Source organism: Azolla caroliniana, unplaced genomic scaffold, assembly GCF_043228905.1.
Source record: "Azolla caroliniana isolate FFs.n. ecotype wild unplaced genomic scaffold, voAzoCaro1.0.p SCAF_6, whole genome shotgun sequence".
Lineage (NCBI taxonomy): Eukaryota > Viridiplantae > Streptophyta > Polypodiopsida > Salviniales > Salviniaceae > Azolla > Azolla caroliniana.
Window position 1 is genome coordinate 22528946 of NW_028230441.1, and position 144179 is coordinate 22673124.

The following is a 144179-nucleotide window of genomic DNA, read 5'->3' on the forward strand; positions in this document are numbered from 1 at the left end:
TGCTTCTAATGTACCCGTTCCTCCAACGCAAGCAACAACCAAGTTGTACCTTTAGAGCACATGAGTTCATCCAAACCTCATCTTGAGCATCTCATTGAAATGTTATATAATGCAACACAAGATCATGTGTGTGCACTTCGGATGGCACCGCCAAAACTATTCAATCATAAGTATTGGATTGAGATGTAATAAGAACTAACATAAATTGAAATGAAGCAATCATATGCCATCAACTAAAAGCTTTGCGTTGTAGAAGAAATGTTACTTTGGATGGCAATACCATGGCTATTCAATCATAAGCTTTGCATTGAGATGTAATAAGAACTAACATAATCTGAATTAATGATCTAACTTAATACTTTAGACACCGTAATAACTTAATAATACAACGTAATCTGAAATGCTTTAGACACCAAAGCTTTGCATTGTATATCGATAGATCAATATGTATATTTTTAATATCAACGTGAGATAGATTTCGATCTATGGGATGGGATGGGGTTCAAGGTGAGGATTGAACTTAGGTTTTCTTTGATTCTATGGTGTAAAGCACATGCAATGGCTATAGGGTCAATCTTGATTAATGTTCACATGATCCTTAGTACTCTATAATGCAAACATCATTATTTCGAAATAGACTCGTAGTTTTTTTGCTTTTGCTCCTAAGTTGTGCTCTCTTTAACAAACATATGTCTATATCCATACTAAAACAAATCAATTTGTTTAAGTAGATTCGAATATGGCAATTTAATGCATTCACATACACACACATAATGGAAAGCCCATCAACTTTACCTCTAACCTTTGATTAATAATATTTGCCAATAAGTGTACTTTGAAAAGATATCTTCGAGAACAAATCAAAGTAGTCCTTCCAAGAGATTGAGTCTATAATTGATGTTTATGATATATACTTGATGAGGATTATGTTATTAAATGAGAAAGGAGGTGAAAGTGAATTTCCAAGCTAATCCAATATTCGAGAGATGATGAGATTTGGTGATGAAATTTTATACTATTGATACCAAACATCCATAGCTTGATTGGATTATGAGAGGAGTGATTTGATCAAAACTAAATTCCGTTTTCTTTACAACTTCACAATGAGTTCGTAAATGTCGATTCAATAAAGTTCTCGACCTCCACTTACTTTGAAAGTTAACTAACTATCATGCTGAATCAAACAATTGTTTCTCAAACAAACCTAATCACTACTTTAAGTAGACATTTCTTCTCTATAAAGTTTTGATTTTGATTATTGATATTTAGCATTAAGCACAATGATTAATTAATGATTCTTTAATCAGCATATCATAACAAATTAAACATTAGTAAGCATGATTTCAGCATTTTGAAAGATTAAGCTTATGCATGACTTTGAAAATATTGTATCAAGTAAAGATTTGAACCCATGACCTTGTCTTGATGGCCTAATACAAGCTTATGACTAGTGTTAAAAGGAAGGGAATAAATTAGCTATATTTAAAACAAAAGATAGCATACACCATTATCAGGAAATAGTTAGTAAATTAAGCTTCTGATTAAAGACTAATTAACAAATTAGAAAGCCACATTATCAAATGAAGCTTTCATCTTTCAATTTCAACTAGTAAGGATGTGCTAAGTTAAAGAGCAATCAGTAATTAGATGTCATAATTAGCAAATTTCATCTCTAAATTAAAGCAAACTAACCATTATAATCTTGGAAATAAATGCATTTTAGAGGTTTAATTATATGTACTTAACGTTAATTTCCACGTGACTTAAAATGAGGTTAATATATGTACTTTCACCAAGTATAGAAAGGCAAATATGAAAATAGGAAACCATACTTTTTGAATTTCTAATACTATAGGCATCAAACTTTCGACCTCTTTCCTTGTAAGCGAACATAAGGAAATCATTTATATGACAGAATGTTGGAAAAGTTTGGTTTTTGAAGGACCATGAGTGTAGTTGGGTCGACTCGTGTAAGGACCCTTACCTTCCACCAAAGGCAGAGAGCCAGCAAAATGAAGGACAAAGATCGATAATATTGGGATTTGACATTTCAAAAGCGTTCATGTGGGCACATGGTGCTACTACTATTGATTATATCCAAACTTACTTACCTAATTGCATTAACATGTACGATTCTATCCATTGCTCCCATAAAAAATCCATTAATTGCTTCACATTTGATCTTACATGATTACTTTCCTAGTATACCTAGCATTTGTATCCATCACTCACATGATTCTATCCATGAATTTATATTAGAGATTAATCCTGTAATTGCTCACCTAATCAAATGATTCGAGAAATCTATTAGAGCATCAATTATAATCATACTAGAGAAGCAATGTATGGAGGGTGGAGAACAAAATGAGGGCATTGTGAACATAAACATAATGTGATGAGTAAACCCTTACTCATGTTTGCTATCGCAATAAAATACTTGTTCCCATCTTGCAGCATAGGGTTTTGCAAATAACTTTTTTTTCTTTCAAGTTACTAGGTTTCTGAAAATATTATGCCTTTTGAGTGGTAGCATAAGATGGATAAAATTACGATTCAACAGAAATACGAACCCAAGTCTTTAACGAGTTTAAGATCCGGTGTCCGATAACCAAGAGAGAGAGAGAGAGAGAGACGCAATTGGAGAAGCGTGCGTGGTCCATGCATTCTCACAATATAAATGCATGCAAAGACAAAACAATCCATTATGGATGCCTACATAAAAAGTTGAATGAATATAGAGACATTACATTCATGTGAGGATACATAAGGTTTTCGAAAGCTGCCAGGTCTATGGTCGATAGACTAGACTACTCAGGTTGTTGTTAAAGCTAGCATAACAACCCCCCAAGCATAGGAATGGGATGAATCTTCAATCGACCCACAAACACTACATAGAAAAGACATACAAAACTCGTGATCCATCGACAAAGAGGGTCGCGAGTTTTAGTCCGAAAAAACAAGATTGCAAAGGATGATATCAGATCTCAGCTCCCCCCCCCCCCCCACTAAAAGTGGTTACATCCCACTTAAATCAGACATATATATATATAGTAAGAGAGATGCATTCACATTCGCTCGACCAAACACATAATCGAGAGACTTGGAACGAAAACCCGATCGAATGCCAATGTATATGTTTTCGCTGGAATGCACAAATGCATTTGATTAATCATTAGAAGTTGTAGATTCATGGATCATGATTGATTGATTCAAGAATGCATGGAATAAACAGAGGATTTTTTCTTGGATGTCTATGCATCCATCTATCTCTACTCAGGCCAAAGATTGACTGTAAACAACAACATCATCATCAAACAAAAGCAGAGAAGAAGGCAAAAAACAGAGTAAAAAAACTAAAGAACAGAAACAGAGTAAAAATAAAAAATAAACAGAGAGCAGAGCAGAACAAAAACAGAGGAGGAAGAGGAGGAGAAGAAGAAGAAGAAGAAGAGATAAAACAACAGGTTAAAATAAAGAACAAATAACGGAGTAAAATTAAAGAACAAAAGAAAAACAGAGAGAAATTAGTGATTCAAATTCCGCCTAGTTTTCCTTTCTTTCCTTTTTCTTTGGCAGGAAGAAGCTTGTTTCGCCATAGCTGAATTGTTTTGCAATTTGCGAGGTATTATTACATCACATAGTTATGCCTCTCTGTTTTTCTTTTCTTATTTTCTGATTTACATTTGGTTCAAAGTACTTTCTAATTTCCAAATTAGGGTTTAGAGAGAGACAGAGACAGACAGAGACAGAGAGACCGAGTCAGGGTTTTTATTGACAACTACTCTTTCTCTCTGTTTTTATTTTAGGCATTTCTTTTGCTTTCATTTGTATCTGTTTAAGATTTACTTTGTTTTTTTCTGCGTTTCTTCTTCTTTGTTTCTATGCAATTAGCGAAGTTGTGGTGGATTTCAATTGGTCTCTTTTCAAGATTCACTCTAGATTTCACCTTGTTACTAAAAGATTTACACGGTTTAAAACTCACTCCATTCTGCATGCTCTTTGTTCTGCTGTATGATTACTTTGTTGTTTTGACAAGTAGTACATCAATAAAATATATCATGGATTTCGAATCACTCTAATTTTTCTGCATTAATTCTCGTTTCTTTGTTATATGTAATTCAATTAGTTGTTTCTGATGTAAAAGGCATAGAGAAAGCGTCATCTCCGTTTAAGATGTTCACTATTTCTACATTTTTTTCTCCCTTCCTTTCAATGCAATTAATTAGTTGTGTTGATGTGTAACATCATCAACTAAATAGTCTGGTCCTTTTCAATTCACCCTGTTTAGGATTCCCTCTGTTTCCACATGTCTTTGTTCTTGACACCCAATGTTCAGTAGATATGTTGTATCTCTTTAATTCACTATGTTCCTGCATTGTTTCTCCTTTACTTGAATTGTCTTGTTCTATCCAATCAAAGATGTGTACTGTGTCGATCACATATGTGATGCATGCAGTTTCTATAGTGTGTTATAAAACACATTATCTTTTGTGCTCTGTAGATGTTCTGGACCATTCTTGATAGATCAAGAAATCATCCCCTCAACCCAAGCACTTGATTTGGGAAGGAAGTAAGGATTGATGGGTAAGAAAGGAAAAGTAAGCCAAGCATCAACTGAGGTGATTCCTGATGAGTTAAGGTGCAAACGATCTGATGGCAAACAATGGAGATGCACCGGAAGAGCTGTTGAAGGTAAAAGCATGTGTGAAAAACACATTGTTCAAGCCAAAAAGAGAACATCCGGTGGTGTTACCACCATTGCCAAACCACCTGCACCAAAACGACACAAAGGAGAAGAACAAACAAAGCATAAAGTTCTTAACAAGTCACCCAAGGGAGGCGGGGCTCCAAAGAAACGAACAAAGGCATTCTCCAGTGATAGTGAATCTGAATCTGAAGATGATAGTGAAGGAGATTCCGATTCCCCATCCTATAGCCCACCTTCAAAGCATAATAATAAAGATGTAAAATCCTTTCCTCTACATATGAGACGATCAAATGATGCATCAGCTTATCGGGTCAATGATCCTGGTTTCAATAGGGTTGACAATGATGTTAACAAGTTTAAGAAAAATGTTGGAGTAGAGCGTGGAGAAAGCTCACTAAGAAAAGTCATGCACTATGATGATACAGATGGATCTGAGGAAGATAGTGAAGAGGACTCAGATGACTTCGACTTTGAAGAGAGGAAGGTTTTTGACAAGAAGATTAGGGAGAAATCAGATAGTCTACACCAAAGAAAAGTAAGGGAAAAGATGGATGATTTGGAAAAGAAGGTAAGGTTTGAGGATGACCTTGATGAGAAGGGAGTGGAAAGGAAGGTGAAGACAAACAGGGAAGAATACGAGAGAAGATTAAAGCAGAGACTTCAGAATCAAGACAAGACAATGAAGGAAAATGAAGGAATGAGAAAGGGTCTCGGAAGCAAAGAGGAATTGGCAAAGAAAATTGGAAGGAGATACGATGATGATGCAATAGATGATTTTAGAATGAAGACCAGGCCTAAAGCTGATGATTCAACAAGAAAATTCAAAGTCGTGTTGCAAATATCTGGTACAAGTGCAAAGCAGTCTGCTTACCACGAATTCAATGAAATGGTAAGAAATAACATTACCTGCACTAATTATAGATACTCTCAAATATGAATTATTTTTATGGGTGTAATGGTTAGATAAAATGCATAATGAGGATTATATTTACGTGGAATTTCTGCTTGCATGACATGTCAATGTATCTCTTTATTTGTATTTAGGGCTGTTGCTTGTGGCATAGTTGAAGGAAAAGGTGAAATAAGTGGCATGTTCTTGATGTCCTGCATATAGCTTTAATCAACACATGCTTTAATTTTAAAGAAAAACTCCGAAATACCCTGGAGTTTTTCATTATTTCTCAAAATGCCCCTGTTTTCTCATTATTTCTCAAATATCCCTAGTCAGCCCTTGAAGGAAAATAGGAATGATATTTGAGAAAATAGGAATGAATTGACTGTATAATTGCTCAAATAGCACATATTGCTTGAGATGGGTTTGAACAAGAGCATTTGAGGGAAAAAAATAAACTTGGTGGTTTTCATGGGGGCAAGTGCAGTTGTATGGGAATTAGTTTGTATCAAAGATTTGATACTTTGATTTGCATTAAAATTACCATAAATTATTATATGCAATTATGACATTCTCTTAGGACACTTCACATTCTGGTGAGAAGTTGAAGAAGAGAAGTAAGGACAGCAAGATGTGTCATCAGTGTCAGAGGAACGACAGAAATTCTGTAGTCAATTGCCAAAACTGTAAGAGCAAACGCTACTGCATGTCATGCATTAGCAGATGGTGAGAAATATGAATTCAGTTTCCCATCATATGATGAGCTTGTTGGTATGTATTTAACACCATTATTGGGCTTTACAGGTATCCTGAAATGACTGAGGATGAGATAGAGGAATTGTGTCCACTTTGTCGTGGAATTTGCAATTGTAAAGCATGTCTTCGTATCATGAATGTTAAAGTAAACTCCATGTCAGAGGTAATTATCTTCAAGGACTTTAAATAGGTAATTTTTTGGAGTTTGTTCCAAAATTCAGCTTCAATTGTTGTAATATGTCCTAACGTGTGGGTTTCAGGAAAGGGCTAACATGTCTGATTCAGAGAAGATATCAACTCTTCGATATATGCTGTCCTTCCTCTTACCACACTTAAGGACCTTAGATAAACAACAAAGGGAAGAAATTGAATTAGAGACTAAATGTAAAGGTTAGTATAAAACATAATTTAAAGTTTCGTTGGATTGTTTATCTGTAAAGCTTCTTTGCAATTTCCACTCCCATCAAACTTTTGTTATGATCACAGGAATCTCTTGTGTTGACATTAAAAGGACAAGACTTAATTCAGATGAGCGGCTATACTGGTAAGCGATGCTCAGCGGTATTTGTGATACTGGCTTGATATGAATGTTGAATGCATGGTAGGATTATAAAATCTAGAAGATCTAGATCTGGAAATCTTTTTGAAGATATGCTGCATTTTTTGTTGTGATGTAAACTTTCAGCAATGGAGTATATTTTTATCATTATGTTAAACCCAAATAATAAATAATCAAAATATTTAATTTTTTTTGGAGGAAGTTTAACATATAAATGAGAGGGTTTGCCCATAACTAGACGATAATTGTCAATATTCAGAAAACTAATATGCAGAGAGATGAAATAATCCCTATAACTCCATAAGAAAGTTCATTCCTAACATTCTGCTTACAAGTTTGGATAGCATAAGGCTTTCTACATGTGATTGGCAAAAATTGATATTGATGATTAATGAGATGCCAATCATTCAAGGAATAATAAGTGTCTAAAAGGGGAGTGACAACTTTATTTCTTCCACAATGCTTGTTCACATACAACATGAATAGCTACCTCTTAATAGAGGCACATTGATCTCAAAACCTATGTGATCTATAAAAGATCTGCTTTTTTCTTTATTCTGTTCCCATTAGGAATAGAGGGGCTCAAATCCTCATGGTTAAAAAAACCAACGGACTTTCTTTCTACCTCAATTTACATGTTATGCACAAAATCGTAATGACATCAATGAGCATAAGGTCATTGGCTTTTCAAAGGACCCCAACCCCACAAGTAAAATCCTTGTGGATGTATCCTCTGTGATCCATGATCCATGATCCATGATGATGTAATTTCGTTTAAAGTTTGAACTTCTACTTTTGCTATTTGGATATTTGTTTGGAAACAAAAATATTAAAACATTGCTCATTTTGAATATTAGTTTCTTTTATTTTCTGTATTAACAAGGGATTTTCTTGTTTGCAGTGACAATTGCAACACATCTGTTGTGGATCTGTATAGGAGTTGTCCAGAGTGTAATTATGATTTGTGTTTGCAATGCTGTCAAGATCTTCGTGAAGGTAAACTACTGGGCTGTAACTCAGTTAAAGAGTCAACTGAAGTGCAAGTATCCGAATTACCATTATGGAAAGCTAATGAAGACGGAAGCATTCCATGCCCACCCCAAGGGAGGGGTGGATGTGGGTGGCAAGAAACTGTATTGAGGCAAATTGCCAAGCATGGTTGGATAAACAAACTTGTCACTGAAGTTGAATCTGCAGTAGGTGATGAAGTATATACTCGGCCTCAATCATCTGAGCCATGCCAGTTATGCTCTGCTGAAAAGTTTAACTCAGCTAATCATACCAAATGTGTACGTCAAGCTGCACAGAGGAATGACTCAGTGGACAATTTTATTTACTGTCCATCATCCTTGGACATGGGTAAAAATGCTTTTGAGCACTTCCAGAAGCATTGGCTTAAGGGAGAACCTGTGATTGTAAGAGATGTACTAGAGAAGACAAAAGGTCTAAGTTGGGAGCCTATGGTCATGTGGAGGGCTTTCCGAGAGACGACAAAAAAGAAGTTTGTTGAAGAAACAAAATCTGTGAAGGCTATTGACTGTCTTGACTGGTGTCAGGTACCACCCAACCCACTCAACATGTTTTTTGAATGTTTCCTGTGTTTTTCAGGCTTAGGCAGGAATATGTTGTAACCTCAGCTATTACAATTTGTTTGCATGGTTATATCTTGGCATTTCTTTACAGGTTGAGATAAACATACATCAGTTTTTCAAAGGGTATCAAGATGGGCGCATGCACAAAGATGGCTGGCCTGAAATGCTTAAACTTAAGGATTGGCCTCCTGCAAATTTCTTCCATGAAAGATTGCCGCGCCATGGTGCAGAATTCATTAGTGCTTTGCCATTCCATGACTATACACATCCAACACGAGGAATGCTGAATCTGGCTACAAAGATACCAGATAATGTTGCAAAGCCTGACTTGGGGCCAAAGACTTATATTGCTTATGGTGTTGAAGAGGAGCTTGGACGTGGGGATTCAGTAACGAAACTGCATTGCGACATGTCTGATGCAGTAAGTATAGTTAATGATCACAGTGGATCTTGAGAGCAAATGAAAACTGAGGCATTTTGTTGCCTTTTGCTAAGCTCAAAATTTGCATCATTTATTGATTTGTTTTCAGGTAAATGTTCTCACTCATTGCACTGAAGTCAAGCTGTCAGAATGGCAATGTGAAGTTATCCGGGAAAATAAGGAAATGGATATATCTGAAAGGCCAGGCTTAGACACAACCAGAGAGACACAGCTGGAGAAGAAAACAGAATCCATAATAATAAAGGACCATCCAGTCAAGGAACAAATTATTAATGAGGTCTGTAATCTTCTTTTATTTTAGGCTGTGAGCATATACATATATGGCATATGCAAAGCACACATGCTCCCACTCGGTGGTGGCAGGCATGTATTTGCATAAGGCCTGGAGTCAATAAGCAAATATTGAAATGGTCACTAGTCTTTGCGGAAAACAGAATGTTAGCTTCCTTGTTGAGGACCAATCTTGCTTCTTGAATACAGGATTAACACACAGTGAGCATAAACTCTTTTGAGGTGTTTCTTCATTTATATGAGAAATTTTCAGCGGTAAAAATTTCGCTAAATTGGTGATTTACCATCATCTTGATGTTGCAAGTGTGGCACTTGCAGGTGACTACATGGTTCAGTTTACATGACCTTGATATACAAGCACGACAACTGTTCCAGTATAGCACAGAAGCCCCCTCTAACTGACATCAGCATAACAGAATGATTAGGCAGCATATTATTAGATTGCATATAATCAGCTTCAGGTGGAGACAGGTGAAAAAGATAAAAGCCATTGTTGCCTGACAAAAAAGCCCTAGACCACGTTATTGCAACTTCTGATCTAGAATATCTAATGAGAGATATACTGAGAGCACATTTACAGACTATCTATTGTATTTATGCTGAAATACAATTATTCAGTTTGTGTTTCCTGGGTTCTGCTGGCTGTTTGTGTTTGTGTTTCCTGGGTTTGTGTATGATGGCTGAAACAGGCTATTCTTTCATGTTGAATCAATCAAGAAATGCCTAAGGGGGTTCTGCTGGCTGTTTGTGTTTGTGTTTCCTGGGTTTGTGTATGATGGCTGAAACATGCTATTCTTTCATGTTGAATCAATCAAGAAATGCCAATGGGGGGTGCCAAGCTTTATGGTCAATTGGTGTAGCGTGTCCTATATACTGAACTCTCACTCTCTTCTCAAGCATTCTTCAATGATTATTAATTTGATAAAAGCTAATTATTGGTAGAGATGTTAAATCACTGCCATCCAAGATTGTTTGAGCTGGTTTCAACAGGACTTGGGATTGCAAAGAGAGTTCAAGGCATGATTTTAGAATGAGACAGATATTACAGCCAGATCCTTTGATGAGATAGAGACACTTTAACATGATGATTTGACTGATTCGAGAGATCTTGGCATGATCAATAGGGATGCTCCAGCATTACTGCACTCATAAGTTGCATATTGCACCACATAGCTCTTTGAGTTCTCGTTTGATACCTAGCTTTTACAATTAGATACTAGATTATTTTATTGCTATAATTTAGCTCTCATAGCTTTGATGACATACCATGGTTGTGACAGTTGTGGGCCTGTAGGCCATTTTGGATCTCTTTAGCAATGGTAATGTATACTCAAAAAGGGCTAGAATAGATTAGGTGACAGGGGTTTGTTGTACACGTAGGCTACATCCATGTGGACCATGACTCCATCACCGGTGTCACCGGCAGATACAGGCCATTATCACCTGACATCGAAGATGCTTTCCTTGATTCGGAGACCTCTCCATCTAGGATTGACCCATGTATGTTCAGAATGTAAGTGCTTAGCTAATGAGATTCTCTGGTACATTTGGCAGTTCAACTAATTTAGCTATATCTATTCTGGTTTGTTGCCTTCTCAGAGACAAGGCAACATTTTAAGATGTAATCTCTTTTTCGGTCTTGCAGACCATTTGGCCTTTTAAGAGACATCAGTGTATATTTCTTCTTCCAGTTAATTAGATAGTAGCTGGATACATTATGCAATGTATGGATGATGCATTATCTTGTCAAACCTATGGACAGTACGTTATGCTGGCTAAATTATAGATTGGAGGATCAAAAGAAGATATGAAGTATTGTTTTGTAATTTTATTTTGTTTGCATGTCATATATGTAACACACACAATTTTCCAGAATAATGCAATAATGTCATCAATAACAATCTATTACATACATTTTTATAGGCAATCATAAATGGAACCATAGATGGTGCAGCAGAGGCTGCCAATACCAGGGTAATCCAGGCCGGTGATGAAAATCCTGAAAGCACTGTCAGAGTCTCCGCAGAACACATGAATGATGTGCTGAAAAAATGCAATGAAAAGGAGTCATGCATGCTTGGCCAAACTGGAAATATTGGGAAATTTTCTGCACCTGAAGTTGGTAATGAAAGCATTCATAACGTTGCCATAGTAGTGGAAGATATGTCTGCTTCTGTGATGGTTGTGGTTGACAATGATGATAAGACAAGTTCTAGAGATACAAGGCCAGAATCTACTGCAGTTGGAATCAAAGTTGCTGAATATTCTGAGCATGTCAGATCTCAAAATGGTGGATCTAGTGACACCATTGAAGACGAAAAATATGCTGATGGGTCATATACACTTTCGCAGGACCAGAGCATCTCCAAAGTGATACTTACTGATGTTCGGGACAAAGAAGTATTGAACATTGTTCCTGTAGATAATCAAATCAACGCCCTTCAATTTGATGCCAACCAACATGAAACTGATTGTAAAATTGATAAATTTGTGAGTGAAGATCGTGGTACTGGTGCTTCTATTCCAGAGGAAGAACCTGATAATGGTGCTTCTGGTATTGGTGTAAATAGTGAAGAGGTAATTTCTATTGGAAATGCATATTCAAAGGGAGTGTGTGAGACAAAAGAAACACACAAGGATGCTCTCATGGAACAAAAAATTGAACATATTGACTCTATAATGGAGCAAAAAGATGTACATGTTTATACCGTGAAGAAGCAAAAACACAAAAATCTTCAGTTAGAAAAGAAAACGGCTGATCATCATGTTAAGTCACAAATAGATGCTGATTCACAAATGATCCAGATTGATGTTCAATGTAAAGAAGCAGATAAACATGTTATTCCTGCTGAGGAAACCAATGTAAAAGACTCTGATTTGCAAATGATTGAAGTTGATGCTCGATGTGAAGAAGCAAATAATGACGTTATTCCTGCAGAACAAGCTGATATAATAGAAACTGAATTGCCAATGATGGAGATTGATGGTCAATGTAAAGGACAAGAGAACCATATTATTTGTACCAAACAAAGCAGTATAATAAACTCTGATTCACAAATTGATGTTCAAAAAACTCATTCATTGTGTGAAGTAAAAAGTAATGGGATTGATATCAATGAGGAACAAGCCATTGTTTCTGACTATGTTGTTCCTGAAAAAGACATTGTTCCAGAAGATACTACATTAGTGGAATCTGTCTCAGTCAATGTAGAGCGTGAGCATGAGCTTGATATGCTTGAGAAAAAAGACGACAATTTGAAAACTGATGTAAAAGATGCAAATCATGCAGACAGAAATGTTCTCATAAATCTAATTCATGATAAGGAACCAGAGTCACATAGCGGTGGAGCCCTGTGGGATGTTTTCCGTCGTGAGGATGTACCAAAATTGCAAGCCTATTTGAAACAACATTGGAGGGAGTTCCGACATACTGAAGAAAGGTTTCTTACACATGTATGACATTATATCGAAGTTTAACATTACCAGTATTGTCTCAGTTAGAGGCCCTTAGTTTCACGATCTGCATCTAACTTAAAACATATTACAGGTAGATGAACCCATTCATGACCAGACTATCTTTCTCAACCAAGAACACAAAAGAAAGCTGAAGGAGGAGTATGGTATGATCATTGAGAATTTTAAACATTTAGAGCCGTAAGTTCTTGTATATGTCAACTGTGCCACTGATTTCGTGTAGGAATTGAGGCTTGGACATTTGAGCAACACTGGGGGGAGGCCATATTCATTCCTGCTGGCTGTCCTCATCAAGTGAGAAATACAAAGGTATATATACATAAAATGTGCTGGTAAACTTTTAATGATGATCCTTTTGGATACATAAGGACCAAAACACTATTTTAGTGTGAACATCAATGTGACACTCTAGAAATAGATCATCATCTTTCTAATTATCCTGCCAAATTATCACCAACTTAAAATCTAAAATTAAAGATTAGTGGAAAACTTAAGTTTTATATTAGCTGGAAGTTTATCCTGAACCAAACTCAGGCCTTTTCCAACTGAGTTGATCACGATTCATCCAATAGCACCGATACTAGCTAATAGGAAGTATCTCTAGAGATCTTCAATGGAAGAAGAATGGTGTCGCGGGACCAACCCTTTGACCAATTCCACACACTTTGGGATCTCCTATTGCCACATCGAAGGCTATATGCTATAATGGTGCTGAAGATCTCTTCTCGTTGGGTTTGTGCTTGTGTGTTTGTGCTATAAAGGCTCCTATAGTATGATCTGTCCATTTCCCCTCAAATGATGAGGCTTATTACACTCATACACACACACACACACGCATAGACACAGGTATTTATGTACATATAGTAAATTATTTATGTATTTATGTATATAAATAGTCATGATGAGGGTTATTACACACACATATATATAGGTACACAGGTATCTAATTATATAAATTGTCTGGCACATGATACATTTGATTCAGAGTGTCTTTCAGTTTTATGTATTTGATGTGTTCATTTAGAAAAAAATTAACACATGCAGTGTGAAACATCCTGCTAGGAATTTGTTTTGTGGTTCTTGTAAGTTCGTAGGAATGGAGAAGGAATTTGAGTGTATCCAATTAAAAGAAAATTCATGGTTCTTGAATTGGTTTCAGTCTTGCATTAAGGTTGCATTGGACTTTGTAACGCCGGAGAATGTCCAAGAATGTGTACGGTTGACCGAAGAGTACAGACTGCTGCCAAAAGGTCATCGCGCCAAGGAGGATAAACTGGAGGTGTTCATCTCTCTCTATATAAAGTATCATTTCCATCATCTCTTTGTAATGGGCATTGTATTAATTAAATATAGAGAAAAAATCTGTAATACCGTGTGTTTTCGTCCCAAATGCCCCTGGGTTTTTGCTAACTCTGCAAACCATTCGTCAACCCCCAAAACAGAGAAAGGGTATGGAATTGACTATTAATTGCTGAAATATCACATATGATTATAAAAAAGGAAGAGGAATTCATGACCATATTATTTGAGGAAATAATGAAAACTCAGTTACATTTGGGGAACAAATAAAAACGAAGCAATACTTCAGAGTTTTCCCTTAAATACAATACCACCAATCAATAGGTCTGGTGTGTTCTTGTATATGTTGTTTCTTCACCACATATACACTGTATCTGAATACTTGATCCTCAGCTCTAGTTTTATTATTAATGTTTGCATCCTTCCAATGCATTTTCTTTCATCAACACATACATAATGCTATTTTTTGCATTTCTCTCCCCTTACGGTAATTGTTATTTTCCTTATCCAAATTTTCAGGTGAAAAAAATGGTGATATTTGCAGCAGCAACTGCAGTTAAGCAATTGAAACATCTATTGCTATCATGGTAATATCCTAAATTTGATATCAAATCTGTCTTTCTTTTCTTTTTGAAGCTTTCCTAGTAAATATATATATATGTAAATGTTGTGTGATGATTTCAGTCCAGAGCCACTCAATAGTAGTCCAGGTGTTGAACAATGAAGGAAATATGGAACCATTGAACATAACCTGAGAAATTTTCCATCCATCAGTTATATTTCCGTTGGTTCCGACAGTTTTTCTTTTGAAGTGGTAGGGGATTATGTGTGTGCATTGTGTAACCGTAACCGTACTTATTGAATGCTAATTCAGCTCATTTTAATGTAACTTGAAAACAACATACTCTTTTGAATTCATTCCTGAAAATTTATACTAACCCATTTGTACAAGTTAGCCCTACATTGCCATGAAGTCTTATCTACTACACAGGTTTTTGGTATGATAACTCTCTACAAAGCATTTGAATGTAGATAATCAGACAGAATTGTAACATGTGTTTTGCATGAAAGCAGTGACTATTGAACTCTCGGCATTCACTTTGTGTTTTCGGTAATTAGCCGCCTCTTATATGTAAATTCTCTCAACAATTCTGTATTCAATTTGGACAGGAAAAATTCCTAGAATGGTTACTAAAAAATGTCAGAAATTTTGTGCAAAATGTCTACTGAAACATGGAAATGTAGTTACCAGAATCTCCTTTATTTTGAAGCATGAAAATAAAATAAAATACAACCCTAAACCAAAGTGCATAGAATCGAATAAATTTTGATTAGCTAGAAGGCATGAGTAATTATCTCTAGTTTTGGGATTTGAACACTCTTTCTCCAATTCCAATGATCCTCTCATTTTCAATGATTTTCTTTTAATATTTTATCCTCTCTTTCTGATGGTCCTCATTTCTAGGGCTTTGCCTGTGTATCTATGGCTATATGATGTATCTGTCACTTTTAACATGTTGCTGTACGTGATATTAAGTGGTAGTTTAGGTTTGAATTTTCGTTTTTTCTTACTATGATGATTGACTCCAATTTGATCCTTCACACTTCTTTATCTTCATTAAGCAAATCAGGAAAGACCAGTTATGTCAATATATGTTTGGGGATCTATATGGTACCTGATTTTCTATGTTGTTAACACTTTGCCTAGAATATTGATACCAGGCCAAACACTATGTGAACAGCATCAAAGTAAGGTGCAAATTATGATACTATGATGTATATATAAAGTAGATATGGAAAAGCTTTGTTCCAAGAGGGGTTTGGATCATTGTATCATGTTATGCAATTGGAGGTGCACATTACACATTAAAAAATAGAGCACTCCCACTACATATTGCATAACTCCTGGGGTTTGGAAATGTCCTAGATCACAAACGTAGAAAGCCATGATAGGGAAACATAGGAAGTTTGTGTCAGCACTCGTCAATTACAAGTAAAATAGTAGACAGGACTCAGGGGTTTGGGGGAGCTATGAAATTTTCATTTCTCAAACAAGCTATAAGGCTACATTACATCGGCTTCTTTGCAGGTTAAGATTGCTTTTTAATATTAAGATTTATAGCCCAGCCAATTATGTAAACTGGAAAAGATTATGTTTGCTAACCAAGCATTAAATGCTGTTCATTTAGAACTGGGTGGCCTTAACTTTTGTGTGAACATGGAACACATACAATCATAGCTATCTTTTTCTGATGTAGCCATGGCATCCAAACATCTTATTCAATCTTATTCATGTCAAGCATTGTAGCTAATTATAACCAGATGACACGTATGGGTACAAGCAATACATACAAGCGTATCACCAAACCAACAATAAGTCTTTCTGAGTCGTAAGGTAATTATATGTACTTCTGAGTTGTACACAATGACACTAATTTACGTAGTCAAATTGTTAATACACATGCATTGGTATGGGCCAGCATTTTCACAGATGGGCAACAAATTGAGCTTACTAAGAGTGTGTTAGAACTTGGAATTATTATCATTATTCTTGTAGTGGTGTTAGTTGATAAGTACGAGACAAAGAAAACTTGGGGACTATGAAACAAATACAAGAACACAACACAAAGTGTTTTAGGAACATGGATAGATAATATACAATAGGGTGACACGAATACAATAACATGGATCGATAGAGAAGATATCATGTTGGGTATGTATATTTATAGTTTCCCCAAGGTTTTGGGTATAAAAATAAAGAATGTGAGTTTAGAAGGTTGAATAATTATACAAAAGAGGTTTTCTTGAATGTATGGAATGGAGGAGATATCAAATATAATGAATGATTTTATTTGCTATATGATAAATAATGATGGATCCATGGAAGGGTTTTTAAAGCAATTGGTTTCGTTATGCCCATACTTTTTCTAAAGTGGTAATGAACTGCTATATGTAATGGATTGTTCAATTTAAGGTTTAATAAAAAAAAGAAAAAAGATCAAAGGTTTTCCTTGCTTCTTGTTTTTGTTGTGGTGTAAAAGACCATACACATCCTCCACCCATCCATCTATTCAATCAAGTGACAATGAAGATTCATGGATTCATTTCGTCAAAGCATCCAAGAAGACACTGTGAAGAGGGGCTTGGATTGCCACCCAAGTGTTAGGGAGCCTTGCTGATGCTCATGCAGGGTGAAGCTATCACAAAACCGCCAGAGCAAGATGCGGGCCTGGCTGAGCGCGTATCCGCTGAGCGGGTTCGGCCGGAACCCGCTAGACACAAGGCTCCGCCTCCAGCTCTCATGACACATAAGCCTCCGCCTCGGTCCACGTCTCTGCCCATTGTCCGGGCCGCCCACCACGCTCTCAATCATATCCCCGAGCACGACCCTCTCGGCCAAGAGCCTCTGAGCAGAGTCCCGGCCCATCCCGGCTGCCTCGATCGAGTCGAACATTGCCGAGAAGAAGTGGAGCGCGTTCACAAACCTTCGGTGGAACGGGCCGCGGTCAAGGTCCGCATCCATCTCAGCCACAGTCACCACCTTGGGCTTCAGCCGGGCAGCCAGTGCGAGGATGTCCCGGACGGCTGGACATGGCGGGATGATGTCCGGGCCATCTTCGAGGAGCAAGTTCCCGAGTGATTGCATGAAGTTGACAACGACCCACTCATCTTCTTGGGCACCAATGGAGACGGGGTGGGGCTCGGCTTCCTTCCACTCCACGGAGACCCCAACAGAGCGACCGAATTCGGCGAGCCGCCGCCCAACAGCCATGGCCATGGCCAGATTCTTGCTGCTTTGTCCGGGCAACCGGACGGAGGTTATGGTTACAAGCCTGGGGATCTGCCTGTGGCTGCAGGTCTCTGTTCCAGTGCCCATGGCCTGCAGGAGGGATGCCCATTGCGTGCCATGGCCGAGGCCGAAATCCACGATATGGATGCGCTGATCGGCCATAGCCGGCCCCAAAGCATCCAAGATGATCTGGTTAGCTGTCAGCTCCGCGAAGGTGAAGAATGGAGAGATCTCATTCATGGCTTTATAAGCCATTACATTAAACCCTTCTTCTTCTTCTTCTTCTTCTTCTTCTTCTTCTTCTGCTTTTGGTTCTTCTGTTTCTGTTTCTGCTTCTTCCTTCTTCTTCATCTTCATCTTCATCATCCTCTTCTTCTTCTTCTTCCTTCTCAACACCATCATCATCATCTGCTTCTTCTTCTCTACTAATTCTGGTTTCCCTTCTTCTTCCTCCTCCTCCTCCTCTTCTACTTGCTCTCCTCCTTCTAGCCTCTGCCATAGCCCTTCTGTGAAATAAGCTGCCAATCTCTGTATTGGATCTCCATGCCTGCTGGACAGAGCTTCAAGTTTCGGGAGCAGCAGCATGGCCGCTCTCTCCTGGTCTTCTTCTACAGACTTCGCACATTCCAGCAGCAACTTCATGAGCTCAATTCCATGTGACGACACAGAAGAAGATGAAGCTTTCTGTTGTTGCAGAGACGCAGAAGAAGATTTCGTTGACAGCATGGAAACATGAGAAGCTTTCTGTTGTTGCGGAGGAAAACAAGGAGAATTCTGTTGCAGGGGAGTAGCGCACGGTCTTTGCTGCAGACAAATAACTTGTTCCTGCTGCTTCTGCTGGCTATGGCGAGATTCATTAACAAAGCACCCTGTTAACGAATTCGTAAAAGAATTCGACGATTGGGTGGGTTTGTACAATAAGGAGACATCTGCAGAAGCTCCAGAGTTGTAATTCTGATGAGCGATGAGTGTATCTTCTTCTTCTTCTTCTTCATCGTCGTTACCATCTTCTTGTGCTTTCTGATGATGCCTCTGCAGTTTCCAGGGCGAGCTTATTTGAGCCATGGCTTCTTCCAAGACGGTAAAGTCATCAGGCAAAGCGTCCTCTAATGGAGCATTGCAGTGTCTGTTGTTATTATTGCTATTATTATTATAAGAGGTTGAAGCTGCCATAGCTGAAGATTTATCTGAGCTCTGCGTTGAAGATTCACAAGGAATACATGTCTGATCGATGAAGCAAGACGTCATTGCCTGACCTTCTAGATCATACATTAAGCAATCCATTACCCAATCACAAGAAGCCATCTCTGCAGTACTCGCGAAATGAAGGTGATCTTGATTTCTTTCGTCCGTGCTATTTAATGTTTGACAGCTTAACGCAGAAGTTGTTATCTCATACGGCGCCATACCCATTCCCATACCTTGGTCTGCATATTTAGCAGAGAAATGATCTTTTGCAGACAGATGGGTTTGATCAGGAGGGCATAAGATTTGGGACGACGAAAGAGGGAAGCTTTGCAAAGAATTAGTATCATAAGCGGAGAAATCGTCGCAGAGAAGTGTGTCATCATCAGTGGAAGGATGGAGAATATAGCTATGGAAATCTTGATCTGTTTTGGAAGGATGCCATTGAAGGTCGGACACAGGTACTTCCGTGGAGAGCTGCGTCTGTGTGGAATGGTCAGGTTCTGAGGGATAAGGATGAAGACGATGATTCCCTCCTGCAGCGATAGGGGGAGAAGGCAGTGTTTGTTTCTGTTGAAGGAGCTGTGTGGCTATGGCGAGCAGAGAAACCTCAGACCTCGGAGAGGCCATGGAAGCTGCGGAGATGCTCTGGTGGACGCTTCTGTTTGTGTTGTTCTCTGCACACAGAGGTGGCATCTCTGTCTCGACGCCCCTCCTCTCTTCTCTTTCTGAGTCTTTTGCTTCTTTCTGTCTGTCTGTCTATCTGCTTCTGTCTCTCTCTCTCTCTCTGTTCAGGAAGGAAGCTGTTGGATGAGAATAACTTGAGGATACAGCTATGGCGCCGCCTGATATTCTTCCTTCTTCTTTAGCATCTTCTTCTGCAAAATCCTGCCTTCTGCTACTCTTTCCCTCACCTCTCTGCGTAGAAGCAACTTGGATTATGGTTTAGGACAAAGCTTCAGAATGCAGACAAAGAAATGGCGTATAGCAGAGATTCTTCTTTCTTCTTCAGCTTCTTCAACGCAAGGAGGGAAGGTATGGAATGGTATAGCTTCGAGAGATGGCAATCTCTTGACCTAAAAAGGAAGAGAAAAAGAAAGCAAAAGGAGAGGAGGATCCCACCCGCACAAGCAAGTGCTAAGAATCACAAAACTCAGTAAAGTAAAACCCTAAACCTACATGAAACCCTAAATTCTCGCAGGCTAAGGAAGGCGGCAGCAGCAGCAGAAGACGAAGAAGAAGATATATAAGTTCTCAAAAACCCTAGCTATGACAGTAGCAGCAGAAGAAGAAGATATAAGCTTACAAAAAACCTAACTATGGCAGCATCAGAAGAAGATAGAAGAAGATAGAAGCTTACAAAAACCCTAGCTATGGCAGCAGCAACGGAAGAAGAAGAAGGAGATAACAAAGCTAACCAAAAACCCTAGATATGGCAGCGGCAGAAGAAAAATAAGAAGAAGATGTAAGCTAACGAAAACCCTAGCTATGGCAGAAGAAGAAGAAGAAGAAGAAGAGATAAGCTTACAAAAACCCTAGCTCGTGTGAGGCCAGATAAACCCTAATTGCTATGGAATCGCTCTTTCTCTGTCTCTCTCTCTCTCTCTCTCTCTCGATATATTGTCTTCTAACGGAAACTGTGACACAGAAAAACAGAGCAAATAATATATGTAAATAAATGAATTAATAATTAAGCAAAATGAGTGAATAATTATTAATAATATTAGATAAATAAATATATTTTACAGAAAAACTAAATACTTACATTTCAGAAACCCTCGAAACTTCGAGTTTCAAAATTATTTTTGTTTTTTTTTTTAGCAAAACCGAAAATAAAATGATTTGAAAAAAAATAGAATTGGCCTTTTTAAATTGGAATTAATAATTTTAATAAATAAATAAATAACACACAACTCCTGGAATTTACAAAACTAGCCTATTCTTTTCTTCTTCTTCTTTTTGTTGGTTTTTAATGGAAAAAGAAATTATTATTTATTTCCTGGATTTCACAAAAAATGGCCTGCTTTGAAATTGTCTTCTTTTTTGTATTTTAAATATGACGTAGTGGACAAATAATTAATAAATCTTAATTATTAAGTAATTAATTAATGATAAATGACAATAATGGTAATACTTTATTTTTTTTGGTGAGTTAAAAGTTTTCTGTCTCCTCATTTTACGAAATTATAAAAAAGAGGCCAGAAAATTGATCGCTTTTTTTTTTTACTGGATAATTGTTTTAGTTTTTTAATAAAAAAGAAGAATAATAATAATAATTTCGAGAAGCAGAATAGCTTTCCTCTAATTTACAGAACTAGGCTTCCAGCCGAACAGCAGAGCATGCCACCTCAGCAACATGCTCGCCTGCCACGTGGAACTCGCTTTTTTTGAGACCCCTCATCTTTTTTTTCATTCATGGCCTGTACGTGGCTCCATGTCGGCAGACTGCCACGTGGATGTGCCACGTGGATTTCGCTTCTTTTTTGGAGATTTCTCATCTTTTCTTTTCTTTTTATTTCTGGCCTGTGTACGTGGTTCCATGTCGGCAGCCACGTCAACATACTCAAGTGCCACGTGTGTATTTCGTTTTTTGAGACCTTTCATTTGTTTTTTTTTCCCATTTTTGGCATGTATATGGCTCCATGTCAGCAGCCACATGGACGTGCCACATCAGCGAGCCCAAACATTAACTACATGCCATTGTGAACTACATATGGAAAAAGAAATAAAGACTTTCCTCTTCCCTGAAAACTAGCGTGCGAGGGGTCCCTTTTGGGTTTGGCGGGTACTGTGGGTCCTCAAACTACCTCCTAGAATGAAAACTGGCGTGCAAGGGGTCTCACTACCTGCTAGAACAAAATCTGGTTGGGGTTTCGCCAGTATCACCTACGGCAAAGGGGGGGTCTGTGGGTCCTCAAACTACCTCCTAGAATGAAAACTGGCGTGCAAGGGGTCTCACTACCTGCTAGAACAAAATCTGGTTGGGGTTTCGCCAGTATCACCTACGGCAAAGGGGGGTCGATCCCATGACCTCCTGGTCTCCATTGGGCAACCATACCAACTAAGCCACATCAATTTTGAGAGAAGCTAAAGTTTTAGGGTTCAAGGTTTAGTGATCCCAGCATGAGCTAATAAGGCCCCACCTCAAACTAGTTTTATAGCAAGGTATGTATGTATATAATCATATGGGGCTAAGAGATGGACGAAATAAGAACGTGCTCCTCCCACCACCTAACGCAAATCAATGCTTTTTTGCAACAAGACATTTCTAGTTGGACAAATACACTTCGTATGTACTTCTAAACATTTGCAACACTTTAATCTTCAAGGACACAAACAGATTGGGAAGGAGATGAACATATGGAACATGAAAAATGATTGTCTGGTTGCATGATAATCATGTAGTTGTTTGCAATGCATATACCTCCTCTAAACCTCATTGGTGATCATGTGAGACTTATTATGTGTATATGCTAGGGCAAGTCAAATTGAAATCCTTGCATGCTAACATTTCTCACTCAAAAAACAAACCAATCCTATCCTCGATAGTGTAACCACCTATACATACGTAATAGACTTCTTCTTCTTTTTCGCACAACAAAAAATCAACTTTCCATTAAGTTTCTTGCACTTACATCATGCCCTTTTATATAGTTTACTTAAAGGTGAGGGGATGCTTTTTTCCACAAAGGCCATCCTACCATGTAAAGATAAACATTATTGGGTTCAATTGAAGCCAATGTTTTCACTTTATTCCATTTCCAAGATTTTAACCTTTCTTAAGAGCTTTCAACAACAATGCATGTTTTTAAACCGTCTCTTAAGCCCTTTCAAGCTTTTTTAATGTTTGGCATTGCGCACAAGCAAACTAGTATATGGTTGAGAAAGCTCCTTTTGTTTTCTACATAGGTGGTCTGATCAATCACCAATAGTTGATACTAAGAAATATTATTAAACAATGAAAGTATTTTGCTTCGCACGCGCACAAGGATAGAAAAAAGTCATATACACACCTAGAATGTTCGAGTAGTGGAAGCTACCATTTATGCGTTGGTGCATTTCATACTCACACAATCCTTTCCATGTAGAGTCTATCCCAAGTTGAATGACAAATGCTTTACATCGGACAAGGCCCCACTTAGCAAGGGAGATCATATTTCAACTTTCAAGTCTTCAGAATGTAAACACGTTAACACTATTTTGAACTGTATTTATAATCGTGTCAGAGTAATAATCTTTATATTCCAATTTGGAGGTTTGTTTTGCACGCTCTCAAACCTTCAAAAAATTTATTTTTTATTTTTTTCCAAAACAAAACTCCTTCCATTAGTTATAAAATTTTACAAATGAGATCATTATGTACAAATCCCTCTAGGGATGCAATAGTTCCATCTTATGTGGATGCCCACTGACTCAAGAAAGGGAGAGGACGACCATTGTTGGATGAAGGCTATTCATTGTCTTTCAACTCCATCAGAGCCGCCATTGAGGCCATCATATTGGCTCTTTAGAGTGGCTACAATTTCACTCCATATCTCTTGCAATAACATTCCTCAATGTATGCCTACTAGAGATATGTTAACTCTTTAAATGAACAATGATATCAAAACAAATAAAATCTGTCCTTATCAACCCAAAGACAATGCAACTATCAATTCACGACGGGAAAACTTCTGGCCGACAATAAAGGAACATAAGTAGACACTATTATAGGTCTTGAAATGTACCGATGATGCGATGAATGAAAGACATTATGTCCTTTTGAATAGTTTTCTAGCACGATGACTAATCAAAGTCACATGTGATGACTTCTCTATTGATATGGTGGATAACAAGAAGCATGAAAGTGATAAAACATTAAGTTCAACTATCTTGTCTCCTTATCTCTTGCCTTGCAAAATTAAGAGAATGGCAAGATGCACTCAAACAATCTCAAGAGGTGATTTTCCCCCATTGAATTGACACAACATCTACTAATATTATGAAAGGGAAGGAAGCCTACAATTCACATGGACACGGAAATATCATCGTGGGGGTGACTGTATTATCTTGATATCATTGATATAACATTTGGTCGAAGGAATATTATGTACTTGAAAGTCTCTAATTTTCACAACATGGAGTTGGATAAAATAAATAAATACAAAATGGATTCATACTTTTGATGTGATTTTTTCGGATTGTTGACATATAAGCTATGATATCATTTGCAGTGTTCACAGAGGCGTTTTAAGTTCTCATGAATAATCTCCTAGTTGTGGGTCCAAGCCTCACTATGTGCATGATGGAAATGAACAATTGTGTTAATGGAGATTACTCAAGTGGTCATAGAGAGTTTTCGTAGTAATGGTCAAGTAGAAGTTTCACACCTTTTTTAAAAACTTCTAGTTTTGGCATCAAGCCTTACTAGATGATTTGTATAAATACACATCTATGTTCAAATATGTGTGTTAAAGTGGTCATAGGGATAGTTGCCCAATAGAGTGGTTCGGTGAACCTCTCCTTCACCATTATTGTTTGCTCAAGGAGGATCCCAATGTGATCAATCTCCATTGTTCACATAGCTCACTAAGTATATCCATAGTTATGATAGGTTGATCTTAATATCTAGACAATTTACAACCTCATGCTAATAGTGAAGGTGTGTACTATTGTCGACAAGTTAACAACCTCACACTTACTAAATTAATGAACCGACTACAATAATGTTAGAAAGTACAAACCTTGACCTCACCTCTCTTCTCTCTCTCTCTCTCTCTCTCTCTCTCTCTCTATATATATATATATATATATATATATTTATTTATTTATTTATTTATTTATTTAAATTTGAGAATGTTATCATCTTGGATATGTAAGCAAATCATCTCTAAAGTCTCCTCTACATGATGTGTAAAAGGTCCTCTTTGACATTATCCTTATAATACAAATGTATCCGTTTTGTGTTTGAAATATATTGGCTTTCCGTATATTTCATTGGTGCACATCCGCCTACATGAATAATTTACCATGAAGTTGGTAATAAGGGTGTTTGATTGATAATATTATGGTAATGTTACATGATGTTGGAATTGACATTATTGTAACACAAGCAACCTTTGTTTTGAGTTAGCAAATTTGTCACTTCACAAGTGGTAATAACATTCAGCTGCGTATCTCCATCATACCTCGTATTGAATGTTGATTTTGTAGCCGCAACAAAATTGCTTATCTCTGTAGGAGCTATAAATGTTTTAATCCTGCCTATTGTGATGGTCACTAATGAGCCAACAGGTTCTCGTGCACCTTTGAATGCAAGATACTCCATAGCTTTGATAGTTTGTGTAGGTCTTTCTTCACTACTACTTGCTACGATTCATGGTACAAAATGTTCGTATGTCCCATACTCTATCTGGTCCCCTTTGACCTTAGAGCCACATTTCTACATTTGCCAATCTATTTAGCGGGGTTAATTTTGATGACTTGGCATTAATTGGTACAACGTACATTTAGTTTTTGGAGCACCATAGCATTTGATAGGTGCAAGAGGATCGAGTACATAGCTAAGGGAATGATATATTATTAAAAGCATGTCCCTTGAGATTGAGTCATTTGCCATGAACCTCTCATGTCATTTTCTAAAGGTTTGACATGTGTTCCTAGGAGACACATCCATTTCATTCTCTTTTTACATGTACCTATCGATGCTAGCGACATGGGTTTCATACACCTCACAATTTAATGCCATTACAAGGGATCTATACAATTCTTTACAATTATGAAGCATCTTCCTTTCAAAAAAGGGGGAATTGAAGAAAACTCAAATGATCAATTTATGGTACAGGATGTAGTTATTGGACTAGTGTAAATAACAAGAATTTACTTCAAGAGGTGGTATGTATTGCCTTTATTATTTTGGTGCTTGGGTGCCTTACCCCACACGAACTTGACTACAACAAAACATTGAATAATAATACATAACACTACATGCAACGTAGAGGGAGATTTCCAAAACAAAACCATTTTGTCTTCCTTTTAGTCGGTACAACTTCGGACATTTCAAGCTCCGCTCGATCTACTATTTGCACTTCTTTTGGTACATCCTCTTCAACTACTTGCGGACGATTATCTGCAACTGTTAACACAGTATTCTCTTGTGAATGCTCGAGCAAAAAATCATTCTTGATTAGCTTCCGAGATCGAACTAATTCTATCATCTTGTCGAGTACATCAAGAGCTCTTTGGACATCGGGATCAATGTCTATGGTATGGTGTCTGGTTTCTTTTCCATTTGATTTTGAGTTCAAGGATAAAGTCGAGTCTTGCTCTTGTTTAAGTATGTCGACATGTGACTCGTCCACCAGTTCATTTGATTGAACAATAGGGATGTCCTTCCCAGATATGAATGTGTTTCGATTCAGTGACTCAGGTATGGAGGATTGAGAATCATCACCAATAATAGTGTCTTTGATGGCTGGGTCCGTCTCTTTTTTAAGCACGTCTATATGTGCCTCGTACATTCGTTCTTTTGCTTGAAGGATAGGGATGTCCTTATCAGAAACAACAGTGATTTGCTTTGGAGACTCAATTATTGTGGAAGGTGAATCATCACCAATAATAGTGCTTTTGATGGTTGATCTCGAATGTAGTAGCCCTGCTTCTACACGAGCGTACATTGGCTCGCTCTGTATTAGCTTTTGAAAATGCTTACTGCTTCCTTCCTCATTGGTTATGGAAATGAGAGTCTGGTGTGAATATTAATGAGCAAAAGCAAAAAAGATTAAAATCTTCGTTACTTTTGACAAATGTTTTCTTTTTACTAGGTTAACAATGTAGTGAACATTATTTGAGTAAAGATAAAAAGATTAAAAATCTAACTCACTGATGCTTGCAATGATTTTTGCATAGTTTTAGTGTAGTTAAATATTATCGAGCAATTACTGAGATTAGTGTAGGAGGAGAGAGCTACTAACGAGCTGGTTCAATGATTTGTCTTACTTTTTGATAAAGCTTGAATCCGATCCCAATGAGTTGCCTTGATATGAAATTGATAAGCCAAGGTGGCACAAAATCCATCTTGATATCAAGGTTTGCAATCGTCCTGAATGAAATAAGAGATCACATCAATAATCTCGTTCTTACATGATTATGGATAAAACAAAGAGAAATATAGATCATGGTTTAGTTTAGCTTGGAAGTACTGAGAAAACAAACTCCTAAATACCCATGTTTTACTACATTTTCCCAAAGTACTCCCTGAGTTTTGATAGTTTCCCCCATATCCTTGGTCAATCCCCAAATGTGAGAAAAGGGAGGATGAATTGAAATAGCACAAATAATTAAGGGGAAAAGGGATGAATTGACCATATAACTGCTCAAACAGTGGGGTGAGCGAAGGCATTTGGGGAGATAATAAACAGCAAAGCGCATTTCAGGGAAATAACAGAAACTTGGGGCCATTTGGCAAAAAAAATAGAAGCAATGCATCATGTTGTTTATAGTCTAAATGATGATCTACATTTGTAACAAATGCCCTAGTTAAAACCGATTGTTCTTTTCTTCTATTATAGGCTTACATGATCTACATCTCTATGACTCAATAGAGTGTCTTCAAGGAAATAGCCTCTCCTGACATACATGAAAATGTCTTAGCTAACTACTCACGCAACAAAAAGAAGATATGAGTAATAGTTAGTTATCACCTGAAATAACAACTGTCCGAAGACAATTTCTGCAACGCAAAGCCACCTGCAAGATCCATGCGGACCACATTTGGAGAGGCATTGGGAATATCAGAAGACGTAAGACCATAGATAGTCTCTTCTGAAGAGAGTGTACTAGGCACCTATATAACAATGAACAATATATCATCAACCATTTACATATGTGGGTGTATATATATACATATACACTTCTTCCATGTGAATTATAAATGCACAAAACAATGAGAATAAAAAAAATCCTTACTGATTGCAATAACACTATGATCAGATCCTCCTCAAAGACCTCTAGCTCGAAAGCATACATGATAACCTCCCTTGCCGCAAGTGGCCATGGCACTTTGACCCTATACATAGACATTATTTTTCCGTGCTAAGGAGATTTGTAAGTCCATGCTACTTTAACCTCAACAAGAGGTTCTTTTTTTACCTGATCAAAGAAAGATCTTCTCCGGCTAGGCTTCGTTTAACCCAATGTGATTCAGTAATTTTGAATGTTGGAACTGACATTTGTGGCCACCTGATGAGCTAACAGTCAATCCATTTTTAACTACTTACGTTGAAAAACTACCATCTTCCTTGCAAATATAGTGCTTCATGCTTACCAAAACTTGTAAGATGGAGCTTCCCAAGCAACGCATAATGCTACAAAATAAAACATCATTTCATTTCATTCAACGTTGGAGCATTGATTTTCCACGAATGTTACTGCGGAGTGTGAATATATCAATACTATCATTTACCAATTTCTAAATGGAAAGTGAACAAATAAAATCCTTAATTGCATAAAAAAGATCATGTAGATCAAACACTAAAAACGAGAGGTTCATACTTCATCATTTTCCATGACATTCAATTTATAAGGACATTTTTGGTACAAAACTCATGAATAGATTATAAAAGATTCACAGGAAGAGAATGTGAAAGTTTGAAAAATTGTCATTACCACTTGTAAGAGGGCTGTAGATGAGACCTTCGGCCAATAAGGTATGAAAAGGGGTGCCTTTAGGACCTTCCCGATACATGACTCGCAATTGTCCTGTATCGTGCTTCAACTGGTGATCAAAGGGGTATAAAGATATTAATAACGAGTGTGTTCACATTTTATGTAGTGGAAAACATAAGAACATGCATGCCCCTAGCTTTTTTCCAGAATTTACCCCAAGTTTCTGAAAACAGGCAGGGCATGCATAAGTGAGTTTGGTATTTTATGTAAGGAAAAAAACTCATTAAATTCCCCTCATTTTTTGGGAAGTTTATGGGATACCCCTAAAATTTTAAAAACAGTTGTACGTCATGTGATGACTCTCCTGACGGTTAAAAATTTGTGTAAGGGAAAAATATCACAGCACAGACAGAACTGCATTTCATTACCCCTACGTTTTTACAAAAACTAACAGTTTTCAAAACAGGAAGAGAACATGCATTAAGTGTTAGCGTTTTATGTTGTTAAGGAGAAATATCAAAAAGACCACTAAGGTCTTGGATATTGAAAGGAATATCATAGGTTTTAAAGACTGGCCAGAACACTCCTCTGTAGTAGCATGGAAATTACTGCTAAAGAGGAGTATTCTGTGTGAACCCTAATTCAGAGGAACCTAATTCACATGAATCCCAAAATAACTGTACTCACAATAACTGTTCATATCTTTTATGTGACTATTTAATGGTCCCAAACTTATTAATAAATCTAACACTTCTAACAGTTACTATTAATATACATTACATTATCACATGGTATCAGAGCGTTCAAAATCAGCAGCAGCAGAAACAAGAGCAAAAGAACAGCAACCAGAAACGACGACAAAAGAAGTCATCAACATCACAAACTACTCACAATAAGAAACACTAAATTCATAAACTCAAAATTTACTTCACAAATAAAAGAAAAACAATCATGGCCACAGTTGAAAACCCAGACATTGTTGCTGCTACAATACCCTCCTCCACATCAGTATCCAGATCTATCCGAATTGACAGACTAACTGGAGCCGCAAATTATCGTCCATGGCAAATACGGATGAAAATGTATTTGCGCAGATTACATCTGTGGGCATACATAGATGGAAACAAAGCCAAACCTGACAATAATGATCCAGAAATTCAAGCATGCAAGATAAGGATTTTGAAGCACAATCCGAAATCCAATTCCATGTAGCCGATTCACTTATGTATCTCATTTCAAACCAAGAAACTGTCAAAGAAATGTGGGAATGTCTAAGCGAACAATATGAAAAGACCGACACAATTCATGCCATCGCTCTATTTCGTCAACTCACAACCTTCCACATGCAAGAAGGTGATGATTTTGAAACATTTCTACAAGTCATGGCGCTCACTCCTAGAACAAGGCACCAACGCAGGCTTTGGATTCACAGATAAACAACATGTCATCATGCTATTAGCAGCACTACCATCGACCTAGCAACCTTTCATCACAACCCAATCCTATCAAACTCAACCATTGGCTGTCCTCATCAACAAAATGCGCCAAGAATATACCTTCTCCAAGCTCAGCAATGACAATCTCAACCAATCAACAATTTTGATCGCAATGGCAACCACCATTCCCAGATCAAACCAACACCACAACAACCACATAGATTCAACAAATCTATCAGGCACAATCATCAAAACAATTACAACCACCAAAATCAAAGAACATATCTTTGTAATTATGGCAACAGACCAGGTCACTAGGAGAAAGATTGTAGAACCAAGCAAAGAAACACATCCAATCATCAAAGCACCACAGCAAATGCAATTATTGCAACAGACAAGGACACTTGGAAAGAGAATGTCGAACTAAACAACGTGAAGTAGGCCAACGACCTCAACCTAGGATGGCACAACTTCAACAAAATGTCCACCATCATCAGGTGAAGAAATGTATTTATTCAATACCACTTTAACCACCACAACAGGTTTAGACCTTTCATGGTACCTAGATACTGGTGCCGCCCATCATATGACATTCACCAAAATGTACCTAACACAATACAAAGAGCTTACCACACCCCTAGATGTCCACCTTGGAGATAATAGCACCAAACAAGCCCAAGGATATGGTACCCTCACCTTTAGTCTACCCAACAATAATCATCTTCAAGTTTATAGAGTTTACTTTGTGCCATGACTCACAAAGAACCTCTTATCAGTAACTCAAGCAACAGAATGCAGCTACACACTCACCTTCAAAGGTAATTCTTGTCTCTTCCAATCTCAACTCTCAAATGGCACATCATATACAATTCCTTGTTTCAAAACACAAAACCTATACCCAATTCCCATTACAGCCATCAAAATATCAAATGCCTCTCATCAAATCCATGACACTGGAATTCAAAACACCCTCAAATGGCATCTTTGTTAGGTCACCCACATCTTCAAGCCCTTCATAAGATCCGAACACACAACATCGTCGATAGAATAATAGGTCCTTTAACCCAACTATCCTTTTGTGAAGGCTGCCTCTTCAGAAAAATGACCTCCACTTAATATCCTTGTTCAACCCAATACACAACAAATCCCCTCCAAATAATCCACACTGATCTACGTGGACCAATGCTGACACCCTCCCTCACCGGAGCTCTTTACTTTCACATTTATCGATGACTACACACACTACACCATCATCACTTTCCTCAAAAAGAAATCTAACGCCCTATCCCATTTCTTATCCTACAGAAATCTTGTTGAAAACCAATTAAATAAAAAAATCAAAATCCTACGAAGTGATAATGGAGGCGAATTTACTTCGAAAGAATTCGATAGCATACTACAATCACAAGGAATCCTTATTAGACAACCATACCACATCATCCTCAACAAAACGAAAAAGCTGAGAGAAAGAATAGAACACTCATGGATGTTGCTCGATCAAAATGCTAAAAACTGCAAACCTCCTAAACTCCTTTTGGGAAGAACCCGTCCCGTGGCAACAGCCTGTTATTTACAAAATAGGTTGCCTACGACAACACTCAGTTCTCAAACACCATCCGAAAAATGGTCAGGTATCAAACCCGATCTCTCTTACCTAAAGATCTTTGGCAGTATAGCATACTCATATGTGCCCAATCCGGCCATAAATAAACAAGAAGATCATGCAACCAAACAAATTTTTATTGGCTAGGGTGACCATTTCGGTAAGAAAGGATATCGGCTTTACAATTCAATCACATGTAAGTTTCAATTTAGTAGAAATTGCATCTTTGATGAAACTTCTATCTTGTCACCACCATCCCGAGCCACTTCTCATGAACCACCTAATCATAACTCAGAAAACCTAACCCTTGATGAATATGAATCTTTAGATGATACATTAGACATAATAAGTCACATAGCTAATACTAATAACAAACAACCCACACCACATTTACCTCCTCTACAGCCCTTTCAAGAACCTACTCCAATGCTTACTCTTGAAATACCCATCCCCTCACAACTTTCGTCCAAACCCATTCCAACTCACACACCACCAAGCTCCTCAATACAAAGCTATCAAAGTTCTCCACCCAAACCCAAATCCGTTCAACACACTTCAGCAAGGTGAAAGACCAAAACATACACATCCCTTCCACCACATCCAATACTATCTTTAAACACCATACCCATGAAAGCCTGTACCAAACCCACTGCCCACAACTTCAATGTTTTCTTAACCCCACAATTCAACTCAAGTAGGCCTCTCCTCAACAACAATGCTTGTAACAAAATCCAAAATGTCACTGCAACATTAAAACGTCCGGAAGCAGAACAGTGGTGGGCGGCTATGGAATCAGAAATCAAGTCAATAAATGAAAAAGGTACATGGATTTTAGTACTTCGTCCAGAGGATCGTCAAGTCATCACAAAAGGTTGCTGATTTTCTCACAAAAGCAGTACCAAAACCCAAATTTGAATTTTGTTGCAAAGCTATAGCTTATAATTCTATCAAAAGATAGGGTGCATGTGGACCCCAATTCACACGAATCCCAAAATAATTGTACTCACAATAACCATTAATATCTTGTATGTGACTATTTAATAGTCCCAAACTTATTAATAGAACAAACGATTCTAACAGTTACTATTAATACACATTACATTATCACATTCTGTTACTTCTTTTAGAAATTTTGGTGCTGTATCATAAAGGGGGGTATTCTGGTAACTTTTTAAAAACTTAGGGCAATCTTGATGTTTTGCACTAAAATTTGATGTTCGATCATAATTTCAAAATATTTCAGCTCCTAACCTTCCATCCTTCAGTGGAAGACTCATCATCATGATCCTTTGCAATGACCAGATTATGATTCTCGTCTCCAGAAGCGCTCCTCAGTAGCTGGAGAAATTCCCACATAGCTACACATCGACTCTTTTCCGTCTCATTGATGTCAAGGTTCTCTGAGTTCATTAAAATACCAATTTCACAAACGATGACTCAATGATTGAAACCCTAACCGTTATCCAACAATCACTTTACCAAGTCATGGTCAAGAAAAGAACATTTTTATTGAATCAAACAAATAATGGATAATGAGCTTATAATGAAAGCCTGACCCTAACCCTAATCATAATCAAACAAATTCTCCAATTTATGGTAAAAAAATAAAACGAACGTTACTCAAATATAAACAGTTTACAGATAGCGATGCGAGGATGAAATCCATGGTTAAGGAAACGACATTTTTATCAAATAGAATCAGTTAGAAAACGATGACTCTAACCTTAATCCAGAAAGCACGCCCTAATTCATGGTCAAGAAAAAGGGCATTACTCAAACAGAATAAATGACCAAGCCATGATTTATTCCGGGATGAAATCCAAACCCTAAACATGATACAAAATGATTCACCAATACACGATAAAGAAAACGACCATAATGAATAGCTGAACCATCGGAGAAGAAGAAGAAGAAGAAAAGCCGAGGCATTGAAACGGAGAAGGAAAAGAGAATTGTCGTCTTTACCATTAGTCTTGATGTGAGGAGAGGGTGTCGATGATGACGATAAAGGGGGAGATAGTGGTGATGATGAAGAGGAGGAGGAGGAGGAGGAGGAGGAGGAGGAAGAAGAAGAAGAAGAAGAAGAAGACAGCTGTTGGCTGACCAAACGAAAGACAGAGTCTTTGTCAGAGAGCAATGGAGAGCTCAGAGTTGCCTCGAGGCGGACTCTACCTTCATTGACAGACATTGGAAGGAAGGAAGAAGAAAACAGGGGAAAAAGAAAGGAAGGAAGGAAGGAAGGAAGGAGGAACAGGGGAAAAAAACAGGAAGAAAGAAAGCAATTGGTACATATATACATGTAATGTAACATACATATAGACCACTTCTTTTACAAAAAAAACAAAAGATTTCCAAAGACAATCAATCTTCTTCTTCTTCTTCTTCTTCATGGTCGTTAGAAACCATGTGCCATGTGGGTCTCAGCACTTCTTTTACAAAAAAAACAAAAGATTTCCAAAGACAATCAATCTTCTTCTTCTTCTTCTTCTTCATGGTCGTTAGAAACCATGTGCCATGTGGGTCTCAGAGTCAGAGTCAAGTCGAGTCGAGTCGGGCTAGAATCCAGCCCGCCTAGTCCGGACTCTCGCTCCATCCTACTCTCCGACTTCGAACTCCGACTCAATCCTTTCCTGTTCGACCTCTCCCGTCGCTCCTTTCCTTCTGCTCGTCATTCGAATTCGCCTGCCCCCCCCCCCCCCCCCCCCCCGCTTTGTCTCGTGCCACACCTCTCGGTAAAAAGCTGAAACAAGTTGACCGTCTCTTCTTATGATTTGGGATCGAATTCGTCCCGATCGAATTCGTCCCGATCGATCGATCGATCGATCGTGCACATACAGTGCTTATGCAGAAAGAAGAAACATTGTATTAGCGTTCGGTTGGTTAACATTGGCCTCAAAACCCATGTATTTCGCTCTTTGGCTAGAGGACCCTAGGAATGTAGGGGTTTCAACTCATAATGTTCTTCTCTTTAACGAACAACATTTCTAGTTTTGATACCTCCCTCCCTCTTTCTCTTTCTCTTTCTCTTTCCCTCTCTTTATAAAACCATAAGTTTGATAGAACCCAAGCTCAATCAACACCGTGAGCTAGGCCCTATCTCATAGATCACAATAGGGTTCTCATGGACGTTAATAAAGATCTCTCTCTCTCTCTCTCTCTCATGGACATTAATATATATAGGGGGCACCATTTTAAGATGTGATATCTTCTTTAGTCTTACAGGTCAAAGGATTTTAATATATATTATTATATTATACATAGGCACACACACATATATAGAGGACATAATCCAATGTGCAAGCTATATCAACCATGTATCCTTTGTTCCATTTTTGCTTGAAACCATCTTTACATTCATGTTGAATTTGCACACTGTATATTAATGCTATCTTCTTTGAATGTCTTTAGTTTTTGTGCAAAAATTTATGGTATGATAATGCTTTCCACCAATAATTGTTGGTGTTTATTTCATATTCATTATTGATTTAATTGTGCCCTCGTGAAAGTAATGGGTGTGAATCATGATGCAGCATGCGAGCCTTCACCTCTTGTTTATTATTGATTCAAATGTTTCCTCGAGGGAGAAATTGGTGTGAGTTTTGCGATATACCTCGTCTCCTAGACCCCCTTGAAATAAGAGTTCGTCAACAAAACAACAACAATTTTTAGCTCAATGTTGTCACACTAATGATGGCTCATTGCCCTTCATGATTATGAAGTATTTATGATGGATTTTAAGAGTTGCTCATAATGTGATAACCTATTCAATAGACTTGGTTCATGATTGATAGGTACATGGATCAAAACCTAATTGAGGAATTTCATGGGCTTCACTTATACATTGCCTAGATACACACACCATACAACCTTTTTATCACTCTCAATAGGTAGTTATATGTGCATACTATATTAATAATGCCAATTGTATGTCACATACTATATTTATTTATGTAGATGTGCGTTGTGTGCTGTATTTTATATAAACCACATGTGTTAGCTTTTATGATAACCTTTTTAGACAACACTACCGTTCTGATTAAGATGTTTCTTAAGCGTTTGTCAAAGTAACACAAATCTAAGGAGAATTGTTTATGCTTCAACTCTTATAAAAACATATCATAATGCATCACCATTGAGAATTTCATTATAATGTCTTCTTCACTACTGAATTATATGTATAGTTTTCAACTATTTCATATGTGTGTGTGTGTGAATATATCGATAAATAGACATTTATGTCTCTTTCACCTTTAAGCATCTTACGACTCACAATAACCATAAAACGAATTGTATGTATCTTCCTTTGCATTTCGAAAACCCTCGTACCAAGGCAATAACTATATAGGTAGGTGTGTGCTAATAAATGATCTCTCATACTTCAATCCTCTTTTCTTTATGCATGGGTGCTCGAATTTAACCAAACAATCCAAAATGCACCTAACGTTTTTGTCCTCACCACATGTCCATTGGGTTGTGCATACTTGCACCTAAAAAATTTGTCCTTTTCTTACTGCTTGAACTACCATTTGATTTTATTCTTTTTTTGTGCTTACTCTTTGAATCTAAACTTTACCCATATTCTTCACTTCACACAAGAATCCTTCACACTACATGGCATCATGACATACATCGGCATTGACACACTAATTCAAGTGGAAAAGGAAACTTGGGTTTCCAAGGTGGAGGAAACCATCAAAACAAACTAGAATGTTGGTATTGTGACAAATCTGGTCACATTTAACGAATTTTCTAAAGAAGTGTGATTTTGCAAATGACCAACAACTCTAACAACCATGATTATGGTAATATGCTTATAGTGACTCATAAAATAAATTCTATGTGCTCCATGATCAGCTTGTTCAACTCAACAAACACAAAGCTCACATGACGCAGCATGCATCTACTCAATGAGTTGCTTGTTCAACATGAGAAATGCATAAATGTACTCGTTGATTCACGTAATAGGTGTGATACGCATATGCTCGATGATTCACTTGCTCGACATGACACCGAGCTGTATCAACACAACCCGATCGATAACCTACTCAAGGGCCAACTCGATTAGACAATTATCGATGGCTTGCTTAGATAGTTTTCTTTATTGTCTAACATTATGTCAAGTATATGTCTATGCATCCTCTTGTTTCCTATCTGGGAGATGCCTTAGCATTACATGCCACCTTTAATTTTGTTGTACAAATAAAATTAGACAGAACATTATATGAGGGGTCATTTCTCGCAACAGAATGTTCTATAAAATTTCACGACAAATAGTTGTGCGAACAATGGTGCTAGATAGTTAACAATATAGAATAAAGATGTTATAATTATGAATATTTGTTAGCCAAAAAAAAATACAAATTTGTTATTTTGGCACTTATTGCTAAGCTTTTAGTTGAGCTGTTTTCGCATGAATACGAGCCATGTCTTGCAATGCATGGTCATATAATAGATAAAACATTTGCCTAACTGTGAGAAAAACAGTAAGGCTTTATTCACATCTATCCTCACAAAATCTGGTTAGATTTGGTTGAATTTTGCTTTGTGACATGCATCCATGGCCAAAATGTTCGTGAGTTTCATACTACTACATTCTGCATTCAACACATGCATTCACCTAGCATCATTTAAGGAATGACGGTTTATTTCTTGCAAAATAAAAATGGCAAACGAATGGTTAATATAACCTTACCACAATTTTAGATCAGAATTAGATACACCTACCTCTGTAACAGATTAGCCAAATTAGTACTGAAACCACCACAGACAAATTAGTCAGTACAATAAATGGGTCATTAAATCAATCATGAACGTCATAACTCAGCACGCCCAAGGAAAAGTAATATGGTTCCATTCATTAAAACGCGTAAAATGGTATTAGTAGACAAAAATAAGCTTGGTGATTCCTATCACCAGATAGTCAGAGTGAAGGATTCTAACATACTAACTGAAGTAGGCTAATTCGACATTGTTATATTTGGGAGATACTGAAGACAACAATGCATTATCCAAATGCCTAATGTATCTATACATGGAAGTTAAGGGTACAAAAATCTTGTAAGAACACTCTCCGACCAGAGGCTTGCACGAATTAGCCACTACTGAAAAGGAAACAGTTCACCATAAGAGGGATGGGATAGCTAGTTGTTAATAAACGTGTAGATGTAAAACTGGCCATTGAATATTGTATTTTTCTCTATCATGGTGGGGTTAGGAATTGAACTCTAGAACTAAGACTTACAAGGCAAACTCTCAAACCACGAGACCAACTCTAGAACCTGAGCTGCTTAGTCTCAGGCTGTGTCCGAAGAGAGAGGTGGTGTTCCGACTATAACACTCACTTTCCGTAGAAGCGTCATCATTTGATCTTGTATGTTCCCACCATCATCATCATTAATACTTCTTTTTTCCTGATTGATATTATCTTGTGAAGAACATACATGCTTGGAAGAAGAAGAATCCCCTTTTGCCTCCTTAGATGCAAGTGACATCAGTTCACTGTTCACATCTTTCTCTTCACTTGAAGAAGGCATACCATTTTTTTCGGGAAATGCTTTCTTATCGTAAAGCTGCACCGAGGAGATCTTTGATTCACATGTAGATGGTGCAGCTGGCCTTCTAGTGTACTTTATCATGCTATTCTCAAAGCGTTTAAAAGATTCTATTGGGTTTTCTTCACTGAGATCTGATTCAAAACCGTGTTCATCATGAGAGGCAAGCTTAAGGTTCCTCCTACCTTTCTTTTCCACATCCTTTTGCACAATTTCAGATTTTCTTTTGCATACCTTCAAGGCAAGCTCTCGAACACCGGACCTTGGGCTTTTATGCAGCACAGCATCACGGGCAGCTTTTTTTATAGACATTACTTTAACATCAGCCTTATGCCCTTGCTTCGAACGTTTGATAACTTTTCCTGGTTTTTCATCTGACACTGCTATAGCATCCTTGGAATACCCATTGCTCTTCTTAAATGCTATGTTGCGAAACTTAAGAAGAGATTGTATGATCTTATCTTCATGAGCATTCATGCCAGAATAGTTCAGTGGATCCATGGCTGAGAGACTTAGACCTTCATAAAGTTGGGAAAGACTCATATCATCAGGAAGAGTTTTGAAAGATGTCTGTTTTTTTGGTATTGATTGCATTTTTTTGTTTGATTTCTCCAAGCATTTCCCAAGTGGAAGAGCCCCTGTAAGCTCACTCGCAACCTTTCTCATACTGTCACCAAACTTTAAATATTTGTTAGATTTGCTTTTGGAATCTCCTTTTGTAGCTGTATTTGCAACCTTGCAATTTGCCTCTTGTGTTGATTTTGCAGCCTTAAATAGCTTTTTTGTACCATCGTTTTCTTCTATCTCCATGAAATCAGACTCTTTTGCTACCTCCCCTGTTCTCATCTCAAACTCTCCCAGAGAAGCCGGAGGCTTGGTGTTCTTTAACTTCTTTTTGCATTTAACAATTTCATGCAAAGCCACTGAGTTCTCATCCTTATTTCTTCGTTTTTTCGTTGAAACTTCAAGATTCATTCTTTTTAACCCTTTCTTAGCTTTACATTCCTCCAAAACAGAGCTTGTTTTATCCCCACCAAAGCCAACACAATCTCCAACAAGATACCCACTTTCAACATCAGTCAATGTCTCTGCATCATCAGTTTTATTTTGAACTACCTGTTTTCGCCTTCCTGGTGTTGCTTCTCTATCCTTATGCTGGAGCTTCTTTGCTTCTTTACATTCATCTGCAGCAAAATCTAATGAAGAAAATATTCTCTTTCCATGACTTGATAAAGAATTCTCCACTTTGTTTTCATCAATTTTATGTTTAGAGGCCACCATGTAAGCTCGCAAACCATAGGCATGACCTCGCAATTCTGACATATCTAAAGTACAATTCCAAGCATCAAAGGGAGAGCAAGCCAAATCTTTCAAGAACTTCAATGTCCTATCTGGATTGAACTTATTTACACTTGACAAAACATCTCTATGATTTTGAATTATTGTGCCTTTCTGAATGCCGGCTTTTTCATCTAGGAATGTGCTTCTACTGTATAGCATCCCATTGTAGTTCTTTAGTTTGCAGACTAACCCTAATTCTGAACGTTGACAAACTTCCTCAAGTGCTTCATCCACGGCTTTACGAAAGCTCTTCATTGTTTTCTTCACTTTTGCTTTGAAATGTGACTGGAATGCCATCATTTCTGACTCCTGCACCCATGCAAAGGTACAATCACCAAAAAATGCTACCAGAAATTTTCCTGTTTTTCGTGATTTCATTGCAGAGTTAGATGCATCTTCAGGATCAAAAATTTGTGCTGGCCACCAAGGATGGGACCTCACTTTGGCCCATACTAAATCACCAAATTCAAAATCCTTATTCTCATTGTAAGATTCTGCCACCCCTCTGACAGAGTTGTCTACTAACTCTTGAGCTTCCATGGATAACTGTTCATGTGCACTTTCCTCATCAACATTACGTTCACACCTTTGTTCAGATTCGATAGCATATTGATTAGCCTCACCTTTTGTTTCTTCTTTCTCTAATGGGTGATTATCAACGGTGGGCTCATTAGAAATAATCTCAGATCCTTTGTGCCTGCCCTCATTAGAAATCATCTCAGATGCATTATGGGAGAGAGACTCTTCTATTCTAGAGTACATGTCTATATTCACTTCCTGGCTTACTAAGCCCTTTGCATTGGAACCTTCAACAACATTACCACTTTCTGAAATTGACAATTCGTGCATATGCACATCCATCACCTCTTTGTTGAATTCAGACGGAAACGCAGCTTTTTCTTTGTGGAATTCAATTTCTTCCAATTGCTTAGAGTTGCAACATAGAGTATCATTTTCTAGTTCAAACTTTCTTAAAGGATGTTCATCAATCCTTAGGCCAGAGTTGTCACCAGTTAAATTATGCTGAATTTCCTCTTGCATAGTGGTAGTTTGAATTTCCATTATTGCATCCTTGTTTGTATTTGTGACGATGTTTTCTACTGATACATCACCTGTAGATAAGCTTGCAGATTGCAAGGCCTGGACCACATTTTCTGCTCGAACAAATTCATCATGTTCTGTTTCCCCTGATTTTTCTTCGTCAATCAATGATTTTGTATCAATTAAATGCATATCGTCTTCCTCAGCTGCATTTGATATGATTCCAGATGCTTCATTTGTATGCATCCTCTCCATGTCCTTTCTTATCTCAGTTTCCCCTGAAAGCTCTTCGTCAATCATTGAGTTTGCGGCTATTAAATTGAAATCTTCCTCAGCTACATCCTCTGATTCCTGAAGCATGATGGAAGAATTAGATGCAGAGACCCCCTGAAGGCTCCTGACATCAGTCGTCTCAACAGCCTGAAAATTCTCTATTTCCTCTCTTGTGAATGTAGAAAAATAATTTTGTTTATGTATATCAATTTGGGTATCCATTAATTCTCCCACGTACTCTGTTTCTATCATATGGGATACTGAAGTTCCAACGTTTTGTTTGTTTCCTATATCTTCTTGTGTACTATCCCTTGTACATATAGCTAGCTTCGTTTGTGTTTTTTTATCAAACTGGGTAGCTATTGATTCTTTGAACTCTGTTTCTATCACAGTTTGGTTTAACGCTTTCTCAACTTCCATATCCTTTTCTGATCTATCTTCTCTTGCATATGTGACTGGGTCCACTTGTTTATCAATATCAGACTGTGATTCTACAGCACGCCCTGTTTCTACCATGGTTGTGGCTAAAACTTTTTCACCTTCCACATCCTCTACTGTTCTATCTTCTCTTGTGCATGGAACGGTTTCTTCTTGTTTATTTATATCATAGTGCATAGCCATCAATTCTCCAATATTGTCTGTTTCTACCATGCATACTGCTTCTTCTTTGCTCATATTAAACTGGGTCTCCACCAATTCCCCCACATACTCTGTTTCTACCAATTCTCTTTTTGAACCTTTCTCACCTTCCCTGGCCATGGCCTCCTCTGCTCTATTTTCTACCATTTTGATATCATCAACAAGCTGAGAAATGTATAAAGGGTCATCTGCAATGGAGCTTTTCTTGAGAATACCAATAACATCTTGTGAGAATCTGGCATTAACTGAATCCTCTGCTTCACTTTTCCCTTCTTCATCTTTGGTTTTATTCTCATGGATCCTTGAGGACAATGATACTGTATTTTTCTTCACTAAATCATCTTTAATTCCATTATCCTCAGTTGTTGAAGTCAATAACACTACACTTCTCTTCATTGGGTCACCATTCATTCCATCATCAGTACTTGTTGAGGGCAATACTACTGTTTCTTTCTTCACTGCGTCATCTACTGAAGTAATAATTTCCTCTGAATCCACTGACGATGCCATTTTCTGCTACTGTAGAATTCTACTTCCAGAATTCCAAGGCTTCTATACCCAAATACAAAACTTTAAACCATTTCTGTGCATAGACCCATGAAACCCTAATTCCTGCGAGCAAGGAAAATTGGGCAAAAGATCTGTGTGGGTACCAAGAAACACGTGTACTGAGACATACAGTGAATTGCTTGCAAGAACAAATTTTGCCAAAACATATTGGAAAGAGAATCTTTCAACTTACCTTTGGAGGGGAATGAAAATTTAGAAGCCCACAGAAGCAGGTTCTGCACCAAGAAGCTCGCTTGCTAGTATGTAGTTTATCTGTGTGTGTGTGTGTGTGTGTGTGTGTGTGTGAGAGAGAGAGAGAGAGAGAGAGAGAGAGAGAGAGAGAGAAGAGAGAGTGAGTGAGGAACAGAGCATTAAATTTAGCACTGAGAACAAATACAGGGTAATGGCTATGGCTTCTCAGAAGCTTCACTTATTTATTTTATGAGTTTTTTCTGTACATCTAAAATGCATGACACAACCATATGTATCATGTATGTATAATGTATGTATGTATTTATTTATTTAAGTAAACTCAAAGGCACAACTTAATTACATACTTTTTAGAATCCCTAAGGTTGTTGGTTCGAATCGAGAGTCTCCGCAGACTACTCTGATTCTAATTCATTTCCCATTGATGCCGATTCTTGACACATGAAGAAAATTGATGCAAGATAATAACTAGTCTAATTCTAATCCGTTTCCCATTGATGCAAATTACTCTTGAGTCTTGACACATGAAGAAATTGATGCAAGATAATAAGTTTAGGTTTGTTCGTCTCCATATGTGCATCGATTTTCAAGAGCTTGTTTTCTTTTGTTATGGGCAACATGGTCAAAAGTTTGGTTCGCGATTCGTTATCTTGGTCCTAGCTAACTAACACAACAAACATTGGAGCCTTTTGGGACATGCAACAATAATCCATGAGCTTGATTGATATCTAGGTAAGAGTCCCTTGTCACTATATCGACAGTGAACGTCTAGGCCAGACCTTGAATTCCTTGATTGTTAGGCTTTCCTTTTCTATTGTAATGTCAATATAATGATCTTAATGGCTTGAAATCCATTAGTTTTCTCCTGATTCATGAAACCACACTCCATTTTGAGGGCTCATCGAAAATTTCTCATGTTTTTTTTCTGTTGAACCACACATGTGATTATATTTATGTAATCCGAGGAGGACCCGACAAGGAAATACTTTCCTAAAAGATTTGAGCGAACAATGTCATCACATGACCCATTATCTATCCCTTAATGCTCACGCTCCTTGCATATTTGGTTTACATTCAAGCTGACATAGAAAGAATTATCGTCATGAGATGATAGGCATAGCTTTCTGAACTAATGTGTGTAGCTTCATATGGGGATTCAAAGGAATGACATCCATAATCATTTCTTAATTGCTTATACTAAAACTCTACCATCCACTTATGCTATTTTTCTTTATGATTTTTTGGGAATGTGCCCCTATGAAATTGTCATCAAGTCAAAATTAAGAGATTGAGGATATTTGTTGATTTGATTTTAAGGGTTCTCTAAGGAAGCCGGTAGGTCATGGTGTCTAATGCATGAGTGTGTACTTAAGGAGAAATCGATATTAATATCCATGGGTATGAAATGTGAATCTTGACTTTGGTGTTGAGTGTAAACATATACCATAGTGTATATGTTATGTCCATACTCAAACACGCCTTGTACTTGAAAACTTATGCTCAACTATTTTCACATAGTTCCATATGTTCATCATCAACTCATTTAGGACTATTTATTTCCTTCTCTTTCACACTTAATACATTCAGAAATAAAATTCAATGCACCACCATATCCCAATTAACAATCGGCAATGGTTCGGTTCGAGAGTGTCAAAACGAACCGTTTAAAAATGTTGAAACTTGAATTGAACTGAACCGAACCATGACACCGTTAAACCGAATCGTTAATTTTTTTCAAACTGTTAAAACCCCAGTTTCGGTTATCGACTTAGGTCAATTTTTAATTTTTTAATTTTTAAAATTTAAAGATGTTCCTAAAATGTGGGTTATCGACTTAGGTCAATTTTTAATTTTTTAATTTTTAAAATTTAAAGATGTTCCTAAAATGTGAGAATAACGCCTGAAAATGAAAGATCGTCTAAAAACAAAAATAAAAAATAAAAAATAATTTAAATTTAAAAAAAATAAAATAAAATCGTTAAACCGCATGTTGAAACCGAACCAAACCGTTAAAAAAAACCTGAACTTGAAATTGAATATGTTTTAAGCCGTTATGTTGTTAAGCCTCGGTTTGCCGATTGTTAATCCCAATATGCTTTTAGCTTATTATGGAGTAAATGAGTATCATTGCCAAGTGATGCGGCTTACTTGTGTGATTTACTTGTAGCTTCTTATCAAATAGATTGCACTTTAACACCTTCCAGATTCTTTAATGTAATTGTGCCTCTCCACTCATATAGGAGGATTTTTTTTACGAGTCAAAGAGGCATATGAAAAAGGGATGTAGCTTTGCTTCTCTACTTTGTATTTATTTGCTTATTATTGAGAATTACTTTGTGGCTCCTTGTCATGATGCCCTCCATATGCATGCATCACTTCCTTCCAGATCATCATAGAAATAAAAAAATGGCATCTAATTCCATATATAAGTGATCTAAAGAAACATTCCTTATGATAATTTTGAATCCAAATTGATAGTTCAAATCGTTAATGAAATTTATCCTCTCTTCAACAACAAAGACTTCCTAAAAGAACATAGAGGAAAATTCCAAGTCATAGTTAAATAGACAAAACACATAACATTAAGTGAAATCACTTCAATTTCCAAATAGTAGAATTAGATGGAACAAGATAGATGACAAGATACCCATGTGTTAGACCCTATATTGCAACATCAGACACACTTTCCTATCTTTTTAGTAGTTTTAGCTCATTTTCTAGGAATTATTTTATTGATTTCAAGAATGAATAAATTGAATGTCAAATTAAAATTTGGTCACACATTATTTGACACCTTATATTGATAGATATCTTTTTAAGACCCACAAGAGACTGATTGTGATATAATAGATGGGGCCTAGCCCATGATGAGGATCGAACTTCAATTATCTCAATGCTGTGACTTCGATGATATGGAGTAAACCACTAGGATCGAACTTCAATTATCTCAATGTTATGACTTCAATGATATGGAGTAAACCACCAAGCTGATGGTCAAAGAGATAAACGGTGATGGCCACTTGCGGTCATTGGTAGGTAAGGACATAAGGGCGATGTCCACTTATGATGTATAAGGAGGATTGGTCATAACCCATTCAAAAATTTGTTCATATTGTAGAGCAGCACGGTCCCATGAGACATCTTGTTCCATGCCTCGACGCATTATTCTTTCCCATGACGACTTTTGTTCCCTAAATGTTTGAGTGGATGTCCTCAATGCCTAGAGCCACAAATATGCATGTGGTGACTAATATCAAAATTTGGCATAGTAATGTGATATTATATGCAACAATCAATGAAAAGCTTACCTCAAGCATGGCATCTTTGGTTAAGGGAGAGAAAGTCCACCTACAATAAAACATGCTTGTTATATTGACTTGATCAATCATGGGAAACGACTTTGATTAAACAAATTTCTTTTATCTGGACACAATCTAGCCTCTAAGATAATAACAATGCTATAAATCAAGAAAGAACTCATATTGTGATCCTTGTCTACAATACTTAGAACTCAAATTGATCTCTCTTAAGACTACTAGTCCACATAAGAAAATCAATTGACAAAACATTGAAAGACGGGGCCCCATAAAAAATATATAGTCTAAGTCAACAAAGTAAGAGGCGAAAAGCACTAAATAGCAATAGTAGCGATGAAATCTACTTGTGGCTATATAAGTGTTCATGTATAAATGACGTTAGTTTCTAGTAAAAACTTTCGAAACATTTGAGTTTTCCTTGACCTTCCCAAATGCCCCCAAGTATTTTTAATTCCCCAAATATCCCTACCCAACCTAGCAAGAGAAAAAGTTCGATGATTTGGCAATATGATTGCTCATTTGGGGAATAACGAAAACTTAAGGGCATTTGAGGAAATTCTTGAAACCTTAGGGGCATTCTCAAAACTTTACCCGGTTCCAGCTCCTTTTCCATCATTTGCTAATGAATCGTATTCCTCGACAGTGTCCTGAACAATTTGACAATTCTATATACTATTATCATTCTGAAATATTGTTCGCAAATAAAATCACTAAATTTCATATCTTATATATTGCAACCATACCCTTAATCCACCAGTACAATGAACGACCGGTATCGTACCATATCTCATTGCATACAATTGATTAAGACCACATGGCTCGAATCTTGATGGCATCAAGAGTATATCACACCTGATAAATAAGGAAAAGTATATTGTATGAGATAAACCAATGGACAAATAACAAAAGGTGAGGACATATGTTTTATTGCTTTACCCTGCTGTGATGCGGTGAGCAACTGGGACACTAAACCCAACCCATCCTCGAAACTTTTCTTTGTAACTTAACTCCGCCCATTGCATCCATGACTCTATGGATGTATCTCCAGAACCAAGCATAACCTACAAATGGAAATTTGTTACATTTAATAACTCATTCTCCTTTCTAGCTCTTGTTCTAAGAATGGCAAAAACAAATACAATGTTGGTTTTTAGGCCTTTTTCAACTATATTTTCTTTACTTCTTTTATTTTTATAGACACACTTTCACTACTTGTTTTTTTTATCTTTCTTACATTCACATAGTTTTAATTATCTATCAATTGTTTGGAAAAACATTACCATTTGTACATCATCATTCATAAGTTCCGGAAGAGCAGCCTGAATGATGTCCGGCCCTTTCTGATAATCCAAACGTCCAATAAATCCAACCTGAAGAAACTCTCTGTATTAGAAGAGGAAAATTGTCACATCATGTGGACATACACATATGGATATACTTGGTATACATAGTATGTATGCATTTATTTCCGAACTATCTATAATTGTATACATTTATATATGTACACATGTGATGATTAGGTATCTATGTGGTGCCTATGTATGGACACATATGTGCGCGTACACATATACACATGTTTAGGTGTAACATGTTGAAAAGATTTATGATATTCTTCTTACCAATGGAACCTCTGGCCGAATAGGTAGCCCTAGCTCCTTTTGCAAATCAGCTTTGCATTTTGCCTAACAGACTCATCATTTCCCACTTAAAAATATCAAAATTTAGTAACTTTTAGCATTCCATCAAGACGACTCTCCTACCATACTAATTAAAATCATACCTTTCCCGATGTATCATCCATTGAATATGGAGAAGCGATATGCTTATCCGTAGATGGGTTCCAATCACTTACATCAACACCATTGGTGATGCCTGGCCTCAACATTATTCAAGATAAAGATTCGTAAGGAAACGTTAGAAAATAAACAAATCCACATTCAAATGAGAAAAAATATTAGTTCACCATTGATCATTGCTTTTCTAGACCTAAGAAGACCATCTAGGCCCCATCCTCCTTCGACTGTTGTTATTTCCCATGCATATCCCTGCACATACACAAAACACACTACATACATTCAAATAAAACTCACATCAAGAAAGTTTGCATGTGAAATGAATTGTCATGTTTTTGAGGAGTTCCAATTATCTACCTCACTAACTGTAACTATATGGTCCGACGTCACAATAGCACCTTTCAGATGATTCACAGCTTCACCTTTGTCTAGAGCATGAGCTCTTGCCCAAGGTGGAAAAACCCATTCAAGGGCACTATACCACTTCTCAGGTAAACCAAGTTTGGTATATGTTGTTGCGGCCTCTACACCCTATAAAAATGGATTCTATGAGATTTGTTATCAAGTAAAAGAAGCTAAGAAAGCTTTGAGATGGTTGACTGAATTCCAAATGTCAAAATTCTAATACATGATGTGCGAGATTGTGTATAGCCAATATCGATCTTGCATTCTTATAAACGCCATTTTCTCGATATTTCGATGCCAATAACCTGTAAAACCATATTGTTTATGCTTTAGAAATGGATGTTATTTTTCAAATTAGTAAACCTGGAAAAAAGCTTACATGAAAAAAAGCACATGATACTCACACTGGTACAAGACTTGCATGCCAATCATTGGCAATGAACAAACATTTTTCACCATATGTATATCCTCCTAATGGCAAAACTAAGGGTGCTTCACAAGCAGCATGGCATAGAAGGGTGAATCGAAACTGCGAAAAAAATTGTACCAAATAATCAATCATAATATTAGAGTGAATACACTCTTGCTACTTTAGTGGTTGACTATATGTGTAAACCCATCTGTATCATGAGCATCTAAAGGTCCCTATTTTAAAGAATTATTGAGGAATTTGTATGTTAGAGAAATGCACCATTCCTTCTTATTCAATCTTGTCTATATCACATTTTACATTCTACCCTTATATATGTATACTTCCTAACAAGATAATTACAAAGTCTAAATACCTGGTTGTCACCAAAAGCACCTCTTGTGTCTCCATATGGGGTTCCCGGTCTATGATAAGCAGGATGATCAACGAACACCTATCATGGGCGTGAAGGTCAAACGTGAATAAAAAACACATTGTAAATGATTAGTTAATATTAACAAAACAATAAGGCTTAGATATTAACCTTCTAGGTGCACTCTATATTGGAACTAGGGGCATTTAGGACGTGCTTTTGATCAAGGGAATGCATTATGATAGCCCAAGCTTTCCATGAAAGATCTATAACACAAATTCATATACTAGAACCAGGGTAGTCTACTTTGTTAGCAGTGAGCTTGGGTACACATTACTAACCTAAGGTATATGTTAGAAACTCCTAGTTGAATGTTTTGCAATGGACATGTAGATGGGCATTGGATCACCAAACTAGCTATTTGCCACCCAAGCAAAGAAACATGAGTGTAGGTAAGCAAATGCGAATGTATATATATATATATATAGCTTAAAATATGAAGAAACAATACAAATGATGAGCCTAGGATTATAGTTAGAAATACCCAGTCGACACCAGCGCGGAACTCATGAAAGAATGCGACTTCGTGTTCTCCATCGAAGCAAGAAAGGGCGATACGGCATTGTGCATCAAAAGCTCCCGAGAATTTGTGATCGTCCACTCCATTCATGTAGCGAGGAGAGACTACCATGACTCGATTGCCCCTCGATGCGAGTGCAATCGGCAGGGAACCGCAGACGTCACCGAGGCCCCCGGTTTTAGAGTATGGGGCGACTTCCGACGACACGAACACAATGTTGAAAGGGTGTTGAGAGAGCCTGTTAATATTATTTCCGGGGTTCTGTTCTGGCATGGTGGTGCCCGATGGGAGTTCTCGATTCGTAGGGCTACTTTTGTCTTGAAATCATTTTTGCAAAAAGAAAATCATGGTAAAGGAAACAAGAAAAAGAATATAAGGTGGGAATATCAGAACACATGAACTCAGGTAACAATAGATTAATTAAGGAAGAAGAAAAATACAGAAGGAAAAACAGGGGAAGACAAAACAGAGACAAAACAGGGGAAGACAAAACAGAGACAAAACAGAGACAGAGACAGAGACAGAGACAGAGACAGAGAAGATTTTTTAGCAGAGTTTTTTACCTTGGTCTGAGAAGCATTGCTCCTTCTCTGTATCGGACATTTTAGGTAAAGAGAATCTCATTTCTGTGGGCGAAGAGGTTTCCATAACTACCTCCCTACTGCTCCTTTTCCGCCCACCAGGATTTGCTGGTGCACTTGCTGTAATCATCGAAGAAAACCCATTTGAACGGCACAGATTTTGGCTCTGGATCTGGCTCTGGCTCTGATGATGAAGCTTCTTTGATGACTTACATGAGCAACAAGAGAAGACAGAGGCGGCTAACTCTGTGGAAGAAAAGCTATGGAAATCAGAGAAAGCAGAGCTGGATGCGGTGATCATGGTAAACAAAAAGAAGAAGAAGATCAAGAAGAAGAAGAAGAAGAAGAAGAAGGAAGGAAGGAAGGAAAATGAGGAGTTTAATTCCTGTGTTTTGATTTCTTTCTTTCTTTCTTCTGAGACATGGCTATGGCCAAGGGGGGGTGTATGTGTGACACGTGTCACATCCTCAGAGCTTCCGAGGGTGTGTTTTCGGGTGACACGTGTCACATCCTCGGAGCTTGGCAAGGAAATGGGTTTCTTTGGGATAAGAAGAAAAAAAGTCCCAATGAAATTTGATGGATGGAAGAGACCAGACAAGACAACACACTTTCTTTATTTTACTCGCAACCAGAGTCACCCAGAAAGCCCTATGGCTCCAGCCTCCGTCCTGGCCACGAGCCCGCCTCCACAATGCTCTCGAACTTCTTGTGGCTCTTGATTAGCCCTTATCTGTTCTAAGATCGTCTGTTCCTCTTCATTTGCGGTAAACCTAGCGCATGTAATTGCGTGTGTGTACTTACTTGATTGATCGTACGTTACATATGTCACAGATGTATGCACATGTATGAATGAATGAATGTATATACTACATGTGTTTGTGTAGTAGAAATATACAAAAAGAGTAACAATGAAAGGTAAGTAGGTTGTGCGTGCGTGCATGTACGTGTGTGTGGCTTGGATATCTCTATTCAGAGCTGGGTGACTTTCTATACCACCTCCGTGCTTGCGTCCTTCGTCATCTCTCTTCCTTCTTGTGCCACTTGGAGGTCAATGGTTAGTTGGTGACATTTCATGCGGAGCTTTTGTTCTTCTTGGTGTCAACTGTTGGGAAACAGGTCCCTCCGGATGGGAAGGTAGAAGAACAGTGCCGACGAACAAACTCGGCCGAACCGGTATGAACCGGATGAGGAGTACCCGACTGCGGAGAGCCAGATGAGGAGTACCTGACTGAGGAGAGTCGGATGGTGTAGGCCCGGTATGAACCGGATGAGGAGTACCCGACTGCGGAGAGCCGGATGAGGAGTACCCGACTGCGGAGAGCCGGATGGGGAGTACCCGACTGCGGAGAGTCGGATGGAGCCCATCGAGGCTACATTTGTAAATAGCCGAAAAGTCATATTAGTATAAATATGACTTAGGGCAAACTTGTTGATGTTGTTGTCATTCTTGTTGTTATCCTTCTGTTGTTGTGCAGAAGAAGAAATTAGAGCGCATAACTGTATAGAGAGAGAGAGAGAGACGAGGTCGTAGCCTCTGTTGTAACCGCCGCCTGTGGCGAAGATCTGTGAGCACGAGGTCGTTGCCTCAGTGATCTCACTGTATATTTCTACATAGTGACAGTTTGCAGCTTGTGGGCTGCCGTGGTTTTTCCCCTATTTTGTGGTTTTTTCTACGTATACCTCCTGTGTACCATTTCTTCTCTTCTGTGTCGCGTTTCATTACCTGTTTTCTGTGTATGTAAAGAAGCTCGGTTGTGGCCGAGCGTTGGACATAAGGAACGTCGAGTTCTCAACAAGTGGTATCAGAGCAAAAACGACACAGAAAAATGGACGAATCGTTTGGCGGCATGTTCAAGCTCACCGGCTCCAACTATTCAGTGTGGAAGTCGAAGATGAGGGACATGCTCGTGGTTAAAGACCTCTGGCTGCCGGTTCAGTTCGGGGACAAGAGACTGGACAAAATCGACGCCGCGATATGGGAGGTGATGCACATGAAGACAACGGCGTACATACGGTGCTTCATCGACATGAGCCTGTACAACAACTTCAATGAAGAGAGTAAGGCTCATGAGCTCTGGGAGAAGATCGGCACAATGTTCCAGAACAAAAATGCTGTCAATCAGGCGTCGGTATTCCGGAAGCTTGTAAGACTCCGGTACCAAGATGGCTCCAGCATGGCGGAGCATATGAATGCCTTCCAGGGGCTGATTCACCAGGCAACGTCATTGGAAGTACCTCTTGCCGATGAGGTCCTAGCGCTACTCCTGCTCGGTTCCCTCCCGGATAACTGGGAGACGTTAGTTGTTACTTTGGGCAACGCCGGGCCGGAAGGAAAACGACTATCCCTAGCAAGAGTAAAGTTGAGCTTGCTAGATGAGGAGGCTCGTCGGAAAGACAAAGATACGAGCTCCGACTCCAAAGCGCTCCTTACCGAATCGGAACGCGGAAGACATAGAATCCGTAGTCCCCAGAACCGGGAGAAGTCGGGGACACGATCAAAGTCAAGGGGGAGGCCTACTTGCTTCTATTGCGGCAAGCCGGGACACTTCCAAAAGAATTGTCGGCATTTCCGTAAAGACAAGGAAACCGACGGTACCGATTCGAAGCAAACACCGAACCGAAACGGTACAGACCGGAACGGTAAAGACCGGAGGGGTCCGGACCGGAAGGGAACGACGGCAATTGCGGCAAGTGAAGAGGAGTTGATGCTCATCACCGAGGAGAGTGAGATAAACCATGCCGGCGATGAGATGACCTGGGTGGTAGATTCCGGAGCGTCGTTCCACCTTACCCCGGACCGGAAATGCTTCTCATCCTACTCAGTCGGTGATCACGGCTGTGTCCGGATGGGGAATGAAGGAACATGCCGAATTGTCGGCATAGGAGACGTGTGGCTGACAACACCGACCGGATGCAAGTTGCTGTTGAAAGATGTCCGACACGTTCCGGAAGTTCGTCTGAACCTGATATCAGCCGGTCGGCTAGATGATGAAGGCTACACGGGTAGCATCCGGAACGGTGTCATGAAGTTCAGCAAAGGGAGCTTGATTGTGGCTCGGGCCCGGAAGGTAAACACACTGTACCTGATGAATGCCCGGTTATGTCCGGAAGAAGTGAACGTGGCTTCCGACACTGCCGGTGAGCTGTGGCACAAGAGGCTATGTCACATGAGTGAGAAGGGGATGAAGAGGCTTGGAGACGACAACCTCATTCCAGTGAAGAACGTGCACTTAGAGAAGTGCACTGATTGTCTGGCCGGTAAGCAGAACCGGACCTCCTTCTGACCAAGGCCACCGATGAGACGTAATGCACCACTGGAGTTGGTGCATACGGATGTTTGTCAAGTAGACACGAAGTCACATGCCGGAGCGCAGTACTTCGTGACGTTCATAGATGACCACAGCCGGAAGCTGTGGGCCACACCGCTGAAGACGAAGGATCAGGTGTTATCCGTCTTCAAAGAGCTCCATGCGAGAGTGGAAAGAGAAACCGGCCGGAAGCTGAAGGCGGTTCGAGCAGATAACGGAGGTGAGTACCGGGGGCAGTTCGAGGAGTACTGCCGCTCGAAGGGAATCCGGCTCGAATTTACCGTGCCGAAGACGCCGGAACTAAACGGACTGGCCGAGAGGATGAACCGGACCATAATGGAGAGGGTCCGGAGTATGCTAGTGCATGCAAAACTACCCAAGAAGTTTTGGGCTGAGGCACTGTCGACGGCGACATATGTGATAAACAGATCACCCTCAGTACCCTTGGACGGAGACACGCCACAGAGAGTATGGACCGGTAAGGAAGTGTCCTACCGGCATCTGAGGGTGTTCGGGTGTCTCGCGTACGTGCATGTAGCAAAGGACCGGAGAGGTAAGCTAGATCCAAAGACCCGGCCATGCATATTCCTCGGTTACGGTGACGACGAGTTCGGCTACCGAGTGTGGGACCCGGTCGACAAGAAGGTATTCCGGAGTCGAGATATTATCTTCATGGAGGACAAGACGCTCGCCGACTGGGAGTCGGAGAAGAAGATAGTGAACTCCGAGTCGACCGGTGAGGATAGACTCTACAATGAGCAGACCCAACCGGCAAGAGACCGGTTAGCACTCGAGGAACCAGCCGGTTACGGTGAGGATACCGAACCGGCAGAAGGAGAAGCAGAAGAAGTTGAGACCGGAACCGGTCAAGATCCCGAATCGGATTCGGATGAAGAGCAAATGGAGGAACCGATTACCGAAGCCCGAAGACGTAGATATCCTCTCAGAGAGAGAAGGGCGCCCCGGAGATTTCCGGATGCAGAGCATGTCCTGCTGACCGATGAGGGGGAGCCGGAAAGCTTCGAAGAAGCGAAGGTTGACACCCACAGCCGAAAATGGTTAAGTGCCATGCAGGATGAGATGGATTCCCTGCATGAGAACCATACGTACGAATTGGTGGAGCTGCCGAAAGGAAAGCGGGCACTCCGAAACAAGTGGGTATTCAAGTTGAAACCGGGAGATGCCGGCAACCCCCCGAGATACAAAGCCAGGATCGTGGTGAAGGGGTTCCAGCAGAAGAAGGGCGTGGACTTCGACGAAATATTCGCCCCGGTTGTAAAGATGACCTCCATCCGGACAGTGCTGAGTATAGCAGCAAGCATGGATCTCGAGGTAGAGCAGTTGGACGTGAAGACGGCATTCCTTCACGGCGACCTCGAAGAGGAGATCTACATGCAGCAACCGGAAGGATTTGTGGAGAAAGGGAAGGAGCACCTGGTATGCCGGTTGAAGAAGAGCCTATACGGACTGAAGCAGGCTCCCCGGCAATGGTACCGGAAGTTCGACTCCTTCATGACCGATCAAGGGTACCGCAAGACGCAGGCCGATCACTGCGTGTTTGTGAAGAAGTTCGAAGGAGGGGACTTCCTGATACTCCTCCTGTACGTGGATGACATGTTGATCGTCGGACGAGACCAAGGAAAAATACGGATGCTGAAGAAGGCTCTCAACCGTACCTTCTCAATGAAGGACTTGGGTCCGGCAAGACAGATGTTGGGGATGCACATCATTCGGGACCGGTCAGTGAAGCAACTATGGCTATCACAGGAGAAGTATGTGACAAAGGTGCTTCACCGGTTCAACATGTCAGATGCAAAACCGGTCGGATCGACACTTCCGGCAAATTGCAAGTTGTCCGGCAAGCAAAGCCCGAAGACAAAAGGAGAGAAGGCAGATATGATGAAGATTCCATATGCCTCCGCCGTCGGGAGCTTGATGTACGCAATGGTTTGTACCCGACCGGACATTGGATACGCAGTCAGAGTGGTGAGCCGGTTTACGAGCAATCCCGGCAAGGAGCATTGGAACGCGGTCAAGTGGATACTCCGGTATTTGAAGGGCACTTCAAATATGTGTCTCCGATTGGGCTCCGGAAAACCTCAACTGGACGGTTTCACCGATTCGGACATGTCGGCTGATGTGGATACCAGCCGATCTACATCCGGGTATGTGATGACATATGCAGGGGGAGCTGTTTCGTGGCAGTCGAGGCTGCAGAAGACGGTTGCATTGTCAACCACAGAGGCGGAGTACATGGCGGCGGTAGAAGCCGGCAAGGAAATATTGTGGATGAAGGACTTCATCGGAGAGCTCGGTATCCGGCAAGAGGAATACCGACTCTACTGCGACAGTCAAAGTGCCATCCACCTTGCTAAGAATGCGGCCTACCATTCCCGGACGAAGCATATCCAGCGGAGGTATCACTGGATCCGGGAAAGGGTAGATGACCAGGAGTTCGCACTGACGAAGATCCACACGGCCGAGAACGGGTCAGATATGCTGACCAAAGTGCTGACACCCGACAAGCTGGACGCATGCCGGAAGAGGATCGGGCTGAAAAGATACCCCATGCCGGAGTGAAGGGGGAGTTTGTTGGGAAACAGGTCTTTCCGGATGGGAAGGTAGAAGAACAGTGCCGACGAACAAACTCGGCCGAACCGGTATGAACCGGATGAGGAGTACCCGACTGAGGAGAGTCGGATGGTGTAGGCCCGGTATGAACCGGATGAGGAGTACCCGACTGCGGAGAGCCGGATGAGGAGTACCCGACTGCGGAGAGCCGGATGAGGAGTACCCGACTGCGGAGAGCCGGATGGGGAGTACCCGACTGCGAAGAGTCGGATGGAGCCCATCGAGGATACATTTGTAAATAGCCGAAAAGTCATATTAGTATAAATATGACTTAGGGCAAACTTGTTGATGTTGTTGTCATTCTTGTTGTTATCCTTCTGTTGTTGTGCAGAAGAAGAAATTAGAGCGCGTAACTGTATAGAGAGAGAGAGAGAGACGAGGTCGTAGCCTCTGTTGTAACCGCCGCCTGTGGCGAAGATCTGTGAGCACGAGGTCGTTGCCTCAGTGATCTCACTGTATATTTCTACATAGTGACAGTTTGCAGCTTGTGGGCTGCCGTGGTTTTTCCCCTATTTTGGGGTTTTTTCCACGTATACCTCCTGTGTACCATTTCTTCTCTTCTGTGTCGCGTTTCATTACCTGTTTTCTGTGTATGTAAAGAAGCTCGGTTGTGGCCGAGCGTTGGACATAAGGAACGTCGAGTTCTCAACATCAACTCTCGTAATAGTAACTTGTTAAGCAACTTGTTATGAGTCGACAAATAGGTGGAATCTATACTATGAGTTTAGGTTTCAAGAGGGTTGGAATAGTTATAATATGTTTGAGATAATTGCAACCAAAGTGATAATCAAGGATGGGAAGTGAGGTTGATGTCATCAATGCTATGATGGTTGGCGTGTTGCTTCATGGAGTGGAAGTGTGGGGTGGCACTATCTCACTTAGTGCCTTGAATGAAATAGACAAAATCCGGCAATTGTTCTTATGTAGACAATTGGGGCTAAAATATTCAATATCATATTCTATCATGCTAATAGAAATAGGTTCTCAACCCATCGAGGTACAAACCATGCAAAGAATATACAAATATATCGCAAAAGTCAAGAATATGCCCAATTGCATATTTCCAAAACAAGCTTGAAACATAGAATGCAATGTACAAAATCCTCTCATTTTGTTGGGCACTAAACATTATGAAATGGTTTAAAAGATATATTAGAACTCTTAATTGATGTTATGAAGTATGTGATCATCGAGGATAGAATACTAGAGGCCGTAAGGATGAAGTGGCAAGATGTTAAAATTCAAAACTAGAAGATTACATTGCAAATGTTAACACCTATAAAACGTAAAAACACTAGAAAACTTGCAAATTTCGAAATATTACATTGCAAATGTTAACCCCCAATACAACATAAGCTATAAAAATGCCAAAATGTTAGACAAGTGTGATAATGTAAGTGTCATACTCAAATAACCATCAAGAAGAGTGAGCACATATATGTGTGATTATTTTCATCGAGAGACTTTTTACTATAGAGTAGTAACCCCACTTCTTAGGATGAAGTTCCATACAAAATTATATGTTTAATTGGTCTCATAACTCACAATTGGCCTCATTGTGAACAATAAAAAATTATTCTATTCTATTGTTGTGCATCTAGGCAGGGTGGGGTGGTGCTCAACCTTCATTGCATCTTTTGTAGCCACTCATAGGAAACTTCCCTAACGAAGACCTAAGAAGGTCATGTGTACTTTGCCATGCTCTGACAAGAATATGCGGAATAATCTTCGGCCACAACCGAGACTTAGATCACTTAATGATAATCAAACACAGAAGAAATGAGAAATGGAAGTAAGTACACAAACAGAAGAGAATGCACAGGATGTTAACGTGGAAAACCCTAAGCGGGAAAAACCACGGGAGCCCACAGACTCCGAACTATCACTGTGTAAGGAGAATACAACAGGGGAACACAGAGGCAACGACCTCGTGCTCACAATCTTCGCCTAGCGGCGGTTACAACAGAGACTCACTCTGTTTCTCTCTCTCTCTCTCTCTCTCTGTTATGCTCAATGACTCTATACAAAATAATGACAACACACAACAACTATTGTTTGCCCTAGGTCATATTTATATTAATATGACTTTCGGGCTATTTACAAATATAGTCCATGTGGGCTCTTTGGAACATATTTACATATATGTCCCTTCATTCGGTGAGAGGTTCTCACCGGGCCTTCATCATCCCATCCGGAGGGACCGAAATCCTAACATGCTCTAATTGGATTATGGAGGGTAGCTAAAGGCATGCTAGCTTTAGGGATCCCATTTGTTTCATGCTTGTTAAGGAGGACAATCTCTTGGTGCTCTACCAATTGAAAAGGTATGCATGAGACCTCGAAAATAGTCAATGCCTCCTCGATATCTTGGGTGTTCGGGTTGATGCATCATAATCACTTTGTTACGTGGACAAAGTTTGCATATAGTGTAAACTTAATCTTGTAGGACAAATGCATTTTATGCTTAATTGCATAGCCACTCAAAAAATCCCTCTCTTGATTGATGCGACAAGGATGGACACTTAGTCTGTGTTATTTGCTATTGTCTCACATCTTTTGTTTATAATGTTATTATCTCTTACAAAATGTAATGATAGTATGGGTTTTGCATTTTCCTTCTAGACGACAATTAGTAGCACAAACATTAGTTAATGATTCCTTATGTGCTTAGAAACCTCAAAAGAAAATCTTGAAAAGAGTATGTTGTCATGGTTGTGGCCAAGAACAAGATCAAATTGAATAAGAGAACAAGAAGAGGGAAGAGGGAAGAGAGAGAGAGAGAGAGAGAGAGAGAGAGAGAAAGAGAGAGCCCAGATGGATGTAGCTCAGTTGGTAAGGTTGCCCAATGGAGACCAGGTGGTCATGGGTTCAACCCCTATATTTCACAGTGGCATCTATTGAAATAGAGATATGAAGTATATAATAGAGAGGTGAGGAAATTGGGTTTCAAACCCAAGACACGGTGGTGCTTGTAGTGTTATCAACTTACCACTAGGGTAAGCTAATTACAATAAAAAAGAAAGAAAGAAAGAAAACTAATTACGATAAAAAAATAAAATAAAGAGAGAGAGAGAGAGAGAGATTGACCAAAATACTTCCAACAGTAACTAAGTTACAAGGGGTTGGTTTAAATAACAACTAAGCTAGGGTAAGTGCCCTTTCTACTATTTACAAAACTAGCATGGTATGTCCATGAGCTAGTGTGAAACCTATTACTATGGGAAGGTGATTTTGATTCTCAACACGCCACTTCGAACACAACTTCCATCTGTCGAAAAGTTGTTTTGGTTTGGTCTTCGAAATTTGGCTTCCGGCGTTCGTAATCCTCGAACTGGATTGTTCGGCTTTTCGGCGTCGTGCTCGGTTCGATTAACTATGTGTTGCATACTCACATATTGTATCATGTTGCGTACTCAATCAATTTCGTACAGTGCGCGTGTTGCCTGCAGTACTCCCCCTCAAGCTTGGCAATGTGGATGTCGTGAGACCAAGGTCCGATGCAAATTGCCCGAGCTTGTTGACTCCTAAGGCCTTCGTAAAAATATCAGCAATCTGGAGGTGCGTACTGATATGTTGTAGATCCATTTCTTTGTCCTGTACGCGCTCGTAGATGAAGTGGTAGTGCACTTTGATGTGTTCGGTCCGCACGTGGAAGATGGGGTTCCGAGCGAGGTACATGTTGCTCATGTTGTTGCAGAAGAGGCGAATTGGATCCGTAATGGGAACACCCAGATCCTTCAGTATGCGCTTGAGCCATACGGCTTTGCATGCGGCGACTGTCGTGCCCCTGTATTCGGCTTCCGTGCTCGACAATGCGACTGTCGGCTGCTTCTTAGTGTTCTAGGAGATCGCTTTGCTGCCAAGGGAGAAGACGAATCCGGATGTGGATCTTCTATCTGCTTTGTATCCTGCCCAGTCCGCATTTGTGTATCCTTCGAGTCAAATGGCCGTATTTGACTTATACATAATGTCGTAATCCATCGTAGTACTGTCATACCGGAATATCCTCTTAGCGCAATCGAGATGAAGGTTTCGCGGATTCTGCATGAATTAGCTAAGTAGGTTGACCGAATAACTGAGATCAGGTTGCGTAATGGTGAGATAGATTAAGCTACCGATCAGTTGACGATATTCAGTTGACTCACACACGGTTGTTCCGGAATCGACATCCATCTTGAGATTACGATCGAGAGGGGTGGACACAGGTTTGCATTCGGTCATTTTGAACTTGTAGAGCAAGTTGAGAACGTAGTGCCGTTGAGAGATCATTATTCCGATTGGTGTCCGAATTACTTCAATGCCTAGGAAGTAATGAAGCTCGTGCAGGTCTTTCATTTTGAATCTGCCGGAGAGAAGTGATTTGACTTTGTTAATCTCGGCGAGATCCTTTCCTTCAATGATCAAATCATCCACGTAAAGGATGATGACAATCGGGCTATCCGACTTGTTGTTTCGGATATATAGGGAAGTATTGGATTTTGACATTCGAAATCTGATCTGATGAAGATACTGCGTAATCTTCGAGTGCCACACACGGGGTGCTTGTTTGAGGCCGTATAGTGGCTTCTTGAGGCGGCATACGGCGTGCGGATGACTACGCGATTCAAATCCAGGTGGTTGAATCATATATACTTCCTCTTCTAGTTCTCCTTGGAGGAGGGCGTTTTTCACGTCCATCTAGTGGAGGTGCCACCCTTTTGCTGCTGCAAGAGCAATTATGGTCTGCACAGTGGTCATCTTTGCCATCGGGGCAAAGGTCTCTTCGTAGTCTACGCCGTGCGTTTGCGCGTATCCTTTTGCAACGAGCCGTGCTTTGAAGTGATTTACGGAGCCGTCAACATTGTGTTTGACTTTGTAAATCCATCGACAACCAATCGCTTTCTTGTGCGGCGTGTGAGGGATGAGATCCCATGTCTCATTTTTGCATAACGCATCCATTTCCTCATTCATCGCATCGACCCATCGCGGAAGATTAAATGATATGTGTGTGAGAGGAAGAGAGAGAGAGAGATACACTTATGAACAACACAAGATGGGGGATGAGTAAGTATATTAAATTAGCATTAAGCTGCATTATCATCATCATCATCATCAAATACAAAAATACCATCAATGAGGTATATATAGATCTCATGTGCAAGAGTGCACATGTGTGAGTATAATATAGGTACAAAAGTGTAAGTCCTATATTAAATGTACTTAGGAGTGGAGGATCTAGAATCCTATTTAAGACGTTATAGTCAACACTTCTAACTAGATTCTATCTAGGTAACTACAAAGTTACATAGTTGACTAACTAACTAAACTAAGTTGAGCTTGATCTCTCAACACGCCCCATCAAGCTCAAGTACGGGGCATCCGATGTTCGGTTTGGCTTTCGACGTTCGGTTCTTCGATTCGGTTGAATCGGCTTTGGGTTTGGGTGGCCGGTATTGTTTCTTTCGACGTTGACGTTTTTGTGGCAATTTTGGTTCCTCCCCCTCAAGCTTGTGATGAAGGCTTGTCGTGCGAAATTGGCTGATTGCTTGCACCCATCGTGGGTTACAAGCCACTTCTGTAGAGCTCTCAAGCTCTTGTTCGGTCGCTACCTTCATCGCGAAGGTGTAATGATGGGCCATATACTCGTTGTAGCCGAGCCGAGTGACGAGATTCTTCTCTCTAGAAGAGCGTCGAAGTTTTTCGCTTGCCGATGTGAGCGCCTTCTTTACTCCGGGTGTACGCATGATGGGTACACCAAACTCATTGTCTAGTGAGGGAGCCGATCCATCCGAATCATTGTCGTCGGGGTGGTCGACTTCGTATTTGGGCATCTTACCTTTGCCTTTGTCCAAGTTCGTACTTGACCGCGACGTGCTTGGGTCGCGTGGGGGCTCTTGTGGCCCATTAGGCCTTGCCGTAATCAGACTTTCTTTGAACATGTGTTCGAAGCAATCTCCATCTTCTACCTCTTGTTCGACGGATTCCGGGTCAAGCGGAGTCGGAGTCGAAGTTGTCTCTGGTGGGTGCCAGGATGTGGACTCGTCGAAGACTATATCTCGACTTACCCGAACCGCTCGGGTAGAAGGGTTGTAGCACTTGTATGCCTTCTTCTCGAACGAGTATCCTATGAGGGTACATTCCTCCGACTTCGTGTCGGGCTTCTATCGTTGTTCATTCGGGATGCGTACATTCGCAATGCTACCAAACACCTTGAGGTGCGATAGGATTGGCTTCCTTCAAACGAGGAGCTCGTATGGAGTTAGTTCATGGACTCCATTGGTGGCGCACCGGTTCATGAGATAGACAGCCGTGGAGGCCGCTTCGGCCCAATAGAAGTTCGGCATGTGCTTCTCATGCATCATGGCATGCGCTACCTCGAGTATTTGCCGATTCTTCCTTTCGGCGACTCCATTTTGTTGGGGTGTGTGTCGGCATGAGAATTCTCTACGAATGCCATCAGTTTGGAGGTAGGAGGTGAATTCGTCTGAGAAGTACTCCTTGCCTCCATCCAATCATAGGCATTAAATGTGCCGACTGGTTTCTTTTTCGACTTGGCCCTTGAGCTTTTGGAAGTGGGAGAGCACTTCACTTTTCTTCTTCATCGGGTAGATCCACGCGTAGCGCGAGTAGTCGTCGATGAAGGTTACGTAGTATCGGCATCCGCCGATCGTCGGTGATTGAGGTAGTCCCCATACATCCAAGTGTATGACGTCGAGGAGGCCTTTGCTTGTGGAGCTCTCCTTTGGGAATGGGAGTCGATGTTGTTTGCCGAGTTGACACGCTTCGCATACTCGGCCGACTCGTTTCAATTCGAATGTTGGAAATCCGATGACGATTTCCTTTGTTTACATAGTTCGAAGTCGTTGGAGGTTTATGTGGCTGATTCTCTTGTGCCACAACTCAATGCTTGTCTCGGTTTTGAGACTTCTAGCGTACATTGCCGATTTTACCTCGTTCGAATCGAGGATGAACATTCGGCCGTTTCTCCGCCCCTTCGCTATCAGTCATCCATCTTTCTCGATGAAGCATCCTTCTTTGTTGAAGCGAACTTCCATTCCTTGGTCCACGATTTGGCCTACCGAGACCAAATTCTTCGTTATCGTGGGCACATGCAAGACATTCTTGATGCAATTGTTCTTGTCATCGTTGCCGAATGGAACGTTGCCAATGTACCGAATGGGATGTGTGGTGTCGTCTCCGTCTCTATTTAGCCGGGTTGATCCGGTGTACGCAAGTCATTGAATCACTCTCTGTGGGATGTCATGTGATGTGAGGCTCCGGAATCAACGAACCACACGTCTTCCGAGTTGGAGGTGCTTGCGGAGTCAAAGGCCGTCATAGAGTTCGCTCTATGCCTCATTATGAATAGTCCATCGTAGTCGTCGTATTTGGAGTTGGTTGTGTAATTCGTGAGTTTTCGACTTGTCGAAGCCGACTCACTTCTTCTTTTTTGGCACTCTTCCTCGCTGTGGCCGATTTTTCCTCAATAGTTGCAAGTTGCAGGCCTCGTTTCCCAACCTTCTTCGGCATGGAAGCTCCCCTTTCTTCCGAAGGTTCCTTGATGGCTTCCATCTTGTTGTCGAAGGTTTGAGTTCCCTTCGTGTGATGGGTCGAATTGACCTCTTCTACCGCCTCAACCTCGTCCTCGGCCACCATCCGAACTCGAGAAGAACATTTGTCCTTCTGATGTCTAGGTTTTGGTTTGGACATGGTTCTCTTCGACCATTAGCATTGATTGAAGCTCGAAGAACGAAGGAGGATTTTCCCTCATCAAGATTGCCGTCCTCAACGAGTCGAATCGTTGTGCGAGGACACCCAACCATACTTGAACCATCTCGTCCGTGTCGACGTTTATTTTGATGGAGCTAAGCGAGTCGCAAATGCTCTTGATCTTGGCGGTGTAGTCTGACAAAGACATGTCTTTTTGCCGAATGTTGTTCAACTCTTGTCAGAGTTGAAGCTTTCGGGCGGTTGTGTTGGCGGAGAACATTTTCTTTAAGTTCACCCACACTTCTTTAGGCGTCTTGGCGTCTCGAATGTGGCTAAGCATATGGTCATGGACACATGCTGCCAAGCAATACATGACTCGACTCGCCGCTTGCTCCCATGTTGCATAGTCGACGTTCTTTGAGTCGGGTCGATTTTCTTATGCGTCGTTGATGTAGCTCCAATACCCTTGGCCGACAAGGTATTGGGTCATCTTGTACTCCCAAGATGAATAATTACTCTGGTCTAGCTTTTCACTGGGGAGCGAGCTACCCATTTGTGTGTCCATGTTGATTGTAGTGTCTTCTCTTCTTTTGCTTTTCTTCCTTCAATCACGTACATGTGCTACGTAGCAGCACTACGGTGGCTGATAACCGGATTTTGTCGTCGGCATTGTCGTGCCTTTTGACGCCAGATCGTTGCGTGAGTCGGGTGGGAACTATTGGGGTTTTGGACTAGGAGGAGGAAGAATTTGAGACGAGTCTAATTATGAATAGATTATATAAATGAGAGATAGAAACTTGTGAATCCCACAAGTATTATATTAATCAAAATTTATGTGAGAATATGAATTTAGATTGAAAGATAAGGATATAAAAATCTCGTGAATCCCACGAGTATAGTTTATTTCGTGAATCCCACTAATATATTTTATTAATGGTGTCTTTTAGAAATATATCCAATTTCCAAATATTTCCCACCCCCTATTACATTGTGCTCCCCATCCTTATATAGTGATGAGAGAGTCTTAATAATCCATGCTTTTTCTCTAACAATAGACTATATGCTTTATCTAACATGCTTTTTCTAAAGTGATCTTGCTTTTTCTAACTTGATGCGTTTTTATCAACTATAGTGTTCATGCATGCTAGATGTGCATGTGTAGCTTTTTCTTTTATCATGCGTTTTCTTCTAACTAAAGTTTATCCTAGTGTGCACTTACCTTTCTATGTGAGACGTCCACTTTTTTTAACACTAATGATATGTTAGTGTAATGGTAAGGCTTTACATTATTAACATGGAGGTACAAGGTTTGAATTTTGCTCTATGCATGTAACAATCTTTTCTTTTATTTACAAATATGTCTCTCCATCCGGTGAGAGACTCTCACCGGCCTTCCTTACAGGGTCCTCCTTGCCTGTTCCTCCTTCATCCGGTTCTCACCAGTTCTTCTTACCGGGTCCTCCTTTCCGGTTCCTCCTTCATTCGGTTCTCACCGGTTCTTCTTACCGGGTCTTCCTTATCGAGTCCTCCTTGCCGCATCCGGAGGAACCAAAATGTAAATTTCACGTAGTGCGCGAATTACACTACGACAGTGTCTTGAACACACTATTATGATGTTGGCGCTATTATGATGTTGGCGACCCTCTTTAGGTTCCCCCAAGCATCCTTCGGCGACTTCGCATCTTTTATGTACCCGAGCATTTGGTCATCAACACCTAAGGCAAGGTAGTACAAGACTCAGCTTGTTGCTTGCTCCCAAGCTGGGAAGTCTCTATGTGTTGGCTATGGTGGTACTTCATTTGCTCCTTCGACATAGCTCCAGTACTCGTGTCTGAGCGGGTATTGGTGCATCTTGTACGACCAAAATGCATAGTTGCTTTTGTCGAACTTCTCCATCGGAAGCGAGCTGCCCATACCTATGTCCATGTTCCTGTCTCTACTTGTCCGGAAGACGAGAGCTTGTCTCTGTGTTTTGTTCGCTTTGTCAGCTGAAGAGGATATTCAACCCTCACGCTCTGATACCATGTGAAAGAATAGTGTGCGAAAGCTTACACAAACATAGCACAACCAGCTCTGCTGGACAACAACAACAATTTGGTAAACATAGAGAATGGAAATACACAATATGTAGACAATGAGAGCAGTCTACAAAACTATATTCAAAATAACACTTTGTACCTTACAAATATGCTTAGTGAGCACCTTTTAAACAAGTCCTTCAATAGGGCTAACACAAGTACTAACAAGTACTTCAATGCTCATGAATAAGCTACTGACACTATTAGTCTATAATATTCCTATTTACTAAAATAGGAATATAGGCTCCTAACGGCCTGTCGGTTCCTAATCAATCCGGGCCTAGGTGATTCGACTTTCGGCTTCTTTAGCCAATTCGGCCCATGTTGAGCTTGTCACTCAATACACCATCAAGTGATCAAGAATTTTGTTATTCATTACAAAATTGACACGCTATAGGACATTTAATGAACCTTTGTGTACTATCCTCCAACGGAATGGTGCATAAGAAACAAGTGTTTGGCCCTAGTCCTTGTCTCTTTAAGGCTGAACCTAATGGGAGCCCACCAATCATGACTCTCCATATGAATACCTTTGCACGAAATAGTAAATGAGAATGGCAACTACATTGTAATATTCGTCATCGCCTTGCATTCAACGTACATATATTCCACACCTTTTCTGCATTAGGAGATAGCCTAGATAATGATGTCATTGCATGATGATACAATATATTTGTAGTGACATGTAACATGCGTATACCATTCTAAATCCGTCAATCCACCCAAGGTGCAACATTTATTTTCAGTGGCAAAGATCAATGCAATAACGGTATATCTTGTAATTTCTCCCAAATAAATCTGTAATTTGTGGGAATACATAACCATTGTTTGGAAACCTCAAATTTCGACAACTTTGAAGATTCAATATCAACCACATCTCCCAAATGTACAACCCCCAATTGAAATAAACGATTGAATTGAGATCTTAACTTCTCTTTTCCATGCCAATACAACATTCAAGAAGAAACGAGCAATCATTTAGAAGCACTTATCGAACTTTTGGCAAGTTTTACCCTGTTATTATTTGAGACCTCAACAATGGGTTTTTTCACAATATGTTTAAAATGGCCCAAATGACAAGATGGAGATACCGTTCTAATTTTTACAATATCGGGGATGACAACACAATTGGAATATGTGTAATGCTTTCATGTTTGACAATAGACATGGGGCGAAAGCCTATATGAAGAAGTTGAAAGGTTTTCTTATGTGGAATTTTTGGATGTTAAAGTATGTGGGGATCATTTCCTCAAATGTATATTTAGGTTTTCTAGTGGTTTTACAGGACGTCCCTGTCCCTACATAGGATAGTATAGGTAGGTAGAGGAGACAATAAGTATTGTAATTAGTGGATTTCAAATACAATTAATATGATTGTATGCATTTACCAAACAAAGAGAGAGAGAGAGAGAGATTCAAATGGATGTAGTTCCCTTGGTAAGGTTGCCCAATCAAGACTAGAAATTCATGGGTTCAACCCCTACGTTCTACATTGACATCTAGTAAAATAAGAGATATGAATGGAATAAGAGAGATGAGGAATTTGGACCAAAGATGTAGTGTCAGTAGTGTAATAACTTACCACTAGGGTAAGCTAATTGTGATAAAATAAAAAGAAGTTGAGATTGACAATGTATACAATAGGAACATGGGTTACAAGAATACTCGAACACATGCATATATAGCGTGGTTTGGACACATGCATGCTCACCACTTAGCATTCATGCAAGCATGACACTTGATGATGATGCATTAGCATGTGCGAGGTGATGGCATCTCATAATATTAGATACATATTCTCATTGTGATAATGGAAGTTAAAAAGACATTACGTGTAATATAATCTATCCTCGTAAATTGCATATCTTTAATGAAGAGGTCATGGGTTCATATCTCTATCATGAATTCAAAGTTTTGGTATATGTTCATAATCTACGCAAGTGTGGAATATATTTGCATTAGCTTTAGGGTTACATATAAATTGGAGGAAGTCCTGCCGTATCTCTTGTACTGAAATTGAAATCAATAGTTTGGGATGACAAGGTGATTAAGAAAGATTCAATATTTCGACATGTGGCACATCCATTGGGAATCAATGTGCCCAACGCACACTTAATTGAATGGATTGGTAACAAGTTGAAGGAAATCATTATGGATAGGAAGACAATCATCGACATTTCATGTATGGTCAAAAGTGATGCAATGTCTTATGAAATATACTTGTTGGGAAAGTGACTTGCAACAAGCTATTCAGAAATATACGAACCATTCGTAGATCACGCAATGAGGTAACGATACATAAGTTGTGATAATTTTGTAAGTCCTTTATTTGTCTTTGCTTCCTGGGACTAGGAAGGCATTACAAGCAATGTTGCAGCATCTTTGGTTCATGTTGAGGTGGAAGAAGTACTAGAGGAGGATTGCATGGGTTTCATGGGATCATGTAGCTACTCCCAAATGACTAGGTGGTGCTATTATTTTGAATTTGGATATGCATTTGATGACTAGATGGTTTTCATTACCTAGAGATATGTGATGACAAGATCAACCATGGGTTTGTATGATGCAATATTTTATGGAGATAGATGGATTGGTTAAGGGAAGGACAACGATTCAAGCATCATGGTGGCAATTGGTTAGTGGAAGTATTTCTCTTAAATTTTCACATTTTAGATGAGCTCAACAGTTTGTAAAATCTTAGCAAGAAGCTTTGTCATATTTTGAATGGGCATCATCATCTAGTAAACAATAATGTAATTCATTATAGATGGAATTGCTTGTTTTTCTAGTCAACACTAGGGGGGGGGTTATATTGGCTCTCAGATAAAGGAAAGATGGAGTGCAATGTACGTAAGCTACATTCAAGGTGGTAGAAAGTGTTCCAACATAGTTGGCATTCCCAAATCCCATTTCGTGAGAAGGTATTTATTTGGAGAGTGATGCATTAGGTTCTGATTCAAGTAGGAGAGGATTGGGATCTTGCACATGTTTTTTTTGTACGATTCCATTAGAAGAAAGAACTCACAAGTTTATTCAATGCCCTATTGCTCATACCATTTGCAAGTATTTATCAAAGATTTGAGGACTACTAATGGTTCTTTAATCAAGATGTTCAGAATGATCCAAATGATGAGATGGAGATCATATTCCCATTCTTACATTATTGGGGATTACATCATAATTGGAATATCTTTCATGTATGTTTGATGGTAGACATGGAATCAAAATATATATTAGGAAGTTGAAATTGTTAAGAATATATTGTGAATCAATATAGCAAATAAAAGTAAAAGAAAGGTGAATAGATTGGATAGAAGAACGTGATCCTCCTAACCACCCTCGAGTTATGTTCAAGACATAGCCAATATACCATTGATGTCCCATGCTTACCATCTATTACACAAAGTGAAAAGAGAGAGACCTAAGTAGGAAAAAGAGCTCTAAAAGTCATTGGGCTCCTTTTCTCACTATGGTGGCCATTTGGCTACAAGCTTTCTAGTGAGATTTACTCTATCCCCCATTTCCTAGTGTCTTCTTGAGCTTCATGTACATTGTTGGTGATGTTTTCATAACTTGTGTCATGGATGGCAAATACTTCACATCCACCCTTCGCCCCAAACACACCCCACTTACCAAGTATAACATCCTTGATCTTGCTCACCCCATGTTCAAAGAAAATCCAAATCAAACACCCACCACAAATTCTTATTAATTACATGGCATGAACATTGGATCTCTATCTACTAAGATCCATCTACTAAGGAGACACTACTTCTATAGTTTGGTTGACTTATTAACAATAATGACTAACAATGTGATAATTACCAATTATCCAAATTACTCCCAACACCTCAAATAAGGGGTTGACATTCAAATCTTCAATACAAAGGTTCACAAAATCATTTTAGAGAATTGTGAATTTTGTTTTTTGCATGCCTAGATGAAGACCATGTACAAGCTAGATCCACAAACATCTAGTGAATGAAGGTATTGCCCACATATGTATTGATCAAGTTTTAATTCATCGGAAGTCCCATAAATACATTACATGATATAAGTTATATGCATGTTGAATTCACTCATACTCTAAATAAAAGAAGAAGAAAACATCTTTCCTAATACATCTTCAAGGGAAGATCCTTTTTCTGAGTTCTTTGCTTACCTGCATTTTGACAGTAACAGCACGAACTTTCCTATACAAAGATTGAATACTAAAGCATTTCATCCCATGGTTGTTTGTAGGAGGTTAAAGAAAAAAGGATCACATGACAATAACAATTTTAGTCTCCTCAATGTCATGTATTCTCGACACACGTGAAAGTGTAACCATATATACATAAAGTTGTCTATGAGTATCATATTCGAATCAAAGACAACATTACTCATGAATATGTAGCCAAGACAGAAAATAGAAGCAGGACCAACCACGAATTCGTAAAATTTGCAACTTTATACAAGAAGCAAGTACTTCGAAATAGCACTTCACTAGTAAAATCAGCAAAAGACAGCATATTTGTAAATTAAGTAGGCTTACATCTAGATGCAAGCATACCAATGACATCGAGAACAAAGGCTATGGATAGATGAGGATCAAATACACCATGCATGTTTGTAAACAAAGTAGGACATATCACTTGGTACAAGCATGCTCAATGACAAATACGGACAAAGGCTACATATGGACAAGGATCGAATACCATCTATCTTTGTAAGTTATGTCTATATATTTCAAGAGGAGCATGGCCTCTCTAACCAATAAAGGTGAAGGGGATAGATAGAGGAGCAATGGTTGGAAGCAAGTTCAAAATGCAAAGACAAAGTTTTAAATATGTGAATGTGATACCCTTTTCAATACTAAGAATCAACCAGACTCGACCAAAGCAACCATGGATTTTCCAAAAAACTCCACAATGGCACCAAAGTTAATCTACCAATAGCCGAAACAACACAAATGAGACATCATAAGAATCAAAAGCAAGCCAAGAAAACCACGACATCATTTCAAGCATGCTTAAGAGTACCTTTAATAATGGTAGTAAAGGCCGATAGGGTTTAGGATTTAGGGCTTAGGGTTTATGGTTAAGGGTCAACCGAAGCATCGTTCGTCGGGAGTGGCGCTCGGTATGTAACCGTAGTCTAGATACTGAAGCCCGAAAACGATGGCGATGGCGAGGATGGACAAGTACGAAAGGCCCTCGACAGCGCCTAGTAACCCAAAGGGACCAGGGGGGAGGCCCGATCCGGTCTTAGACTTGGTATAGATGGACCAGCCAATGATGGCGACAATGGCGAGGTAGCTAATGCCTTCTAGTGCACCGAGCGCGCCCCCGGGTCCAGGCGGGAGGCCGCACCCGGTCGTCTTCAGTGTGAAAAGGGACCATGCGATGACCGGGTTGGCCACTAGGCCGGACACTATGGCGGCCACGCCGACCGTGCCCACATCTTCCGCGGTACCACTGCTCTTGTCCAATTCACCAATGTTGGTATCGGATTTCGATTTCTTCGCCTCTATCCTTGTGATTCCGAAATTCCTGAGCCTGCATGGATTTGAGCTCTTGAGGTCTTTCAAGTGTAGAGGTGATGATGTGATGGAGTGAGATAAGCTCTTGGGTTGCAGAATTGTTGTTCTGCAGGGAAGAAGAGGAATTGAGCTCATCACAATTGCCATGGCCCCTGTTCCTTCCTTCCCTCCTTGGAATGCTTTCCTTCCTCTCACATATCTATCGATCTATCTATCCATCCAAAAGTTATATTGCATTATTCCTATCAATTCTATTGTATACATTTCCATACTTTACGAAAATCTCTAACATACCCCTCCCTCCTCTGCAATTTTCTTTATTTCCCTACTTGTCCATCGTCTTATGAAATGTAAAATCTTCCTTACATGCGAAGTGGGGTAAAATTTTCCCACGCTTCCATATTTTGTCATTGAGTCCTCTTTATTACTAATGAAAAGAATCCCTTACGCAAAATAGCTTCATACGGTTTTGATAAGCCGAGCGAGTTCATTTAGACTCAACAATGGACTATGCGTCTATATAGAGAACCCACAATGCATGTGGATTTGGATAGCCCAAGTCAATGATGAGTTATCCTTCGTCAATTAACATGTGCTCCATTGCTCTCTAAACGAAGTACCAAAACCATTAACACCATGTTTTACGGACTAACAATTAACATAGCCATTGCCTGACCATGATAGGCCCAAGAAAGAGCTTCTTTAGGTGCCCATTTCTTGTAGAACAATCATCTGGCTATAGCTTTGGAACACTATTGTCCACATTGAGTCAGTCCAAAGCCATTTATTTTATTGGGTCCGATCAAATATACTCAATCGTATCATATCTATCAGGATTTGACATCCACACATCTTGTGCTCTAAGAATACATCGGCTATTTGCCAAATCGATGAAAATATAAAATTTTGGAGTTTTCCTTAAACCACATCCTGTAGTTCCATGTTTTTAAATATCATACACGCATGGATCATTACTCTAAAATTAAGATCTAATTCTTATTGGAACCTATTAAAGTATGGAATACAATTGAGAATAAAGACTGGCATTGATTTGTAATTGTACAAATTCAAGTTAAATTCACATTAATTCTCCCCACGTTATTAGATCACTGACCATATGAATCAAGAGTACTTTTAAATGATGGAAACAAAAGAAAGGGCTTCCTGCAACACAACTTACACCAACTTCAAAAACAATGGCTCTTTGATATAAATTCCATTGCATAAGTAATGAATGTGTAATGTATGTTTAGTTGGTTCACATTCAATCATGAAAATATTTTCTAACTTTTCATTCGGTATCTTGATACGCTGATAGTTTCTCGTATGCACAAAAGCGCTTGCAAAGCTTCTCTAATGCTGCCGGTGTCTGTTGCATTTTATTCAACTTCAAGTCCCTTGACATTGCCTACATCACAAACAAAATAACCCTTCCCTATTATTAAACAATAATCTAGTTCTATCTACAAAAACACCAATATTTACTCAGCAACAAATACGGTTACATCAATTCATGAGAAATTCTTTCGACGCCAATTTATCATACAAAAAAATACTGACTCTATTAATCAGCTGAAAACAATCGAATTGATTTCATCAGAAAAAACATTCCAAACTATTTAGTGGGAAAAGGACATTATACTCCAGTTTTGGCTGAAAATTACAGCCAGAATCTCATTTGAGTCTTTACCTGGTAATCTTCACCGTGCTTGGATATTAATCGGCTCATGTAAACTCTTTGCATCTTTGTGAGTCGTTGTATAGGAGCATGATCACCATCTCGTCTTTTCTTCCCTAGGGCAGATTTCAAATCTACAATAGAAAACATAAATGAATAAAGAACTAATAGCTAAGAATCCCCAGCAACAGAAACAATGTTGATAAAGAAATTGCATGATCTATTCTGTCCATTGCATCTTTATTCAAAACATCAGTGAAAAACAATTATGTCAATCCATACATATAAATATAATATGAAACGCATGATTCATCTATTCACACATGAGCATCACAGAACATAAGACACGTTCACTTCAGACAGTCTTAAGTCCTAAATGAAAGGAACTTTAAGGAACTTTAGATGATATTAAGAATAATAAAACATGATCTTCAAGGGAATGATCATATATATACCATAAGGTACATTCAATTAGATGCATTTAACCCCAAAAGAGAAGAAAGATAACATTAGGACAGGACACATATACATTGAAAAAGAACTTCAGCAGATGAGATATACATGGTATAATGTTAATGCAGTGAGATGATTGTAAACAAAATTAAACAATATGAATATACACACATAATGATAACAAATTATTAGATGATTTTACCCAATTTAAAGAATGACATACATACATCTCAAATTTTAAACAAACAAAAATTAGAGAATGATATATAAATAAATAACTACCATCACTTTCGACATCGCTACCATCATCATCAATCATATCTTGAGCTCCATTAGGAATTTGCAAACTCTTTGAGATTACTGTTTCCCTTGTACTCGATCGAGCACCCAAGAAGTTAGGATTATTCATGATCCCTAATGATTTGTAATTCCGCAAAACGCTTGCATGCTCATCCCATTTAACGCTAAATGATCAATAAACAAAACGAAATAAAATTATATATAAAGACTTCTCTTTCAATTTTTAATATGCTATTGATTCTATAAGCTAAGCCATTGCATACTATTCTTTGTTGTTCTGTTCTATTCTTATGCTTAAAAAACAAAGCATGAACAAATATAGTACATCCCATCACCTACTCTGTTATCTATGATGTTCTGTACTAAGACAGAAAAACCAAACAAAAGCAAAAACCGGACAATGATAGTTCTTTCGATTATATAACATTTTGCTATTTGGTTTGTTGTTCTGTCCGATTCTATTCGGTTCTGGTCTATCATATGATATTCTACATTGACCTGTTTCCCTTCTCTACCTTCCTGTTGCAGTCAATCCTAAAATGTATGCACAATCCCTCTGCTATATTATTCTGTTCTGTAACTACAGCAGCATATGAAAGTAGGAAGAAGGAATGCTTACCCAGCGATGACTGCTTTTGAAGGCAGCGAAGTTGAAGGTTTGGGTTTGAAGGCCTTCTTCCGTGGCAACCCTACTTTCACTGCAGGTTTCGATTTCTTGAACGAGCGCCTCGACCTTGCCATGGCTTCCTTGTTTCCTGTCACTCTGCGAGAAACCCTAAAATCACGAGAAGCTTTTGCTTAATCTCCTGTGGAATGCCCCTGAGTTTTCTCTTAATCTCCCCAGAATGCCCCTCGCCTGCTCAGGTAAATTTTCGATGACACAGGCAGCGAAGGATAGACTCACGAGAGGACATGCATCCCTCTCACTCCTAGAGAGACAATGCCACCAAGCACACTTTCAAGAGCCACGGACTAAAGGGTGGCTCTTTGACTCATTAGTGACCCCCTCCCTCATGTATGCATCAGCGGTTTGGGCTCCAGGATTCCCATCTTTCATGTGGACGCAATTAGAGAGACCATTGGTGATGATGCTATCACGCCAACTCCGAAGCAAATCGACTGTACCACATGACATTATTAGGGCTGAGTTCACGTTACCCCCAATGTTAGTAGAGGCACTTTTTCAACTTGTAGTCTTCATTCACAGGATACATAGCCAACCACATGATAGAATATCTCATCAAGCCTTTAAGGCCTCTCGATCATTGTATGAGTTCGGCTATACTAGCTCATGGTATGGCATGATGGTGAGTTCGCTTCTTGCGAATGGTCTAGACATTAATAACCTACCTCCCCTTTGGTACAACCACACGAGTGATAACACTTTAATCTCTCATGAGGACCACAATAAAGTAATACGCCAAGAAATATGGCAAATTTACACTCGGTGTAAATGGATCACCCCACTAGAGCCACTCCCATCTAAAATGTTGTACTATAAGACACACTTCATGCACTTCTCTAAGTTAGGTTTTATCACACGGTCAAAATATCTAGATGTATTCTTACCACATGCACTAAGGGTTGCCATTAGACAACTTAGAATATCATCTCACCAACTTGAGATTGAGAATGGTCGTACTAGTGGAGTCCCTAGGGAGGAAAGGATATGTAGGTTATGTCACATAGAGATAGAGGATGAGTACCACTTTACATGCAAGTGTCCAACCTATGCTGAGATAAGGGCAAAATACCAAGACATACTTGGTTCGTCTCCCACCCTCCCCAAACTATTAGATACTCTAGATATAAAGAAATTAGGCAAATACATTCTAGAGCTAAAACAACACATAGAGAATAAGTTACAAAATGTTGACAATAATGGTGCTAATGATCACGAACATGTAACAAATGAAGTTTTTCAGGAACAGGAGGAGACAACGAATGCCGACACACTTGCACCACTCGGCCTTTCCATTGATGAGGCAGAAAACCAGAGAAGAACCAGACGTCCTCGGGTGCCGGGTTTCAAAGCAACTCCATGTGATGTGGAAGCAATATTGAAAATAAGGGAATGTGAGCTACACCGCCTAGAAGCCATGGCTAGGGCACTCTCTACATTGGAACCACAGGTCACTCCCACATCAAGACCCTTTGACCCCCCACTTCTTTTCAAGAGGCTTGGGTGGAAATAAAATTAGGCTTAGTGTATAGTCACTTTCGAGTATACTACGTATTGTACACTACTAGAACTCTTTTAGTTTAAGTTCTATTTTTTTACTTAATTTTATTTTAGTTATGATGACTAGATAAATACTCTTTTGTTGTAAACCAATTGTCTCATGGGCCAAATTTGGCCTTAGAAGACGTTAATATATCTTTCTTTCTTAATCTCTCTTATATGCCCTTAGATCTTCTCTTCATAAACATGCAGATGCATTAAGTAAATAAATGTGTGGTCACTACTAATCAAGCCGATAATCGAGTCGAGTAATAACAATATTCAAGCCAAGTGGTAGTCGATGGTCCATAGCTACGAGTCGATGGTTACTTATGTTGGCAACCAACCAACCCTTGCCAATAGCCAAGTCAAGAGCCAATCAAGGAATGCAGATGCCAACAATTTAGAGAATGAGTACAAAGAGGAGACCCAAAGAACCTAATTGATTGCAATAGGATAGACGACAAGAGAAGATCGATGGTTGTGCACAAACTTAGACGTGACAAGGCTCTTAATGGCATATCAAGGAACTTGATGGCATTTGAAGGAACTTATGGGGTCTATCAAACACTTCATTGATTTTGTCTCATGAGTATCCTACGTGTTATATGTCCAATTAAGACCCCGATAGAGTAAGAGCATTGTATAATTATTGTATCCTTAAGTTACCTAGGTACTTAGAAACCAATATCATATAGTTTTAGAACAATTTTTGCTCTGACGTTGATAAGAAAATATTGTTATGTCTCTCTTTTCTCCCTAACTCTCCCTTATTTCACCTTGTCAATACAATGCCCAAACTACTTCGAAGGAACCATTGAACAACCAAGTCCCCACGTCCACACTGCGTTAACCTTGTCAATATTGTGACATGTTATTCGAAGGAACCATTGAACAACACATCCAGACTGGTTTAACAAGTGAATCAAGCTCTTGGCCTATGGCACAAATGATCGTCCTCTAAATCTGTTCAAGAACTCCATGTGCTTATGTATTTGTTGGGATTACTTTTCATAATTTGCAGTTTGGGCTATTGGTGTCAATTTTGAACAATATGACACCCATGGGATAGATGTATTTAAGAATATATGTACTCAAAATAATTAGAGAGAGAAAACACACAACAAGCTTACAAAAACAATAGTATCATGATAAATTTCTGGGATGATTATGAAATGATAAGCCTATCAATCACATATATATCTACCTCGATATGAATGGATATTGAATTCATTAGGGTGGCTTGATTCCGATAGAAACTTAACCTCAACTAGTTTATCAAGATGAGAGAGTGAATAAGATATCATAAAATATTCACTATACACTATGTAAAAAGTATTTCTTATTATATGGATGACAAAGCTGAACTTTCACTCATAATTTTCAATCAAGTGTGTTCACAAAGAAAGTATGTAGTTGAGTTTTAATAACTTAACAAATGCACAAGCTTGGGGTGGTCAGGAAACAACAAAGGCCAAGAGATTCCTCGGTCATGAAGATGGGAAGTGGATGCAATGATCATGTCAGGTCAACGCAAATATGTAGGATTCAATTGGAAAGGCTTGGATGTTATCGTGACTTCGTCAAAGCTCAGATAAGATAATAGAATTAAAAAGATGGGAATCTCTGTAATGAAACTTGATACATTGAATGCAAGTGTTTTCCATGCATCACAATTACGTTACTGATATTGTGGATACGTTTTTCTAACTTGTGGTCCAGGTCTTATGGCATATGTTTCGAGTTAGTATTTCATTGGTAGTTCGAATGTTTCAAAATGTAGAGATATGGCAAATAGTTATTGTGATTAAGTTATTGGGATTTTTCTATATGATTTGTCTCAAGTCTTGACCACAACATAACTAGTCATTTGGGAGAAGCTTTAACTTCATCGACTAGGTTTTGGACACTAGCTTTAAACAACGATATTCATAGTATATAAATCATGTTTCCTATTCACCTGCCACCCTCTCTTTGTTGTAGGCCCCAAGAGCCAACTCGTACTAGGCAACATTGAAGGGCATCGCCTTGGATATAGGTAGCTTCTTACATTAAGTTAGGCCGCAAGGCATTGTAAGTAGGCTCATCTTCTTTTACTTGATCGGAGGAAGACTCCCCCCGATGTGTGTATAAGTCTCCTTGTAGACTCTCTATGTAATAATCCTTCCTAACTAATGGGAAAGTAGCTTCATTTTGGAATGCAAAAAAAACTCGGACAAAAAACATTCCCCACAATACAATGTGTTGTTCTTTTTTATTGAAACCTTGGAACAATCGAAAAACCCAAATCTCGACCATGAAATCACTTGTCAAGTCATGTTGAAAAAAGTTGGGTGGGTACCATAGAGAAAGTGAAGAATCTATATGTACTTCATTGACCACTATCTCTACTTTTAGAGGATGGAATGGGATGGGTTGGTTCTTCATAGACATGAAATGATTTCACTCCTAAACAATGAATCCAAACCAACTTCAATCCTCAAAACTCAATACAAATCTACCCTCACATATATGGACTACAATTTTGTGTTTCTTCTCTAATCCAATCCAATCCAATTCAATTAAGTTCAATTCAGGTCAATCCAATCCGATTCAATTAAGTTCAATTCAGCTCAATCCAATGCAATTCAGCTCAATCCAATCCAATTAAGTTCAATTCAGCTCAATCCAATGCAGAACAGCATTATACTTGAGTTGAATTAGATTCCAATTGTTCAAATGAGTGATGGGAGCAAGCGCCTTGAGAATTGGAGGGCCTAGGGGAAGGAGACAGACAGACAAAAGAAAAATAACATAAAAAAAATTAAATACAGGAATCAGTTCAATCCAATCGGACCATCATTTCCATTTGAATTGGGATTGAAACAGAATTTTGAATTGGAATTGGATGGTATAAGAGAGTGAGTATGTGTGCATGCCATCATTCGATTAGAACTGCTCTGCTTCTCTCTCTCTCTCTCATATTAACTTTGTCATTAAAATTCGCCCACCATTATTGATGCCTGATGATGTTTATTCTCTCATCAATCTTTTTCTCTGCAAGGACGAGCCAGAGAAAACATTGAATTGATACATACATACATACATGCGCATGTATATGTATATGTACTCTAAATGTATGTATAAATGTATGTATAAATTGTATGTATCTGTATATACATGTGTCTGAATCTGTATATTTGTCTGTGTATGTATTTGTGTATGCTAATTGTAATGCATTTTGGACACAAATTACAAGTTCCTTTTGTTGTCCTGTCATTAAATGATGCAGAGGAATTAAAACTCCCAATTAAATTCTCTCCGCTATCGAAGGAAATTTGTATGTGCGATTCTTTAATTCTCTTTTTCTTTCTGTGTATTCCTTTTCCATACTAATGACTGCATCAAACCTATATATATATACATATATATAAGCGTTTAATTCCTTCATTCAATTCAATTCAATCCCCCCTCCCTTGGACTAATTAATGACTGAATTGATTACCCCAGTTTTAATCGTCTGAAAAACTCCATCATTTTTACTCCACATTTACATCTGATTCCTTCCCTCCTGCTGCTCCCTGCTCATCATCGATTTCTTAAAAACAAAAACTTAAATTTATGTTTTTCGCCGATTTCGTTTTTCTGCTCACTGTTCTTCTCCGCTTCTTTTATAATAATCTCTGAATTCCATAAATTATATTACAAAACACATAATCCGTCATGATCGATTGCAGTAAATGAATGGATTAAATCAATCAATTCTTATATATGTATAATGTATATATATATATATATACGAAGAATTGTTTCGTCCATTTCACTCATTACTCGCAGAAAAAGATAATAATACAGGAATCAGCTCCGACATTCGGTTCTACAGAGAGAATTTTCATTGTATTGATGGCAACAGTTATTAAATTAAACACAAAATTAAGATTAAATTTTTATTCCTATTCCCTATCCACTACTTGATCGGATCAATAATTTTTAATCATACTTTTTAAGAATGCGAAATTGATCAGCAATTCACTCTTGAATCAATAGAATACACCCTCATTTTACATAATTAAGTCCATAACCCAAGTACTCGGAAACCGTAATTAGTCGCTGATTTGGGTGGGAATTCATCACTTAAGCTATGATTACGACATCCCTTACATTTTCCACTGATTTCGGCAGTCATTTAACTTAATATACCGCAACTAATTGCATCAATTTCAGTCTGAATGCTCCAACTGATTACCAATTGACTTCTAATTCCGTGATAAATTTACCTACAAATCATCCTCTTCATCCGAATGTACTCTTCTCCGGATCACTCAGGGAAATTTAATGTGATGGGGTTAATGAGCAGTACCCTTTAACTAGATTCTTCTAGCTGACTAAGAATTCATTGATGGCAAGTCTGAGAATATATAAAAAAGAAATTCAGTTACATATTTAAAGTCCAAATATTTAATTTTCCAAAGTATTTTCGATCTATATAATACATCTATAGAACTTCGTTACCTCTACAATTATAGACTTAGTTAGGCCCTATCCAACTATCACAATCAGATAAATTTTCTGGACCAATCTGTAAAGATTACGTTGGCTCAATCTCAGTGGGCTAGTTATAGTAATAATATTTGATTTGAGATTAGTTATAAAAAAAAGTGGACCAATCTAATAATAATCCATCCATCAATCAATAAATACTCTCAACTAACTATAAATACATCATAGTAAAATATAAACATAGCCGAACAACAGCTCAAATCTAGATTTGGATTTGAAGGATAATATTCCCCAGAAGTTAATTCAGACCCACTCTAATTAGTTAATGAGTTTTTTTTTTGTTTAAATTGGTGAATGCTATTTCTAGGCAAATTTGATTGTTTGGGTTCTGATACATTTGAGTTTTTGATGATACTACACTTTAGGGTTTTTTTTGTTTGGTATATGTACGATTTGGATTTTTAACTGCTTTTCCTTCAAACGAACAGAAATCCAATTAGTAGTTTATATATACACAGAGCTAACTGTACACCACAAATTAAATGCCATGGCAGAACAGTCACAAAAGGGATGCAATTAAATGCAAAGAAAAACATGGTTTCGGGAATAATCCAATGTACATATGTATACTATCCACAAATGCTGCCTGAGATTTTCCATAACTTTATATGAATAAATTTCTATAACTTTATTATGCATACAAATTTATATATATAGTAGTAGTATATTACAGGCCTTTTCAATTCCATTCAATTCTTGGTGATGATTATAAGGTATGTCTGCCATTAGAAATATAATCAAATTTCTCTGCGCCTTCTGTGAGGTTCTGATTCACTAACGACAATCGATCGATTTCCATTTTAACATTTCCATTTCGATATATTTCATGAGGATTGTTAATGAGACAAGACCACATTATATACATACGGACAATTTTCTCCATGGAATAATAATGTCATTAGATTTATATTTTCCTGGAATATCCTAATATTCCATTCATTCAATTTCGCATTCAATGCTGCTGTGCGATATAAAAGATTTAATCTAATCTTAAACAAACAAAAAACACAATGTGTAACAAAAAGATTTAATCTACTAATTCTTTCTATTTTAACATGAACCAGAATCGAAATCTTCAAAAACATTTTGCGCTAAAGATTCAATGCCGGCGAGAATGCCGGCGAAAACTTCTCAATCCCACCTTAGAAATTTTGCCCTAAGAAGTGGCGGCATCATCGATATTACAGACTTTCTGTAAATTACGTAAAAAGTGGGGGAAACACCTCAGGGCCCAAGATTTTATTTTCATTGCCAATTAACTTAGCAATCATCAATAATATCACATAGGCTAAAACCTGTATATCCAATTTCAGCACAGAATTACACAATTAATAATCATCCCAAAATACAATTGACAACACAGTTGATCGGAAAACATTCATTCACATATTTTAACATGCTAATTGATAGAACAAAACCTAGGAGATTCCAAAATTCATTCCGAGGAAACTCAGAACCAATCAAAAATCAATCACTAAAAACAGAGTTTTATGAATGGAAATGTGAAAAATATTGTATTCTCTTTCGTATTTTTTTTGTTTTAAACTTTTAGTTTCTCCATGAAATCTAATTACAGATTTCAAGTGGAAAGAGTAGTAAGGAAGGAGGGAAACCACTGATAATCAATCGGTTAATATCTTGCAAAAACTTCATTTGATGGAGGTGATTAAGATGATGAAGATGATTAATCAAGGAAAGAGATTAGTATTAAAGAGAACAGATTAAGGGTGGGTTCTTGAAGGAATGTATTAAGCAGAGATTTAACGGATTGAATGGAGGGTTTAAGGGAGGGAATCCTAACAGATTCAAATAGAAATATATATATTTCTATTGTAGTTTCTCGATCGTTTCTTCTAATTTGATGTCCAAAACAGAATCAGATTATTATATCAGGCGAAATGGGATCGGATTGGGCTAACACCTTTCCTTCTTCTCTTTCTGAATGAATTATCGTCAGGATTATTATGAGTATGTGTGGTATGACAGGAAGGATTACTAACATTATTACTGCTCTTAGTATGGATAGGCGAGTAATAATAGTAATAATCGTCCGAATAGTCGGCAAAAATAGACGAGGAGTAGTTGAAATCCTCGTCGTGGGTTAGGGACAGCGAGGAAGATGATTTCTCCGCCATATTTGGCGATGTTTCTGATGCGAGGAGCGATGGCAATTTCGCAAAGGTGGAGAAATCGGAGGTTCCGGATTCGATCAACGAAGGATTGCAGAGGGTGGATTTCGTGGCGGAAGAATCGATCTGCTGCACAGATTTGGTGGTGGAGCAGGAGATGGAGGGTGGCCCTAATTTGATCGGGGAAGCATCGGATAATTTGGTGGCAGGCGACCCGAATTTGGTCGGGGGACAAGATGCAGGCGGCGGCGGAATTGCAGGTGTAATGGCGGAGCAGGATTTGCTGTACGAGGCGGGATTCGCAGGCTTCATGGTGGAGGAAGATTTGCTGCTGTACGAGCCGAGATTCGCAGGTTTAATGGCGGCGGCGGCATTGCAGGATGAACCAGGAGGAGGAGGAGCGGATTTGACGGTGGAGGGGGGACGAGCAGGATCAGATTTGATCGAGGCGGACTCGGGGCACCTGAGTAGCGATAGAGATTTGGGCAGGGAAGAATTAGGGTTAGGGTTTGGCGAGGATTTCGAATCCGGCGGTGGTGGCGGCACTGATCTCTTCCTCGAAGATTTGGCAGCGGGCACCGGGAGGAAGAGGGGATTGCCTCCATTAGAGCAGCTACGATTGATACTAGGATTCTGCAGCGTGGAGGAGGAGGAGGAGCAAGGGATGATGCCATGGCTATGGCTATGGCGGCGGAGGCGTGGCTTGCAGTCGAGATGGAGCGAGCTTCTGCCGCCTTCGCCGCCGCCGCCGACTGTGGTGGAGGAGGCGGAGAAGGAGGAAGAGAATTCACTGGAAACAGAGTCATGGTGATGGTGATGGTGATGATGATTCTGATTCTGATTCTGATAGATCAGGGAGGAGGCAGCAGAAACCTCAAAACCATAGCCATCATCGCCATAGCCATCTTCTTCTTCTTCATTGGCAGCGGAGGCCTTCTTCTGCTTAAACCTCCCCAATCTACAGGAGTTGCGATCGGCTGCACATTGGCCATAGCCACCATAGCCATAGCCATGGCCTTCTTCTTCTTCTTCTTCTTCTTCTTCTTCTTCTTCTTCTTCTGCATTTGGATTTGCATTAAAGATCTGCGGAAGGATTGAGGCGAGGCGGAGGCCTCGCCTGAGCGTGGCGTCGACCTTGCAGGAGACGCAGCAGAAGCTATGGCCTTCCTGCAGGCCCCGATCGCACGAGCCGCACACGCTGGCCGCCCCTTTCGAGGGCCTCGGCTGCGGCCTAGGGTTTAAGAACACTACCTTCGCGCTGTTGATTATGTAAGGCTGCACACCCAAAACACACCCATTAGGGTTTCTGCTTAAATTCCCATTATAATCAAGCCCCCCTAATCACTCTTTTAATCAAGCTCAATAAAATTATCCCCTTCCTTCCTCTTTTAATCCATCCTTCCGCCAGTTTCTGATTTCCTCATGATTTTCATTCCTTGCTTTAATCCAGCACCAGAGCGCCTCATGGATTCATCCTCCTCCATGTGGCACCGTGATTTAGTCACGACTTGACTAATTACATTGCTAATCTTGCATTCACTAATTATAATGACTGATCCTCCTCCATGAGTCACTGTGATTTAGTCACGACTTGACTAATTACATTGCTAATCCTGCATTCACTAATTAATGATTGATCCTCCTCCATGAGTCACTGTGATTTAGTCACAACTTGACTAATTACATTGGTAATCTTGCATTCACTAATTATAATGATTGATCCTCCTCCATGAGTCACTGTGATTTAGTCACGACTTGACTAATTACATTGCTAATCTTGCATTCACTAATTATAATGATTGATCCTCCTCCATGAGTCACTGTGATTTAGTCACGACTTGACTAATTACATTGCTAATCACATTGGTTTGCATTCACTGATTAATTGCATCACACATCAGTGATCCTGGCAGCGTTCACTAATTAATTACATCCCACCTCAACTAATCCCAGCAGACTTATTCAAACCTAATTATGATCTCGTTAGGATTTGATTAAATTAGATATCAGCGCTCTCTCTCTCTGTTCACTCGGGGGAGTCTTATGCTTTGATTAATTACATTTCATTTGCGAAAAATTTAAAGAAAGCATTGGCCGCCAGCAGTAGCGTTGTTAACTGCTGATTGGTTTAACGCACTAATACCTTAATTAAATTGATCACACAACTCAATCAGCTAATTATTTATAAGCATCCCCTCAAATCAATCTCACCTGCACTAACGAGCAATCGATGAGCTTCTGGATGTCTTGTAATCTGATCACATCATGGTAGACATATCTCCGTATCTGCAGAAAGTCCAGATCCAAGTAATTACCGTTAGTAGATCCATAATTCCATCTCGTTGATGGATTCATGTAAATTAACCATAAGCATTTAATTACATATATTACAATCATGGACCCTTAATTGGGTCGCCTAAAAATCTGAAATCCTTCAAAATTAACCTGTAGTAATTAGGAGCTTCAATTTAAGTACCAATCATAGGACGCAGCATTTCCTGAACCTTAATTTGGATTTAAAAGGGGGGTTAGGGGGTGATTAGGGAGATTAATCGGCAAGGAATTAACCTGCAGGAGCGTATGAGAATCGTGGCGGCGGATGCAGTGCTGGCAAATCCCTGCATTGCAATCGACACAGAAGACATTCCTCTCGTTTTTCTTCTCATTTCCATGAATCTCGCAGGAGACGAAGAATTTCTCCGACAGTAACGACACTAACCAATCGGGTCGCTTCTCCTGAAGACAAGATCAGTATTTCATGGGAGTCAGTTTTTAATTCAATTGCACGAGGCGTTGTTTTTTTTTGAAGGATGATTAATTCTTAAAACATGGATTAGACTAATTAGGATTGATTAACTCTCGTAGGGCCAGACTAATCCAGAACTAATCAATGCACCTTAATTAGACCCACCCAATCAGGAGAGCTTAATGAATGCTCATCAGTAAGGTAAGGCTGATTGATCAGATCAGCCCTGGGGCGAAATTAGCATTTGATTAGCGTCTAATCAGAATCCGAGAACTTTTTTTTTTGCTAATGATGCGAGACAGAAGTAATTAGATGCGATCCAAGAAGAATGGGCATGAATTGAATTGGGCGGCTCTACAAAAATTGAGATTGCAACTCAAACGTGAGATTTATTGAGGGTTTCAGAATTAGGAACAGAATCGGGAAACAAGCTAATATATACTCAGAATTAGGAACAGAATCGGGAAACAAGCTACATATACTCAGAATTAGGAACAGAATCGGGAAACAAGCTACATATACTCAGAATTAGGAACAGAATCGTGAAACAAACTACATATACTCAGAATGGTGAAATAAAATGGAAAACAGAGGCGAAGAGAGAAAGATTAGGGGTAAAATAAATAAATTTAAAAAGAAAAAAAGAATATTGATCGATCACAAAACCCAGCAGTTAGTTAACACAGGAAAAATGGATGGGGGGGGGGGGGGGCGGGGGGGGGGATGCAGGAAAAGGAAAGAAAATTTAAGAATGGAAAAGCAGGAATCCATAATATACAGGAAGGAGTAAGCAAATTATGAATGGAAAAGCAGGAATCCATAATAGACAGGAAGGAGCAGGCAAATTATGAATGGAAAAGCAGGGATCCAGATACACACCATTGACAAGAAGATGGAGGGAGGGGCATTCGGTGGGGATGGAGGATATGGATATGGCTATGGCTATGGCTATGGCGATCAATCGATTTTTGAAGAGAAACGCAGAAGCTGAATAATGGCAGAAGCTGAAGCAGGGGAATCAGAAGCAGAAAATGAAGAAGAAGAAGAGGAAACAGGGGAAGGTGAACAGAGCAGAACAGAGAGGTTTAATTGGTGGGCTATACTTAATAATTATCAATTTTTATTTACTTATAACCTAATAATAATTTATCAATTCTTATTTACTTATAACCTAATAATAATTTACCAATTTTTATTTATTTATATAATTATTCATCTCTTTTTACATTTATTTATTTTTATAATTATCAATTTATTTATCTGTTTATCTATTATTTATTTATTTATATATATATATATTATTGCTTATTTATCCTTTTTTACTTAGCTTATTTATTTATTTTTATAATTACCAATTTATTCTATTTTTCTCTTATTTGTTGCCTTATTTATTCTATTTTTCTCTTATTTGTTGCCTTATTTATTCTATTTTTCTCTTATTTGTTGCCTTGTTTATTCTATTTTCTCTTATTTGTTGCCTTATTTATTCTATTTTTCTCTTATTTGTTGCCTTATTTATTCTATTTTTTTCCTTATTTGTTGCCTTAATTATTCTATTTTTCTCTTATTTGTTGTCTTATTTATTCTTTTTATTTATTCTATTTTTCTCTTATTTGTTGCCTTAATTATTCTATTTTTCTCTTATTTGTTGCCTTATTTATTCTTTTGTTTTCCTTATTTGTTGCCTTAATTATTCTATTTTTCTCTTATTTGTTGCCTTATTTATTCTTTTTTTTTCCCTATTTATATTATGTATGTATTCCTGAGAAAAATAATTATTGGAATTTTAATAAGTAGAATTTAAGATTATCTCTCTCTCTCTGTCTGTGTCTGTCTCTCTCCTCCTCCAACAAAACAAAATTAGAAAAAAATAAATCGCAGTTAATCAAAATATTTAGAGTCCATCTTCGCCGTCCATCTCGCTGGGCCTAACCCAAAACCTCAATCCAACGGCTACAATCGCCTCATTCTCCCTCCTCGAATTTCCTCTCTCTACTACTACATTAAATATTATCTGACCCCAAAAATAAATTAAAATCCCTACCGATTTCTTTCCTTTTCCTTTCCTCCTCCTTATTATTTTTTTCTTATTTAATCAATTTCTCTCAAATTAATTTAATTAATTCATTTTAATTCCTCCTTTTTTCTTATTTAATCAATTTTCTCTAAAATTAATTTAATTAATTCATTTTAATTCCTCCTTATTTTTTCCCCCCCAGTTTCCTAAAACCCCGCCTGACCGCCTGCAATATCTCATTTCCTCTTTCTATTTTACTTATTTTTTTAAATTTATTCCCTATTGTCTCTCTCTATCTATTTTCATTTGTTCTCTTTTTATTTATTTTCCCATTTTTTTTGTTTTGTATTTAGAAATAAAATCCCAGCTGTCTCGTTGAGCAGCACCTAATTCCTATTTTCCTCTCACTAGAAAAATCTTTTTTAACAAACAACCTTCCCTTTTCCTCTCTCTACAGGAAAAAAAGGGTCTTATTATTTATTAAGAAGAACACCACCCCTTCTTCTTCTTCTTCTTCTTCTTCTTATTATTCTTCCTTTCATTTGTTTGTTCGTTTTGATTTTCTGAACTATTCTTCCTTTCATTTGTTTGTTCGTTTTGATTTTCTGAACGTTTAAAAGAGTGAAGAATGAGGAGGGAAATTGCCCCCCGCCCATCATGTATGTACATTTAAAAACGAACATAAGAAGAAACCATTTGAGACCACAAACACACACACATTGCCTCGGGGCCCCGACTAGATCTCCTTTACAGCTCCTCCTACTCCTACACGAACTTGGAATCCCTCTCTCTGTTCCTCCCACCCGTTCGCTTTCGCTCCAATTGGGTGCACACACTCACTGAGGGTGTGTGTCTTGTTTAGCCACCACTACGAATCGGCAATGGTTTGGCCTCGACTTAACCAATTTGGCCTTGTCCAAACCAAACCGGTCAAGACTTCACCAGTTTGGGAGTTTCCAAACTTGAATTGAACTGATTCCTAAACCGCTTAAGCCTAAACTAGTTTAGCCAAGCCGATTAAGCCTTAACCGGTTTGGCCCAAATCGGTTCAGCTCAGCTTGAGCCATCCCAAACCGAGCTCAAGCCTAAACCGAACTGTCAAACCGTTTAAATGGTTTAACGGTTCGGTTCAGGCTTGAGTCGAGCCGTTGCCAGTCATCGCTGAAGGATGTGTTGCGTTTGTCTTGTGTTAGAGATTAGAATCGACTTTCTTGATTGGTTGCAAAAGCATGGATGGGTAGGGAGAGAGAGATGTCTTGCCTCACATCAAAATGTCCCCTAAAATTGTCAACCATCGTTACGTGTAAATTGTGAATCCCCTGTCCCACCACTTTTTATGGATGGGCTTCTTGTGGCACTTGTCTTAAGCTCTTGTCTTAATTCATGCATGACCCTTCCAATAACCCAATTTAACTTTATCAATGGAGATATCAATATACAAAATTCTTTCAATCATGTTGGTGCTTAATTGTTTTCATTTAGATCTCAATTTCTCAAAAATGAGTGCATCCTTCTTCTTAGCTCCATTGCCTTTGACATTTAGACATGAGTATGCACGAGGATTGGAGCTTGGAAGGTTGTCTCTTAGGGTTTTTTAGGGTTGTCTCTTAAGGTTGTCGCTAGACCACAAGGCAGATCTATACCATTATCATCTTCGTCCACCGTCACATTGATGGACCCTAGAGCGTCGCAAATCTCCTTTATTTTGGTGGTGTAGTCTGTGACCGACATGTCCTTTTGTCGGATGTTGTTGAGCTCTTGTCGCAACTACAACTTTCGGGCCATGGTATTGGTGGCAAAAATCTTTTTTAGATTTTCCCATGCCTCCTTTGGCATTTTTGCATCTATGATATAGCTAAGCATTTGACCGTGCACACAGGGCGCAAGGGCCATACAATACTTTGCTCGTTGCTTGTTCCCATACCGAGAAGTCCTTGTGTGCCAAATTCAATGCTACTTCGTTCGCTCCTTCAACATAATTCCAGTAGTCATGCCCCAACAGGTACTGGCGCATCTTGTATGACCAAGATGCATAGTTGCTTGGGTTGAGCTTTTCTGTAGGAAGCGAGCTTGCCATGCTTCTGTCCTTATCTTTTTTCTTTCTGTCTGTTCTTTACTGGGTGTTGGGTTTTGGTCTATCTGAGCTCTTTGTCAACAGTAGAGGACTCTCCACCCTCGTGCTCCAATACTATGTAAAGAATAGTGTGCGGAAGCTCATAGACATGACCGACTCAGTCAGATAGCAATAGAAATAGAATGAAGGTTTAATCGAAAGCTTCAAAGTACATAGAGAGTATGCGGGAGAGACAAAGACAGAGCAGAAAACGGAAAACTCAATTTTAAAATGATACTCTGTAAACTCTATACATCGAATGTGCTTAGAAAGCACTTTTATACAAGTCCTTAAAGGACTGATATAATTCTAGGATCATAGGCCTCTAACGGCCTATTGATTATGCACAGATCTAAGACACAGATCCGGTTCCCTCCAATCCAGGGCCTAGCCCATCAGTCTTCGTCTGATCCAATTCTCGGCTTGTTCAGCCGATCTGGCCCATGTTGCGCTTGTCTGATCAATAGTAAGATGTGAAGCACTCTCTCTTGGGGGTCACTTGGGAGGTTTACATAGCTCTGTTCCCTAATGAACAACAACTCCCCCTCACCCGCAACAACATTTAAGGTGTCCTTTTTGAAATGTTAGAAGTTCTTTTGGAAATGCCTTGGCTTCCCATAGCAGAACCACACGAGCTTTCCTCTTGACTTCGACCTTGCTTGGGACTTGTTGGGACTTGTCCCGGTTTTGTGAACTTCTCTGTCTACCCCTACCTCTACTACAATCACTTTCTGTGACTAGGGCCTTATGCTCAGAGTTGGACTCTTTCTCTTTCCTTCATGCTTCTTCATTAAGAAGACTTGGCTTTAGCATGTCTAGTGTTAGTTGTTTTCCTTATGGTGTTGAGTTACCTAGGGTCACCATAACTGTCACCCAACTATCTAGGAGAGAGCCCAACAACAATAAGGCTAATACCTCATCAACTAGAGGTATTTCTAGAGAGACAGTTTGGTTAATCAATCCTTGGAATGCATTTAGGTGCTCAACCATTCTAGAGCCATCTTGGTATCTCAACCTCACTATCTTCCTAAAGACGGAGACTCTATACAAGTCATTTTTCTTCTCAAACATACTCCCTATCTTCTTGCACAAAACATCTACTTGGGTCTCATTATCAAAGTTGTTATGTAGACTCATGTTTATAAAACATCGTATGTATGCGACTACTTTTAGATGCATGGCTTCCCAAGTCAATGCATTTATCTTGTCTAGTTTGTCTTGGCTATATTGTATAGGCAACCACATGTCATTGCACACTAACATGTCCCTCATCCTTGACTTCCAAACTGAGTAGTTTGGGGTAGTAATCTTGAACATCCTGTTGGAAGCGACTGTTGTCGTGAAGATTTTCGACAATGGTGTGAAAATCGCATAAAACATACGAAATCGAGTATAAATCATATAAAACAATAACAGTGAAAATACTATTTTAAATAAGTTTAATATCTTAGTACAAAAAGATGGAGGTCTTCAAGAGCTTTCGAATACACTTTACTACATAAGAAATGGACATCTAAGTCTCAAGTTATGTGGGTAGGAAGTTTGCAAAGGAAAAGAAAAAGATAAAACTGTGAGATATCCCACATAGATAGGACAAATTAGGATCTCACCATATATAAGGTAGAGCAAAAGCTATTATCTTTGTGTTTATGTGTGGAGCATAGAGAGTTCAAGGTGACTTGAACTAAGCTAATTGGATGAGTGGGTGTGGCTTAGTTATTTGTAAAAGTTTTTGGCCAACCAAAACCAGCGGCAACCGGTGACAGAGTCGTAGCCGGTGAGCCAGTGAGCGGCAAGCGACTTGGGATGCGGACTGGGCCGAACCAAACGGATGCAAATCGGTCAAGTTGGTTGATCGTGGTGCTTGGTGTCTTAAAGATATTTGGTCCAAAAGCCTACTTGTAAAAGTTTTTGGCCAACCAAAATCGGCGGCAACCGATGACAGAGTCGTAGTCGATGAGCCAGTGAGCGGCAAACGACTCGGGATGCGGACTGGGCCGAACCAAACGGATGCAAATCGGTCAAGTTGGTTGATCGTGGTGCTTGGTGTCTTAAAGATATTTGGTCCAAAAGCTTAATAATATTTTGTGCATAAAAGAAAAAGATGTAAGCAAGACTCAAACTTAACGCCTCCAAGATAGGAAGCAATAGGCTTACCATTAAGCCAAACCATTTCTTTAGGGATTATATTTTTATCATTATAGCTTTACATGTAAATTCTCATGTGTGACAGCTTAGATGATGACATGGCAAGCATGCGTTACGTGCATTGCATGCATTTCATGCATTCTGTGCATGTCTTGCACCCTCACATGCACCATATGCATGGGGGCATCTATAAAAGAGTGGAGGAATCAAGCAAAAGGGGGATTTTTATCAAGCAAGCTTTGTACTTTATATCAAAATTAATATTAAGAAGAAAATTCGTTGTCCTTTTGATGATATACCTTGTTCCTCAAATCTAAAGTCAAGAGTTCAATCTTAATCTCTCTTTCTATTTCAATCATTTTGAATATGTTTTAAAATTGGAATCTTAATCTCAATCTATCTTAAATACTTTTTCGCTAAACTAGTACAAACTTCGAATCCTTCAGGTCCAGGACCCCGACGGTTTCGCCTCACGATCTGCGCGTAGTGACGGATCTTCACGACACCGTCATGTGCAGAACAATCTCAACGCTCTTCTAGTTGAAGATCATCAGAGAATAGAGAAAAACTGATTAAGAACAATATACAACTGAATCATAAGACAAGATCAACGAGGAAACAAGGAGAAGAGAAACAGAAAGTTGTCACAAGCAAGATGTAACTTGTATTATTCTTTCAGAATGTTACAATAGGAAAATATACAAAATGAACAACCTTAACACTAGGTTACAAGAGTTGGTTTAATAGAAACTGACTTAGGCCCTTTTCCACTATTTACAGAAATAGCATAAACCTAGTGTGTCCAATGGGACAATGTGAATACGTCCATTAGAGAAATGTATTCGACACTCCCCCGTAATGGGCGTATACAACAAAAAATCTATAATAAAAGAAGTAAACAAGAAATACATATTTATACAAGGTTGTCAAACAAATAAGTTATTGTTCGAGTCGACAAACTTTGAGAACAGAAGGGCGGATCAGTTGGGGCCGGAAGGACTAAAGCAACACCTTGAACTTTCAATGATGATTGTCCAAAATTGTCCAAAATTTGACTGAATCAGACCGATTCTTCATTACGCCCATCTGATGTTGAAGGGATCGGAATTGATTCGCCAAAAGACATGTGGTCATCCCATCTGCGACATTATCGGTTGTAGGTGTCTTCTCGAGGTCGATCTTCCTTGAAATGATGCAGTCCCGAACAAAGTGATATCTCGCGTCTATATGCTTCGAGGCATTATGTTGAACCAGATTTCTCAACAAAAGGACAACACCCTAGCTCTCATTATAGACTATTGGAGCTAAGTCAAAATCGACTTGTCGAAATGTGCGAACTAGCCGACTGAGCCAAAAGGCCTCTTTCGCCGCGTAAGATGCGGCAACATATTTGGCCTCGGTCGTTGACGTAGAAGTACACTCCTGAAGTTTCGACTTCCATGAGATTGCTCCATTGTCGAGTTTAAAGCAATATGCGGTTGTCGACTTCCGACTGTCCATACAATCGGCAAAGTCTAAGTCGGTATAACCGACTACTCCTGAAGTATTGTTCGGGCCAAATAGGATGCCATAATCTTTTGTGCCCACTAGATATCTGAACACATGTTGGACTGCATTCTAACGTGATAGACCGAGATTGTGCATAAATTTGTTGTCGACTCCTACGACATTAGCAATGTCAGGTCGTGTTGCAACCATCGCGTACATTAAGGAGCCGACTGTCGGTGCATATGGTATTGACTTCATAACTTCCCCCTTTGGACAGGATGTCGGACAATCTCGTTGAGACAGTTGAAGGCTAATGGGGAGCGGAGTCGAAGCAGATTTGGCCGATTGTATTTTGAAGCATTCTAAGACACGTCCAATGTAGTCGGCTTGAAATAGAAACAACTGTCGCCGATCCCGAATCTAACTTATTTTTATCTATAGAATGTGTCTTGCCGGACCAAGGTCCTGTTAGGAAACAGGTCCCTCCGGATGGGAAGTGAGAAGAACAATGTTGATGAGCAGGCCGAGGCCGAAACCGGATGTGGAGTACCCGGCTACGGAAGACCCGGTGAGAACCGGATGACGAGTACCCGGCTACGGAAGACCCAGTGAGAACTGGATGACGAGTACCCGGCTACGGAAGACCTGGTGAGAACCGGATGACGAGTACCCGGCTAGAGCTGGATGGTGAAGGCCCAGTGAGAAGTGCTCACCGAATGAAGAGACATATTCGTAAATATGTTTTCTAAGAGTCCATCGTGGCTATATTTGTAAATAGCCGAAAAGTCATATTAGTATAAATATGACTTAGGGCAAACTTAGTGATATAGTAGTTGCCATTCTTGTTGGTGCAAGATTAGAGTGCGTAACTGTGTACAGAGTGAGAGAGAGAGAGAGAGAGAGAGAGAGGAAGAGGTTGTTGCCTCTGTTGTAACCGCCGCCTGTGGCGAAGATAGCAAGCTCGAGGTCGTTGCCTCGGTGCTTTACTATTGTACATTGTGATATAGTGATAGTTTGCAGTCTGTGGGTTGTCGTGGTTTTTCCCTAGTTTGGGTTTTCCACGTTAACATCCTGTGTACTCTTCTCTTTACTTTGTCGTGCGTTCATTACCCGTTTTCTGTGTTTGATTCTAGCCTTGGTTGTGGCCGAGCATTGTTCATCGGAGTGTGTATTCATGTCAGGTCCTTCATGGCAAACTTCAACCGCAGTTGTCGAACAAGGTTGGCGAGCTCTCTGGCATGACGACCGGAGAGTAACATGTCGTCCACGTAAATGATGAGGAAGATGGGTGACCCATCTTGAGCAGTTTTGGTGTAGAGGCAATGATCCTCATCGCTCTTGGAGAAACTGACTGATTGGATGAAGTCGTCAAACTTCTTGTACCACTGCATTGATGCCTGTTTCTGGCTGTAAAGACTCTTCCCGAGTCGACCGACTATATGATCCTGGCCGAATACCACGAAGCCTTTCGGTTACTCCATATAAACTTCTTCCTCTAGGTCACCATGAAGGAAAGTCGTTTTGACATCTAGCTAAATCAGCTCCAAATTCTCAACGACCACAACGTTGAACATAAAGCGAAGGTTGTCATTTTCACCACTGGTGAAAAGATTTCGTCGAAATCGACGCATATTCCTATCAAAACCCTTTCACAACTAATTTGAACTTGAATTTTGGGGTGGTCAAATCATAGGTCTATTTTAGTCTATCTAGACCCACTTGCACGGAAGAGCATGTCGATTCTTCAGTAATTCGACCAAGTCCCAAGTCTTATTTTGCAAAATGGAGTTCATCTCTGACTCCATCGCCAGATGCCATGTGGTCGAATCGGCTGATGCCAATGCTTCTTCGTATGACGTCGGTTCATCGCATCCATAAAGAAGATTCCAGGAGAATACCTCTCCGGGGGCTGCAACAGTCTCTCGAATCTTCGAGGTAAGACTAGGCTAGTCTCATCGAGTGTCTGAGTCGGATGCTCCAAAGACCTTGAGGCCTACTCAACGATATATACTACCGAAAGGCGCACACTCCGAGGAACCATCGAACTTCCGTGACTGTCTTACACTCCTCCTTCATCATTGAGATGACCTCTACCTTGGCCGGAGATAGTTTCTGGCCATAGGACCCACATAGGTGGACGACCACCAGGATCTCTGATTGTCCGAACGCAAACTTCTCCCAGGAGAAGGTAAGTCGAGCGCCCTCAAGCCTCTGTAGTATCTTCTCACAATTAGAGATGTGGTTCGCAATGCAATTTCGACATCCGTCTGCTCTGATCAATTCTTCCTTCGCGTTGTCATGAAGATTTTCGGCAACGGTGTCGTAGTGTATTTTGTACACTACGTGAAAAAGCAAAAATAATATAACCGATTTAATTACATATAAATAAATAAAATAATATATCAAGATATTTATCACATGCATAGGGCAAGATTCGAACCTTGTACCTCCACGTAGCCAAACCTCAACTTTACCATTATGCTACTTTATCTTTAGTGTTCTATAAATAGATTTAATAACTATAAGTCCTTTATTTGCGCCTACAAAAGGTAAATCATGCATTTTTAGAGTGCGTGAATAGAAAAACGCAAGCAACTAAAAAGTGACTCATGCACATCTAGCGTGCATGAGCACTATATTTAGCAAATAAAAGCAAGGATTAGAAAAGCATCACATGCATATTTAGTGTGCATGAACATATTAGAAAAAAAAGCATGTAGCTATGCTTGGTCTCTCCCATCACTACATAAGGATGGGGAGCACAATGTAATAGTGTGTGAAATATTTGGAAATTGGATATATTTCCGAAAACACCAACCGATTAATATAATCGTGGGATTCACGAAAATAATATAATCTATACTTGTGGGATTCACAAGTTTCTTATATCTTTCTTTCAATCTAAATACATATTCTTATCTAAATATTGATTAATCGAATACAATACACTCGTGGGATTCACGAAATTTCTATATCTCTTTCTAATAATCTATCCATTACTAGCCTCATCTCATATTTTCCTTCCTCCTAGTCCAAAACCCCAGTGGTTCCCACCCGACTCACGCAAACGATCCGGAGCCGAAAGGCACGACAACGGTGTGAAAATCGTGTGGAATGGAGAAAATCGAGAAGGTGCAATGTGCACATGAATGAATGGTTCGATGGTTACACTCGTACGTTAGCATGTTGTAAATATGAATGAAATGAGAACCCCGAAGGCCTAGTAGCATTTTCGTGCATAGCAAGGGTGCAAGTAAGGTTTGAACCTTGCACCTCCAAGTTAAGACACAATTGACTTAACATTAGGCTAAGTTGTTACTTGTTGGACTTTCATCATTGTATTTTTCACATGTAATGCTTCTACATGAGAGCTTGAATGAGTGACATGGTCATCATGCATCGCATGCGATGCATGAGCACCAAATGGAAATCATGCATCTCACGCATTGTATGCATGTCTTACACCCTCATGTGCATCATATGCATGGGGGCATCTATATAAGAAACAAAGGAAAGGAAAAGGGGGGATCAATAAATCTATGAATCCGTCAAGTTCTGTATCAAATAAAAAATTGATAATAATATAAAACCTAGTCATCTTATTGGTGAATCTGTCTTGTTTCTCTAAATTGAGTAAGGGTTCAAACCTAGAATTAGAATTTTAGTCCGTCTATCTATCTATCTATCTTAAACACTTCCTCAATTTTTGTTTCTCTCTCTCCCTCACTCTCAACCACATTAGTGCGTCACTTCAGCTGCCTACACGTCAATCCACCGCACCATTGAGTCGGGTTCGGGTGCGTCTTCGACAACAAAGGACAACTCGACGATAAACCTAAACGGCAAATTCCTTATAGGCACAACTCACTTGATTCGTTCTCCCCGGTCAAAGACCTCAGTGGTTCCGTTCAATCGACTTGTAGGCGCGGAAATCCCATCATCAATCCTCCATTACCACTAGCGAATAGAGGCCCGATGCTTGTCCGCGCTTGTGACGCGCACATTACGACGTTTGGCACGTGTGTCATGAGCCACACGACATCTATTTGGTGAACCCGACGTGAACAACACAAGGTGGTAATGGGGGCATCGCGAATGGTGGATGTGATCTTGGATGCATACGACTTAGAGGAGTCGATAAGAATAGAAAGTGGTCTGAGGCTCATGATGCTTCCATTTGTAAGGAAGGCCATCGAAATGATGTTGCATGATGATAAGGATAGGGCGTTGGAGTATCTCAAGTTGGCAAGGCAAGTCGAGAGACTATATCAAGAAGTTCTAGATTGGTACGAAGCGGTTCTGACATCAAGATTCGGGCCTCAACCTTTTCATGGTTTGCTCGATGGTGACGACGATGAAGATGATCGAGATCGGCGTAGTTCTAGTGGTGAAGAGACATGTGACGAAGAACAAGGCTTTGAAGAGAGATATAGAGATCAACATGCCTATGGTCATTACGAGGATCATTGCAAACTCAACAAAAGAGAAACATGTGACGAAGAACGCGATCTTGAAGGGAGGGATTGTGATCGACATGGCTATGGTCAGCACGAAGATCGACGTAGTTGTGGTCGTGAAGAGACATGTGACGAAGAACAAGGATTTGAAGAGAGATATCGAGATCAACATACGTATGGTCGTTACGAGGATCATTGCAAACTCGACAAAAGAGAAACATGTGACAAAGAACGTGATCTTGAAGGGAGTGATTGTGATCGACATGCCTATGGTCATCACGAAGATCATTGCAAACTCAAGACAAGAGAGAGATGCATCCAAGAAGGATGCAATCGTGAAGAGATATGTGATGAAGAATGTGGGCTCAAGAGGGAAGATCGAGAAGGATGCGATAATGAAGAGACATGGAATGAAGAACATGCGTTCGAGGGAAAAGTCCAAGATACTCAAGGATGCAGTCATGAAGAGACATGTGACAAAGAACGTGGGCTTGAGGAGACAGATCAAGATCTACACGGTTATGAAAAAGACAAAGATCATTACAAACTCACAAAGAGTGCTCGAGATCTACAAGGTTATGATCGTAACAAAGATTACCGTAAACACAAGAGGAGGAATCAATGTCAAGCTCTTCATGGTTGTGCTAATGAAAAAGTACTCGACGAAAGTCGTGACGATGAGTGTAGTTGGGATCAAGACTCTCATGGTTTAAATTTTGATGACAAGTATGATAAGTTTAATGAGAGCCATGAACAAGAGAAGAAGTTGGGAAGAGACGAAAACTTTACATTTAAACGTAATGACGGTGATGATAATAACGATACGCATGATTTAGGGCTTGATGATAGTAAGGGAGAGTGTATTATTGATGGTGAGAGTGAGTTCCATGAGAAGAATGAGGGTTATGGTGATAAAAGGTTGTGCACTTTCTGTGGATATGGTTATGGTAAGAGTAATGATGAGGGTGAGAGTGACGAAGAGGAATTTTGTGTTTTAGGTTGCCTTGGTTTTCTTCGTGATAGATTTTATAAGGGTTTCACTAAATCAAATGGTGACATTCATGAGGACATCCATTATGAAAATGGAATAGGGCTTTGCGATGACGAGGATGTTCTACAAAAATATGTCCATGATGATGTGGGGTTACTTAATGATCACAAGGGTATAAGTAAGAAAAATCTAGAAAATGTTATTTGGGATGTGTATGATGATGTTGATGTTGTGAGTATGTGTGGGAAGGATGAGATTAAGGTTGATAAGATTGAGGATAATCTAGAAAATGTTATGATGTTTTGGGATGTGTATGATGATAATGTTGGTGTTGTGAGTGTGTGCAGGAAGGATGAGTTTAGGGTAGATGATATTGAATATGATGGTTATCTCGTGATAAATAATTCGGTGACTAAAGATGTTGTTAACTCAAAGGATGACTATAATGATGATGTAAGTATAATTAACATTGAGGTTGTTCTCGAAGAAGATGATATTGTGGTAAAATGGACGGTTATTACTTATGAAGAAGAAAGGAAAGAAGTGATTATGAGGACTACCCATGGGAAGGAAGGGAAAGATGCATCAAGATGGTGGGATGTTCAACTAAACAGAGGAGGTTGTATTTCCAACGTTTCCATCTCCCATCTCAAAGAAAAGGATTGGCTAATAAGAAGAAGCACCCAGTTTTTAGATTCGGTTCGACAAGACGCATCGACTACAACCCAAGAAGATCGAAGGAGGTTGGGTATTGGTCTACAACAACAACCTTGACAACCAACACAAAATGAGAAGAAAGTTCGCAAGAAGGTGACACGTGCCAATGACAACGCCACCTACCACCTCGTGGAGATAGACAGATCGAGGTTGGCCATATCCATTACGGCGAAAAGATCTTCAATAAAAGACAAGTTGAGGGTCCTTTACAATGAAGTTGGAACCTGCAAATGTGAGCGAGGTCAACGAGAACGTGGAGGAAATTGATTGTTCACCGTAGCCAAAATCTCACATTCTCTTCTTGGCACGTACCGGAGGACGTGCGGTTTGGTGGGGGTGGATGTCATGAAGATTTTCGGCAACGGTGTGAAAATCATGTGGAATGAAGAAAATCGAGAAGGTGCAATGTGCACACGAATGAATGGGGCAATGGTTACACTCATATGATAACATGTTGTAAATATGAATGAAATAAGAACCCCTAAGGTCTAGTAGCATTTTCGTGCAAAAGGGGTGCAAGTAAGGTTTGATCCTTGCACCTACAAGTCAAGACACAGTTGACTTACCATTAGGCTAAGTTGTTCGGCAAGGGTGTGAAAATCACGTGGAATGAAGAAAATCAAGAAAGTGCAATGTGCACACGAATGAATGGGGCAATGGTTACATTCATACGATAACATGTTGTAAATATGAATGAAATAAGAACCCCTAAGGTCTAGTAGCATTTTCGTGCATACGAAGGGGTGCAAGTAAGGTTTGATCCTTGCACCTACACGTCAGGACACAGTTGACTTACCATTAGGCTAAGTTGTTACTTGTTATACTTTCATCATTATATTTTTCAAATGTAAATGCTCATACATTAGAGCTTGAATAAGGGACATGGTCATCATGCATCACATCCGATGCATGAGCACCAAATGGCAATCATGCATTGCATGCATTGTATGCATGTCTTACACCCTCACATGCATCATATGCATGGGGGCATCTATATAAGAAAGAAAGAAGGGGGGAATCAATCTAGGCATCAATCAAGCTATGTATTGAATCAACATCTTAATATTAAAAAACCTACTTATCTTATTGGTGACTTGTCTTGTTTCTCAACACTGATGTCAAGGGTTCAAACCAAGAATTGGAATTTCCATCCATCCATCTATCCATCTTAAACACTTCCTCAATTCCCGTTGTCGCGTTGTTACGCGCGTGCGTGTAGAAGGGGCGGGACCACGGGGGTCTCGGACTAGGGAGTAGAGGACTTAAACACTTCCTCAATTCCCGTTGTCGCGTTGTTACGCGCGTGCGTGTAGAAGGGGCGGGACCACGGGGGTCTCGGACTAGGGAGTAGAGGAGAAAGAATAAGATATGATTTGGAAGCTTAGCTCAAGAGGAGAAGAGGAAAGAATAAAACCACGACATAGAAGGAGAGATCGGCCGAGGCAAGATGCTCAACAAGTTATATTAAAACAAACGAATGATTACAACAATGGTGGCCGCATGGGCCGCACCAAACGACTATGAGAAAACCCTAACCGAGGATGAATAACGAAACCCTAAACGAAACCCTAACCCTAAAACGATAAGAACTCTAGACTAAGTGGTATATCTTTCATACGCAAAATAGGTAACCCCTTCATAAGTGACCCCTCCCTTCCTTTTATAGCCCAAGGAGGGAGGGACTTTACAATGTGGGATAAAATTTCCCCTCTTATTTCTATATACCATTTCCTAGTATATGTGTGCACATGTTGCACACCACCGACTTGCCCATTCCACCCCGGTTTCCCCCTATGGACGAAAATCTTCACGACACTGTCTCTCTCTCTCACACACACAACCACATTAGTGCGTCACTTCAGCTACTACAATTTCATTTCGTGTGGTCATTCACTCTATCTCTGGAATTCTCGTCAAGAAGGAAATAGCATCGACAAAGATCATTTTGCCATTGTCGTCGCCCGCTAAACGTTGCACACCACCACATTACCGCCGCCTACACATCAATCCACTACACCACTGATTCTAGTTCGGGTGCGTCTTCGACAACAAAGAACAACCCGACAATAAACCTAAAACGGCTAATTCATCTCCTCCATAACCATTAGTGGATAGAGGCCCGGTGCTTGTCTGCTCCTGTGTGACACGCACATCGCGACGTTTGGCACGTGTGTCACGCGCCATGTGACATTGTCCTCTAGACATCCCTTTATCGGGATGTCGTCCAAAAATGCCATGGTGATGTTTGGGATGTAGTCTCTCGGCACTTTGTTCATTGCATTCACCATGTGTGCCACCAAATTCGTACTTCCTTGTAGCAAGGTACACATCTGAACTAAGCTGAGGGGTCCACATCGTCATGATGTCCCTACTTTCGACGGCTAGCTGGAACTGGTTGTACCCGGAGTATAAGTCGTCGACCAAGTAGATCGACCTTCCGATAAAGGCCTCTACAAACTCATCGATGGACGGCCTGACCCCTGCAATCCGAATCATCACCTTGTTGACATGTTGAAGGTCTTGGATGAAGCACAATGTATCGTTATTCATCGGCACCGTGAACCACCGATTAGAATACGGGGCACTCGACGACTTGAGGATCCCCATATCGACCTTCTCCTTGAGCAGCTCCATTACCTTCGGGATGTGATCTCTCAGCATCGGAATTAGCTTGAGATTCCATGGTACATGTGGTACCGTGAAGATCACCAACGGTTCCACGATTGTTGGGTCGATGCACCCGATCTCATCCGGCGAGAATGCAAAGGCCTTCTCGTGCCTCTCGAGCATTCCCCGAAATTGGTCCTCTTCTGCCGATAGCAGAAAGCCACCCCCACCAAACTTAAAACTTCCGTAGTGAGGGAGCCACGACTGGACTCACCTTCTTGTCCACAATCTTATATTTGGTGTTGAATCGGGTTGGATTCGTCCATATTTCAACCTCACTCTGATACCAGTTTGATGAGAAATATGGAACCGGAATCGGACAACGACCAAGTCTACTAAAATCTACCTAGATTCTTTGTCAAACAATGGACACAATACATGATACAAACAAAAAAGGTAAAGTACAGAGACACATAGAGTTTTACATGGAATCCTTGAACGAGAAAAACCACGGGTGTCAGGGCCAAAGCTAGGAACGAGTTTTAAAATGGAGAAGAGAATGAGAAGCTAAAGATATGAGAGAAATGAGAGAGATAAGAAGAATTTGATAATATATTAACAACAAGAGCAATGTTTACAAGAATATGCTGAAGATTGGCGTTGAACCAGAATGGTTCATCAATAGTCAAATACATGTTTATATAACATGATTTGGATACATGCATGCTCGCCACTTGGCAATCATGCGTTAGCCTATGTAAGGTGACGACATTTCAATAATATTATTATATATATTTCCTATTGATATAATAAAATTTATTATTTAATATGTATAATATGATATATCCTAGTGGTTGGGGTTATATTCTTTCATTGAGGAAGTCATGGCTTCGAATCACCATAAAGTTTATTGGGTTTTATATACACATGACACCATCCCCCTCCTTTGATGACGAGTTCCACGAGTCCTAATGCATGAATTCAGACTTGGCTTATTTGGATATCCGGACAACCAATCCACGAGATAATCAAGCTTTTTACGTACTATCTTGGAGTCCAAAATAGCTTTGACTTCAAATGTAAGGTGGGGGTAGAACAACCCGATTTGGAATGGAACTACCAATGTAGGGTTCCAACAATGAGACATGAAATACCGGATGTAGATGCATCTGTGGAGGTAGATCAAGGCGGAGTGCAATATCATTAATTTGATAGTAACTATACACGATCCCCAATTTGAAACTTCGGTTCCTTTGGTGAAGAGTCTAGACGGTGATGATTTGCGGCTTTTTTGTGTGTGGCTTGAGCAGTTTGCAATGTTGAGAAAGTGCAACAAGCACATCTTGGAGTTGACGCAAACGATCTCCAATAGTAGGATTTTTCGAGATTTCCTTATGTGCAATCATTGTCCAATGAGGATGATATCCTATGTTTGCAAAAAATGGAGTATACCCTGTTGAGGAATGAATTGAATTATTGTATGCAATTTCTGCACAGTGCAAAAAATCCACCCAATCATCTTGTTGGTAATTGATGAAACACCGAAGATATTGCTCTAGTGTTTGATTCGTCCGCTCAGTTTGACCGTCACTTTGTGGATGATAGCTTGACGAAAGTTTACAAGAGATTTTGAGCATCTCAAGCAAGTGTTTCTAGAATTTTGAGATGAATTGTGGGCCATGATCACTTATGATGTCATTTGGAAGACCGTGAAGCCGAAATACTTCTTTCATAACGATGTCTATAGTTTCTTTATTGTTGAGGGTTTTCGTGCATGGAAGAAAATGTGTCATCTTTGTGAATCGATCTACTATAGTGAGAATAGCATAAAAAATCTTTGAAATTGGAAGATCTGTAATAAAATCCATCGAGATGGATTTCCAAGGACCAATAGGAACTGGCAATGGTTGTAATAACCCATATGATCGATGTTGTGGAATCTTTGATCGACAATACACATCACAACTATGAACATAATCTTCAACAAACTCTCGAAGATGAGGCCACCAATAGTTTTGAGAAACTAGCTCCAAAGTGCCCGCCCATTGGGTTGTCATGGCAATATTGCATTACTTGAAGTCGAGACGAACCATTTGGGACATACAAAAGAGTGTTGCGAAAAAGTAAACCATTATCCCATTTAAACTGGTTATAATCTTTACGAGGATTCTTGGAGGTTGAAGAAGAAACACGATCTTAAATTATATGATTCAATCTATCTTGAGCAAATTCATCAGAAATGATATCTGTTCAGATTGGATCAAGAAGGCTTGAATCTTCAAATGCTTGAGAGGCATTAATAGCTAATAGTTGTAACCGATTAGGCCCCAAGACGACTCGTTTTTTATGATCAAATATGGGCCCTCTTGATTGTGGAGCCAAATAAGATTGTCGTGAGAGAGCATCTACCTTTCCTTGTTGTACTCTTGGGCGATATGTGATGAAAAAGTCAAAACGTGTTAGAAATTGTGCCCAACGAGCTTGACGGCGACTCAAGACTCTAGCACTTTGAAAGTATGTGAGGTTTTTATGATCATTGTAAACAATGATTTGGTGGGGAGAACCTTCTAAGATATGTCTCCACTGTTCAAACGAGTCTATAATGGTTAGAAGCTCTTTGTCGTGAATCTCGTAATTGATCCCTGTGGCTTTGAATTTGCGTGAATGGAAAGCAATTGGATGTAGCTTCCCATCATCTCATGTCTGTGACAAGATACTTCCTAGTGCAAAATCAGATGCATCCGCCTCGATGACAAATGGTTTTTCTATGTCAGCATGAAGTAGAATTGGAGTAGAAGTGAATGCTCTCTTTAGGCTTTCAAAAACTTTGGCTGCACTAGAAGTCCATGTGAATGACTTGTTCTTTCATGTAAGCTCTATGAGAGGCATCAGAATGTTCGAATAATTCTTGATCAATTTGGGGTAAAAATTCGCAAATCCTAGGAAACATTGAACATCACACACTAAACGAGGTGATTGCCAGTTTAGAACTATCTGAACCTTAGATGGATCCATAGATATACCTTGTTGGGAAACCACATACCCTAGAAACTCCACATGGTTTTGATCAAAGCTACATTTCTCAAGTTTGGCATAGAGCCCATTTTCTCCTAAGCGTTGGAAGACTTGGCGGACATGTATGTCATGCTCTTCTTGAGTTTTCGAGTAGATCAAGATGTCATCAAGATATACTATGGTGAATGAATCCAAGAAATTGCGGAAAATATCATTCGCCATGTGTTGAAAAACCGCGGGCGCATTCGTGAGACCAAAAGGCATAACTGTGTACTCAAAATTTCCACATCGAGTACGGAATGTTGTCTTCCATTCATCTCCTGGACGTATCCGAACAAGGTTATATGCACCTCGAATATCTAGCTTCGTGAAAACTTTAGCTCCACTAAGACGCTCTAGTAAACTCGAAATCAAGGGTAGAGCATATCTATTTCGAACTATGATTTTGTTTAGACCTCGATAGTCCACGACCAATTGTAGAGATCCATCTTTATTCTTGACAAAGAAGATAGGTGCACTACCAGGGCTTTTAGAATGTAGAATGAATCCATTTGCTAAGTGCTCGTCTATATACTCTTGAAGGGCCTTGAGTTTGGAAAGTGATAGATTATATATCGGGCCCCATGGTGGCTCTTTCCCAGGTTGTAGATCAATAGGACAATCATAAGGCCGATGGTCTGGGAGAGAACTAGCTTTAGCTTTGTTGAAGATGTCTTCAAAATCCAAGTACTTGGTAGGGAGGGGAGTACCTGCCCCTTGTGAGCTAGAGGATGGGTTTGCTATTATTGCAAAGACAAACATTTCATTTGTTTGCACATCTTCTCGTAATTTTTGTAGAGAGATGGCGAGATTTGGTGAGGTTTTGAATCTCGGTTGGTAGTAACAAGGCAGCTAGATTCAGGTTTCTGTTGGAAATCATTGATTGTTTGATTTCTCTAGTCAATTTCAAGACTATGAAGTTCAAACCAAGGCAAACCAAGGATAACCGGATGCTCAAGGCTACTAATTATAGTGAAGGAAATCATAAAAGCAAAGCTACCAAGAACTACTCGAATTGGCTTAGATTCTTCAACTATATTCCCGGATGCAATAGGGCGACCATCAATGACTACAATAGATGCAGGGCAAGGGAGGTTTTTCAATAGGATTTTCTTAGATAAAGCAAATTCCTTGTTCATAAAACAATAGTTGGCTCCTAAATCTAAGAGAGTAGAGGCAAGAACTCGATGACACCTAGAAGTGCTAAGCTCAACTTGTGCTGAAAAAACCCTACTACCATCATACGATAAAATGGAACCACTACTTGGGGTTGACTTTATGTATTCAGGATTGTCCAACCAAATGGCTCTAATTTTGGTTGGACTTATTCGTTTAATATTTCATCAAGTTGACTCAAGACTTCAAAACTATTGGACTGACCATGACATGTAGGACTACTAGGGCTAGATGATCTAACTGGAGAATTGGAATGAAGATTCTCACTAATACTTACTTGATTTACTTGTCGTTTTGGCCTATGTGGCCATGTGATTGCGATGTGTCCTGAACCACCACAATACAAACATAGACGGTTTGCTCGACGTCTTTGCTTCTCAGTTTCAGATAAAGGCCCTCGACGACGTGTTACATCGATCTCCATTGGACTTGGACCACCTGATGGAATCATGTGTGAAGTTTGAGTAGTGCTCATGGGTGTCGTGGCTACTATCGAAGCATATGTTTGATCAGTTCTTGGTCATGACATTAATTGACGCTCTAAACGTCGTTCGAATACGCGGTTGTCACATCGCACTGCATGACTTGTCACTTTTGTAAGTGATCTTGGATCTTCATGAAAAGTCAATAGCAAATCCTTTACATCATTTCGTAGTCCATAGCGAAATTAATCCATTAAGGCTTCTTCATCCCACGGAATATCACAAGGTAGGAGGCGGAAATCTGTGGCATAGGCAAAGGCAGGACGGTCCCCTTGACGCAGTCTTTGAATCTTGTTAATCGTTGTTCTAACATTATTAGTGTCTCCAAAGTTTGCTTGAAATTCTCTAATAAAACCTTCGAAGTCTTGGAGAAGAGGATACTTCTTTTCTAGCAGTGGTGCAAACCACACTAATGCAGTTCCTCTTAAGAGGGTCCCAACTAGTCCAACTTGGGCTACATCAGTCGGATAACCTATTAGGGTGCATATGAATTACTAGACATACTTGGTTTAGAAACCCGAAAAACTATGATCGATTACCATCGAACTTCCCATGCAAACAAATCTTCGGTTCTTTGGGAGAGGTTTGTCGCGTTGAAGCTTGTTGATGAAGAGACCACAATGTTGTTTCGAGTTGCAATACACGTGTCAATAACTCATCATATTGTTGTGCCTTTTCTATGCTTACTTGTTGCAAATCTCCAAGCAATCATTGAATCTCTTGTTCTAACGCCACAAACTTATTTGCAAGATGCTCTAGTTCAGAGATGACTCGAACATAGTCTTGCTTGCTAACTGACTCCATGGAGAGGATAACGTTTGGCAAGATTCTCAAGGAGAAGGAAGGAAGGAAAGAGAGAGAGAGAGAGAGAGAGAGAGAGAGAGAGAGAGAGAGAGAGAGAGAGAGAGAGAAAGGGACACAAAGAGAGAGAGAGAGAGGAAGAAAGAGAGAAGGGAGGAAAATTATGGTTCAAACTGTTAGGGCCAAAGCTAGGAATGAGTTTTAAAACGGAGAAGAGAATGAGAAGCGAAAGATATGAGAGAAATGAGAGAGATAATAAGAATTTGATAATGTATTAACAATGAGAGCAATGTTTACAAGAATATGCCGAAGACTGGCATTGAACCAGAATGGTTCATCAATAGTCAAATACATGTTTATATAGCATGGTTTGGATACATGAATGCTCGCCACCTCATAGGCACGCATCATTGCCACTTGGCAATCATGCGTTAGCCTATGCAAGTGGCGACATTTCAATAATATTATTATATATATTTCCTATTGATATAATAGAATGTATTATTTAATATATACAATTTGATGTATCCTAATGGTTGGGGTTATACCATAAACCTTACTGGGTTTTACATACACATGACAATGGGAGCCCATTGACTCCACAATATATTACTATATGAATGCGTACAATTGTTTTCAACTTTCCTAGCCAACTAGGGGCATTGTCGTTTTGTCAAAGCCACAACCTTGAACAGACCTTCATCTTTAAAAAAGACGGATTCACACAATGAACAAAACAAAGAGCATCAAAACCTGATCAAAGAAGAGAGGACGATCAACAGATCAGAATCAAGAGTTGGCGCACAAACGGGCTCGACTTGCACACCATTGTTTTCTCTCTCCTTTGTACTCCGCACTTAGTGTTCACTTCACAAATTATATACTGCAACTGCTACGCTCACTTGTGGTAAATAAAAATATTCTAGGTTTTAAGCATACATACATACATACATACATATCTACACATTTGTCCCTAGCTGAATTGGCTTTAGTTGATTCGACACTTAACCTTAGGCAGCATTCGACCCTTAGTTGGATAATCAACTCTTAGCTATTTGCCGACTCTCATTTTACCTAACTGACACATAACAAACCCTTTGTACTCTTCTCCCATAAGGAGGGACATCATTTCATAACAAATTCCTATCTATCTCTCATTTAACTTCCTCTCTCTCTCTCTCTCTCTCTCTCTCTCTCTCTCTCTCTCTCGCACACACACACACCACGTAGTCTTCCATTGCTTAATCACACACGTGATTAACTACTCACATAATTAGATACTAATTAACCCATAGTTAGTTACCTAATTATTAACACTTCATTGTTGTCCTCTAGTTGGACTTTGATGTTCATCCTTTCCTCTTGGTTGATGGACTTCACAAACATTAAAACCTTATTCACCCCCACTAGTCTTTGATCTTGCCTCAATAGTTGAGCAAAACGATGCTCAAACTCTAGGAACGCATGTGTAACACGCTGGTGGGTCTTCAATGATGCCACCCATAGGCTGAATTTGTACTGGCTTGCCTCCATCTATATATAGTTGTACTATTCTAGTAATACTTCCTCGAGGGATTCCCAAGGGTTGTGAGCTTCTTGACCTCTCATATATAGGCACAATCACCACTTGACAAAAACGTGTGAGCCTCTCTGCCCCGTTCACCTCTATTTGATTCATCTTGGCATTGTGAGCTTTAAATTTTTTGGGGACATTGTCCTCATTAAAATGGTTTACTACTTTCACCACCCTTTCTACGACATGTTATGTTGCTTTCCATCTTTCTCTTTCCCTCAACAATCCCATCATCATCTCTTCATTGACCCTCATCCTCCTCCCATGTCGCTCTTTCACATTAGGTTCAACAAAGATGTTGTTTAAACGTGCATGTGTGTGCTACTTGAGCGGGACCATGGGGAATGCAATGCCATGTGAGAAGATTATTTAGGCCACCATGTAGATATTCTTGTGTGAATTCCCTTTTATATAATTGGTGCTCAAAAGATTGAGGTGAGAAAAAAGGCTCCAACAACTTAGGCGAACACTTGATGAGGCGAATGTTATATGAAGACAACCATTCAAGGAGACGAATGCCCGAGGAGGCCAACGCTCCAAGAAGGTGAACGTTCCAAGGAGGAGAACACTCTAGGGAGGCGAATATTCAACCTATATGACTTCTCTCTCTCTCTCTCTCTCTCTCTCTCTCTCTCTCTCTCTTTAATCACAAAGGCACGTATGAGTGGATAATCAAGGGATTAACATTAACACTCTTTGATTAACACAAAGTTCAGTAGATTAAGACCAAAATCGCAACCAATTACACAACAAATTACCCTAAATACAAAATTATCACCACGATTACAATGGTTTTTGCATGATTAATAAGATTAACAAGAAATGAAATGACAAGGAGTGATCAAGCTTCCACTGAAGATCCAAATTTAGTCACATCATTGAGGCCTTGATTACCTTTGATTACTACGATGCCTCTTTGCCAAAGTAGTGTCTTCGGACAACATAATGCTACCTTCTATGATCAATGGGTAAACGAACCAAACTCTTTCTTCAAAACCGCCAACACATAATGGCACTTGGTGGTGAAGAAGAATACTTCAAAAAAAATTCCAAGAAGAAGAAGAACTAAGAAAACCTAAAACTCATAGAATGTTGAGAAGAAGAAAGACCTTACAAAACTCTAATGGCGCACTTTGAAAACCCAAAATGAGTGACCCTAAATAAGCCCTCTTTTCCTCTTTTTATAAAGAAAGAGACATCTATTTTTGGCATTAATTCTTATTGCATCGAAAATGCATATATTTTTTTTCCCCTTTATATGTGTGAGAAAAGGTTCCAGCTCTACCCCTTGTACACAATCAATGACCCTAACCCACTGGACCATTATTTTTTATATATGCATATTTATGTTTTTGTGGTTGTGCCTAGGCCCTTTTATTGTCCACTTTCTACCTTAAGCCTGTCACATCACGAGATTGGTCTAGTGAACCCATAACTTCACCGATGGACACCAAGGTTGTAAATCAACACCATGATGCACGAAATGTGATCGACATCTTACGAGTATACTATGAAAGCGACGATACTAGTTGCACGTTCCTTGTAACTGTGAAAGGCACTACAATGTTTACTATAATAGACACATGCACTCGACTCAACTTCATTATCTACGGTTGTTGGCAAAAGCGTGGTAGCCTTAAAATGCTCCCCTTTAATGTCAAATTAAGGATGACAAATTGATCCATCTAAAGACCGAAAGGCATTGTGCAAAACCACAAGTTCTACCTCACTTTTGTGATCATGAGGTCGACAAAGCAAGTATAATGCTTGTGGACTAGTGTCGAAAGAGTTCATGACATAGAACCTAGACAAGGGATATGGGTCACTATATGGAGAGATTTAGATGGTGATCAACAAAGAGAGAAAGAAGGGTGCCGATCCACTTGATAACCCTCGAGTGAAGGGGTCGAGACATACTCGAACCTTGGTCAGCGTCCCATACCACCGCCATGGCATCGAGTTGTACCTAGTACCGACACGCTCATTAAGAGTTTGTTCACCACACGATCACAATCTCGATTCAGTCAAAATGATGTTCGAACGAGGGTAGCTAGGCGTCATATTTGTAGCCAGACCTAAGGCCCCTAGACAAGTTCACACTTGGCCCTTATGGGTTCTTTCAATTCCTTGGATTAAATGTAATCCTCCTTTCTTTACATTCTCGACTAACCCTCACACTTTATCCACGTGTATAGAATACAACGATACAAGTTACCACGGGATAAATTATGTTCATGCCTGTAACATGTCTCATGGGATGGAGGGCGTATTTGTAGAGAGATTCGGAGCCGAGAACCCAGAGAGAGGGGCCTAGTGGGCTCATCATATTTGTCATAGATTCGAACCGAAAACCCCAAATTAAGAAATATACAACATATGTGGGTATGTATAACCCCAAATTTAGTGTGATTATGAACTTTTTGTTCCATCTTATTGATAGAGTGAGAGCCCCCCCTTCCCCTGTTTTAAGTATGTGTATAAATAAGCAAGGAAATACAAGGGAAAACATCTCCATTGAAGAACAGAGTCCGAGAGCCCTGCCTTAAAAGCTAAAGCATGAAGACAAACAAAAGCATGACAACTCTATAGGCTTCTGGAGTCAACCTCTTGTTCAGCAGAAGCAAGTTACAACAGTGGTTGCGGGTACGTCTGACACTTGAGATCCCATGGAAACAATTTCATATACACCACTCTCTCATATCTATCTGATACATATTATCATTCTATGCTTGTTTTTTTTTTTTTTTTTTTGGGTCTGAATCTTTTCCAAGAAATATTGTCAGGAAATGCTTGATTCGAAAAGCAATTCTTTTTGTATGTTACTTGTTCCTTTTTAGGGCTAGTGTTTTCATGAAGTTGTGATGCTCAATGGCTTGCCCTGATATTAGAGAGGAAGTTTTCACATGGGGTAAAGCCAAAGGAACTGTGAACAAAGAAAAGAAGTTTTATTGCTCTTTCTTCTTCCAAGGAGAAGAGTATAAGCTTTATGACAATGTAGTCGTGCATGATGAGAATGAACCTGATGGTCATGTTGCGAAGATAATGAAGCTTTGGGAAGATATGACAACGGGTTCGAAAATGACACTTTTACGATGGTTCATCCGGTGGGAAGAGCTTCCACCCCTTTTGAAAGCAGGGAAAGATTCATGTGAAAACTCCAGAGAACTCTTTCTAGCTTTTGGACTTGGCAAAGGAGTATGCAACGAAAACAAACTGGTAAAGAACAAAATAAAACACATAATTAAGTGACGTGGAAAGTCTATATTTTTATGATTGGTCATTAATGTCCAGTTTATTGTTGTGATGGAGTTTTGTCGGGTCACAGAAGAAGTTGACGAGATTCAACTCAAGAAAAAATAGATATGACATTCGACTGTCACCATAGACCTTTGTAGCATTCTCCATACCAATAATAGTTCATCCCTGGCCTTTCTAGGCCGTTTCGGCTATATTTAAGCAATTAGCTATAATGGCATTCATATTCATAAACTCTGGGATGGTAAATATGTCTTAATTATGAGCAGGAAATTTGTGAAATTAGAGAAGCTCTAGAGCTCTAGGTCCTCGGAAATATTCAGGATATTAGTTATATTAATGTTTAAGCTATTAGCTATATCCGTTTTCATATTACAAAGCTCATATCCAAACCCTAGGCAATAAAAATGATCCTAATAATTTAATACATCTACTGTGGAAACATAAAATAGATGTAGATTTTCAAGGAACTTAGGTTTGTTTAGGCTATTAGCTATACTGGTGTTCACATTACAAATATCACCCCAAAACTCTAGGCCGGTAAACTTGTCTCATTAATTTAGGACATCTACTTTGAAAATAGAGTAACCATAATTTTTTAAGATCCATGGCTGTATTTACAGTATTAGCTTTTAAAGATGTTTGCACTGCAATGGTTCCCGAGGATGGTAAACATGTCCTACTTTTCTACCATGAATATTGGTGTTGAAATACTTTCAGAAACACATAGGAGCTTGGACTCGCTACTGTGGGATACTCAAAAAGAGAGAAAAAGCTTGTGTAGATATTACCCTAATTCATTAGATTTGTTGAGACGTCCTTGTTCTATGCCATTCAATGCACAAACATATGAAAGGAACTATTATTCCTTTGATTGCTAGTTCTATTTTGGAATATTATTAGTAGGAAACATTGTTGTTAAGTTCCTAAAGGTTTGAAAGGCTCAGAATTTATTTTAAATGACTGCTTCAGGATTGTATCGAGAGGAAATGCAGAGTTTTGTGTATGAGCAAAGATGCTAGGAACAAACAGCCATCTGAAGAAGATATCAGAGATTCTGAATACATATATTTGAAGGTATACAATGTTGATCGTAAGAAGCTATCCAATCTGGAGGGAATTGTGAAGATACTTGGGCCAGATGGTATGATTTCCTATATCTAAACACTATATGTTCTTAATTCGAGTGGGAACTCAAATCTTTCATTACTAATAATGCTAATCATAATTAGGAATTGTGTGATATTTTAGTTCTTTTCAACAAGCCAGAGTGGGTCAGTGACAAACATTCCAATAAAAAAGATGTAGCTATTGATGTGGATGTCCAATCAACCCCAGAAAGTGGGCATCAAGTATGTCAAGTCAGTAATCATGAATTATACTGTGAGAAAATATACACTAGTCAACATTTTTTTATCTTCGATTGTTTTTCTGCTAGACGGATTCTGAAAAGGGATCAAGAGATGGTGAAGATTTGCGAAGGAAAATTGAGCCTTCAGAATTTAAATCAGCTTCACGAGGTATAAAGAGGTTTGGGTCTACTATTGAAGATGGCAAAGAGAAGAGAATAAAATTTGATGGTAGTACGAAGCATGAAACGGTGAGGACATCAAAAGGTATGACATTTCCATTATCTCCACCCCCAGTGACAAGATCAGCAAGTGCGAAAAAGAGTGAACAGCACACAACAAAGGTGGAAATGCCAAGTATAGAGGAAAAGAAGTCCTCAACAGTAGAAAAGATCATTTCTAATTCAGAGGATTCATTGCTCAAAAATTCTACATGCTTTGAAAATTTCATACCAGCACGTGCTAGGAGCGAGCAAATTCAATATGAGGCCAATATCCTGCTTCAGAAGGTTTAATCTCTAGTGGCTATATAAATGTTATTCTTTGTTTCTGAACAAATTTCTATAGATTCTGCATAAGGATGTTCTTCCATCTGTTTTCGCATAGTGTAATTCCGTTTCATATTTCTTATTGCCCAAGTCTTTGGGTTCTGCTCCAATGTGAAGGAGTTGTTTCTTTTTTCCCTTTACCAATACCTATGGTCATTCTAAGAAAATTGAGCACCTTAAAAGAATTGAAGTGAAATATTGAATCAATTTTGACCAAAGGAGATGATATTGGTACCAAGTCAGATCACTATGTTTAGGATTAGACCACGACATTCAGGCTGACAACCAATTTAAAGAAAAGAAAGAAATTGAGAAAAATACTAAGTTATATGCCTATTGTTAAAAAGGCTGTTCCTTGGTGTGAAGAGGAAGAACTGTAAATCTTCAATCAAACCAATGGTGAATGCCTTTCTTGGTCTATATGAAATGTGCTATATGTTATCTTTTGGGAAGTCGAACCATGCTTGACTCTGATCCCACTTCATCCTCCACACATGGCCATAGTCCATGCAGCTAATAGGGCCCATAATCTACTTATAGTGAACAGCATAGAGCAGTCCATCAAAATTGAGCCAAAGAATATTGATCTAGTATATGAACATGCAAGACTGTAAAAATTACATTATTATCTGATCATGTCCAATTCCGTTTGATGATGGCTTCGATCTTTTGAAGATATACAAATCGAAGATACTGTCCCCGGTGGTGTTGATGATATCCATGACAAAGAGCAATGGCTTTAGTTGTCCATCTTTGTGTCTAATTGCACATTTTGATTGGCCCAAGTTTGTTGTATGTCCACTTCAATTCTATCTGTTGCTATTAATTTAGTTCTCTCGCACTTAGATATATAAATAGATGGACAGGCAAAGTGGATATACTCAAATCATGGAACTGTGTCCATATCCATGCTTTGTATGGGACTAATATTTCATTATGAAAACCAATAATGGGTTTCACCATCGTCTACTAGTTGTATAGATGTGTTGACACCCAATCGTGGATGGCATGGTGTAGACAATTCTCAGATTTGACGTCTACAAGTTATGACCTGAAAAAAATGCTTTAGTGGCTATCGGGGCTGCTCTCAAGTCAGCTCTAATTATCTCATGTGGTACAGATTTTTTGTGCCCTGACATGCAAGCAATTATACAACTATCTGCTTGAAGTTTCTCCAATCTTCCATATTGCAGATTTCTGGTTCCCATTTTCAAGTACACAAATTCACATATATATGGGAATTACATTACTAAACCCTGTTTTTCCTCAAAAGAGACATTCACAGCCAGACTTTCTAGATGGTTTTCTGATTTGGGGGCACTTGAGAGACAATATACTTACGTAGTTGGAAGAACTACACATCAAACTAGTGTTGTTAAATATGTTAGTCACACCCATCCTCTACACTAAATAGAACGGACAATCCAACCTATTTAATCCATGCCTGAGTTGTCTTAGTCCTAGCAATGTGCAAAGAGAGATTTCTTGTTCAGAAAATGCATGTAGAGCAGCTAAATGTTTTTTGTAAGCTCTCACGGATTCCAAGATCAAGATAATATTGTCTGCAGATAGAAATGTGAATATAAGCTCTTTGGTAAGACTTGCGATGAGTCTACCCGATATGTCTGTGTTATCATAAGGGGCTATCGTTGTTTAACCCCAATGATGCTGGCACCATGTTTGATATCCTCTGGGGGCCTGAATAATTTGAAGATCAAGATAATGTTGTTTGCATATAGAAGTGTGGAAATGAGTACTCTAATAAGACTCTCTATAGGTCTTTCTAATCTATCTATGCAATCTTAAGGGCCATCCTTGTTTTACCCCAATGATATTGGCACCATGTGTGTCCTCTGCTCACAAAGTGCATGTCGAACATCTCGATGTTTTTGCAAACCCTCAGGAGTGTCTGAGATCAAGACAATATCATCTGCATATAGAATGTGGATGAGTACTCTGTTCAGACTTGCAATGGTTTCACCCAATCTATTTATGTAATCTTAAGGGCCATCCTTGTTTTACTCCAATGGTGCTGGGATCATGTATGATACTCCTCTGGGGTCTGAATCTTTCATGATACCGATTTACAGAGTGCATGAATTCCCTATTGCATATCTTTTCACACCTCAATAATTTGTAATCGTGACACTATGTCAAAGACTTTATCGGAGTTCTTCAAAGCAGCAATATACCCTCTGTCGCAGGGTATGCCTTCTATCCACGAAGGTAAAAGAAATACCAGCTCATCTATGATCCTAACGTTGTAAAGTTCATGATCGGTTACTTCGATCGATTTCCTTTTCATCCCCCTCACAAATGGTTTGAGTGTCTATATATGCCTCTCAAAAGATCCTTTGCATGTAAGTCAAATGCTGCCACATGTACTTTCAATGGCATGCATGGAACGTACCAACGTTAAACCATGCAATTGTGTCTACTGATGTTTCAATAGGCTTTTCAAGGGTTCAATATGGATACATAATTCATATTTAAGGCTTGTACCGCATATTAGAGTTTTGAACCTTTGATCATATAAAGCTGAACCATCTTCAATTCAAACATTTATTCTTCTAGTTGGAATTTATTTCGTGATATAAATAACTTGAGAAGACCCATCCCCTTTGAACTTGCATACCTGTGGTGCAAAGTTCAGGCATTGGACGTCAATCCTCAACCTAGTTATCAAAATCTTCTTCCTCGTGTTCCCCTTCTAGCTTTGGTTCTGCAGATTCCCATTCAAGTTCATTGAAGTAGTATGCTTGGAAGTTACTTCTGTCCTGTCGAGTTCATTGAGGTAGTAGGTGGGCTTTATCTGTGACTTTTCTAATCTCATATGGACCGAACCACCCCTTGGCAAATTTTCCACTGGTGCTATGTTGGTTATCAAGACTACTGTCTAGCACCAACACCCAATCTCCTTGGATCTTCCATGGTCTTATTCTCTTAATCTTGTCAAACCTGATTTTTTCATGGACATTTGATTTCTTTATCCTTTCTATTGTTTTTTCTACATCTTTTGCTCTACATTCAAGTTGTTGAATCCGTATTGCCAGTAAATTTTCCTTGCTTTCTCACTCCCAAGGGAGCATTGTCCATGTCAGTATCTTTTCTTCCATCAACATTACTGGCTTTTGGCTTGTATGAGTTTTATCGACATTTACCTTGCATTGAGCTGTGGTAGTCCTGTCTGCCCACAGAGCATAAGATAGAACCTTCAGCCAATCCTTTGTATGCCCTTTGCATGCTTTTGCTAACGCTTTAACTATTGGGCCATCTCCTCTTTCTATTTTGCCGTTAGCATTAGGATTGTGTGCTGCTGATAGAGATAGTCTAATCATGATCTTGTCAAAGAAGTCTCATGCCTCGTAAGAATTTAGCTTGTGCTTATCAACTATTGTCTTCCCTATGCATCTCTATCGACAAAAAATATCCGCTACAGGTAAACTGCCGATGTTGTCTTTGATCTTAATGCTCTTCCCTCAACTTGGTTTGTGAGCTCCTCCTGTGCTAGCATTAAAACTTATTTTCCTTTGATCTCATAAGCATGGCTACCAGGTCTATCATCCATTACAATGCACACCTGGTGAGTTTGTTGGGTGTCACTAGTCCTTGTATCTAGTGTTGGAGGAAAACTGATAAGTTGGGCAAGAGTCAATCTATCTCTTTATGTTGTAAAAACCAGGCCACCAATGTCTTTGTTTTATTTTGCTGCATATCGCCCAAACCCCATGTCCTGCCCATTCTTTATCATGCATTTCTCCGAGTATTTGTTTATGCTGCTCTCTGTGACAGATAAATCGCTGCAGGCTTCCTATCTTGAATTTTGGATGGCACCATAGATGTCCTTCGTGCAGGAAAAATCTATGAGCCTTCTTGCGGAAGTTCGAGTTCATCTGTACTCAGATTCCCTGCTTTCCTGGCGCCTTAAGATATCTGCCAATCTCCTTAAACTTTTCATTATAATTTGCCTCTATGAATTCCCTTTCTTCGTCAAGGGCAATCATTCTAGTTATGTTTGTGGCTAGAGCTTTTTGTTCTCCCTCTTCATCGTCTGATTCCGGAGTCTCTTCTTTTCAATCACATTCCCTATTCTGCAATATCCTATATTTTTCAAAATTGACTACCCTGTAATACTATAGTGGCACCATTAGCTGATGTTGCATACATGCCACCTTTGCTCATTGTAACCACCTTGGGGTTTTTAGTACACCCTGGACTGTGACAACCCCTTCGTGCAATGGCCCTTTCTGAAATCACGAAATCTCGAAATCTTTCAAGTCTTCATCTTCTCTCTGACTGTATGATCTCAGAGGAGCTCCTTGTTCCTTTCTTGATTCAAATGGACTATGAGGAATTGCACTGACCACCTCCCATCCCGACTCTTGATGCCCACAAATGCCGAGCTGTCATCAATCACCTTTATCTCTGTTTTGACTGCTGTGATATATAGCTGGCCTAGAATCACTGTGTAGGGACATTTATCCCACACGAATTCTATTTTGCAGACACATCCCTTATTGTTACTTTGACATTCAGACATGACCCATAGAGATTCTCAGTTGTATCTGATGCCACCTAGACCTTCCATCCATGACTTTTTTCAATCAGCCATGTGCCATATGTGTAAAACTTCAAGGACATTATATTTACCTCGGACCCGTGATCGACCATAGCCACACATGGCTCTAATTGCTCAACAATATTTACCAGTTGGGTCCTGTTGTAGTGTGAGCCCAATATCTACATGTTTAGTGGCTTTCATCCTGATCTTGCATTTTCCTAGAATTGGAACCTTGCACTTCAGGTCAGTTGCACCACCTATGTCCTCTATGACTTGCCTCTTTCATCGGATGACATCTATTATTACTCTGGGAAATTCTTTCTTTGCGATCCCTAACACTTCTTTAAGAGTGAATTCTACTTTACTTCTTATCTTATTTACTTTTTTTTTACTTAACATTTATTTTGGTTTGTTGTTCTCAAACATGAGACAACACTTAAGATGTAATCTCTTGTTTGGTCCTATAGACCATTTTGGCCTATTAAAAGACGTTAATATATCTTTCTTTCTATCTTTACTATCTAAATTTTTTGTTTCAAGGGCTTGCCTAATGTCAGTGACCACCATGGTTGTTTACGTACCCATATTTAACGTTTAAATACGTATAGTACCTCATAATTTGTATAGTACGTACTATACCTCAATGTTGTTCAGTCAAATATCATGTACATTTGTCCAATACGGTATTTAACGTACATTTGAAAAAACAGGTATAATACGTTTTTATAAAAAAATGTAAGTAAAATCCCACCAAAAAGAAAAAGAAAAAAAAGATTTTAGTGAAAAAGAAGCAAAAAGAAGGAAGAAAGAAGAACAGAAGAGATGATGATGAAGAAGAACAAGAAAAAGAGAAAAGAAGACAGAAACTTGTCTCGACTCTGAGTGTGATAATCATAGAAGATAGAAGAAGAAGAAGAAGATGAAGAAGAGAGAAAAGAAGACAAAAACCTATAATGAGTGTGATAATCGTATACGATTCCTCAATCTATGAAGGCATAATCGTAAATAATTACAATTTGAAGTAGAACATTGTGATACACACTTACATTGATTTATAGAACAAGTGAATGTCGACATCCATATTATAAGTATTTTAGGATGCGAAATGTTCAAATGTCTTATATGCATTTTAGGATGTAGAACTATAATGTACATCACAAAATTGTGTAAACATAGATGCTTTTTACAATATTACAAATATTTTTTAGAAAGGTAAATAATTTTTAAATTCTAGAAGTATTTAACGTACTATACCTATTTTATAGGTGTTTAACATATTAAAAAAGGTATTTAACGTATTTTTAAATTGGGAGGTACTATAGGCATATTAATATGTTATATACGTATGGTATCCATACGTATCGTATCTAACGTACCTAACAACCTTGGTGACCACCTTGATGTTTGATGCTAGCTTGAATGTAGGAGATGAATATTCTTTTGCCTTTTCTTTTTTCCACCTTTTGCTCGTGCTGTTTTTCCGACTTCTCTTTTCTTTTGCTCCCATATCTCTGGCCTAACATTCTCTATCATTCTTCTTTCCTTTCCACTTTAACTTCTGGGCATTAAGCTTTCTATCCTTGTGATTGTTATCAGGATATTTATTGGGGCATTCCACCCAACACTGCTATGAATCTCAATTCTTTGGTCACAACTTTTCCTTTCCCTGCACTTTCATTAATTTTATTCCAAAACTGAAATCGAAATTAAGAATCTTCAACCTTTGATCGGGAAGTTGCCTAATAAACTGCTTGAATCCTTTCTTTAGCCCCATCACTCTGCTTGTGCTACAAGTAAATCAAGGGCTACACAAATAGGCTCTTGACTAGGAAATAACAAAGAGGTTACAATAGATCAGGCAACAATAATTTGTTGTGCACGTAGACCCCAACCCCATAGACCACAATTTCACCAACCTTGTCATCAACAAAGAAAGGCAATTATCTCCCGCCATCGCAGTTGCTTCCCTTGCTTTCAAGACCTCTCCATTTTAGATCGACCTATACTAGATGTATTTCGAAGAGAAAAATTACAATATATTTCGAATTACATGCAAAGGGTCTTTTGAGATGTATATATGGTACATTTGATCTCTCTCTCTCTCTCACTCCCAATTCCTCTAAATCTATCTATCTCTATCTCATTTTCTTTCTTGCTCTCTTTGTCTCACCTTGTTCATAATCTAAGTGGTTCCATTGCAATTATCACAAATTTTTTGTCTTAAAAGTTCAATCTTGAATATTCTTGTTGAATATTCGCCTATCATTACTATTTAGTGTTCTGACACATGTTGCATCTTCATCTTTCCACAAGGAGATCATCCGTGCTGAATTGGCAGCACCCCCCATGATGGTAGAAGCATTACATAGTACGTAAAATTCGTGTTCGTCTAGCATAACATTCGTTTTCCTATGTTGGAAAACGAATGCGAATGTTATTCAAACATTCTTGTGTTTTTTTTTTTGTTTTTTCCCCATTTTTTTAATGTTTTTTTTCCATTTTTAGGCTTATTTACTTCATAATAAATAGTTGATCCAAAAGTATGGTATTTATCATTCTTTGACGGTGTTTTTCTTACGCGAATGATTGAAACAATCACGAATGCGAATGAATTTATGGTACGTATGGTTCATACTATGAAGCATTATTTTAGGTGGTGCACATCATAAATCATATTCAAACCATGCCACCTCAAAGAATTACATGCAAGGCATTTGATGCTTCGAAGCAAATGGCGATGGTAGAACATGCAAAAAGGTCATGGTACTTATAAGTGATTTTGTTATATTCATAAACTTATAATCCGATTCTATAACTAAATTTAGTGGGTTAAAGATAGTTGGGAATCTAGTTTTCCTAGGAACAAGGACAAACCTATAAGACCCTATGACAAGTGGGAACAAGTGGTGGTTTATGAACCTTGGCTGTTGGATTGAAATAATGATGACTAATAGATAGATAGATTCTATTATCATCGTCAGAGGTTGAATATGACCTATAAGACAAAAAATATTACATTTCACATGATACATGAGCCAAGTCGCATGGAACTGATGGTTTGAATTGTAGACAACGGGATAGGCTCTAACACATATCGATGTGTATGGTTTCCCGGTTCTGTGAAGAATATGGTTTTGTAGTTAGGTGCCACATGTGTAGTATAATGTGTGAAGTGTGAGCCTCCAAATTTGTCCCATGTCATGGTACATTGGTTCTAACATGTATCGATGTGTATGGTTTCCTTGTTTTGTGAAGAATATGGTTTTGTAGTTAGGTGCAACATGTGTAGTATAATGTGTGAAGCGTGAGCCTCCACATTTGTCCCATGTCATGATACATGTTGTAAAAATGCCCCATTTACAGAGGAATCTAGTGGTGCATCATGAACGTGTGTTGCATCCCATCTGCCAAACCATTTTTCTATGTCTTGGATCCAACCAGAACACAAAAATTTGCTTTGATGCGTCTTTTGGATCTTTTTGCTTGCTCCCCTTGCAATTCTAGGAAATTGATGTGAGGGGCTTTTTTGATCCTTAAGCATATATTCAACAACCCTTTCCATGGCCATGATCTCAATGGAAAGTGATCCCATCTCAAGGAGGGTGTATGGCGTTTGTTCATAACTTGTAGAAACTTTACAAGAAAATGTTTTTGTACATTTTCAAACTCTTTCCATGTAGATTTAGGGATGCTACCACCCTATACTTCCACCCCATAGAGAAGCACCGGTGTCACCAAATTGTCAAAAAGTATTTCTCGAGAATCCAACACTTAATATCTCCATGATTGCATGTGTTCTCGAATGCATAATATGCTCTCTTTCCCGCCTCTAAGCGGGTTTAGCACATTCATTCCATCTATAATTTGAAGGAACTTCAAGGCCAAGATATTGAAGTTTTCCACACATTCAAGTGGCTCATTATTGTACATAATACATGGTTTATATTTTGTTTTTGCTCTTCACAAGCATAATCTTTATTTTAGAGCTGTTGACACTTAATTTACTAAGCTGCACTTGTAAAACATTTCCATAGCTTAATTTAACCGCACCAACCAACCTTGCATACAAAACTTGGTCACCACTATTCATATATATTAGCTATGCACTTCATGCTTGTAAACCATCTCAAAAATTATTCCATCACATGCATTAAGAATCATGATCATGGAGCTTTAGGAAACCTAAAGCTATTATTTTTGTTTTAGTATGGATATTATGAATTCTGTTCGCAGTCATGATTTGTCTCATAGGACAAATTTGGCCTTCAGGAGACGTTATATCTTTCTTTCTTTCTTTCTTCTCTCTCTCTCTCTCCATCTCTATTTAGGAACAAAAATTTTTCTCAGCTTGTAAATACATTGACTAGTTTATTATTACTTGTTAACAGGCGCTGGATATGAACATTGAGGAGAGTTTGCCCCTTGGAAAGGTTGTCCTGCTGCATAATCTGGATCCTTCATTTACCTCCGCAGACGTCCATGTATGTTGTAGCTAAACTTAAGCTAATCTTTGATCGATACCGTGTTCAACCCATTCTTTGTAGAGGAGTTGTGAATTTGTTTGTAGATGATTTCTCAGGAGAAGTAAATAAAGTATGGATAAACATTCTGCATCGATTTTTGTCGTTAGCCTGAGGAGTTTGCATAGTATTGAAGACCGTGCCATCAATTTATATTACAACATTTAGGGCATATTTGCATGATTTATGTTTGACCAATGTCGTGGTTCAACAATTGCATACCAATACATTGAAATTTAACAGGTTTAAAGTGTATACACATGTTATAATCAAGGATTTGTTTCTTTCCTTTTAATTGCAGAAATTATTTTCACAATAGTAAATATTGAACCTTTTTAAATTTTGACATTTCCATTTTATCTTGTCAGGATTTGGTGAGCGAGGCATTCAAAGGATGTTTAGGTGGCCAGATATTGACTAAATGCTTAGCCTCATCTACATCCTTTGGTAATTAATTGCTGAGTGCATACTTTCAGTTATTCTGAATTAAGAGCTATACGAAGAAGGTGTAGAAATATATCACTCAAAGCTCAACAAATTTGATAAAAGTTATGAATGGTACATCGGTTTTATATATGGTACATTGTGTTTTGTTTCACATGCAATAGTGCACGCGTTGCTTGTATTCGAGACGGAGGACTTAGCAAAATCTGCTGTCCATGAACTTGAAGAGAATTGCCTTGTTTTAACAGGTTGCGAAAGGTCTGAAATTCAATCTGGAAAAGCATTCCACTTGTTTTTGAAGAAATCTGTGATTGATGTTTAATTTTGGTGCTGATAGGCCTTTAGTTGCGAGTAAGGTGGAATCCCCTGAACTTGGAAAAGTATTACGATTTCCTGGCCATTTTCCACTGGACAAATTTAAACTATGGAAGCAATGCCAACTAGATCTAATGGTATGTGAATTATTATAAGAATGGCGTTTTAGTTGGAAACATAAGATGAAACAACAAAAATTTCTAGCTATATAAACCAAATCCTTCATTATCTAAAACAAATGGTGGTACTTCACAAGCTAACATACAGTTATGATCGAATTTCTCTGCATATGTAAACTGATCACAATATTGACAAACGTCATATATTCTTTCATTATGCTGTAGTTTAGGACCTAAATTAAATTTATCATATCTTCAACATAATTTTCTCTTCTCTATATCTTTATACATGTTTTTTCCTCTTTTCTTAGTTTGGGAAGGTATATTTGTGATTTGATGATTAATTGGAATTCTTGATGGTGCCTTGCTCAGCAGAGTAAAACTTTTGATACATTTCACTTCTCGGAGCCTAATTCAGTAGAGTTTGACATGGCAATGGAATGGAAAATGCTTCAAAGAATGATTTGCAGTTGGTGGGATCAATTAAACAAGGTATGTAATATATCAACTTTTGAGATGCAAATTGTTATGATGTGTTTTCAACTTGTACCTGTACACCATTAGTGTCAAAAACTGTCTTTATGGTGTGAATGGAGTTAGATCCTCTTGGGGAACGTGTTGGATAGAGTAGAATGATAAAGGAAAATGGTAATCAGGAACTTTGTGTGTAAATTTCTGATCTATGAATTTGCATAGTCTTTAGTGACAGTGGCATAATTTAATACATTCGTAAACATACAAAGTGTTAGGTCTTGAGGAGAAAACCTTAAAACCAATGTGTGTTTGTCGTGATTACTTGATTGATGGCACCTCAAGCTGAGTGGTGCAAAGATGTTTATGAATAATACAAAATTATGGTCGTTTTTTTTAATAGATATCTAGATTGATGGTACAATTCTACATTGTGAATGGAGGAAATTACTCAGGGGATGTGTTTGGATAATGTATAATGGCAAACGAAAAAAATAATCAGGGTCTTTTTGTGGGTGCTATCAGATGTAATTTTCTGATGATTGAACTTGCAAAACCTTTAGCTGGCACAAGTCCACAAGAATATTCATATTCAATCATCTTTTCAAGTTCATTTGATTTGCATAAATTTTTGATGCGTAACCATGTGTCATTATATAATATTTGCTTTGATGTGCATTTAATTCAATCAACCAGAAGTATTGTTTCCTACACTTGCAGATCAAATGTTGAACTTAATAGAGCACTATAAAACAAGATTAATGTTAGGGGTCAGATCATACAAAATTAAGATAAAAATAAGCTGAATTAATACGATCAAAAGGAAGAGCGTGAAGGCAAGTTCTCATTTGCAGAAGGTAGACAAGGTTGGAAGGATGTTAAAATGTGAGGATGATAATACTTGGGTCTATAACAGTGGTTTGGAGTAGCCATCCTACAACTGAGAGAAAAGGATCAAAAGTCCAAGAAGACAGTGTATGGCTGGAAATGCTAGAAGTTGGTCTTGAGCTGCAGTAGTTCATCAATTATCTTGTTCTATTTGAGAGAGCATTATCAAAATTATAATAGAGATTCAGTGTAATTAATCTATTCAGTATAAGAAAGCATTCATTGGCAATTTACATACACATCCCATTTACTTTCTTTGTGCTGAAGAAATGGGTGGAGATTGCATTGTTGTACGCACTATTGGATTCACCTCTTGCTTGTGATTATAAAATAATCTTATAATGCCATATTTGAAAACCATTCTGTATTCCTAGATTATGGTTCCTTTAAATGTATTATAGTCCGCTTCTGCCAATGCTTGAGAACAGCTACATTATGAAGCACGAGCATGAAAGATTGAAGCTTTATAAAACACTTGAGCCAGATAACCTGTATGGGACAATGTCACTGTATTATATTTTAAGAGCTTGCTCAGCAACATGATTTACAACTATGTATAGGATGTGATGAGAGCAAGAGCATGAATTATTGAAGGTAGGCAGGATATGGACAATAGTATTATGCAATAAATAGTACATCAAAACTTGGCTAGTGTGTTGAAGTTTCATGGAGCATATTCTCCTTTCTTCCCCTTGAAGAACTCTGTTTTTTGAAAGGAAATCTTCTTCACATCATGTTCCCATCATTTCTCGATGTGTAAACCCTATAATAGTGCTTTAAGAAAAGTTTTATTTTTGGTATGCCATGTACAATCCCCCATTCCTCTAACTTATTTATGCTGCAAAAAAAGCTGATTATGGATGGAATGTATGTCATTTAAAAAAAATTCTATATGTTTTGCAGATTCAAGAGGAAGAAATAACTGCTTTGCAGAACAAAGACAAGAAACCAAAGCTGATGATACCATGATGTTTCAGGTGAAATTTCAATTTTAATTCACTGTTTCTATCTGTTCAAATAGTTGATTTGAGCCATTAATTTGACGAACAAAATGAGACTTCTTTGTTTCTTGTTCAGCTGTTACCACATCTTCTAGAACTTTGAATGTCATGTTTAACTCTATATTATGGAATCATGTTTTTTTCACTATATATGATACTTTTTTCATTTTAGAATGCGATCAATTCAAAATGGATAAAGAGTAGTCATATTTATGCTGCAAATGTGCTCTGTTTTGCAGATAATGACCATTCACTGCAAATTGATTAGAATGGATAATCTGTTCTTTCATCCAACAATGCCAGGTTTTCTATTTACGCTGGTCAGTTTATACCATTCTATGGGGTCAAAACTGCGGTGTTTATGTTTTACATTTTAGCCCATATGGATTCCAGGTTCATTTTCAAAGTCTTGGAGATCAAATGTTAGCAACTTGCTTTGAAAACTTCATGATGGAGACAAATACAAAAGGATCACAAAATCTTTCCCCAAGCCTTTGATAGATGTGTAGTGTAGTAGGCATGGGTTTTTTACGTTTGTTGTAAGTGTAATGATAAATGGCCTCAAAGTAGATATTCTATTTGATGTATCCGAAACACGAGACCTACGGGTCTCTTTGAGAAAGTCTCTAGCGTGCAAACCCTAGAGTTGTATTATTGTTAGATTTTTTCCTCATTTCTCCATCTCAGTTTTGTAATGTCTATAGGGAATCTTTCTCCCATTCTTGACAGTAATGTGTGACATATTCTTAGTGGAAACTATACACAATAATTCAAGGCTATGATTTGTGATAAATAAGCATTGGACGTACGCGTAATATTAAGCAATGAGTAAATTTAAACAAAAGTGATGTATTTGTTATTGTTTGTCAAATGTGGAAAAAGCTTGAAAGTTATAAAATGCCTTCAAAATGGAGCACAAATTTTAAATTCCATGTATGTTTGAATGGTTGACTCAAAGATTGGTCTTAGTACCTATTTTGGAATTGGGGAGATCTAAATAATTGATGATTTTAGTTCACGTGTTTGTATAGGCTTTAAGTCACACTTTACATGAGAAGGCTTTTTTGAAATTCTGCCCTATAAATGAGCAGCATATGCGCCTTTTACAAGCAATGTTATCATATTAAATGTTTTGTTGTGCCAATGTGTGTGAAAGGAGAAGAACATGGAAGTTATGGTATCATCGTTATGACTAAAGCAAACAAAATGAAGTCACTTAGAAAATCATATGCTGGTTTTTGTGAGGAAATTCTGAATAAAACTCACGATGAATAAATTCAAAATATATTATACTCGTTGGGTGGTGGTAATGTTGGTCAAGTCTTAAGGTGTACAATATTCATTTAAGGGAGGAAGAAGAATAGGGGAATGTGGTGTTTCTTCTAAGGCAATTGAGACTCTCCCAAAGAAGTCATCGATTGATATAAAAAGAAGAGTAGAAACTTTCTTTAGGATGATAGAGATTGTGTAATGAATGGACTAGGTGCATCATGTAACACAATAATGCATAATAATGATGTTGACCAATGGGGTGGCAACACAACTAAGAGACTAGAATTTAGTGGGTGGAGCATAAAGGAAGAATATGAAATTTGATTTGGATGGTAGAGAATCGAGGTATGTGATGTATGGACTTGTATTCGAGGTTACACATGTGGATGTATCATGCTCACTAATTGAATCCTGAATTAAGTTAAAAAGAGGTGCAAGGAAATCTCTTTGGGCTCATTGAGATAACAAGGATTATTGATGTTGACCTATGATGTAGCATGAGAACTCGAGGTTGGAATTGAATGAGGGTGGATATAGCAAGAAAAAGGTATTGAAAATTTCTTTGGGCTCGTGTATATGATGTATCGTTATGGTGAGTCATGTTGATGAATTGATGGTTGATGTTAATTGATGGTCACGACTACATATTTTACTAGTAAAAGTTGAAACTAATGGCGGGGGGAATCTTGTCATCTTGTTACTTTGTTGTTACAATGAGAGACAAGACATAACAAAGAGATGAATTGTGGATCCCTGTAAGAAAGATCCATCTTTGACTCTTGACTCTTGACTTTTGACTATTCATAGTAATGGTTGGTTCATGGGAGGGCACTACTAATACGCTTGGGAGCCTTTGGGATGAATGATTGTGGATGTTCAAATGTTAAAGTCAACACAACTTTTTCCCTTTAACATGAGCATGATTGAGAGAGACCAAAAAGAAGAATAGGAAACTCCCCCTCACCAATAAAAACAAGAGCACGTGGGCGGTTGGTAAATGGATTTAAATTTTTTTTTTTTTGTAGAATTTATTTCCTAATTTAATTTAATTATGCACATCCATTGCATCTCAATCCTCATTCGACTGTGTAGGGGCTCAAAACGGCGTTGTACGGCTAATAACAAATTGGTACATGGAATCTCTTCTAAGATTCCATATCCCCATTGGTGCTTTCTCTTTCACTTTTCCATGAATAATTGGACCCCCCCCCCCAAAAGAAAGAAAAAATAAAACATAACAAAAGGGAAAGGAGATCTTTTGGTTTCACACTTGGTCAATTCATTTGTTCAATTCAACATTTTTCTTCTTCTTTTAGGCGTACAATGTGAATGCAAGATTTTGTTTTCCTCTTTCCTTTACCCTTAGGGAACGTGATTGAGTTGTTATATTGAAGTTAAAAAAACACATAAAAAACTTCCCTAGTAAACCGTGAAAACCTCACAAAGTAGAAAATCTATTGTTCCATTCTCAAAAGAAGGATTGCAAGTTGCTTATTGAACACCAAAGTCTACCATGCAATGTAAATATACATATTGTAATTAAACATGTTTCGTTGACCTTTATGATTCGGATGAATTCCCCTAGTGAAGTTGAAAGAAAGGACGAAATTGTGTCTCTTAGCTTATGTAATGTTAGCACCCACACAATGTGACCTCATTTTTCAAGAATTTTTGGTGTTTGCTATTTGAATAATTTTTTCTAGGTTTTGCTCAATTGGTGTACAATCGTCTCTTTGATTACCAAAACTTCCCATCTATGAGTTTCGCAACCCAAATTCTTCACACAAATCTAGTTAAACAATGTTACTTCCCTCTCACTTGAGATCTTGCATTGTATAAGTGCTTTGCTTGCTCTCGTATTTTAGTGATATCCATTTCAACAATTACTTTGGTAACTTGTAGCTCCTTAGAAGCTCAAATAACTAAGATGTTGGATTTAATCAATTATCAATAATTTTGATATTAAATTTGGTCGGATATAGAATGCATAAATGAGCCACTTGTTCAATAGTCTTTTGCTTACGTGGCCAAGATACGTTGGGTTCATAACATGTTTGGCTAGGGATGTTTTCAATGCATGAATGAAAAAGTTGCTAAAGATTGCATTGCTTACATGGGATGGGGGACACTATGTAAGGTTTAGAATTAGAAATGTGAGGTGGACAAGAAAGAGTCAAAAGCCTAATTGTTGCATAATTCGAGATGTGCATTGTGTCAAAACACTGTGTCGGATGCGATTTTATAATGGGAACCATGTGCATTGTGGTTAGCCAAGCAATTAGATGCACAATACCTTAGTCAAGCTTTTCAATAACCAAATGTCTAGGTATTAGGGTTGATTGTTTTCTATGAATAATATTCATCTATCAATGTAAAATGACCTTTAAGATTTGGTTGGTTTTGATACAATAGTGGATTTGAATGTTGAAGAACTTTTGAATAATTCTATTTATCATTTGAAGGTAAGAAATTGAGTTAGAATGCTTCAAAAGGTTTTCAAAAAGTTTTAACTTGGCCCCATGGTGGGGCTGAATATCAGTAATTTTTAACTTGCTACACACAAAAACACCTTTTCTTATCATTATCTATATGTGAATGGAATTATCGTGACATGTTCAAAAAAGTACTAATTGAATTATCTAAATTAAGGCAATTTTGTTGTTGTAAATGATTATACCCTAATGTATGTGATTTTATGATGATGTGTTAGGGCTTTTGTCATATGTGATTTACCCAAGATAAGTTTAGATTACTATTCCGTAACGTGTGGGCAAGGCAAAGTGGAAATGGTGAGTGGTGCCAAGGCTTTCGAGAGTAAAATTCTGGAAATATCCAATGGAAGTAATGCTAATGCTAAATTTTTTAATGACGTATTCACATATTCAATACAAAATACATTCATTTTAATCACTAGAAACTTACATCTAAGAGATTATTGTTAGTAGACTTGAAGTGTAGTTGATATAGAAGCATATATACAAGGTCAACCCCTTATTACTTTCTTTCATTTCTTTAAGTCCTCGAGACAAACTCTTTATGATTGTCTCCAATTTGTAGGCATCCATGTACAAATATTTCAACTCTTTTTTTTCTATATCCTTCATTTTTTGTGTGTTTTAACCTGAAATTGGTAATATATGTAGTGACAAAACAAAATGCGCCCCAAGTTTTACGTTTATTATTTGCTTTCTTTGCATCAAATGGCGTATATTACTTATCATACACGTTGTAAGAAATCTTGGGTATTGCATTATTAAAGAATTTGCAACGGAAATTGAAAAAAGAACATGAAACCTACTTTTCGTGGGGTTGTAATCATGCCCCTTCATTACACTATAAATGGAAAAACCTCAAGTTACGGATAGATGCTATACAATGCAATGAAATGATGAAAATTTAAATGAAGGGGACAAATCCTCTACGATGCAACGAAATGATGAAAATTTAAATGAAGGGAAGCAAAGCTGTGGAAACCATTGCCTAAGGGAGGTGAGGGAGTAATAGAAAGATCGACAAGCAAATTGATAAATGATATGAATCATTGCATATTAGAGAAGAAGAGAGATATGCAAATGCTAATAAATGTTTGTAATGAGTACATGGATATGCAAACAATCCCAACAAGAACACAAATTGCCCTTTTGGCAAATGAGGTAAAGTCTTGAACACACTTAATTAATAGCTGGTAGGTAGCACACTAATTGGCTATTTGGGGTGTTCCAATAGATTTTACTAGACATATGTACTAGGTAAGGCATTTCAAATTTTTTGACAACATGTCTTAGTCTAACAATAGCTTAAGAAATATATAATTTGTTTTGTTTTACATTTAACGATATGGCTTTGAATTGTTCATACTTAACTACATCCTACTGAGCTTAGGCTTTGGTTGGCACAAAGATTTAGAATGTTTATGGTTCAGTAACAAGGAATTCTCTAAGAGTACTATGTTATAATGAATGTCATATTGAAAGAAATGTACTATTACTGAAATTATGTTATTGAACGAATAGTTCATTAGAAATCAAAGTTACACCATTGTAATATTTGGAAAACTACTTAGCATAGATAGATAATGTGCACATGATAGCAATGGATCGAGCATATAGTCATGGCCTTCTCATGGCATTACCATATGACTAGGCTGCAAATTCTATATATTTCTGATCCATGTTTAATTAGATCCTTATGTTGCATCTTGAATGCATATATTAGTAAGCAAGTGCATACATTGTTGGGATTGAGGATTGATGATGATTACATTCCACATTTTAAAGAAACCTAGGCTTGATGATGATTACATTCCACATTGAGGATTGAGGATTAATGAAATTGATCTCTAGTAAAGTTGTTTGTGAACAAATCCTAGGGTTCCTCTTACAATGTTACCCAAATGTAAGTTTAATTTACCCCATTTGTAAGTGAGCTCAACCTAGATTATAATTCATAAACATTGCCTTTTAATGGGCAATATTAATGTTTTCATCCCTTGTATTTGTGGACAATGTGATTTTTTTCAATTGAGAGAATGATTCAGGTGAGTTACCTTCATGATTCAAGTTGCACAAAATTATCTCCTCAATCTTGTTGCTCTGATGTGGCATGTATGAGAGGGAAAAGCATGGAAATATCAACTTTTGCAATTGCTTGGGATTTTGATTAAAATAATATCTAGATGAAAAAGTAAAAGAAAAAACTAGTCAAATAAGATAAACATATAGCACAAATAGTAAGCCATAGCCATTGGAACAAATGGATCATGGTTTCATTGAAAAATATGAGCTACAATGCATAAGTGATGGCAACGAAGCATGTGGCATATTTGAATATATTGACTTAACATATTTTGTTGAAACTAGGCGCCCATGCAATGATAAGGACAAGTGCATGTTCAGGAGGGTGTGGGGGAGGTCTATGAAGACCAACACTCGTTTACTCGTGTCTCTGTACTTCATGTAGAAGGGCCAAGAGATCACGTAATTTGAGGTTGTTTTGCCGAAACTTGATTATAAACATGTAGGATTTATAATTGCAATTCTCCTTGTAATCTATTCACTAAATGTATTTGTATATAGAAGTTATAATTCACAAGTGATTTTTGCTTGGGGTGGGGGGAGGTGTATGGATGCCAAATTTTCTTGTGAAGCCACTAACAAGTTGATTACATAGGCTTGACTCGAAAGACATTCTTGGCATGACTCTCTCCATGTGCAAACTTTTGTTTTTCCATGGAACTTGTGGAGACATACTTTTGCATAGGTCAAGCTCAGCATTGACAACAACTCAACATGAAATAATTGCTTAGTGAGCATCTCCATGAGAGTACATGTTTCTAACCTTGTGAAACCTGCGAAGGACGAGCTTAATTTCAGTGAAAGTGTGTTTGATTGTGGTTTAAGATGCTAGAACACACATAATTGCTGAATACAAACACAAAAGTTTACATACAAGAGTGCATACCTACATTAAGAAAAACGCACACAACACCCATACATTATCACATAAGTTTGAATGTGCACTCATATGCAAATATTTAACATACAAATTGAAAGATATTACAAATATACATATTGCAGGAAGGGGTGTTCAAACATTCAAACTCAAGTATATTACAAATACTCATATTACACATATAGATTCACATAGACAACATATTATCACTCACATATGATGTACATTGATGCACTCCTATGATTTGAGAAGGGAAAAACACCAAGAGCATGATCGTGTGCCAATATACCGTTGTGTGTGCGAAGGGAGAAAAGTGGCAACATGTTTAGTTTACAATGGGTTAAGGCACCTTGATAAGGAAAAATAGATTGAGAAATATAAACTATAAAGAATAATGTATGATGATGAAGCCAACGATAGATATGAATTTACATTTTGGCTAGCAACATGTGCCCAAGGGTAAGGAGAAGTGAATGCTAAAAGAAAGGCAATGGTGCAAGCTAAAAGGGGCACCGCTATTTTTATTCGACATATGATCTCCAAAATGCTATAAAATGAGGAAAGAAAGCTCAAAGGCGATGTGACTATCTTTCGTAAACTCTCTATATTGAAACTCCAGAAGATTCGTCAAATAGTTTCTTTATTGGATTTGAATTCACATTACAGATTTAGGAGAAATCAGAGTCTCAATAGAACCAGCAACATCCGTACCTATGACGATAATTATCCGAAGACTTTTTTCTATATCTATGATTTCCAGTTGAGCCAAATAAAAAATCTAGTTGAATTGGTTTCCAAATTAAATAGGATTAAAACATACTTCATTGGTTCACACATTATCTGAGTAATCTCTTTATATCCAACGCTCGAGAGTCTCATGTTGTCGGTATTGGCCATAATTCGCAAGAACATTTCGTGGTCCTTGTGAGAGGCAGAAGGGTCAAAGAATCCATCATATATATATATATATATATATAAATAAAATAATAATAATAAACTTAAAAAATTAAACGTTTATGCTAGCTAACTAATTAGATGAAGGGCGAGCCACAAGAGCCTCCAAGTAAACATATTTCCCATTTCCCTCCCTACAAATGACTTGGCCAGGGGTAATTTTTTGCTCCCAAAATACCCCTCATTTACCAATAAAGTAATTACATATAAAAGTAATTACATACATACATACATATATATATATAAAATAATAATAATAAACTTAAAAAATTAAACGTTTATGCTAGCTAACTAATTAGATGAAGGGCGAACCACAAGAGCCTCCAAGTAAACATATTTCCCATTTCCCTCCCTACAAATGACTTGGCCGGGGGTAATTTTTTGCTCCCAAAATACCCCTCATTTACCAATAAAGTAATTACATACATACATACATACATACATATATATATATAATAATAATAATAAACTTAAAAAATTAAACGTTTATGCTAGCTAACTAATTAGATGAAGGGCGAGCCACAAGAGCCTCCAAGTAAACATATTTCCCATTTCCCTCCCTACAAATGACTTGGCTGGGGGTAATTTTTTGCTCCCAAAATACCCCTCATTTACCAATAAAGTAATTACATATAAGAAAATCTATTTTCTACTTCTCCATAAACGTAAATTATAACTACTACACGCGCGTGCACACACACACTCCTACACAAATCTACACATATGTATGCATGCACACATCCATACATACTCGGGCACAATAACACAAGTACATTCACACTGGCACTTGCACACACATTTTCATAAGATCAACTACAAACCCTTGCACATACAATACAACATGCACTCAGACTGTTAGTCAATACATACAAAGTTATAAGCACAAACACATTTGCTCATACATGTCATTGCAACTATACAACCATAAAAGAGATAACCACACATGCACAGGAAACATGACTGCATATATATCAATTGTGCATGCACTACCTAACTATTACATAAAGACACACATGTCCACATATCCACATGCATATTTTACTAAGATTTGATCATGTGCTATAACAACTATCATCTTCTGCAATCCTTTATCAATGATGCCATGTTCCTTTGTTCAGGACCTTGGTGGTCCCCTTCAACATTAAAATTGCAACACTGCTCGACTCCCACACATGTCCCCATATCCACATCGAGATTTTACTACACATACATAGGCTTAGTTCACCATAATTTTCACACGTACAAAGAAAAAGCCTACAAGTGCATCGTCACAAGTAAAAAAAGGAAGATTTGATCGTGTGCTACAACAATTGTCATCTTTTGCAATCTTCCATCAACGATGTTGTCTTCCTTGGTTTTGGACCTCAATGGTCCAACTGAAACGTTAATTTTGTGACACCTCATTGGCAACGTCACTAAACCCATCTTCCCTAGTTTAGGACCCCAATGGTTCAACTTGCATCTTTCACATCCTTCTCATAGATTCTTGTGATAACATTCAAGCTTTTCACTGTTACTAGAGCTGCTCTAGTCGACCTTTGCTGTGATAAACAATGATTTATTGTAGGCACTTCTTTCAAAATTTGCTTTAACAATACAATGAGTGCTTGTCGTGCATCAAAAATAAAATCAAGCATACATTTTAAGTTAAAATTTTAGGGGTCTACTATGTATTTTTATGTAAATTTTTGTGTTATCGTTGTTACTCAATATAACCTCATGGCACTATCTGAAAGGTTTTCTCTATATCTAGTGACATGACACACACACACACACACACACACACACACACACACACACACACACACACACACACACACACACACACACACAGGTATATAATTTGTGACTTTATTTTTCATCTTCCTTTTCCACATGGATAAGTTTGATAAAATAAAACAATATGGTCTCATTTATTAGCTTTTTTCTTTACTATCTTACATGATGAACATCAACCTAATGAAGGCTCCAACTTTCTAATTTGTTGATGGTACCTAACCATTCATATTCTATAAAGATTATGGAATTTCTTGTACATATATGCTTCTTGAGACCTTGTGCGGTTTTATAGAAGAATTATTTTAAAACACCTAAATGGTGCATGGTGCTATTACAATATTTTGCTAAGCATACTAGTCCAAGTAGCAATCGGCAACGGTTCGGTTTGAACTGAACCAAACCACGAAACCACGGCTTAACGGTTTCAACGGTTTGGTTCAGTTTCAACAGTAAGAAACCGCGGTTTAAACGGTTTAATATTTAATATTTAATATTTTATTTTAAATATTTAAAAAAAGTTTTAAAAGTTTTAAAAATTTGTTTTTAAACAATCTTTTCATTTTTAGACCTTATTCTCATATTTTAATGAAATATTATAAATTTTAAAATTAAAACTTGACCTATGTTGAAAACCGAAACCGAACCACGAAACCACGGTTTTTATGGTTTAATGGTTTGAAAAATGTTTAATGGTTTGGTTTAACGATTTTGTGGTTTGGTTTGGTTAAGGTTTCAAAAATTTTAAACGGTTCAATTCCAAACCGGTTCAGTTTGGACCCTCTCAAACCAAACCGAACCGTCCAAGTGTGCTCATGGATACATTACATAGTTGTTTTGATAAATTACTCAATCTTTTTAATGATCCTTTTTTATGATGCATCCAAATTGACTTGCAAAAATATTTGGCCAAACTTATATTTCACCACTTTAAAATATTTGTAACATCATATTGCATTTTACATGTTTATTAGAGCAAAGAGCCTTCAGTTGGGTGGATGTAAGTTGTATTGTATCAGTAAATGTTGTTTCAAATAATATGTATTACATTATAAAAGACCCTTTAATAAAATTTCGTCTTTGTAATAAATCTATGCCCATACTCATAAACATTTCCTTGTGTTCTATGTGTAGAATGCCACCAAGCAACAACGCTATACATACAACATTCAACAAATATTTCTAGATATGTTATGGATGACTTCCATAGGCATTTTGATGCTTCACAATCTACTCTACTCGAATATAGACTTGGTTGCATCAAGATGATGTTGGTTTTACCTTCCAATTTGCACAACATACACCAACTTCACATAGAATATTTGTGATGCATGATGAATTCTTTTAGCATGAGTTACTTCATATCATAGTTCTATGAGACTTGGAGTCTTCTAACCATTTCTCTGTATGCTTTGAATTCGGCAAGCATCTTTAGACATGTACAGATCTTTTGGAATGGGTGCTAAGAATGCGCTATGGCGATTCTTTGTGCAATAATGGACATGTGATGGGCATGACCGTTTAGGGTTCAAGAGAGAAGGAAGGGGGTAAAGAGACTCACCTCTATAGTAGCCCAAAAACCTTCTGTTTCATTACTTAGAAAAACTCTCTCGTTTGTCTCCGTATTTTTTCTCTCACTCTCTTTTATACCTAAGTGTTGTTAGTGACTTACATATTCAACTATTTAGCTATGAATAGCTAAATAGATGTTCATAGCTATTTTACCTATATTGTCTAACATCATCATTACAGTAGCTAATTTTCCTAATAGCTACTATGGAAGATCTTAGTTACCTTGTTGAGCTTGTTTCTCAACAATGGGCACCTAACAATTTAATTCTTCTTTATAACATTTTGAGTTTGATTTCTTCATAGAACAAACTTTTGTAGTAGTTTTACAAGAAGTGGATATAATTGAATTAGAGGCATAGGGTTAAACACTACCAAATTTTAAGGTCATTCACACAATGTAAGGATTAACAACATCCAATAATGACAATATTTACTTCAATAATTCTCACAAATTCTCCGGGGAATATTTGTAATATTGAATACTATTTATTGAGTTTGTAATGGCATCGAAAGATAAAAAAGCAAAGAATACTGTATCAAATATTCCGCCGGGGACATTAGGCTCTTCGTCATCATGGTCGAGGTTCCCAATGTCCAGTTTGAAATTGGCGGTAGAAATATTTGATGGTACTGGCCATTTCGGCATGTGGCAAGGAGAGGTTTTAGACTCTCTTTTCTAGTAGGGTCTTGGTATTGTTATTAAAGAAAAGAAACCGGAAGAGGTAGAAGATAAAGATTGGAGCATCATTAATCAGTTGGCATGCAGAACAATTCGATCGTGCCTATCCAGAGAGCAAAAGTATGCTTTCAAGAACAAAACTTCTGCACACAAATTGTGGAAGGCATTGGAGGAAAACTTTCTGAAAGAAAGTGGTCAAAATAAGCTCCTTATGAAGAAGAGGTTACATTTCGATTTGATTATAAACCAGGTACTACTATGAATGAACACATCACTATGTTTAATCAATTAGTAGGGGACTTGTTGAATTTAGATGTTAAATTTGAGGATGAGGATCTAGCTTTGATGTTGGTATCATCTCTTCTTGATGAATTTGAACATTTGGAAACTACGTTACATCAAGGGAAAGAGAATGTGTCGTTAGATGCTATTTGTTTTGCTTTATATAGTCATGAGTTGAGAAAGCAAGATAACACGAAAACTAAATCAACGACATCAGAAGAAGCATTGGTGGCAAGAGGTCGTCAGCAAAGCCCTACTAAGGGGAGAAGAGGAAGGTTCAAATCAAAAGGCCGAGTCGTTGCCAAAGATGAGTGTGCTTTCTTTCATGAGAAAGGGCTCTAGAAGAAAGACTGTCCGAAGTTGAAGAAGAAAGAGAAGAGTCCACAAGATGCAAATGTTGCAGAATGCAGAATTAATGCGGAATTAGATATTTCATTAGTGGTTATGCCTTCGATGTCATTACATCCAGATGAGTAGATATTGGATTCAAGTTGTACCTATCATAGGTGTCCTATTCGAGAAAGGTTCTTTGAATTTCAAGAACTCGATGGTGGGGTTGTTTAAATGGGTAATGATAATCCATGTAAAACAATCGGTATAGGTTTGATGAAGCTCTGTAATCATGATGAATCCACAAGAATTTTGAGGGATGTCTAGTACGTGCCAAAGTTGAAGAAGTATCTCATCTCATTGGGGGCTCATGAATCTAAGGTCCTAGTAGTGATGATGCAAGATGGAGTTCTTAAGGTAACTTTAGGAGCACTGGTCATGTTGAAAGGCGTAAGGAAGAACAATTTGTAATATTACCAAGGTAGTACAGTGGTGGGGAAAATGGCAACAACAACTTCAAGTACCAAGAAAGACACTGAAGCAACAAAGTTGTGGCATATGCGGTTGGGAAGTCTTTGCAAATTCTTGCCAAGCAAGGATTGTTGAAAGGCACGAAGGCTTGCAAACTTGAATTTTGTGAGCATTGTGTTCTGGGAAAGCAACTGAGAGTGAAGTTTGGCACTACAATTCATAATACTAAGGGTATTTTGGATTATGTGAACTCAGATGTGTGGGGACCTGCAAGGACTTCCTCCATCGGAGGTACGCATGATTTTGTCACTTTTGTTGATGAATTTTCCAGAGAGTTTGGGTGTTTACAATGAAGAACAAGGATGATGTGCTTGGAGTTTTCCTTAAGTGGAAAGCTCATGTTGAAAACTAGACAGGGAGAAAGATTAAGGTTCTCTAAACAAATAATGGTGGAAAATACATAAGCGATCCATTTCTGGAAGTATGCCAAGATTGTGGCATAAATCGGCATTTCACCGTTTAAAGAAGAACACTACAATAGAATGGGGTGTAAGAGCATATGAACAAGACACTTGCGCAGAAAGTTTGTTGTATGCTGTCTAACGGTGGATTAGAAAAAGAAAATTGGACTAAGGCTCTGATGTATGCTCATCATCTCGTCAATTGTTTGCCATCATTTGCTATAGGTGGCAAAACTCCATTAGAGGTATGGTTTAGAAAACCTGCAATTGATTATGATACTTTGCATGTTTTGGGTTCTACTTCATATTATCTTGTGACTAAATCAAAGTTGGATCCACGAGCAAATAAGGCTCTTATCATGGACTTCAATGTTGGAGTGACGGGATACTGTTTGTGGTGTCTTGAGACAAAGAAGATGAGTATCAATAGAGATGTTACCTTTCATGAATCTGCCATGTTGAACAAGGGAAAAACTGAACTATATTTGGATACAAGTGGAGGGTATTCCGAAGCAAGTGGAGTTTGAGCAAATAATTGTGACCCCAAGGCAAAGCACCACCAATGAATCTCCTATGGTAGAAGAAGTGTCAGATGAGGAAGAGTTTCCAACCCAATGATGCTAACCAAGGTGGTTACAAGGGCCAAGTTTGAGCATTGTTTAGACTTGGTTAATATCTTGCACATCTAAAGTTGGCGCCTCATGGGGCAAATTTGGAAGCACCGCAAAGACTGTTTTACTATTTATTTGTTTGAGAAGATTTGTATTTGGTAGGATAAGAGATTGGGCCAAGGTGGAGATTTCTTGACTTTTGGCCCATTTTATCCCACATCAGAAATGGGGGATTTGGGGAGGTGGTTTGAGAGTTATAAATAAGCTCCTCTACCTCTTAGTTTTATGATCCCAAATTCCCAATCTTGTATTCTTTGCTCCCACTTTTAATAGAGCAAGCTACTTTGGAGGATGTAGGCTTAATTGGTCGAACCTCGTTAAATTCAGGTTTGTTTTTTTCTTTTTACTCTATTTAATAGCTTTATTTTTGGTCTTTTGCAACAATAACTTGACTACCATAATTAAAACATCACAGAGAAAGTTGACCTTATAATTGACATGGAGTTTTTTTTTTCAACCAAAATATTAACAAGATCAAGATTGGCCTCTTTTTGGATGTGGAAGATTTCTAATTCTAATTTTAGCCAATGTCAAGTACTAATTGTACTTTCAAGCACATGTTTGTGACTTGTTCAATGTTATTCTTGATCTCCCCTCAAATATTCATCTTCATCCAATGTTCCATGTGGAGCTGTATACGTTTAGAACTTTATTCTAGATTGTGTTGTTCCTCCCCAAGTTCCAATTAAACGTGTTGATGGTTTGGTGCATTCCTAGTGATTAAGCTTGGGAACTCATTGAGAATCTTTCTAATTCCCTAGTTGTTGTCAATAAACTTCAATGACGACATCCAAACAAGCCAAGTTGTAGTTTGTACATTGTTGAAATAAGGGGGATGGTCATGCATTTTTTGGATTCAGTTTGAAGACATCTCCACTCTAATAGGGAGAAGTTGGATAGAAACAACTTTGCATCTTGGGAGTACAAGATGCACCAATACCTTGTCAGCCAAGGCTATTAGAGCTACATCAAAGGAGCACAAGAAAATCGACTCGACCCAACGACTCCCGAATACTCAATGTGAGAGCAAGCTGCAAGTTGCAAGCCGAGTGATGTATTGCTTGGCAATATGTGTCCATGACCACATGCTCGGCTACATTCAAGAAGCCAAGAGGCCGAAAGGAGCTTGGGAGAATGTCAAGAAGATATTCGCCGCCAATACGACGACATGAAAGCTTCAACTCCGCCAAGAGTTGAATAACATCCAAAAAAGGGATATGTCCATCACAAGCTACACCTTGAAGATCAAGGAGCTCTCTGACTCACTCAGCTCAATAAGCGTCAACGTGGAGGATGATGAGATGGTGCAAATATGCATCGGCCACCTCGAACCACAGTTCGACGCAATGAGAACCGCTATCCTAGCAAGGGAGAATCCTCCCTCTTTCTTCAATCTTCAATTGATGTTGTTGGTTGAAGAATACCATGTTTGAACAAGGAGCAACGCCTCAGAAGGTCACATGCTCTGTTCACACTCGGACAGAGGAAGAGGAGGCGGTCGAGCAAGATGAGGCCGATTCAGTTAAGGATGAGGTGGACGAGGTCTGACCTATGAAAATAACTCCCAATTTCAGCAAGAAAACGGAAACAATAGAGGAACATTCGGAAGAAGGGGGAGCTTCCCTGCTGATCCAAGCCAACAAAACTCAATCGAAATGCGGATATTGCGGCAAGATCTGCCGCCACGAAGAAGAGTGCCGAAAGAAGAAGCGTGAATAGGCTTCCACACATTGACAACTCACCAATTACGCCACCAACTCCGACTATGAAGACCATGACAGAATGTTCGTGATGAGACATAGAGAAAACTCTATGTCGGGGTCTACTTCGACTAGTGGCTCAATTTCGGAAGACGTATGGTTCGTCGACTCCGGTGCTTCAAATCATATGACATCTCATGAAGAATGGTTCTGAGACTTATGAGAGCCGGATCGACCTGACTATGTCAAAACTGGAGACAACAGTACTCATCCGATTTGGCATATCGACAATGTCCCATTTGGGAAAGAAGGTGAACGAACTTGCATAAAAAACGTCTTACATGTACCGACCATAATGAAGAATTTGATCTCAGTTGGCCAAATTGTTGAGAAAGGAATTCAAGTTTGATTCAACCAAGGTGGTTGCTCATCGAGAAGGAAGGTTGACTCATTGCCTGTGGTCGAAGGGAAGGAAAAATGTTTATCCTCGAGCCAAACGAGGTAAAATCAGTCATGTTTGCAAAGGGCCTCAAAGCCGACACCGACATAGAGTTGTGGCACAAGAGGATTGGCCACATCAATCTAAATAAATTGAAGGTGATGCCATCGAATAGAGTCATCATCAGGCTCCCGATCTTCAAAGATAAGCAGATTGAAGGCATATGTGCAGCCTGCCAATTCGGCAAGCAACACCAACACCCGTTCCCGAAAGAGAGGAACGTAAGCAAAGGCCTACTGGATGTATTTCATTCTGATTTATGGGGATCAACTCAGATGACTACATTCGGCGGATGGTGATATTATGTGACCTTTATCGAAGACTTCTCCAGGCACACTCGGATCTACCCCATGCGGCAAAAGAGCGAAGTGTTCAAACACTTCCAAAAATTTAAGAATGAAGTTGAGAAAGCCACAGGTTGGCATGTTAGATGTCTTTAGTAAGATGGAGGCAAGGAATACTTCTATGATGCATTCACGACATACCTTCGACAAGAAGGAGTCCGACAAGAATTTTCGTGTCGGCGTACGCCGCAATAGAACGGAGTGGCCGAACGCAAAAATCAGCACATCCTTGAAGTAGCACGGGCCATGCTAAATGAGAAGTACATGCCAAAGTCATATTGGGGTGAAGTAGCAAATACTGTCGTCTACCTCATGAACCGATGCACAACATCCCGAGTGTATGAACTTACCCCGCACGAGAAGTACTATGGAAAGAAACCAGATCTATCCCATGTAAAGATATTTGGCTCACTTGCATATGTGCACATTCCCGATGAAAAATGGCAAAAGTTAGATCCCAAGTTGGAGAAGTGTATCCTCGTAGGATACTCACCGGAGCAAAAGGGGTACAAGTGCTTCAACCCCTCCACTCGGAAGGTTCATGAAATTTGGGATGTCATTTTTGATGAATCAACATCATGGTATGAACCTGAGCTGACTCCTCCCGAACCATTTCCAGTCGATCCGAACTTGGCCAACCAAGAGATAGAAGATGAAGACCAATTGAGGCATATGTTTGAAGAAGTCCGATCACGACCAGGCTCAGTGGGCCACAAGAGCCCCCGAGCGACTAAAGCACATCTTGGCCAAGTTCGAAGATGGACAAAGGTAAGGCCAAAATGCCGGAATATGAAGACAATCAATTCGACGACAATGAATCGGCTCACTCACGCAACAATGAGCTTGATGACTTTGATGTGCCTCTTATGAGGTCACCCAGAGTTAAGAAAGCACGCACCTCGGCAAATGGAAAACTTCAACGCTCCACCCGTGAGAAGAATCCGGTTAGTCGATTCGGCTACAATGACTATATGACATACCACTATGCCTTCATGATGAAGGTGGCAACAGTTCGAGAACCGGAAATTTTTTCTGAGGCATCAAAGAATCCACGATGGGTCGAAGCAATGAACGAGGAGATGCGGGCATTATGCAAGAACGAGACATGGGATCTCATTTCCCACTCACCACACAAAAAGGCGTTCGGTTGCAGGTGGATTTACAAAGTGAAGTATAATGTTGACGGCCCTGTCAACTGCCACAAAGCCTGACTCGTAGCGAAAGGATACGCACAAACACGTGGAGTTGATTATGAAGAGACATTTTCCCCAGCGGAAAAGATGACGATTGTGCAGATTGTGATTGCACTTGTGACAGCGAAAGGGTGGCACATCCATCAAATGGATGTCAAGAATGCCTTTCTTCAAGGCGAATTAGAAGAGTTGTACATGGTACAATCACCCGGCTTCGAATCTAGCATTCATCCAAAAATTGTTTGCCGACTAAAGAAGCCATTCTACGGCCTTAAACAAGCACACAATATTTTCATTGAATCGACTTCGAAATGTTTAAATACGACAACTCTCTCTATGTTAGAAGAGATTCTGGAAGTCCGATTGTCATCATCCTATACATGGTTGATCTGGTCATTGGAG

The 144179-nt window shown here is 38.8% G+C and overlaps 9 protein-coding genes and 1 long non-coding RNA gene across 16 annotated transcripts; 3 read left to right on the forward strand and 7 right to left on the reverse strand.

Moving 5' to 3' along the window:
• The first annotated feature begins 3400 nt into the window (after window positions 1-3400).
• Window positions 3401-15104, forward strand: LOC147863378 (uncharacterized). Its single transcript, XM_087321868.1, has 15 exons — window positions 3401-3622; window positions 4502-5597; window positions 6181-6326; window positions 6405-6519; window positions 6617-6746; window positions 6843-6900; window positions 7817-8471; window positions 8599-8928; window positions 9038-9226; window positions 11164-12693; window positions 12788-12860; window positions 12938-13023; window positions 13874-13993; window positions 14533-14600; window positions 14698-15104. Exons 2-15 carry the CDS (start codon window positions 4581-4583, stop codon window positions 14735-14737), a joined length of 4557 nt encoding a protein of 1518 aa, XP_087177994.1. The 5' UTR covers window positions 3401-3622; window positions 4502-4580; the 3' UTR covers window positions 14738-15104.
• Window positions 15105-16630: 1526 nt separating this feature from the next.
• LOC147863379 (uncharacterized) lies at window positions 16631-20422 on the reverse strand. Its single transcript, XM_087321385.1, has one exon. It carries the CDS (start codon window positions 19682-19684, stop codon window positions 17123-17125), a length of 2562 nt encoding a protein of 853 aa, XP_087177511.1. The 5' UTR covers window positions 19685-20422; the 3' UTR covers window positions 16631-17122.
• Window positions 20423-25687: 5265 nt separating this feature from the next.
• On the reverse strand, window positions 25688-33908 carry LOC147863380 (uncharacterized). Its single transcript, XM_087321402.1, has 9 exons — window positions 33638-33908; window positions 32924-33072; window positions 28634-28742; window positions 28293-28332; window positions 28118-28207; window positions 27935-28034; window positions 27670-27812; window positions 26966-27068; window positions 25688-26712 (listed from the first exon to the last, which is right to left on the reverse strand). The coding sequence occupies exons 1-9, from the start codon at window positions 33858-33860 to the stop codon at window positions 25951-25953; spliced, it is 1719 nt and encodes a 572-aa protein (XP_087177528.1). The 5' UTR covers window positions 33861-33908; the 3' UTR covers window positions 25688-25950.
• Window positions 33909-37509: 3601 nt separating this feature from the next.
• Window positions 37510-42396, reverse strand: LOC147863381 (uncharacterized). Of its 3 annotated transcripts, none has more exons than XM_087320805.1 (2): window positions 42260-42396; window positions 37510-42129 (listed from the first exon to the last, which is right to left on the reverse strand). In XM_087320805.1, exon 2 carries the CDS (start codon window positions 42025-42027, stop codon window positions 37966-37968), a length of 4062 nt encoding a protein of 1353 aa, XP_087176931.1. In that variant the 5' UTR covers window positions 42028-42129; window positions 42260-42396; the 3' UTR covers window positions 37510-37965. The 3 variants fall into 3 exon arrangements, with proteins under 3 accessions (XP_087176931.1, XP_087176930.1, XP_087176932.1); XM_087320804.1 differs by having other exon boundaries at window positions 37510-42158; window positions 42260-42388; XM_087320806.1 differs by having other exon boundaries at window positions 38195-38357; window positions 38458-42395.
• Window positions 42397-45003: 2607 nt separating this feature from the next.
• LOC147863382 (soluble starch synthase 1, chloroplastic/amyloplastic-like) lies at window positions 45004-50085 on the reverse strand. Its single transcript, XM_087321538.1, has 15 exons — window positions 49717-50085; window positions 49118-49470; window positions 48577-48654; window positions 48196-48320; window positions 48015-48096; window positions 47744-47917; window positions 47557-47638; window positions 47374-47465; window positions 47213-47275; window positions 46874-46963; window positions 46530-46654; window positions 46337-46445; window positions 46185-46240; window positions 45585-45624; window positions 45004-45496 (listed from the first exon to the last, which is right to left on the reverse strand). The coding sequence occupies exons 1-15, from the start codon at window positions 50033-50035 to the stop codon at window positions 45338-45340; spliced, it is 1947 nt and encodes a 648-aa protein (XP_087177664.1). The 5' UTR covers window positions 50036-50085; the 3' UTR covers window positions 45004-45337.
• Window positions 50086-69415: 19330 nt separating this feature from the next.
• Window positions 69416-71177, reverse strand: LOC147863383 (anti-muellerian hormone type-2 receptor). Of its 2 annotated transcripts, none has more exons than XM_087321859.1 (2): window positions 70462-71177; window positions 69416-69887 (listed from the first exon to the last, which is right to left on the reverse strand). In XM_087321859.1, the coding sequence occupies exon 1, from the start codon at window positions 71106-71108 to the stop codon at window positions 70527-70529; it is 582 nt and encodes a 193-aa protein (XP_087177985.1). In that variant the 5' UTR covers window positions 71109-71177; the 3' UTR covers window positions 69416-69887; window positions 70462-70526. The 2 variants fall into 2 exon arrangements, with proteins under 2 accessions (XP_087177985.1, XP_087177984.1); XM_087321858.1 differs by having other exon boundaries at window positions 69416-70367.
• Window positions 71178-72024: 847 nt separating this feature from the next.
• Window positions 72025-74183, reverse strand: LOC147863384 (nucleolar protein 16-like). Its single transcript, XM_087320692.1, has 4 exons — window positions 74012-74183; window positions 73375-73556; window positions 72652-72773; window positions 72025-72369 (listed from the first exon to the last, which is right to left on the reverse strand). The coding sequence occupies exons 1-4, from the start codon at window positions 74131-74133 to the stop codon at window positions 72253-72255; spliced, it is 543 nt and encodes a 180-aa protein (XP_087176818.1). The 5' UTR covers window positions 74134-74183; the 3' UTR covers window positions 72025-72252.
• An 8949-nt stretch (window positions 74184-83132) lies between these two features.
• Window positions 83133-85026, reverse strand: LOC147863385 (protein RGF1 INDUCIBLE TRANSCRIPTION FACTOR 1-like; the record flags this gene model as incomplete). Its single annotated transcript, XM_087321800.1, has 4 exons — window positions 83133-83258; window positions 83356-83556; window positions 84493-84567; window positions 84850-85026. Coding segments are annotated over 4 exons (579 nt in total), but the record flags the coding sequence as incomplete, so codon positions are not given.
• Window positions 85027-111119: 26093 nt separating this feature from the next.
• On the forward strand, window positions 111120-126122 carry LOC147863386 (protein ANTI-SILENCING 1-like). Of its 4 annotated transcripts, none has more exons than XM_087321340.1 (11): window positions 111122-111294; window positions 111489-111867; window positions 112879-113050; window positions 113158-113267; window positions 113345-113764; window positions 122753-122845; window positions 123253-123331; window positions 123493-123586; window positions 123666-123780; window positions 124138-124254; window positions 126025-126122. In XM_087321340.1, the coding sequence occupies exons 2-11, from the start codon at window positions 111520-111522 to the stop codon at window positions 126088-126090; spliced, it is 1614 nt and encodes a 537-aa protein (XP_087177466.1). In that variant the 5' UTR covers window positions 111122-111294; window positions 111489-111519; the 3' UTR covers window positions 126091-126122. The 4 variants fall into 4 exon arrangements, 3 of the variants coding, with proteins under 3 accessions (XP_087177466.1, XP_087177468.1, XP_087177467.1); XM_087321342.1 differs by having other exon boundaries at window positions 113158-113258; XM_087321341.1 differs by having other exon boundaries at window positions 111122-111287.
• Window positions 126123-126348: 226 nt separating this feature from the next.
• Window positions 126349-126918, forward strand: LOC147863387 (uncharacterized). Its single transcript, XR_015529964.1, has 2 exons — window positions 126349-126425; window positions 126516-126918. It is a non-coding gene; the product is annotated as an uncharacterized LOC147863387 (long non-coding RNA).
• Window positions 126919-144179: the final 17261 nt, after the last annotated feature.

Bases quoted from the DNA above. Each gene is read 5' to 3' on its own strand.
- LOC147863378 (XM_087321868.1), top strand. From the start codon at position 4,581: ATGGGTAAGAAAGGAAAAGTAAGCCAAGCATCAACTGAGGTGATTCCT. The intron at 12,861-12,937 runs GTATGATCATTG...GATTTCGTGTAG, and splicing joins AAAGCTGAAGGAGGAGTATG to GAATTGAGGCTTGGACATTT. The intron at 13,994-14,532 runs GTGTTCATCTCT...CCAAATTTTCAG, and splicing joins CCAAGGAGGATAAACTGGAG to GTGAAAAAAATGGTGATATT.
- LOC147863384 (XM_087320692.1), bottom strand. From the start codon at position 74,133: ATGGCAAGGTCGAGGCGCTCGTTCAAGAAATCGAAACCTGCAGTGAAA. The intron at 73,557-74,011 runs GTAAGCATTCCT...TTGATCATTTAG, and splicing joins TCAAAAGCAGTCATCGCTGG to CGTTAAATGGGATGAGCATG. The intron at 72,774-73,374 runs GTAGTTATTTAT...TTTCTATTGTAG, and splicing joins TAGCGATGTCGAAAGTGATG to ATTTGAAATCTGCCCTAGGG.
- LOC147863386 (XM_087321340.1), top strand. From the start codon at position 111,520: ATGGCTTGCCCTGATATTAGAGAGGAAGTTTTCACATGGGGTAAAGCC. The intron at 111,868-112,878 runs GTAAAGAACAAA...TGACTGCTTCAG, and splicing joins TATGCAACGAAAACAAACTG to GATTGTATCGAGAGGAAATG. The intron at 113,051-113,157 runs GTATGATTTCCT...GTGATATTTTAG, and splicing joins GAAGATACTTGGGCCAGATG to TTCTTTTCAACAAGCCAGAG.
- LOC147863381 (XM_087320805.1), bottom strand. From the start codon at position 42,027: ATGGCATCGTCAGTGGATTCAGAGGAAATTATTACTTCAGTAGATGAC.
- LOC147863380 (XM_087321402.1), bottom strand. From the start codon at position 33,860: ATGTCTGTCAATGAAGGTAGAGTCCGCCTCGAGGCAACTCTGAGCTCT. The intron at 33,073-33,637 runs GTAAAGACGACA...TAATGAACTCAG, and splicing joins TCCTCACATCAAGACTAATG to AGAACCTTGACATCAATGAG. The intron at 28,208-28,292 runs GTAAGCATGAAG...TTAGCTCATCAG, and splicing joins GCTCCATCTTACAAGTTTTG to GTGGCCACAAATGTCAGTTC.
- LOC147863382 (XM_087321538.1), bottom strand. From the start codon at position 50,035: ATGATCACCGCATCCAGCTCTGCTTTCTCTGATTTCCATAGCTTTTCT. The intron at 47,276-47,373 runs GTATGATTTTAA...TGAGTCTGTTAG, and splicing joins TGGATGATACATCGGGAAAG to GCAAAATGCAAAGCTGATTT. The intron at 46,446-46,529 runs GTAAAGCAATAA...CTTATTTATCAG, and splicing joins GCTCACCGCATCACAGCAGG to GTGTGATATACTCTTGATGC.
- LOC147863379 (XM_087321385.1), bottom strand. From the start codon at position 19,684: ATGCCACCTCTGTGTGCAGAGAACAACACAAACAGAAGCGTCCACCAG.
- LOC147863383 (XM_087321859.1), bottom strand. From the start codon at position 71,108: ATGGCAATTGTGATGAGCTCAATTCCTCTTCTTCCCTGCAGAACAACA.